The following is a 136,798-nucleotide window of genomic DNA, read 5'->3' as shown; positions in this document are numbered from 1 at the left end:
CACACTCACACACACACTCTCTCACACAGACACACACACAGACACACACACACACAATCTCTCACACATACACACACACTCTCTCACACAGACACACACAGTCTCACACACATACACACATACACTCTCTCACACAGACATACACACACACAGACACACACACATACACACAGGCACACACTTTTTCACACATACACTCACACAGACACACACACAAACACAGACACAGACACACACGCACGGACACACTTTCTCACACACACACTCACACAGACACACACAGGCGCAGACACACACTCACATAGACACACACACACAGACACTTTCTCTCTCACACACACTCTCTCTCACACAGACATACTCACACACACTCTCTCACACAGGCACATGTTCACAAACAGACACACATACATACATACACCGACACACACACACAGGCTCACACAGACACACACACTCTCTCTCACGCACACACACACACACGCATTCATACTGACACACAGACACACACACACAGACACACACAGACACTTTCTCACACTCACACACACTCTTTCTCACACACACATTCACAAACAGACACACACAGATACGCACACAGACGCAGACACACTCTCACACAGACACACACACACACTCTCTCTCAGACACTCACACTCACACAGACACGCACAGACACTTTCTCTCACACACACAGACAGACATAGACACACACACACTCTCACAGACACACAAACAGACACTTTCTCACACACGCACACTCACACAGACACACAAACAGACACTTTCTCACACACACAGACACACAAACAGACACTTTCTCACACACGCACACTCACACAGACACACAAACAGACACTTTCTCACACACGCACACTCACACAGACACACAAACAGACACTTTCTCACACACGCACACACACAGACACACAAACAGACACTTTCTCACACACGCACACTCACACAGACACACAAACAGACACTTTCTCACACACGCACACTCACACAGACACACAAACAGACACTTTCTCACACACGCAAACTCACACAGACACACAGACACTTTCTGACACACGCACACTCACACAGATACACAAACAGACACTTTCTCACACACGCACACTCACACAGACACACAAACAGACACTTTCTCACACACGCACACTCGCACAGACACACAAACAGACACTTTCTCACACACGCACACACACAGACACACAAACAGACACTTTCTCACACACGCACACTCACACAGACACACAAACAGACACTTTCTCACACACGCACACTCACACAGACACACAAACAGACACTTTCTCACACACGCACACTCACACAGACACACAAACAGACACTTTCTGACACACGCACACTCACACAGATACACAAACAGACACTTTCTCACACACGCACACTCACACAGACACACAAACAGACACTTTCTCACACACGCACACTCACACAGACACACAAACAGACACTTTCTCACACACGCACACACACAGACACACAAACAGACACTTTCTCACACACGCACACTCACACAGACACACAAACAGACACTTTTTCACACACGCACACTCACACAGACACACAAACAGACACTTTCTCACACACGCACACTCACACAGACACACAAACAGACACTTTCTCACACACGCACACTCACACAGACACACAAACAGACACTTTCTCACACAGGCACACTCACACAGACACACAAACAGACACTTTCTCACACACGCACACTCACACAGACACACAAACAGACACAGACACATACACACACTAACGCACACAGAGACACGCACACACACATATTCTCACACAGACACACACTCACACACACGCACACAGAGACATGCACACACACATACTCTCACAAAGACACACACTCATACACACACACACACAGACACGCACACACACATACTCTCACACAGACACACACTCATACACACACACAGACACGCACACACACATACTCTCACACATACACACACTCATACACACACACACAGACACGCACACACACATACTCTCACACAGACACACGCTCATACACACGCACACAGAGACACGCACACACACATACTCTCACACAGACACACACTCATACACACGCACACAGAGACACGCACACACACATACTCTCACACAGACACACACTCATACACACACACACAGAGACACGCACACACACATACATTCACACAGACACACACTCATGCACACACACACAGAGACACGCACACACACATACTCTCACACAGACACACACTCATACACACACACACAGAGACATGCACACACACATACTCTCACACAGACACACACTCATACACACGCACACAGAGACACGCACACACACATACTCTCACACAGACACACACTCATACACACACACAGACTCTCACACAGACACACACTCATACACACACACACAGAGACACGCACACACACACACACTCTCACACAGACACACACTCATACACACACACACAGAGACACGCACACACACATACTCTCACACAGACACAGACTCATACACACACACACACAGAGACACGCACACACACACACTCTCACACAGACACACACTCATACACACACACACAGAGACACGCACACACACATACTCTCACACAGACACACACTCATACACACACACACAGAGACACGCACACACACATACTCTCACACAGACACACACTCATACACACACACAGAGACACGCACACACACACACTCTCACACAGACACACACTCATACACACACACACACACAGAGACATGCACACACACATACTCTCACACAGACACACACTCATACACACGCACACAGAGACACGCACACACACATACTCTCACACATACACACACTCATACACACACACACAGAGACACGGACACACACACACTCTCACACAGACACACACTCATACACACACACACAGAGACACGCACACACATACTCTCACACAGACACACACTCATACACACACACACACAGAGACACGCACACACACATACTCTCACACAGACACACGCTCATACACACACACACAGAGACACGCACACACACACACTCTCACACAGACACACACTCATACACACACACACAGACACGCACACACACATACTCTCACACAGACACATACTCATACACACACACACAGAGACACGCACACACACATACTCTCACACAGACACACACTCATACACACGCACACAGAGACACGCACACACGCATACTCTCACACAGACACACACTCATACACACGCACACAGAGACACGCACACACACATATTCTCACACAGACACACACTCATACACACACACACAGACACGCACACACACATACTCTCACACAGACACACACTCATACACACACACAGAGACACGCACACACACATACTCTCACACAGACACACACTCATACACACACACACAGAGACACGCACACAAACATACTCTCACACGGACACACACTCATACACACGCACACAGAGACACGCACACAAACATACTCTCACACAGACACACACTCATACACACACACACAGAGACACGCACACATACATACTCTCACACAGACACACACTCACGCACACGCACACAGAGACACGTACACACACATACTCTCACACATACACACACTCATACACACACACAGACACGCACACACACACACATACTCTCACACAGACACACACTCATACACACACACAGACACGCACACACACATACTCTCACACAGACACACACTCATACACACGCACACAGAGACACGCACACACATACTCTCACACGGACACACACTCACGCACACGCACACAGAGACACGCACACACACATACTCTCACACAGACACACACTCATACACACACACACAGACACGCACACACACACACTCTCACACAGACACACACTCATACACACGCACACACACATACTCTCACACAGACACACACTCATACACACACACACACAGACACGCACACACACATACTCTCACACAGACACACACTCATACACACACACACAGACACGCACACACTCTCACACAGACACATACTCATACACACACACACAGAGACACGCACACACACATACTCTCACACAGACACACACTCATACACACACACACACAGACACGCACACACACACACTCTCACACAGACACATACTCATACACACACACACAGAGACACGCACACACACATACTCTCACACAGACACACACTCATACACACACACACAGAGACATGCACACACACATACTCTCACACAGACACACACTCATACACTTGCACACAGAGACACGCACACACACATACTCTCACACAGACACACACTCATACACACACACACAGAGACACGCACACACACATACTCTCACACAGACACACACTCATACACACACACACACAGAGACACGCACACACACATACTTTCACACAGACACACACTCATACACACGCACACAGACACGCACACACATACTCTCACACAGACACACACTCATACACACACACAGACACGCACACACACACACACTCTCACACAGACACACACTCATACACACACACACAGAGACACGCACACACACATACTCTCACACAGACACACACTCATACACACACACACAGAGACACGCACACACACATACTCTCACACAGACACACACTCATACACACACACAGAGACACGCACACACACATACTCTCACACAGACACACACTCATACACACACACACACAGACACGCACACACACATACTCTCACACAGACACACACTCATACACACACACAGACACACGCACACACACATACTCTCACACAGACACACACTCATACACACACACACAGACACACACACACATACTCTCACACAGACACACACTCATACACACACACACACACAGACACGCACACACACATCCTCTCACACAGACACACACTCATACACACACACACAGACACGCACACACACACACACATACTCTCACACAGACACACACTCATACACACACACACAGACACGCACACACACATACTCTCACACAGACACACACACACACACACACAGAGACACGCACACACACACATACTCTCACACAGACACACACTCACGCACACGCACACAGAGACACGCACACACACATACTCTCACACAGACACACACTCATACACACACACAGACACACGCACACACACATACTCTCACACAGACACACACTCATACACACACACACACACAGACACGCACACACACATCCTCTCACACAGACACACACTCATACACACACACACAGACACGCACACACACACACACATACTCTCACACAGACACACACTCATACACACACACACAGAGACACGCACACACACATACTCTCACACAGACACACACTCATACACACACACACAGAGTCACGCACACACACATACTCTCACACAGACACACACTCATACACACACAGAGACACGCACACACACATACTCTCACACAGACACACACTCATACACACACACAGAGACACGCACACACACATACTTTCACACAGACACACACTCATACACACACACACAGAGACATGCACACACACATACTCTCACACAGACACACACTCATACACACACACACAGAGACACGCACACACACACACTCTCACACAGACACACACTCATACACACACACACACAGACACGCACACACACATACTCTCACACAGACACACACTCATACACACACACAGACACGCACACACACATACTCTCACACAGACACACACTCATACACACGCACACAGAGACACGCACACACACATACTCTCACACAGACACACACTCACGCACACGCACACAGAGACACGCACACACACATACTCTCACACAGACACACACTCATACACACACACACAGAGATACGCACACACACATACTCTCACACAGACACACACTCATACACACGCACACAGAGACACGCACACACATACTCTCACACAGACACACACTCACGCACACGCACACAGAGACACGCACACACACATACTCTCACACAGACACACACTCATACACACACACACAGACACGCACACACACATACTCTCACACAGACACACACTCATACACACACACACAGCGACACGCACACACACATACTCTCACACAGACACACACTCATACACACACACACACAGACACGCACACACACATACTCTCACACACACACACACAGAGACACGCACACACACACACTCTCACACAGACACACACTCATACACACACACACACTCTCACACAGACACACACTCATACACACACACACAGAGACACGCACACACACACACTCTCACACAGACACACACTCATACACACACACACACAAGCAAACACTCACACCGACACATACACTCTCACATGGACGCGCAGACACTCTCTCACACGCACACACACACAGACTCACACAGACACTTTCTCTCAGACACACACACTCTCTTTCTCACACACACACACATACACACGCACACACAGACATAGACACACACACACTCTCACACAGACACACACTCTCTCTCACACACACATTCACAAACAGACACAGACCCATACACACACAGACACACACTCACACAGACGCCCACACACACACAGAGACACACACAGACACACACACACTCTCACATAGACACTCACACTTTCTCTCTCACACACACTCTCTCTCTCACACAAACACACACACACACTTACACACACAGTCACACAGACACACACCCTCTCACACAGACACACACACACACTCTGTCTCTCACACACACAGATATACACAGACACTTTCTTACACACACACTCTTTCTCACACACTCACAGACACAGACACACACACACATCTTACACAGACACACACACACTCTGTCTCTCTCTTACACACACTCACTCACACACACACTTTCTCACACAGACACACACAGACACTTTCTCACACAGACACAGACACGCACTCACACACTCACAGACATACACACACTCTCACACACACGCACACACACAGAGACACAGACAGAAGCACAGACATAGACACACACACACTTTCACACACACTCACACAGACACACACACACTCTCAGACACTCACACAGACACACACACACTCTCACACAGACATACAGATACACACGCACACTCACTCACACACACACACACACACAGACACACACACACACACACACAGACACACACACACACTCTCACACAGACACACACACAGACACACATGCACACTCACAGACACACATGCACACACATGACAAGAGCAGGTCAGAGGTTAGGAATCCTGCAGTGAGTAACTCCCCTCCTGTCTCCCTGAAGCCTGTCCCACCATCTCCAAGGCACAAGTCAGGAGGGTGATGGAATACTCCCCACTTGCCCCTGGATGGGGGCAGCTCCAACAACACACAAGAAGCTCGACACCATCCAGGACAAAGCAGCCACTTGATTGGCACCACATCCACAAACACCCACTCCCTCCCCCCACCGACGCTCAGTAGCAGCAGTGTGTACCATCTACAAGGTGCACTGCAGAAACTCATTGAGATTCCTCCAACAGCACTAGACCATTCCTTTTTATTTTTGAATATTTTTGATTGCAGGCTGAAATGGGAAAAGGACTGTTGTAAAACCAAGGATGACTGAAAGATCACTGCACTCTTTATACACTACTAACCGTTTACCCACTGCAAGTGTCTTTTTTACACAGCTGCCTGTTCCAGCATGGAGGCTTGCAGATGAACTGGAGCCAAGAATAGAACTTCAGCTGGCAACTGATTGGTCTGTTCTCATGACTAGTCATTGATGACAAAGTCCTTCTGCCCGGCAACAGCTATATGATTGGTTCTCAGGGAGGTGACCAGTTTGGGGCTGTGAATGTGTTGGCCGAAAATATTGGACCTCTGGAGATGAAGGAGCTTTTTCGCTCGGTAATATTGTGATGAAGATGTAGGTGCACTGTACCTTTAAGAGAGTTAAAAGCTAACAGAACTGCATGACAGCCGTAAGTGTTTTCAATAAGTTGACAATGTAACACTTCGTCGAAAGCTAGGGTAGCTGGCTGCATGGAGACAAAAACCGTTTTGAATTAGGTCAATCAGTTCAAATTATACCCTGAAAAATATCAAATTGCAATGAAGTTTGAATCGAATATAATGACAATCTTAAAAGCCAATGACACAATCCAATGTTTTGGGGCTATAAGACCAGGAAAAATTGAACAGTTGGGAGGAGTACTACCACGCCACCAACAAAATAGCTCTCTCAAAGGTACCTTTATCGATCTGTGACTGGTGAAGCATAATCCCTAAAAAGAAGAAAAGACACAGGAAGATCCAATAGAAAATCCAACAGCTGGCTAGTTTTGAAACCTTGAATTTTTGGTAAATGTTAATCGGGTGGTTTTATCGGATTCATATCATAGAAGGGAAGATAAAAGATAGGTTAGAGAAAGGAGGTGTAAATAGTGGCTGGTTAATTATTCTCTGTTATACTTTAAGAAATAAAGTTGTGAATTTTTACTTTAAATAGTTCTTGGCTTCTCAGATTTTCACAGATTACTGCATGAGACAAATCTTTTCTGCGTTGCTGGGTTAAATTAAGCAGGAGGGTTTACCCTGTGTCATCATAATATGATCCGTTGATCTCTCCTCGTCAGCTGCGATAAGCTGTAACTTCTGAATGATAAGTCGAGGACCTTCATAAAATGTGAGCCAGCCATCCTGTACCTCCTGAAAAGAAGTGAAAGTACCCAGAGAAGGAAGATCAAGAAATAGGGTTTCTGATCAGCAAACCCTGTGGACACTGAACTCTTTCGCAGTCTTTCTCTCCATCCATAACATCCCTGATTTTTTTTCCCCCCTGTTTGTTATAAAAGATGGGCAAATGGACCAGCGTCTTGAGTACATTCTAACTCTTTCTAACTATTGTGACCACTCTGGGAATAGTGGAGTCTGGACGTCCAGTATGCTACTCCAGTACCAACCACAACCAGTTCTATCTAGAATGACAAGGGTAGCAGGTACATGTGAACCCCTGCAGGTTCCCCACCAAGCCACACACCATCCTGACTTGGAAATATATCACCGTTCCTTCGGCGTGGCTGGGTCAAAATCCTGGAATTCTCTCCCTCAGGGCATTGTGGGTCAACCCACAGCACATGGTAATGCTGCTTCTTTAACAAGGTTACTCTGCCCTTGTTTTTCTTTCCTGAGAGGGGTCATAAAGGCAGAGGTGCCGAAATGTCTGAACCAACGACTTTAATAATGGCTAACAACAATCAGAAAAGGCTTTCAGTTTTTTTTTTAAGCAATTGTACAATGAAAGGGGAGTGGCCAGTTATAGTGTCAGAGCAAGGTACAGCATGGAAACAGACCCTATAGCTCAAACCCGCCAACCCTGGTAACGTCCTTGTAAATCTTTTCTGAACCGTTTCACAACTTCCTCCGATAGGAAGACCAGAATTGCACGCAATATTCCAACAGTGGCCTAACCAATGTCCTGTACAGCCGCAACATGACCTCCCAACTCCTGTACTCAATACTCTGACCAATAAAGGAAAGCATACCAAACGCCGCCTTCACTATCCTATCTACCTGCGACTCCACTTTCAAGGAGCTATGAAACTGCACTCCATTCTCCTGGTTCATGGGTTTTTCTAGTTTTGGGTTCGTTTTAGCTGGGGACCCAGAGAAACAGCTCCACGCTGATCTTCTCTCTCTCTGACGTCTCTCTCCTGTGTTTGAATTTACCTTTTTTTTTGCCAAGGGGGTGTGTCATGGGATGTGGCAGGAAATCTGAACAGCTCTTTGTTAAGTTGTATTTTCTTGTCAAATAGTTTTTTTTTCAAATAGTTATTCTAAATTCAGGTTTCTTTTGTTCGTATGTGAATAAATTGTTTTGTTTGAAACTGAGTGGTTTGACCAGCTGTGTCGCACCTGGGATATCTACTTTACATCTGCTTAAAACAACGAGAAAAGTTCAGTTCCAGGTTACATTCTTAAAACGTTTTGAGGGGGGGTCTGGCCTGCTCTATAACAACAGCACATGGACTGCAGCGGTTCAAGATGGCAGCTCACCCCCACCTTCTCAAGGGGGCAACTAGGGACTGGCAATAGATGCTGGGCCCAGGCACATCTCTTGAATGAATAAAGTGAACGAACAAGTCCTATTTCCATTTCAAAGGAGCCACAGGAGGTTGATGGTCACATTTGTATTTCCTGATGAAGGGCTTTTGCCCGAAACGTCGATTTTCCTGCTCCTCGGCTGCTGCCTGAACTGCTGTGCTTTTCCAGCGCCGCTCTGATCTAGACTGATGGTCACATCTGCCAAACAACTCAATGTGCACTGTTGGAAATGGGGACAAAGAAATAATTAGGAGAAGGTGAGGGCTTGTGCCCGAAATGTCGATTTTCCTGCTCCTCGGATGCTGCCTGAACTGCTGTGCTTTTCCAGCGCCGCTCTGATCTAGACTGATGGTCACATCTGCCAAACAACTCAATGTGCACTGTTGGAAATGGGGACAAAGAAATAATTAGGAGAAGGTGAGGGCTTGTGCCCGAAACGTCGATTCTCCTGCTCCTCGGATGCTGCCTGACCTGCTGTGCTTTCCCAGCGCCACACGCTCGATAAAGAAATAATTGTGTCCTTCAGCTCAGCACGAAAAGCAATGGGAGAGGGCGACCTTCAAATGCATCGATCAACAACAAAACCGCACCAGATACCGGCTTCAGCAGCACATGCCTGGAAGGAGAAAGAAAGGTTTCTCTTTCCATGAAAACTTTCAGGACCTCGCAAAGTGCCCCCCTTGAGAAGGTGGTGGTGAGCCGCTTTCTTCAACCATTGTAGTTCATGTGCTGTAGCGATAACAAGTTAGGAATAGCATTCCCTCTGCTTTTAGTGATAAATAGCAGAGGGACAAATATTGACCATGAAATAGGACCATTCGATGTCTTAGAGTCATACAGGTGTGCAGCGCACGGAAACAGACCCTTCGGTCCAACCCGTCCATGCTGACCAGATATCTCAACCTAATCTAGTCCCACCTGCCAGCACCCGGCCCATATCCCTCCAAACCCTTCCTATTCATATACCCATCCAAATGCCTTTTAAATGTTGTAATTGTACCAGCCTCCACCACAGCCTCTGGCAGCTCATTCCACACACACACGTACCACCCTCTGTGTGAAAAGGTTTCCCCTTAGTGGGAGGTAAGGGTCACCTCTAGTGTCCCGGCCGATCTCATTTGTGGGAAGTGCACTCAACTGCAGCTCCTCGAGAACGGTGTCAGGGAACTGGAGCTGGAGCTGGATGCGTTTCGGATCATTCGGGAGGCAGAGGGGGTTATTGAGAGGAGTGACAGGGAGGTAGTCACACCTCAGGTACAAGAGGAAGGTAGATGGGTTACCGTCAGGGGACGGAAAGGGAACCGGCAGGCAGTGCAGGGATCCCCTGTGGCCGTTCCCCTCAACAATAAGTATACTGTTTTGGGTACTGTTGGTGGGGACGACTTACCAGGGGGGACAGGTCTCCGGCACAGAGTCTGTCCCTGTTGCTCAGAGGGGAAGTGGGGAGAGGAGCAGAGCAGTAGTCATTGGGGACTCCATAGTTAGGGGGACAGACAGGAGGTTCTGTGGGAACCGAGAGAGACTCACGGTTGGCGTGTTGCCACCCAGGTGCCAGGATTTGTGATGTCTCTGATCGTGTTTTCGAGTTCCTTGAGGGGGGAGGGGGAGCAGCCCCAAGTCGTGCTCCACATCAACACCAACGACATAGGTGGGAAGAGAGATGGGGATTTAAGGTAGAAATTCAGGGAAATAGGATGGAAGCTTAGAGCTAGAACATAAAGAGTTGTTGTCTCTGGTTTGTTGCCCATGCCACATGTTAATGAAGCGAGGAACGGGGAGACTGCGGAGCTGAACACGTGGCTGCAGAGATGGTGCAGGAGGGAGGGTTTTGGATTCTTGGATAACTGGGGTTCTTTCTGGGGGTGGGGGGGAGGAATTTGCTAATGCACTTCGAGGGGGGGTTTAAACTAATGCAGCAGGGGGGTGGGAACCTGAACTGTAGTTTCAGTATACAGGAGTTTGAGAGTAGTGAGGTCAGGGATAGGTTTTGCAAGGTCGCGAGAGGGCACCAGCAATCAGGATGTTGGTTTGAAACGTGCCTACTTCAATGCCAGGAGCATCCAGAGTAAGGTGGGCGAACTTGCAGCATGGGGTGGTACCTGGGAACTTCGATGTTGTGGCCATTTCAGAGACATGGCTAGAGGAGGGTCAGGAATGGTTGTTGCGAATTCTGGGATTTAGATGTTTCCGTAAGAATTTCTACCTTAGATCCCCATCTCTCTTCCTACCTATGTCGTTGGTGTCGATGTGGAGCACGACCTGGGGCTGCTCCCCCTCCCCCCTCAAGGATCTCGAAAACACAATCAGAGACATCACAAATCCTGGCACTATGGGCTAAGTTGCCCGTAGTGTTAGGGGCAGGGGTAAATGTAGGGGAATGGGTCTGGGTGGGTTGCGCTTTGGCGGGTCGGTGTGGACTTGTTGGGCCGAAGGTCACCCTGTTGGGAGTTTTCTATCGGCCTCCGAATAGATCCAGAGATGTAGAGGAAAGGATAGCAAAGATGATTCTGGATAGGAGTGAAAGTAACAGAGTAGTTGTTATGGGGGACTTGATAACTTTCCAAATGTTGACTGGAAATACTATAGTTCTAGTACTTTCGATGAGTCAGGTTTTTGTCCAGTGTGTGCAGGATGGTTTCCTGACACAGTATGTCGACAGGCCAAAAAAGGGCAAGGCCACATTGGCTGTGGTACTGAGTAATGAACCAGACCAGGTGTTAGATTTGGAGGTAGGTGAGCACTTTGGCGATAGTGACCACAATTCGGTTATGTTTACAATAGCAATAGGCAGGGATAGGTATACACCACAGGGAAAGAGGTATAACTTGGGGAAAGGAAATTATGAAGTGATTTGGCAGGATTTAGGATGTATAGGATGGGGAAGGAAACTGCAGAGGATGGGCACAATTGAAATGTGGAGCTTATTCAAGGAACAGCTACTGCGGGTCCCTGATATGTATATATCTATCAGGCAGGGAGGTAGTTGTCGAGAGAGAGAGCCATGGTTTACTAAAGAAGTTGAAGATCTTATCAAGAGGAAGAGGAAGGATAATGTTAGGATGAGATGTGATGGCTCAATTAGGGCACTTGAGAGTTACAGGTTAGCCAGGAAAGACCTAGAGAGAGAGCTTAGGAGAGCCAGGAGGGGACATGAGAAGTCATTGGCAGATAGGGTGAAGGAAACCCCTAAGGCCTTCTATAGGTATATCAGAAATAAAAGAATGACTAGAGTAAGATGAGGGCCAATCAAAGATAGTAGTGGGAAGTTGTGTGTGAAATCTGAGGACATGGGGAAGCACTTAATGAATACTTTTTTGTCAGTATTCACATTGGAAGGGGGCAATGTTAGTGAGAATACGGAGATACAGGCTACTAGATTAGATGGGATTGCAGTTTTAGCAATTTTGGGTGATCTGAAAATAGATAAATCCCCTGGGCTGGATGGGATTTATCCTAGGATTCTCTGGGAAGCTAGGGAGGAGATTTCAGAACCTTTGGCTTTAATCTTTCTGTCGTCATTGTCTACAGGAATAGTGCCAGAGGACTGGAAGGTAGCAGATGTTATCCCCTTGTTCAAGAAAGGGAGTAGAGACAACTTTGGTAATTATAGACCAGTGAGCCTTACTTCAGTTGTGGATAAAGTGTTGGAAAAGGTTATAAGAGATAGGATTTATAATTATCTGGAAAGGAATAAGTTGATTAGAGATAGCCAACACGGTTTTGTGAAGGGTAGGTTGTGCTGAACTAACCTTATTGAGTTCTTTGAGAAGGTGACCAAACAGGTGGATGAGGGTAAAGCGGTTGATGTGGGGTATGTGGATTTCAGTAAGGTGTTTGATAAGGTTCCCCACGGTAGGCTAATACACAAAATACGGAGTTTCGGGATTGAGGGTGATTTAGCAGTTTGGATCAGAAATTGGCTAGCTGAAAGAAGAAGAGGGCGGTGGTTGATGGGAAACATTCATCCTGGAGTTCAGTTACCAGTGTGTGCCACAAGCATCTGTTTTGGGGCCACTGCTGTTTGTCATTTTTATAAATGATCTGGATGAGGGCGTAGAAGGATGGGTTAGTAAATTTGCGGATTACACTAAGGTTGATGGAGTTGTGGACAGTGCGGAAGGATGTTGCAGGTTACAGAGGGACATAGATAAGCTGCAGAGCTGGGCTGAGAGGTGGCAAATGGAGTTTAATGTAGAAAAGTGTAAGGTAGTTCACTTCAGAAGAAATAACAGGAATGCAGAGTACTAGGCTAATGGTAAAATTCTTGGTAGTGTAGATGAGCAGAAAGATCTCGGAATGTACGTGCATAGATCCCTGAAAGTTGCCACCCAGGTTGATAGGGGTGTTAAGAAGGCAGATGGCGTGTTGGCGTTTATTGGCAGGGGGATCGAGTTTCAGAGCCACAAGGTCATGCTTCAGCTGTACAAGACACTGGTGCGGTCGCACCAGCAGTATTGCGTACAGTTCTGGTCACCGCATTGTAGGGAGGATGTGGAAGGTTTGGAAAGGGGGCAGAGGAGATTTACTCGGATGTTGCCTGGTATGGAAGGAAAGTCTTATGAGGAAAGGCTGAGGGCCTTGAGGCTGTTTTCGTTGGAAAGAAGAAGGTTGAGAGGTGACTTAATAGAGACATACAAGATAATCAGAGGGTTAGATAGGGTGTAGAGTGAGAGCCTTTCTCCTCGGAGCACGAAGGGACATAGCTTTAAATTGAGGGGTGATAGATATAGGACAGATGTCAGAGATAGGTTCTTTATTCAGAGAGTAGTAGGGACGTGGAACGGCCTGCCTGCAACATTAATAGACTCGCCGACTTTAAGGGCATTTAAATGGGCATTGGACATACATCTGGATAATAATGGAATGGTGTAGGTTAGATGGGCATCAGATTAATTTCGCAGGTTGGCGCAAGGGACGAAGGACCTGTACTGCGTTGTATTGTTCTATGTTCTATGTCCCTTTTAAAGGTCCTTTGGGGTGGCACAGTGGCTCAGGGGTTAGCACTGCTGCCTCACAGCGCCAGGGACTCAGGTTCGATTCCAGCCTTGGGCAACTGACTGTGTGGAGTTTGCACATTCTCCCCGTGTCTGCGTGGGTTTCCTCCGGGTGCTCCGGTTTCCTCCCACAGTCCAAAGATATGCAGGTCAGGATGGATTGGCCATGCTAAATTACCCATAGTGTTAGGTGCATTAGTCAGGGGTAAATGTAGTGGGGGGGGGGTCGGTGTGGACTTGTTGGGCCGAATGGCCTGTTTCTATGCTGTAGGTAGTCTAAATCTTTCTCCTTAAACCTATGCCCTCTAGCCCTGGACTCCCCGACTCCAGGGAATAGACCTCGACTATTTACCCTATCCGTGCCCCTCATGATTTTATAAACCTCTAAAAGGTCATCCCTCAGCCTCTGACGCTCCAGGGAAAAACAGCCCCAGCTTATTCAGCCTCTCCCTGTAGCTCAAACCCTCCAACCCTGGCAACATCCTTGTAAATCTTTTTTGCACCCTTTCAAGTTTCACAACATCTTTCCGATAGGAAGGAGACCAGAATTGCACGCACTATTCCAACAGTGGCCTAACCAACGTCCTGTACAGCCACAACTTGACCTCCCAACTCCTGTACTCAATACTCTGACCAATAAAGGAAAGTATAACAAACGCCGCCTTCACTATCTTGTCCAATTGGGATTCCACTTTCAAGGAGCTATGGACCTGCACTCCAAGGTCTCTTATGTTTAGCTGGGATAGCAGACGGAACTTTGGGTTAATGGCCAGATCTTGTGGGGAAGTAGTGTCACATAGACACTGATTGCAATTGCAACTACATGTGGACCTTTCCAATGGACTACAGCAGATCTTTCTCTCCCAACCCCAGTGTAGATCCATTGGTGGAGTGAGAGGTGAGGCTTCGGGTTGCATACAAATTCAACAACAGCCACAGCTCTCAGCCTGAGCCATGCCTGCATGGGGTCTCCCTACAGAGAGCTGAGAGATATTCAGTTTTCCTCATTCAACGTTCAATCCTAGCTCCTCTCCGCCTGACTCCCTGAACCCACCTTCCCCAGTTATCCCAGCCCGCATTCCCGATTCCTCTCCACGACCCTCAGCGCTTCTCCCGCCCCAGTGAGGCGGTGGGCAGGGGGTGTTGGCTGAGTAGGAGCAGGATCTGGAATTCCAATGTGAGGGTGCGGGATGAGTAGGGACAATGGGGGGAGCTGATAGGTTGTGACACTCGCTCTGGTCTAAAGCACTGCACCGTGTGCTCCCCCTGGAGAGTGGATAGGTTTAATAACCATAGGCAACAGGCAGGAAAACAGTGGCGTTGTGGTTATGTCAGTGGCTTAGTAATCCAGAGATGTAGATTAATGCTTTGGGGACATGGGTTCAAATCTCTTGTTGGTGGTTGGTGAAATTTAGATTGAATAAAAATCTGGAATAAAAACCAAATCTAATGACCATTATCGATTGTTGGGAAAACCCCTTCTGGCTCACTAATGTCCTTTAGGGTGGGAAATCTGCTGTCCTTACCTGGTCTGGCCTACACAGGACTCCAGGCCTGCAATGTGGTTGATTCTTAACTGCCCTCTGGATAATTAGGGATGGGCAATAAATACTGGCCTAGCCAGGGATGCCCTCATCCTGTGAATGAGCCAAACCATTTCTGGTAACTTGGGGTTCAAGATTACAGGCTGAGTTTTCATGAAGGAGCTGGGAATTTTTCTGATGACATTTTTCCACTTCCATCACGGGATTCCATCTGGTGGGAATTTTATCGGGCGGCTGAAACCAAGCTGGCTGGGTTTAAACGCCCCTCCACCTTTTGCAGAGACATTGGCCCAGTTCTGCAGATCAGAGCCAAGCCCCCTTAACCCCTCAATGCCCTACATTCATAATAGCTTTGCTCACTCTACTCCCCTCCAACCTCCAAACCCTTTTATCTCCCCTCTGACCCTGACCCCCCCCCCCCCCCCCCCCCCATCTCACCCACGTACAATATAAACAGAATACACAATGACATTTGGAAGCCTTTGTAAAGCTGTCAAAATAAACAAACATTAGTTGAACAGGCATTTACATTCCATTAATATTAGCCTTTTCAGAAGCTCATAAATCTGTCAAAACAAGTAAATGTACACTTCCATAAGCAACTATGCAAACAACCATTTCAAAGCTGAATTCCCTGGTGGATTGGAGGGAGGCGAAGCCATTAAACTGACATTCCCATGAAGTATGGTGCAAATAAATTCACCAGAACAGAATCTGAAATAACTCCACAGAGGTCGGTATCCTGTCACCAAGTCACCCTTTGCTAACATGTGGAGAAAGTGAGGACTGCAGATGCTGGAGATCAGGGCTGAAAAATGTGTTGCTGGAAAAGCGCAGCTGGTCAGGCAGCATCCAAGGAGCAGGAGAATCGATGTTTCGGGCATGAGCCCTTCTTCAGGAATGAGGAGGGTTTGTCCAGCAGGCTAAGATAAAAGGTAGGGAGGGGGGACTTGGGGGAGGGGCGTTGGAAATGCAATAAGTGGAAGGAGGTCAAGGTGAGGGTGATAGGCCGGAGTTGGGGTGGGGGAGGAGAGGTCAGGAAGAAGATTGCAGGTTAGGAAGGCGGTGCTGAGTTCGAGGGTTGGGACTGAGACAAGGTGGGGGGAGGGGAAATGAGGGGAAATGAATCTGAACTCAGTCACTAAGTGACCCTTTATTTATCTGTGGAGTGTCCTTGACACTGGTCCAACTCCCTCAAAGTCAGCACTCAGAGTGAACAGAGCGTCTGACAGTCATGTTTTTTTTACAACAACAACAACAAAAAGGTCGACCTGAAACGAGGGGGAGAGAAAAGGGAAATTCTCCTCCTTAATAGAAAACCAACAGCAATAACACACACACTGTGGTCCAGACAGCACAGACACAATCCCCTCCCTAACACAAAATGGACCACTGACAGTCCCATTTATTTTTATTTTTCTCTTTTTTTACCTTTAGGTTATCTGATTCTCCAGTTCTTTTTTTTTCCTTTGAAGGTTTTTTCTTTTTTTTTTTAACCCCCACACTACCGCCTAACTGCGGGAGCGCTTGTATTTTCCGTGGTGTGTGTGTGCGGGTGTGAGACACAGTGAGAGACACAAGGTGCACGAATCTTTATTCAGTTTCCACCACCAGGAAGAAAGGAAACACCCGAGTGGCCAGTGACAAGCAGTGCCCCTTCACATCAAAGGGCAGTGCTGTGTGATCAAACAGTGAAGGGGGGGGCAGGGATTAAATCAAAATAGAGTTGGAGGGGGAAATAATGCACTCCACTCCCTGCGGCACCCACCTCTCCCTGAACAACTCCAGGGTAGTGTTCCAGTAGATATCTATCAGCTAAAGGTCCCTGATTGGACCAGGTCAACAGCTCCAATCAGGGAACTCATATTCTATGAGGTCCACTGGCTGACCTTATTATGATCACTGCCGAATCCTTCAAGTATTTACAGCCAGCCAACAGCTCAGACATCTGTCAGAGCTTTGAAACAGCCAAACAGATGGCTGGGAGCTGTTCTTTACCAAGTTAATACATGTCATGAGGAGACGATTCGTTCTGGTGATGCTTCGTTAGCCAGTGGATAATCTTTCATTGTAGATTGACTAGTTGCCAGAAGTAACAAATTGACAGCCACATGAAGTAATGGCCATATAGCTTCTGCAGTCACAGCACTGTCGTGAAGCATTTTAGGAAACCTGAATATAACTCAACCGATGGCATTTTGCGATGAACTTTAAAGGGAGCGATGCCATTTTTACCTGGCTTTAGATTCTTTCTGCCTCTGATTTGTGGTTCACGTCTTCACACAAATCTGTTTACCAGATGTAGTTTAAAAAGGCTTCCAAAACAGAGGCTACACAAGTTTAAACTGCCAACTGAGGGAAGATTTTTTTCATGCATCACTCATTGCATGTTATACAAAATACCCAGCGAACCTTATCTGTTGTGCCCAACTCCACTGACTGCATCCTTCAACTGTGCATCTCTAGGACTTTAGAATCATCATTGACTCCCTACATTGTGGAAGCAGGCCATTCAGCCCATTGAGTCCGCACTGACCCTCCAAAGAGCATCCCACCCAGACCTACCCCTGTAACCCTGCATTTTCCATTCAAATTTCTGGAATTCTCTCCCTCAGGGCGTTGTGGGTCTACCCACAGCACATGGACTGCAGCGGTTCAAGATGGCAGCTCACTCCCACCTTCTCAAGGGGGCAACTAGGGATGGGCAATAAATGCTGGGCCCAGACAGCTATGCCCACGTATGAATTGAAATGCCCTTTTTAAAAACTAGCTTTCAGTTCCTAACCCGCCTAGCCTGCACACTACAGGCAACTTCCCATTACTAATCCCAGCTAACCTACCCATCTTTGGACTGTGGGAGGAAACTGGAGCTCACAGACGGCATAAGACATGGAAAGAATGTGCAAACTCCACAGTCACCCAAGAGAGGGGAGTCGAATCTGGGTCTCTCGTGTTGTGAGGCAGCAGCGCTAACCACTGAGCCAACATGCTGCACTCTGCTAGGAAGTTTAATTTTTTTTGTATATCTCTTCATTATCCCCATCACATTCCCTTTTCTCTTGCATACTCTTGCTTCCTTTTCAATGTTGTCATTCATACACGTTTCTCTCTCCATCTGTCTCTGTTTTGCTCTCAGTCTGTTGGTTTCTGTTCCTGCATGCCTCCTTGACTCTGTCAGTCTCTCGATGCCATTCTCTCTCTCTCTGGCTCTCGACATCTTTTTTTTTCTCTCTCTCTCTCTCTTCCTGCCTGCCTCTCTCTGTCTTCCAGTCTGCTGCCTCACGGTCTCCCCAAGTTGCCTTGATGGCCTGGAAGAATCAGAGAAGTGGGTCATCTTTCTGTGAGATCTTAATAGCTCCTCGCTGGCAGCAATGCAGTACCATGCACTGACAGCTACAGTTCCATTAGTAACTGTTTGAGCATTTCAGAACTGCAGTCAGGTCTTCAGAAAAAGACTGCTGGTTATTTTGTGATATAACCATGAGATGTTTTGCCTTATTTGGCTCACATTACATCTTAACTCCATTATATCATTGGCTTGTTGCGGCAGAATTCAATCCTCCTTTTAAGGGAACGTATCTGATGATAAGCATTAAATTCCTTCTTCCTAATCAAGATTCCCTGGCACCAATCCATGTGGTCATGCAAGAGCGTGTGTCAGGAAACTGCAAGCACAGCGATCGGATTATCAGATCCATATCCTGGGAAGCTTAGCTTGCGGAATGAAGCTCATCACATTGACCCCAGGGTTCCAGTGCAAAATCTGACAGATCTTCTCAAACTCCTGAGTGACTCGGAGAGACTTAAATTGGGGGGGGGGAGGGGGGTGTTAGCGCGGATGAAATGATATCAGCCCGAGCCCAGAGTGCGGTTCAACAATCGGTAACGTTTATTGATACAGTAACACCGGCGGAGACCAACCGAGGTCCGAATCTCGGCTGTTCTGCTGTTCCCGCGCGCTGCGACACATTATATACCTTTCTTTGTCAGGATGTGAGGATTTTGAGTATGAATGGGATGATAGTTCCCCATCATCGCTGGAGAAGGTGCAAATGGTGGGTTTGCTGCCGTCCCAGGAGAGTTGCAGTACACACACAATAGGGTGCTAATTGGATTATGTAAACGGGTCCGGGTACTATCTGCTTGTCTCTCTCTGTGAGGGCTGGGGGCTAGCATCCCCCTTTGTTCCCCTGGGGTGCTGGTGTGTATTAGTCTGTTCGTTCCTGTCTGGTAGATGCCTGTCCTTTGTGTCAGGGTGGTTCTGTATTGATGAATATGGGTGTGTTTCAGTCAGTCTCTTGATTTGATTAGGAGATGGGTTTCCATATTAATTAGCTCCGGAGTTTCGGTCGATGAGTCATGGTTAGTGTCTGGCCTAGTGTGGATTTGATCTGTCCTCTGGCTCCCATCTCCCGGTCACGTGGGCGGACCGGCAGCTGCTGAGTTCTGTGGGTTTAAGCTGCGGCTGCCGTTTAAAACACAAAATCAATTCCTATAGTTTTACCGATGTAGGCATAGTCCCGTGGCAAATGCGGGGTGGCTCTGATGCCCGCTTGCAGGGGGAAGGTGATTTCAGTGCATAAAAGATTAAAAACGAATGGGGGGCATGGAGTTAAAGTGGAGAGAGTTTAAAAATGAGGGGTAATTTGTTTTAGGAGTAAGTGAGGACTGCAGATGCTGGAGATCAGAGCTGAAAAATGTGTTGCTGGAAAAGCGCAGCAGGTCAGGCAGCATCCAAGGAGCAGGAGAGTCGACGTTTCGGGCATAAGCCTTACTTCAGATAATTTATTTTACACAGAGAGTGGTTCCTGTGTGGAATGAACTTCCTGAGGAAGTGGTGGACGTGGGTACAGTTACAATGTTTAAAAGGCATTTGGATAAGGACATGAATAGGAAAGGGTTGGAGGGACATGGGCCAGGAGCAGGCAGGTGGGACTAGATCAGTTTGGGATTATGGTCGGCACAGACTGGGTGGATCAAAGGGCCTGTTTCCGTGCTGTACGACTCTATAACATGCAATGAGTGATGCGTGAAAAACATTTTCCCTCATGGGGGCTCAGTGGTTAGCACAGCTGCCTCAAAGCACCAGGGACCCAGATTCGATTCCACTCTTGGGCGACTGTCTGTGTGAGTTACCTCCCACAGTCCAATGATTTGCAGATTAAGGTGGATTGGCCATGCTAAATTCTCCCATAGTGCGCAGGGATGTGCAGGTTAGGGTGGATTGGCCATGTTACGTTGTCCTATACTGTCCAGGGATGTGTAGGTTAGGGTGGATTGGCCATGCTAAATTCTCCCATAGTGCGCAGGGATGTGCAGGTTAGGGTGGATTGGCCATGCTAAATTGTCCCATAGTGTCCAGGGACGTGCAGGTTAGGGTGGATTGGCCATGCTAAATTGTCCCATAGTGTCCAGGGACGTGCAGGTTAGGGTGGATTGGCCATGCTAAATTCTCCCATAGTGCCCAGGGATGTGTAGGTTAGGGTGGATTGGCCATGTTAAGTTGTCCCATTGTGCCCAGGGATGTGCAGGTTAGGGTGGATTGGCCATGCTAAATTGTCCCATAGTGTCCAGTGATATGCAGGTTAGGGTGGATTGGCCATGCTAAATTGTCCCATAGTGTCCAGGGATATGCAGGTTAGGGTGGATTGGCCATGCTAAATTGTCCCATAGTGCCCAGGGATGTGCAGGTTAGGGTGAATCGGCCATGCTAAATTGTCCCATAGTGCCCAGGGATGTGCAGGTTAGGGTGGATTGGCCATGCTAAATTGTCCCATTGTGCCCAGGGATGTGCAGGTTAGGGTGGATTGGCCATGCTAAATTGTCCCATAGTGCCCAGGGATGTGCAGGTTAGGGTGGATTGGCCATGCTAAATTGTCCCATAGTGCCCAGGGATGTGCAGGTTAGGGTGGATTGGCCATGCGAAATTGTGCTATAGTGCTCAGGGATGTGCAGGTTAGGGTGGATTGGCCATGCTAAATTGTCCCATAGTGCCCAGGGATGTGCAGGTTAGGGTGGATTGGCCTTGCTAAATTGTCCCATAGTGCCCAGGGATGTGCAGGTTAGGGTGGATTGGCCATGCTAAATTGTCCCATAGTGCCCAGGGATGTGCAGGTTAGGGTGGATTGGCCATGCTAAATTGTCTCATAGTGTCCATGTGGTGATTAGGCGCATTAGTCAGGGGGAAATGTAGAGAAATAGGATAGGGGGGATGGGTCTGGGTAGGAATGTCTTCAGAGGATGAGGGTGGCCTGTTGGGATGAATGGCCTGTAGGGCTTCTGTGAACTTTTCGTAGTTCCATGCTACCATTGGCCATCTAAGCCCAGCAGTAAGGATCTTGCAGTGAAATGGTAGTGACTCTTCCTCTAGTATAGGTGATCCTGGCCCAAGTCCCTGGAGGTGTGTCATTCCCATATCCAAGCGGGTTAATTAATATAAATGTAGACAAAGATTATTCACATGGATCGGGTTTCCAGCATTTACTGAAACTGAACCTCATGGATAAAACCACAGAGGAACTGAAAGGCAAGATGTTTAACTTATTGCTCCAGATATTTTAGGTCAACCCTGCTCAGAGATGTTATGACACAACTCTGGAACAAGTGGAGCTTGAACCTGGGCCTCCTGCCTCTGAGGTAGGGACATTAGCTCTGCACGACAAAAGCTCCAATTTCTTTGCCCTACAAATATTGGAGGGGGGTGGGGTGAGGAACGTGGCTGTTTGACCTATTGCAGGTGGACGGTTGGTTAATGAAATATTCAGGAATGTGAGCAGGCACCCCCAGTGTCAGGATCATCACAGTTCAGTCCCATTTTTCCCCAACCGCTACCCAAGCTGGCGCTTTCTATATGGTGAGTCACTGGAAGGAAAAGGAGTTCTGCCAACAATAGTGATGGAAAGGGAACAGACGTGGGCCTCCTCGCCAGGGCATGACTGGCAGTCGCCTTCCATTTGCATCCCCAATTTCCTTGCCCTACAAATATTGGAGGGGGGGTGGTGAGGAACGTGGTTAAGTCCTGCTAAGATTTGCTTTTCCAAAATGCAGCACCTCACATTTATCTAAATTAAACTCCATCTGCCATTTCTCAGCCCACTGGCCCATCTGGTCAAGATCCTGTTGTAATCTGAGGTAACCCTCTTCGCTGTCCACTACACCTCCAATTTTGGTGTCAACTGCAAACTTACTAACTGTACCTCTTATGCTCACATCCAGATCACGAAATGACGAAATGTAATGGACCCAGCACTGATCCTTGTGGCACTCCACTGGTCACAGGCCTCCAGTCTGAAAAACAACCCTTCACCACCACCCTCTGTCTTCTACCTTTGAGCCAGTTCTATATCCAAATGGCTAGTTCTCTCTGTATTCCATGAGATCTGACCTTGCTAATCAGTCTCCCATGGGGAACCTTGTCGAACGCCTTACTGTAGTCCATATAGATCACATCTACCGCTCTGCCCTCATCAATCCTGTTTGTTACTTCTTCAAAAAACTCAATTGAGCTTGTGAGACATGATTTCCCACGCACAAAGCCGTGTTGACTATCCCGAATCAGTCCTTGCCTTTCCAAATACATGTACACCCTGTCCCTCAGGATTCCCTCCAACAACTTGCCCACCACCAACGTCAGACTCACGAATTGGTCCAAAGGGTCTGTTTCCATGCTGTACATCTCTATGACTACTCATTAAGCTTGGCTCACCCATGTCCCTAGAGGAATGCCGTTGGTGAGGAGGTACTAGCACTTGTCACACAGTCAGTGGCTGGCCCAAAGCTAGCAGGCAGGGGAATAGCGCATGGAGTGCCAATTGGGTTCCAACCCCAGAGGGCACATTTCTGAGCCTGATGTCATTCTGAACTGACACACAAAGTAATGCTGCTGTGTGAGCACTGGAGGCATTCAAGAGCCAGCACCATCGAGCAGAATTGTTACGGCTCCAAAAGAGGCCATTCGGCCCACTCTGCCTGCATGCCAGCTGTCTTGGAAGAGAGACAATGATGTCTCACACCTCCTTGGCTGTCTATGGTTCGTTGCCAGTTATTTTTCAACAGCACGCCCAGTTACCAATAGTCCTAGGCAGCGTTGTGACACTTGGAGGGGTATTCTGTCTGGTGCTAGAGATGCTGTTGCCTCCATTACCCAGGGTGGATTCATCATGTTGGAACATCAGCCAAACAGTTAAATCGTATGGCACATTAAATCGAAGCTAAAACATTGCAGGTGCTGGAAACCTGAAATGAAATTAAGTTAAAATCTTAATGTGACCACCACCCCTTGATTTTCAGTGGTGTTACCATCACTGAATCCCTCACTATCAACACCTTGGGGATTACCATTAACCAGAAACTGAACTGGACTCACCAGATAAATGTAGTGGCTACAAGAACAGGTCAGAGGCTGGGAATCCTGCAGTGAGTAACTCCCCTCCTGACTCCCCAAAGCCTGTCCCACCATCTCTAACTCACAAGTCAGGAGTGTGATGGAATACTCCCCACTTGCCCCTGGATGGGGGCAGCTCCAACAACACTCAAGAAGCTCGACACCATCCAGGACAAAGCAGCCGCTTGATTGGCCCCACATCGACAAACATCCACTCCCTCCCCCCACCGACGCTCAGTAGCAGCAGTGTGTACCATCTACAAGGTGCACTGCAGGAATTCACCAAAGATCCTCAGACAGCACCTTCCAAACCCACCACCACTTCCATCTAGAAGGACAAGGGCAGCAGATACATGGGAACACCACCCCCTGCAAGTTCCCCTCCGAGCCCCTCACCATCCTGACTTGGAAATATATCACCACTCCTTCATCGTCACTGGGTCAAAATCCTGGAATTCCCTCCCTCAGGGCATTGTGGGTCAACCCACAGCAAGTGGACTTTTTGTTAAAAATTCATTCATAGGATGAGGGCATTGCTGGCCAGGCCAGCATTTATTGCCTGTCCCTAATTGCCCAGAGGGCAGTTAAGAGTCAACCACATTGGCTGTGGGTCTGGAGTCACGTGTAGGCCAGACCAGGTAAGGATAACAGTTTCCTTCCCTGAAGGACATTAGTGAACCAGGTGGGGTTTTCTGACAATGGATTCATGGTCACCAGTTGACTCTTAGTTCCAGATTTGTTTTATTACATTTAAATTCGACCATTGTAGGATTCAAGCCTGCATCTCCAGAACATTAACTAGGTCAACAGTCCAATGAAAATACCACTGGGCCCATCACCTTCCCCCTAAGCTGTTACCTTCCTACTGCAGCGGTTCAAGACTGATGTGGAGGAGCTGGTGTTGGACTGGGGTGGACAAAGTTAAAAATCACAAAACACCAGGTGATAGTCCAACAGGTTTATTGGGAAACACTAGCTTTCAGAGCGCCGTTCCTTCATCAGGGAAGTAGTGGGGCTAGAAGCACTTTAACTTGGTTCAAGAAGGCAGTTCACCACCACCTTCTCAAGGGGCAGTTAGCAATGGGCCACATGCCTTTCAAAGCAGAAATACTGCAGGTTCTGGAAATCTGAGGGAGACACCGAGAAGGCTGGAGAAACTCAGCATCAGTGGAGAGAAAGCAAACAGTTCCAGGACAGGATGACTATTTCCAAACTCTGAGCTGTCGCTATGTAAGGGCCGGTGGGGGTGGAAAGGACTGGTTTTCACAGTGAGTCAGCACCTGTGACACCCCTCTGCGCCCTCCCCCCCCCTACTAATGACCTACCCAAGGCACAACGATGCCAAGCAAAGGGAACCATCCACCCTAACCTGCACAACCCTGGACACGATGGGACAATTTAGCATGTCCAATCCATCCTAACCTGCACATCCTGGGACACTATGGGACAATTTAGCATGGCCAATCCACCCTAACCTGCACATTCCTGGGCACTATGGGACAATTTAGCACGGCCAATCCACCCTAACCTGCACATTCCTGGGCACTATGGGACAATTTAGCATGGCCAATCCACCCTATCCTGCACATCCCTGGGCACTATGGGACAATTTAGCATGGCCAATCCCACCCTAACCTACACATCCCTGGACACTATGGGACAATTTAGCATGGCCAATCCCACCCTAACCTACACATCCCTGGACACTATGGGACAATTTAGCATGGCCAATCCCACCCTAACCGACACATCCCTGGGCACTATGGGACAATTTAGCATGGCCAATCCCACCCTAACCTACACATCCCTGGGCACTATGGGACAATTTAGCATGGCCAATCCACCCTAACCTACACATCCCTGGGCACTATGGGACAATTTAGCATGGCCAATCCACCCTAACCTGCACATCCCTGGGCACTATGGGACAATTTAGCATGGCCAATCCACCCTAACCTGCACATCCCTGGGCACTATGGGACAATTTAGCATGGCCAATCCCACCCTAACCTACACATCCCTGGACACTATGGGACAATTTAGCATGGCCAATCCCACCCTAACCTACACATCCCTGGGCACTATGGGACAATTTAGCATGGCCAATCCACCCTAACCTACACATCCCTAGGCACTATGGGACAATTTAGCATGGCCAATCCACCCTAACCTGCACATCCCTGGGCACTATGGGACAATTTAGCATGGCCAATCCACCCTAACCTGCACATCCCTGGGCACTATGGGACAATTTAGCATGGCCAATCCACCCTAACCTGCACATCCCTGGACACTATGGGACAATTTAGCATGGCCAATCCACCCTAACCTGCACATCCCTGAGCACTATGGGACAATTTAGCATGGCCAATCCACCCTAACCTACACATCCCTGGGCACTACGGGACAATTTAGCATGGCCAATCCACCCTAACCTGCACATCCCTGGGCACTATGGGACAATTTAGCATGGCCAATCCACCCTAACCTGCACATCCCTGGGCACTATGGGACAATTTAGCATGGCCAATCCACCCTAACCTGCACATCCCTGGGCACTATGGGACAATTTAGCATGGCCAATCCACCCTAACCTGCACATCCCTGGGCACTATGGGACAATTTAGCATGGCCAATCCACCCTAACCTTCACATCCCTGGGCACTATGGGACAATTTAGTATGGCCAATCCACCCTAACCTACACATCCCTGGGCACTATGGGACAATTTAGCATGGCCAATCCACCCTAACCTGCACATCCCTGGGCACTATGGGACAATTTAGTATGGCCAATCCACCCTAACCTGCACATCCCTGGACACTATGGGACAATTTAGCATGGCCAATCCACCCTAACCTGCACATCCCTGGACACTATGGGACAATTTAGCATGGCCAATCCACCTTAACCTGCACATCTTTGGACTGTGGGGTGAACCGGAGCAAACCCACACAGACACGGGGAGAATGTGCAAACTCCGAGGCTGGAATCAAACCCAGGTCTCTGGTGCTGTGCGGCAGCAGTGCTTACCACTGAGCCACCCTGGAAAAGCCACTGTGCCGTGCACTAGAAGACACAAAGGGGTGACCCAGTGCTGACTGCAGGGTCAATGGTAGAAATGCAAGAGACTGCAGAGAGGACAGTGCAGCACAGAAGGTCATTTGGCTTCTAGCCTGCACCCACTGGCCATTGCATCCCAGTCTTCAGCCTTAGAAGTGCTCCTTTGGAGAGGAGGCGACACGGGCAAGGCTGGCCGAATGGCCTACTTCTCAGTCATTGTGTGTTCAATGCTTTCTCGAGTCAGAGATGCTCGGACGAAAATGCTGCCTCTGCACCTCAGGCTTGACTCCCCTGTCCAATGTGTCAGTTCCTAGGGCACAATGACAAAGCAGCCGTGCTATTAGTGTGCTTCTCCCCCCCCTCCCCTCCCCTCCCCCTTCGATCAGGCAGGACGAGGTCACCTAGCTCAGAGGCTGGGACACTACCACTGCACCACAAGTAAAGGAGCTGGGTTCCCGTCTGTTGCTGGAGAGACGTGGGGTAAATTCCTCTCTCTCTCTCTCTCTCTGCTATTCTGCAGCTATCCCACTGGAGGGAGCGAATCCTAGCTGTGGGCAACAGCCGCACTCTCATTGACCGGGAAAGGTTGCAGAGCTGCAGAGGGCTGGAGGGACAAATCAGAATGTGGAGTACGTCTGTCTGTTTGCTGAGAGAGAGGAGGAATACCGCTAACAGCATAACAGGTAAGGCAAGTCCTGAAGAGCCAGAGGGGATTAAAAAAAAAACACATACATCTTTTGTGTTCCTTTTGATTTGATTTTTTTTGTTGTTGCTGTGTTTTGCAACCATGATATTTCAGGGAATGAACAAAACATTCCCGTTTTGGATGTTCATCCAGTGATACTGAGAAGGTAAGCAGTGCACTGGCTTCAGCCCAAATGCAGAATTGCTCTTTGTATGACTGCCGGTCTATTGTCAGATTGCAAACGCTGGAGTGTGTGGATATTCGTAACATTTTTTTCTTCACAAAAAGAACTTCAACGGATCAGATCGATTTCCACAGAAATTGCTTTTGAAAAAGCCAAACAAAAAAAAAAAACCAGACGCGGATCATGTTTTAAATGCAAAGCCAGCTCAGATTTGTCCATGTTTTTGCAAAGAATAATGACTTTGGCTGTTTGGGGAGGGGGTATATGGGCATTCGTGGTCTGCAATATCATCACGTGGGCAGCACAGTGACTGCGTGTTAAGAAGGGCAAGTTGGAGGACCCTTCATCTGTGATTTTTCAGCAGTTTGCTGGAATGTGGAAGATTAGAACCACTGAAGAACTCTTCCTCCTATCCCCCATTCTGATTCTTTTCGGCCAACAACTGAATTTATGTAGCACCTTCGCTGTGCTTCACAGGAATGTTCTCAGACCCAATCTCTCTCCAGTACCTACCAGATCTTACAGTCATAGAGATGTGCGGTACCTTACGGTCCAACCCGTCCGTGCCGACCAGGTATCCTAACCCAATCTCGTCCCATTTGCCAGCACTTGGCCCATATCCCTCCAAACCCTTCCTATTCATATACCCATCCAGTTGCCTTTTAAATGCTGTCATTGTACTAGCCCCCACCACTTCCTCTGGCAGCGCATTCCACACACGTACCACCCTCTGTGTGAAAAAGTTGCCTCTTAGGTCCCTTTTATACCTTTCTCCTCTCACCCTGAACCTATGCCTCTCTAGTTCTGGACTCATGACCAAAGTTAGGAGGACAAAAAAGTGTAGAGGTCAAACAGCTGTGCCCCTCTCCGATACGTGTAGTGGTAATGAATTTGGGGTTTTTGTGGCACAGTGGTAGTGTCCTTACCTCTGAGCCAGGAGACCCAGGTTCAAGCCCCACTTTGCTCCAGAGTTGTGTCATAACACTGATGATAAAGTGAGGGCTGCAGATGCTGGAGATCAGAGCCGAAAATGTGTTGCTGGAAAAGCGCAGCAGGTCAGACAGCATCCAGGGAACAGGAGAATCGACGTTTCGGGCATAAGCCCTTCTTCAGGAATGAGGAAAGTGTGTCCAGCAGGCTAAGATAAAAGGTAGGGAGGAGGGACTTGGGGGAGGGGCGTTGGAAATGCGATAGGTGGAGGGAGGTCAAGGTGAGGGTGATAGGCCGGAGTGGGGTGGGGGCGGAGAGGTCAGGAAGATGATTGCAGGTTAGGAAGGCGGTGCTGAGTTCGAGGGATTTGACTGAGACAAGGTGGGGGGAGGGGAAATGAGGAAACTGGAGAAATCTGAGTTCATCCCTTGTGGTTGGAGGGTTCCTAGGCGGAAGATGAGGCGCTCTTCCTCCAACCGTCGTGTTGCCATGGTCTGGCGATGGAGGAGTCCAAGGACCTGCATATCCTTGGTGGAGTGGGAGGGGGAGTTGAAGTGTTGGGCTACGGGGTGGTTGGGTTGGTTGGTCCGGGTGTCCCAGAGGTGTTCTCGGAAACGTTCCGCAAGTAGGCGATTCTCCTGTTCCTTGGATGCTGCCTGACCTGCTGCGCTTTTCCAGCAACACATTTTCAGCTCATAACACCTCTGAGCCCATTGATTTTATTACACATTTATATAGAGCCTTTCTAGGATGCTACAATAAAGCCGAGCAATACCTGGAGCATCGGAGGCTGAGGGGTGACCTCAGAGAGGTTTATAAAATCATGAGGGGCATGGATAGGGTGAATAGCCAAGGTCTTTTCCCTGGGGTGGAGGAGTCTAAAATTAGAGGGCATAGGTTTGAGGGGAAAGGTTTAAAAGGGACCTAAGGGACAACTTTTTCACACAGAGGGTGGTGCGTGCACAGAATGAGCTGCCAGAGGACGTGGTGGAGGCTGGTACAATTGCAACATTTAAGAGGCATCTGGATGGGGACATGAATAGGAAGGGTTCGGAGGGAGATGGGCCGGGTGCTGGCAGGTGGGACTAGATTGGGTTGGGATATCTGGTCGGCATGGACGGGATGGACTGAAGGGTCTGTTTCCGTGCTGTACATCTCTATGATTCTGATTCTGGCTTCTTCAGTGCCCTCCCATTTTCATGTCCCTGCCGCTGCTAGCCATGCCTTGAGCTGCCTAGGGCCCTGTAAACTCCGCAACTCTTTCCGAAATCTTTTTGCCTCACTTTCCCTCCTTTGAAAGCTGCTCATGAGGATCACGAATCCCTTAAAAATTAAGTCAAACTTGTGGATGATGCCTTCTTCACCATCCGTGTCTCCTTCCTCCTCACTTGTTGGCAGAGAGTTCCAAGTCATTACCACTTACTGCGTTCAAATAAATGTTGTCTTCCCATTACCTCCCCTCCCCCGCCCCACCAACAACACATTGTTTGTCTAAAGCCTTAAAAATGTGGACCCCCACCTCCCTCAGTCCTTGTACCATAAGCGAATGAAAGCAGATTGAACTTACCTTTCTTGTTTAAGCTAATTTTCCACTTGTATCCCTCCATCAGTAAGGTAGAGTGGTAGACTCTGTCTACCTAGACTTCAGTAAAGTCTCTGACAAAGTTCCACATGGCAGACTAATTAGTAAAGTTAGGGTCACATGGGATTCAGGGTGAGCTTGCCAATTGGATACCAAATTGCCTTGATGTTAGGAGACAGAGGCTGGTGGTGGAGGGTTGTTTCTCAGACTGGAGACCTGTGACCAGCGGTGTTCCACAGGGATCGGTGCTGGGTCCACTGTTCTTTGTCAGTTATATAAATGATTTGGATGTCAATATAAAAGGCATGGTCAGTATGTTTGGCGATGACACCAAGATTGGTGGTGCAGTGGACAGCGAAGAAGGTTAGTTAAGATTACAAAGAGATCCTGGTCAATGGGCTGAGGAGTGGCAGATGGAGTTAAATTTGGATAAAAGTGAGGTATTTCATTTTGGTAAAACAAACCAGGGCAGGACTTATACAGTTAAAAGTAGGGCCTTGGTTAGTGTTGTAGAACAGAGAGATGTTCAGGAACATCATTCTTTGAAGTTTGCGTCACATATACATAGTTGAAGAGTGTGGTGCTAGAAAAGCACAGTTGGTCAAGCAGTGTCCGAGGAGCAGGAGAATCGACAATTTGAGTATTCCTAATGAAGGGCTTATGCCCGAAGTGTCGATTCTCCTGCTCCTCGAATGCTGCTTGACCAGCTGTGCTTTTCCAGATGCCAGAGAAATTAGCCCAATAAAGTAGAGATCACAAAACACAGATCGAAGTGAAATTAACAAACCATTTGTTGACACAGTGATATTAGGGAGGAGAAATTGACCAAGCTGAAACAGCACAGAAGGTCTGTCCAGGTAACTGAAACTCTCTTCCCTGAGTCGAGAATCAAGCCAGTTTTACAGGAATACTGTACCATGATGCTAATTAAAAATAGTCAAAATACAATGGTCTTAATAATCAAGTAATCCAGTTACGATGGTGATAATCGCAAAGCCGTTATCAGCAGAACGTTCTGAATGTAGATACAATGTAGCATCCTGTCAGCAGCAATCAGTTCTTAATGGGATCAGGAGATTCCAGCTCTCTTTGAGGGTAGGTGAGAATGCCTCGTTCCTTGGCAGTGAGATGTTTTCATTATTTCTCTCCTATGAGCGGGGTATTCTGGTGCCTCTCCATCTGACCTGTCCTTTGTGTGGCTTTGGTATCACCTGGGGTACAAGGTGATACTGCCCTTAGGGCTTTGGGACAGCTGTGTTGATCTGGTCCAGGAAGCTTATTGTCAGTTTGTCTTGGGAAGTGTATTCCCTGGTCTGCGAGTGAGTGTGGTCATGCCTGGTTTCCCTTGTCAGCCTGTTTGGTCAACGCTGAGGCATTCTGGGTGTTTCTTGTGTGGTTTGGACAGGCTTGATTTCTGTGTTCTGTGTGGCCATGCTGTGGGTAGGCAGGCTGGCAGATCTTTGCCCACACTAGCACCACACTTTTCAACTCTGATCTCCAGCATCTGCAGTCCTCACTTTCCCCTAATCACATATAGACAGGGGGGTTAAGAAGATGTGTAGCATGCTTGCCTTCATTGCTCAGTCCTTTTGAGTGTAGGAGTTGGCAACGTCATGTTGAGGTTGTACAGGACATTGGTGAGGTCTCGGCTGGAGAACTGTGTCCAGTTCTGGTCGCCCTGTTACAGGAAGGATATTATTAAACTGGAGAGGGTTCAGAAGAGATTTACCAGGATGTTGCCGGGATTGGAGGGACTGAGTTAGAAGGAGAGGCTGGATAGGCTGGGAGTTTTTTCATTGGAGTGTAGGAGGCTGAGGGGTGACCTTGTAGAGAGTTAAAAATCATGAGGGGTATAGATATGGTGAATGGCAGGTGGAGGTTTGCAAGGTTAGGGGGCATATTTTTAAGGTGAGAGGAGAGAGATTTAAAACAGATATTGGGGCGGTTTTTTTTTTGACACAGAGAGTGGTTCGTATGTGGAATGAACTTCCAGAGGAAGTGGTGGACGTGGGGACAGTTACAATGTTTAAAAGACATTTGGATCAGGACATGACTAGGAAAGGTTTGGAGGGATATGGGCCCGGAGCAGGCAGGTGGGACTAGTTTATGGTTGGCATGGACTGGTTGGGCCGAAGGGTCTGTATCCATGCTGTATAGTTATTTGATCATATCTTCTCTCGATCTCCCTTGCTCCAAGAACAGTCCCATCTTCTCTCTCCCTAACCTTGGAGCTAATATCCCCAATGCCTGGAATCATTCTGGTAAATCTCCTCTGCACGCCACTCGACCCCACCCCCCAACTTTCTTCCTGGCAACCAAAGGCTGAAACTTTGTTACATTTGTTGGAACAAATCCAAAGGACCTTTTGTTGATGAACTATGTTGTGTCTGAACTAAGGAATACTTGCTGCTGACTTTAAAACTGTTCCACTCCAAGTCCCGAACTGACCTCTGATGTGACAGCTCTCTCTTGACCACAGCACTCAGTAAATGTTCAGTAAAAGCTGAGGTTATAGTTATGTCTTCCTTAAGGTGATGCAAGTGTGTGATTTATCTGTATTCATTTCAGATATTGAACCGGAGCTGGCAGCATTTGGGTTTTTGTTCTGCATGTCTATGAAGAGGTTCAATAATTAGCCTGCAGGATATCTTTCAAAACATCAGGTCAAGAAGAGACTTGCCTGAAGAGTAATGGGGTTTTATTTCTATTAGAGGAGTTCATGAGCAGACAACCCGTAATGCCATAATGCTTTCAGATAAAAGGTTCAGGAGGTTTTGTTTGGGCTTAGGTGAGACAGTCACAGTTTCGAATAAAAGCCTTTTTAGTTTCAATGTCTGCAGAAATATTGGCTGAATCTGGATGTCTAAAACAGTTGTTCCTGAGGGAAGGAGCTTGTTTAGAGCTGGTAAGAAAGTAGTTGCCTCAACATGAGGAATTTAGTCGAAAAGTTCCAGATCAGAAATGTTTGGTTGAAACCCTGCAGGGGTTATTTGAAACTGAGAAAGTCTGAGCTCTGCTGTACAAAGGCTGCTGGGAAGAGGCTGTCAGATTCTCAAGACAGGGAATCGAAGCAACCATCAAATTATAAGCCTCATAGATGTGAAATAGACTGGAGTTCTTCTTGGTCTGAGCACTGTGAAGGAGGATTTTGGGATTCATGGGATAGTATTTTACAATCGAGTGTCTCAAAATCTTTAAATTTGTGTTGTATAGTTTTTTTTTTCTATTTTATCCTCATTTCTTTCCCTATAGAAACTTTGTGAAACTTGGATCTGCAGTGTCACATGTTTGTGTTTTAGTGACCGACGACCTTGTTTAAAACCAAACAAAAAACAGTCACCAATTAAAGTTTATCCGGGAGTAATGTCAGCTGGGTTCAAATAATAATGCCTTGGGGAAAATACCAACTTAATGGTCTTAGCAGACAGTGACTGGCAAGCAAGGAAGAGAAATACATTAATTTATTGATAATTTTAGGAGCGACAGAATAAGTCAGACAGAAGGAGTAAAGAACATAAAATAGGGTTACGTTGACGTAGCAACTTTTGCAACTCCAGGACATGCCAAATTATTTACAATTAATCAAGTAATTTGGGAATGTAGTCACTGTCGTATTATAGGCAACATGGCAATGGGTTTGTGTACATTAAGCTCCCACACCCAGCAATGAGATAGACATCTGTCTTTGGGACTGGTGATTCCTCTTGTGGTTTTGACAGGCTGTGCACTTTACGTTGTAGATCAGAAGTGAATCTGATTATTCGTGATCTCAATGTGGGCGGCACGGTGGCACAGTGGTTAGCACTGCTGCCTCACAGCGCCAGAGACCCGGGTTCAATTCCCGACTCAGGCGACTGACTGTGTGGAGTTTGCACGTTCTCCCCGTGTCTGCGTGGGTTTCCTCCGGGTGCTCCGGTTTCCTCCCACAGTCCAAAGATGTGCAGGTCAGGGTGGATTGGCCGTGCTAAATTGCCCGCAGTGTTAGGTGAAGGGGTAAACGTAGGAGTATGGGTCTGGGTGGTATACGCTTCGGCGGGTCGGTGTGGACTTGTTAGGCCGAAGGGCCTGTTTCCACACTGTAAGTAATCTAAAAAAAAATCTAAAAAATGGTGAGAGAGAGAGAGAGAGAGAGTGGCCTGGATCCTAGGGAGAAATAGCCCCCTCTTCAAAATAGTGCCGTGGGGTCTTTGGTTAGGCCCCTTTTTGGAATACTGTGTTTAGTTCTAGTCTCCCTGCTATAGGAAAGATGTTGTGAAAATTGAAAAGGGTTCAGAAAAGATTTACAAGGATGTTGCCAGGGTTGGAGGGTTTGAGCTACAGGAAGAAGCTGAATAGGCTGGGGCTGTTTTCCCTGGAGCGTCAGAGGCTGAGGGGTGAGCTTATAGAGGTTTATAAAATCATGAGGGGCATGGATAGAGTAAATAGACAAGGTCTTTTCCCCAGAGTAGGTGAGTCCAAGGGAGGGGAAAGTGAGGACTGCAGATGCTGGAGATCAGAGCTAAAAATGTGTTGCTGGAAAAGCGCAGCAGGTCAGGCAGCATCCAAGGAGCAGGAGAATCGATGTTTCAGGCATGAGCCCTTCTTCAGCCCTTCTTCCTGAAGAAGGGCTCATGCCCGAAACATCGATTCTCCTGCTCCTTGGATGCTGCCTGACCTGCTGCACTTTTCCAGCAACACATTTTCAGCTCCGAGTCCAAGGGAGGCACAGGTTTAAGGTAAGAGGGGAAAGATTTAAAAGGGACCTGAGGGGCAATGTTTTTACGCAGAGGGTGGTACGTGTATGGAATGAGCTGCCAGAGGAAGTGGTGGAGGCTGGTACAATTACAACATTTAAAAGGCTTCTGGATAGTAACATGAATAGGAAGGGTTTGGAGGGGATATTGGCCAAGTGCTGGCAAATGGGACTACATTGGGTTAGGATATCTGGTCGGCATGGACGAGTTTGACTGAAGGGTCTGTTTCCATGCTGTACATCTCTACGACTCTATTTAATAGAATCCATACAGTGTGGAAACAGACCATTTAGCCCAGCACGTCCGCACCAACCCTCTGAAGAGCACAGACCCATTCCCCGACATTCTTACTTTACATTTTTCCTTGACTAATCCACCTAACCTACACATCCCTTGATAGTCTAGGCAATTTAGCACGGCCAATCCATACTAACCTGCACATCTGTGGATTGTGGGAGCACCCAGAGGAAACCCACACAGACAGTCGCCCAAGGCTGGAATCAAACCCGGGTGCCTGGCGCCGTGAGGTAACAGTGCTAACCGCTGAGCCACCTATTGTGCTGTAAGAATGAGAGAACAACATTGTTGCTTCTTTTGGTGTTTGAGAAAAGGTGATTATTAAATGCTTCAAAATTCCGTGGATGAATGGAAAAATTCAAAACAAACTGAACTTGAGGACAAGGGGCATGTAGAGATAGAAGGTAATGAGAAGGTTTGAGTTAAGAGCATGAGGAAGATGAAGGAGTGATGGCAGACTGAAGGGAAACAGAAAGTGGATAAGGAGCGTGTGCCATAGATATGACAATCAAAGGGAATTACTAGATGTGTCGGGGGACCCTTGAGGAGAGAGAGAGAGTTAGTCGAGGAGAAGGGGAAATGAGCAGATATGTGCAACAAATCTCTTACTAGAATGTCTGCTTTCGTTCTGAGAAAAGAGCCATTTGGGCTTGAAACACTAACTCCGTCTGTCTGTCTCTCTCTCTGTGTCTGTCTCTCCACAGACACTGCCAGGACCTGCTGTGGTTCTCCAGCACTTTCTGTTTTGATTACCTGTGAGGATATATGTTGATCATTAGTCATCAGGCAAATCACAATCTCAGCCCCTGTGATGTACTGGCTGTGAAACTATTGAAATGAAAAATACATTGAGAATCTGGCAGTTTGAAGTGATTCTGAGCCCTTTATGAATGACGTAGCAGTAATACTATTCCTCTATGTCACTGGAGAGTGAGCAGCATCAGTGAATCAGAAATTTCAATATTCTCCATGTCAAATTATTAATTTTTTTCGGTTGGTTTTATTTGCAAGGCTGGGGAGTTATAGCTTGTTAACTGTGTATTTTTAAATATTAAAATGTCAAAATAAGAAATATTAAATTTTAAATATTAAAATGTATCTGCTTAGCATCTCTAACTTTATTTCCACTTAATGGGGTAAAACATAGAACGCTACAGTGCAGTACAGGCCCTTCAGCCCTCGATGTTGTGCTAACCTGCAAAACTAATCTGATGCCCATCTAACCTACACTGTTCCATTATTATCCATGTGTATGTCCAATGCCCATTTAAATGCCCTTAACATCACTGAGTCTACGACAATTGCAGGCCGGCCGTTCCATGCCCCTACTACTCTCTTGAGTAAAGAAACAGCCTCTGATATCTGTCCTATATCTGTCACCCTTCAATTTAAAGCTATGTCCCCTCATGTTAGCCTACACCATCCGAGGAAAAAAGCTGTCACTGTCCACCTTACTTAACGCTCTGATTATCTTATACATCTCCATTGAGTGACCTCCTTCTCTCTAATGAAAACAGCCTCAGTTCCCTCAGCCTTTCCTCGTAGGACCTTCCTTCAATATTCCAGATGGAGGTGAAACTCATTTTGTTGAGGATATAATTTTCTCACTTATTGGGTTCAAAATGCTCTTTTTGGCCCCTTTAGCCAACATGTTCTCAGGTGCAACTTGCTTTCACCAGTCAGTTGATAATAATGTGGTCTGGAACCTCAGTGAAAGACTGCAAGTCAATCTCCTTCACAGACGAGAATGAAGGATTGGGGGAACAAAGCAGAGAGATGACAGAAAGTGATCAAATCAAGTATACATGAGAGATGAAAACAAATATTGGATTGAGAGCGAGAAATGGAGACAAAGAGAAGGAAAAAAAGGGGGGTTGAAATGTTAAATGTAAGAACAATCTAAGACGTGTCAAAATGAGATTGAACAGTATCACTTACTTGTTCCTCTCCTGACTGCACAGACTGATTGGCGTTGGATAGAAAATTTGTTTTAAAAAGATACTTGCGCTGCGAATTGCCAGACCTAATTTTCTGCAGTGAGTTGGAATGACAGTCACTGTTCTTAAAAATAACAGCAAGGCTAAGAGCAAGCCTGAGACAAGTGGCAGAGGGCTTTACGTTGGCGAACACATTCAGGAGATTGGAGAGCCATAAGCTGTCTCTCACTCTCCTAAATGTGCTGGCTGATTTGCACATCTATAGTGTTGTGTATCATGAAACTGCTGTTATTTTCCCAGCCGTGTGCAACCCATACAGATAGGATCCAAAGAACTGACTCATATCTGTACCATCTGTGATTTAGTCAAACCATCTCCATGCTGGGATATTTTTTGTATTCATTTAACTTTGGAAAATGTCCGTCTACAATTACAAACTCCTGGTGTGTGATGGAATCCGATGCATCTTCTGTAGAATTGCAGTCATGAATTAGTTACACAGACACAGACACACGAAATTGTTGGCCATTATGATGGGAGTTGGTGCAATGGGTTCACAAACAGTTTTCTCCCTGCTAAGACCCGTGTTCACATCTACCAAGGATCCATGCGATGTACCATTGCTCTTTGCTGAATTGAACTTAACACCTTGAGGGAGGGGAATTCCAGGATTCTGTCCCAGTGACACTGAAGGAACGGCGATAGATTTCCCAGTCAGGATGGTGAGGGGCTCGGAGGGGAACTTGCAGGGGGTGGTGTTCCCACGTATCTGCTGCCCTTGTCCTTCTAGATGGAAGTGGTAGTGGTTTTGGAAGGTGCTGCCTGAGGGTCTTTGGTGAATTCCTGCAGTGCATCTTGTAGATGATACACACTGCTGCTACTGAGCGTCGGTGGGGGGAGGGAGTGGATGTTTGTGGATGTGGGGCCAATCAAGTGGCTGCTTTGTCCTGGATGGTGTCGGGCTTCTTGAGTGTTGTTGGAGCTGCCCCCATCCAGGGGCAAGTGGGGAGTATTCCCTCACCCTCCTGACTTGTGCCTTGTAGATGGTGGGACAGGCTTCAGGGAGTCAGGAGGGGAGTTACTTGCTGCAGGATTCCGAGCTCCTGACCTGCTCCTGTACCCACTGTGCTTATGTGGTGAGTCCAGTTGAGTTTCTGGTCAATGGTAACCCCCAGGATGTTGAATGTGGTGATTCAGTGACGGTAACACCGCTGAATGTCAAGGGGTGATAGTTAGATTCTGTCTTGTTCGAGATGGTCAGAGCCTGGCACTTGTATGGTGCTTGTAAGCCCAAGCCTGGATATTGCCCAGATCTTACTGTATTTGGACATGAACTGCTTCAGTATCTGAGGAGTTGCGAATGGTGCTGGACACTGTGCAATCATCAGTGAGCATCCCCCACTCCTGACCTTATGACGGAGGGACTCCTGCAGAGGTGTCCTGGGGCTGAGATGACTGACCTCCACCAACCACAACCATCTTCCTGCGTACAAGGCTGTAATGAGGTCAGGAGCTGAGTGACCCTGGTGGGACCCAAACTGGGTGTCACTGAGCAGGGTATTGCTGAGCAGGTGCTGCTTGATAGCCCTGTTGGTGACACCTTCCATCACTTTCCTGATGATCGAGAGGAGACCGATGGGGCGGTAATTGGCTGGGTGGGATTTGTCCTGCTTTCTGTGGGTACAGGACATACCTGGGCAACTTTCCACATTGTCGGGTAGATGCCAGTGTTATAACTGTACTGGAACAGCTTGGCTCAGGGGAGCGGCAGGTTCTGGAGCACAGGTCTTCAGTCCTATTGCTGGAATGTTGTCAGGGCCCATAGCCTTTGCAGTGTCCAGTGTCTCCAACCGTTTCTTGATATCACATGGAGTGAATCGGATTGGCTGAAGACTGGGATCTGTGATGCTGGGGATCACTGGAGGAGGCCGAGGTGGATCATCCACTCAGCACTTCTGGCTGAAGATTGCTGTGAAAGCTTCACCAGGTTAACATCTCATCTTCAGGAATGCCTGGTGCTGCTCCTGCCATGCCCTCCTGCACCCTCCATTGAACCAGGGTTGATCCCCTGGCTTGATGGTAATGGTTGAGTGGGGGATATGCCGGGCCATGAGGTTACAGATTGTGCTGGAGTACAGTTCTCCTGCTGTTGATGGCCAGTCTTGAGTTGCTAGATCTGTTTGAAGTCTGTTCCATTCAGCACGGTGATAGTGCCACACAACACGATGGAGGGTTTTCTCAATGTGAAGGTGAGACTTTGTCTCCACAAGGACTGTGTGGTGGTCACTCTTACCGATACTGTCACGGACAGATACATCTGCAGCCGGCAGATTGGTAAGGATGAGGTTGTTGAGTATGTTTTTCCCTCTTGTTGGTCCCCCCACCACCTGCCGCAGACCCAGGGTAGCAGCTATGTCCTTTAGGACCTGACCAGCTCGATCAGTAATACTGCTGCTGAGCCACTCTTGGTGGTGGACATTGAGATCCCCCACCCAGGGTACATTCTGTGACCTTGCCACCCTCAGTGCTTCCTCTAGGTGTTGTTCAACACGGACGAGTACCGATTCATCAGCCGAGGGAGGGTGGTACGTGAGAATCAGCAGGAGGGTTCCTTGGCCAGGTTTAACCTGAAGCCATGAGACTTCATGGGGCCCAGAGTCAATGTTGAGGACTCCCAGAGTAACTCCCTCCCGACTGTGTCCCCACCCTCAGCTGGGTCTGTCCTGCCGGTGGGACAGGATGTATCCAGGGATGGTGATGGTGGTGCCTGGGACATTGTCTGGAAGGTATGATTCCGTGAGTAGGACTATGCCAGGCTGTTGTTGGAGTAATCTGTGAGACAGCTCTCCCAATGTTGGCACCAGGCCCCAGGTGTTAGTGAGGCGGGTCGACAGGGCTGTTTCTGCCGTGGTCTTTTCCGGTGACGAGGTCAACGTCCGGTTTCAATCCCGGGAGTGTTTTTGCTGCTGACGCTGAGAGCCAGAGACTTGGGAAATATTCCACACGGTGGAGCCTGACTCGCAACGTTTTTCGGAGGTGAAAGGAGCACCGTCTCCACACAATCTTTTCTTGCCTTTTGGAAAGGTGAAGGTATGACAGTGAATGGCTAGCATTCTGAGCAGTGAAATCTCCGGCTGGTGTCCAGGAATGATGATGTGATTTGATTAGATTAGATTACTTACAGTGTGGAAACAGGCCCTTCGGCCCAACAAGCCCACACCGCCCCGCCGAAGCGCAACCCACCCATACCCGTACATTTACCCCTCACCTAACACTACGGGCAATTTAGCATGGCCAATTCACCTAACCTGCACATCTTTGGACTGTGGGAGGAAACCGGAGCACCCGGAGGAAACCCACGCAGAACGTGCAAACTCCACACAGTCAGTCGCCTGAGGCGGGAATTGAACCCGGATCTCCGGCGCTGTGAGGCAGCAGTGCTAACCACTGTGCCACCGTGCCGTGGTTTGTTGATGTTACACGTGATGAAAGGCTTTCCACCTGAGACAGGATGTTCTGGATCGTACATTGTGATTGGTTGAGGAGCATGCCAACTCAGCCTCTCCTTGTCTATTGTTTGAATTTCTATTGTCCCACCTCTTTGACTCCATTTGTTGATGGTTCCAACTCAAACTAACCTGTATCCTACCTGGTGTGGAGGTGCCGGTGTTGGACTGGGCTGGACAAAGTTTAAAAATCACACAACACCAGGTTATAGTCCGACAGGTTTATTTGGAGATAACCTGGCAGGACAGCTTCCAAGTAGACCTGTTGGACTATAACCTGGTGTTGTGTGATTTTTTTTTTTAACTGTTTCCTACCTGGTATGATGTTCCTGCAATTTATGGCCGCTCCTGAAAAGAAGAGGGGACGTTTCCAGGTTTTCTGGACACGAGGGAGCCCAGCAAAGCACAGACTGAAAGATAAAATTCTGAGAGTCATGCAGCACGGAAACAGACCCTTCGGCCCAACGCGTCTATGCCGACCATAATCCCAAAGTAGACCTGCCTGCTCCTGGCCCATCTCACTCCAAACCTTTCCTATTCCTGCACTTATCCAAATATCTTTTAAATGCTGTAACTCAGGAAGCTCATTCCACACACCAACCAGTCTCTGAGTAAAATAAAATTGACCCTCCATGTCTGTTTTAAATCTTTCTCTTCTCAGCTTAAAATCTCTGCCCCCTATCTCCGAAACCTCCTCGGGTAAAGACACCTTCCATTCACCTTATCTGTACCCCTCGTGATTTTATAAACCTCCATAAACCTCCTATGAAAAAAAGTCCCAGCCCCTCCCTATAACTCAAACCCTCCATTCCCTGCAGCATCCTGGTAAATCTCTTCTGAATCCTCACCAGCTTAATAATATCTGTGGGTTGACACGGTGGCTCAGTGGTGAGCATTGTTGCCTCACGGCGCCAAAGACCTGGGTTCGATTCCAGCCGCAGGCGACTGTCTGTGTGGAGTTTGCACATTCTCCCTGTGTCTGCGTGGGTTTCCTGCAGGTGCTCCGGTTTCCTCCCACAGTCCAAAGATGTGCAGGTTAGGGTGGATTGGCCATGCTAAATTGTCCCATAGTGCCCAGGGATGTGCAGGTTAGGGTGGATAGGCCATGCTAAATTGTCCCATAGTGCCCAGGGATGTGTAGGTTAGGGTGGATTGGCCATGCTAAATTGTCCCATAGTGTCCAGGGATGTGCAGGTTCGGGTGAATTGGCCGTGCTAAATTGTCCCATAGTGCCCAGGGATGTGCAGGTTAATGTGGATTGGCCATGCTAAATTGTCCCATAGTGTCCAGGGATGTGCAGGTTAGGGTGGATTGGCCATGCTAAATTGTCCCATAGTGTCCAGGGATGTGCAGGTTAGGGTGGATTGGCCATGCTAAATTGTCCCATAGGGCCCAGGGATGTGTAGGTTAGGGTGGATTGGCCATGCTAAATTGTCCCATAGTGCCCAGGGATGTGCAGGTTAGGGTGGATTGGCCATGCTAAATTGTCCCATAGTGCCCAGGGATGTGCAGGTTAGGGTGGATTGGCCATGCTAAATTGTCCCATAGTGCCCAGGGATGTGCAGGTTAGGGTGGATTAGCCATGCTAAATTGTCCCATAGTGCCCAGAGATGTGCAGGTTAGGGTGGATTGGCCATGCTAAATTGTCCCATAGTGCCCAGAGATGTGCAGGTTAGGTGCATTAGTCTGTGGTAAATGTAGAGTAGCAGGGGAATGGGTCTGTGTGGGTTAGTCTTCAGAGAGTTGGTGTGGACTTGTTGGGTCAAAGGGCCTGTTTCCACACTGTGGGGATTCTATCTTCTATCTATTCTATCTATGACCGGGAGGCCGGAACTGGACACAGTACTCCAGAAATGGCCTCACCAATGTCCTGTACAACCTCAACATGACATTCCCACTCCTATACTCAGAGGACTGAGCAATGAAGGCAAGCATGCTAAACACCTTTCTATATGTGATACAAACTTCAAAGAATTGTATACCTGAGAGGGCTTGACAGGGTGGATGCTGAGAGACTGTTACCCCTCATGGGGCAGCATCTCAGGATAAGGGAGCAGCGATTTGAAACCAAAATCCAGAGAAATCGCTTCATTAAGGGTTTTGCAAATCCTTTGAATCTCCTACCCTCTTACTTCCATCAGTGGTGGTATAGAGTATAAGAGCAAGGAGGTGATGTTGGAGTTTTACAGGGGGTTGGTCAGGCTCCCGCTGGACGACTGTGTGCAGTTCAGGTCACCTCCATCCAGGAAGGAGGGGTACAGAGTAGGTTCACCAGGATGTTGCCTGGGATGGAGAAATCAAGCTAAAAGGAGTGACTAGACAGGCTTGGATTGTTTTATAGAGTTATTCCTTGGCAGCTCATTCCATACACGCACCACCCTCTATGTGAAGAAGTTGCCCCTTACATCTCTTTTAAATCTTTCCCCTTTCATCTTAAATCTATGCCCTCTACGTAGAACAGTACAGGCCCTTCGGCCTGCGATGTTGTGCTGACCCTTTTATCCTACTCTAAGATCAAACTAACCTTCATTATCAAATAGTTCTGGACTCCCCTACCCTGGGGAAAAGCCCTTGTCTGTTTACCCTATCCATGCCCCTCATGATTTTATAAACCTCTATAAGGTCACCCCTCAGTCTCCGACGCTCCAGGGAAAATAGCTCCAGCCTGTTCAGCCTCTCCCTATAGCTCAAACCTTATAAGTGTTTTGTAAATCTTTTCTGAACCCTTTCAAATTTCATAACATCCTTCCTATAGCAGGGAGACCAGAATTTCAAGCGAGGAGATTTCCTGGCCTTTTCATTTTAAGTCACAACAGGTTTGTTTCTGATTCAATTTTTTAATAAAGAAAAATGCATGCTGCCCATTCTTTCGAGTCGAAAGTGATTGCAGTCTCTATTTTATATTTCAGCTCATTAACCAGACAGATGAATGAAAGGATGGGTATATGAATAGGAAGGGTTTAGAGAGATATGGGCCAAGTGCTGGAGAATGGGACTAGATTGGGTTGGGATATCTGGTCGGCATGGACGGGTTGGGCCGAAGGGTCTGTTTCCGTGCTGTATACATCTCTGACTCTATATAGGTCCACCTCTCAAACTGGCAAGGCACACTTACGTCAGACATGAGATGGGGCTTTTATGGTGCATTGGTAGTGTCTCTACCTCTGAACTAAGAGGCCCGGGTTCAAATCCCACCTGCTCCAGAGGTGCACCTTGCCATCTTTGAACAGGTTGATTAGAAACTATGACACAAACGAAGGGAACAAGAGTAGGGAGCTTATATTCAGGATGGGGAGACGTACTGCCTGGGACCGTCTTCGATTTTAATCGTGGCCCTTCCCAAAGGAATTTGTCTGAACGAGGGGAAACAACATTGCAGGGGCAGAGGTGATTTAAGAAAGCAGACCTTGATGTGCCAGAGTCTGAGCGGCCTCCATCCGTGCTGAATCGTTCTGAAACACTTCAACCAATAAGGATTGTACAGAATGTGGAATTGTTTTTTTTCCCCTCTCGTGTGCCCTCCAGATGGGGGTTGGCATAATGCTGGTCTTTGTGTGTCGTTGCTGTGTGTGGAGTGTGTTGCTTGTAGCGTTTAACTCAAAAGGGGACACATCAGTAAAATGTGTGATCGACTTGTTCACCGTTGAACAATGTGTTACTTTGTTCTCCGAAACAATGGCTTTGTGAGAAGTGTCAGGGGAAGTAGGGTCTCGGGCCTAATCGTGAAAGCCAGTGCCAGAGGTTGATAGGACGAGGAGAGACGATAAGGGCAGCAGTGGTTGGTTGGGCCAGGGTCGAACTTTGCACCTGAAAGTGGGCGGTCCTCAGAAACGAAGACTGGAAAGGTGAAGATTTGCAGCCTTGAGAATTGATTTGAAGATGGCGACAGTGCACTACAACTTGATTTGAACGCCGTGAGGATAGAACGAGGAGGAGGGAGGGATGAGAGGAAGCTCGGTTGGAGCTTAAGAACAAACACAGACCTGTCTCCTCTTTACAAATGTGGAGGGGTGGGGGGGCGGATTGTCACACAAGCACTGACCATAGTGGTGTGGACGAGATTGGGAAAGCAAGAGCAAGACAATAAAAATAAACAGAAGAGTTGAGAACGAGAGGAGGCCATTCGGCCCAGTCAATCCTCCTCTGCCGTTCAATGAGACCGATTTGATTATGGTCTTAACTTTCCCATCTGCCCCAACCTTTAACTCCCTCATCAACCAAAAAAATATCAATTGAATCAACGGAAGGCTGAGCTCAGTGACTCTGCTCTTTCTGGAGAAGGGAATGGGAGACTGATTAGCAAAGTTAGATCTCATTGGAATACAGGGAGAACTCGCCATTCGGATACAGAACTGGCTCAAAGGTAGAAGACAGAGGGTGGTGGTGGAGGGTTGTTTTTCAGACTGGAGGCCTGTGACCAGTGGAGTGTCACAAGGATCGGTGCTGGGTCCACTACTTTTTGTCATTCACATAAATGATTTGGGTGTGAACATAAGAGATGTATAGTTAGTAAGTTTGCAGATGACACCAAAATTGGAGGTGTTGTGGACAGCAAAGAGGGTCACCTCAGATTACAACAGGATCTGGACCAGGTGGGCCAATGGGCTGAGAAGTGGCAGATGGAGTTTAATTCATATAAATGTGAGGTGCTGCATTTTGGGAAAGCAAATCTTAGCAGGACTTATACACTTAATGGTAAGGTCCTCAGGAGTGTTGCTGAACAAAGAGACCTTGGAGTGCAGGTTCATAGCTCCTTGAAAGTGGAGTCGCAGGTCGATAGGATAGTGAAGGCGGCGTTTGGTATGCTTTCCTTTATTGGTCAGAGTATTGAGTACAGGAGTTGGGAGGTCATGTTGCGGCTGTACAGGACATTGGTTAGGCCACTGTTGGAATATTGCATGCAATTCTGGTCTCCTTCCTATCGGAAAGATGTTGTAAAACCAGAAAAGATTTACAAGGATGTTGCCAGGGTTGGAGGATTTGAGCTATAGGGAGAGGCTGAACAGGCTGGGGCTGTTTTCCCTGGAGCGTCGGAGGCTGAGGGGTGACCTTATAGAGGTTTATGAAATCATGGGGGGCATAGATAGGATAAAATAGACAAGGTATTTTCCCTGAAGTAGGAAGGTCAAGAACTAGAGGGCATAGGTTTAGGGTGAGAGGGGAAAGGTATAAAAGAGACCTACGGGGCCACTTTTTCACACAGAAGGTGGAGCATGTATGGAATGAGCTGCCAGAGGAAGTGGTGGAGGCTGGTACAATTGCAACATTTAAGAGGCATTTGGATGGGTATATGAATAGGAAGGATTTGGAGGGATCTGGGCCGGGTGCTGGCAGGTGGGACTAGATTGGGTTGGGATATCTGGTCGGCATAGACGGGTTGGACTGAAGGGTCCGTTTCTGTGCTGTACATTACTATGACAAGTATGTAGAACAGTACAGCAGGATGTCGTTCTCAACTCATCCCATCTGCCTGCACACCGTCCATATCCCTCTATTCATGTGTCTGTCTCAGTGCCTCTTCATCCCTGATGAAGGGCTTATGCCTGTAATGTTGACTGTCCTGCCTGGGTGCAGTCTGACCGGCTGTGCTTTTCCAGCGCCACACCTTTCGACTCAATGCCTCTTCGATGTTGCTTCCACCACCTCCCCCTGGCAGCGTGTTCCAGATACCTTCTGCCCTCTGGGTTTTTAAAAAACCTTGCCTTGCGCATCTCCTTTTTCAACTTCCCTCCTCTTGCCCTAAACCTATGTTCCCCTACATCTCTCCATGAGGAGACTGAACTCTATCCAGTAATGGTAGAGATTGGAGGCTCAGGAAGGAACATTCATTCAGTATGGACGTACATGGAATAGTGTAGGTTAGATGGGCTTCAGATTGGATGGCACAATAGTAGGCGGGACGGTAAATTGCAATGAGGAAATAACCTTACAAATGGATGTCGATCGGTTAGGAGAGTGGGCCAAAATGTGGCGGATGGAGTTTAATGCTGATAAGTGTTAAGGTGCTGCATTTTGGTCGGAAAAATGGGAAGGTGACTTATTATCGAAGCGGGGAGAGAGTTCGGGGTGCTCCAGTGCAGAGGGAGCTGGGTGTACTCGTTCATGAGGCACAGAAAACTCGCACACAGATACAGCAGGTAAAGAAAGCCAATGGAACATTGGCTTTTACAGCTAAAGGAATAGAATATAAGATAAGGAAGCACTGTTGCAATTATACAAGGCATTGCTGTGACTGCACCTGGAGTATTGTGCACAGTTTTGGTCTCCTTATTTGAGGAAAGATGTAGCAGCCTGGGAGGCAGTTCCGAGGAAGTTTACCCGATTGATCCCAGAGGTTTGTCGGACGAAGAGAGATTGAACAGTTTAGGCCTATACTCTCTGGAATTTAGAAGAATAAGAGGAGATCAAATTGAGGTAATTAAGATGATGGGAAGCGTGGATAAAACAGACCTGGAGTGGATGCTTCCTCCTTGAGGGGCATTCTGGGACGAGAGGTCATAATCTTTGACAAATTTAAAACGGAGTTGAGGAGAAACTTCTTCCAGAGGGTTGTGAATCTGTGGGAATTAGTTAACCCCAAAGTGCGGTGGATGCTGGGACAGTGAGTAGGTTTAAGCAGGAGTTAAGACAGATTTTTAATTGGTGATGGGTTGGAGGGATATGGAGAGAAGGCAGGAAAATGGGGGTGAGGAGCATATCAGCGATGATCGAGTGGTGGAGCAGACTCGATGGGCCGAATGGCTTAATTCGACTCTGATGTCTTGTGGACTTCTGATGATGCACAATATAAATAGTCCCGTTTGACAGAGTGCTCCTCGACTCCTCGACTCTCAACAAGGGAACATTCCTGTCTGCGTCTGGTAATGGGGAATAAACAGAGTGGTTGAGAGAAGTATAAATTGGGGATTATCAAGGCAATAGTGACCATAATACGGTTTAAGATGAAGGTCGAGCAGTGGGGTGAAAATCAAAAGATTCAATTGCAGGAAAGCTGATTTTGAGTAAATACAAGCCGAAAGAAGTGCAGACGCTGTAAATCAGAAACGACAACAGAGATTGCTGGAAAAGCTCAGCAGTTCTGGCACCACCTGAGGAGAGAAATCAGTTAGCGTTTCGGGTCGTGTGACCCTTCCTCAGAACTGATGGTAGCTGGGAAAATATTGAAGTTTAGGCAGAAGAGAGGGTTGGGGGGGTGGGATAAGGAGTAAAGGATAGGTGGGCATAGAGCCCAAGAGAGAGAAGAACAGTTGGACAGACAAAGGATTGGATAATGATCTGGCTGGGAGGGTGAATAGCTGTTAATGGGGCCTGTTAGTGATTAACAATGGGCTGTCTGATAACAAGGCCTGGTGTGTGGGGGTAGGAGTAAGGACATGGGAGAGATCAAGCCCGAAAGTTATTGAACGCGATAATGAGTCCTAAAGGCTGCAGCGTTCCCGAGTGGAAAATGAGGTGCTGTTCTTCCAGCTTGTGCTGAGCTTCCCTGGAGCACTGCAGCAAGCCTGAGACCGAGACGTTGGCCAGAGGACAGGGTGGGGTGTTAAACTGGCAGGCAACTGGAAGCTCAGGGGTCTTGTATGTAGGCAGAACATAGGCGTTCTGTGTAGATGGTCCCCCAGTCTATACTTCGTTTCCCCAATGTAGAGGAGAGCACATTGTGAGCAGCGAGTGTGGTAGACTAGATTGTGGGGAAGTGCAGGTAAAGTGCTGCTTCACCTGGAAGGTGTGTTCGGGCCCTTGAATACGGAGGATTTTCAGTGGCTGATAATAGAATTTGAGAAAATGGCCCAGGTGACTATATTGGCAGAAAGCAACAGGGAAAATTTTAAAATCGTGTTAACAGAGTTTGTGCGTTTGTGTGTGCGTATGTGTGAGCGTGAGGGGGGGGGAGGCGGGAAGGGGGATATACTTTGCGAAAAAGTAACAAACTAAATCCGACTCAGACTCCATAAATACATAGGAGAACAGTTGAGGGTTAGACAAGAGGCACATATTCAGTACATAGACTGCAGGGGGTAGAGAGTAAGAGATTTGGAGAGACACAGCATAAAGCTGGAAAGCAGAGAGAAGTAACAGAATTAAATTATCGGTGAGCGTAAAAGAAACATGACTGTTTTACAAACACATAAAGAAGAGATGGAAGGATCTGATGGGAAAAGGACCGTTAAGAAATAGAGCATGATAACATCTGGATGTAGGTTTGCTCGCTGAGCTGGAAGGTTCGTTTTCAGATGTTCCATCGCCATACTAGGTAACGTCATCGGTGAGCCTCTGGATGAAGCACTGGTGGCATGGCCCACTTTCACTTTATTGTTTGTTTGGGTTTCCTTGAGTTGGTGATGTAATTTCCTGTGGTGATGTCATTTCCTGTTCTTTTTCTCAGGGGATGGTAAATGGGATCCAATGTGTTTGTTGATAGAGTATGATAATATCTCAAGATAATGATAATGCGATGACAGAAATATTAAATGATTATTTCGCTTTGGTGTTTACCAGGGAGAGAGAACACCCATAAAACTGACTTGGACTGATGAGATGAGGAATGAGGTAAGTGCAATTCCAACTTTTTAAAAGTGGGGAATGGATTGAATAAATGTTCAGATCGTTTCTGTAATTCCTGTACTAAAGCAGGGGGTCAGAGCATACCCAAGGATTGATAGACCAGTTAGTTTACCAACAATGATAGGAAAGATGATGGAATTCCGACCAAAGGAGAGAATTGGAGAACATCAAGAGAAGAGAAATATCATAATTAATAGCCAGTCGAACTTCAGATGGGGAATTCTTGCTTGACCAATCCTATTGAACCTTTTACAGAAGTCAGAGATAGTGGAGAATAGCAAAGTACTAGATATAATTGATCCAAAGACTTCTGATAAGGCAAACTGCAAAGGTTATGGGCCCTGACAACATTCCAGCAATAGGACTGAAGACCTGTGCTCCAGAACTTGCCGCTCCCCGAGCCAAGCAGTACAGTTATAACACTGGCATCTACTCGACAATGTGGAAAGTTGCCCAGGTATGTCCTGTACAAAAAAGCAGGATAAATCCAACCCGGCCAATTACCGCCCCATCGGTCTCCTCTCGATCATCAGGAAAGTGGTGGAAGGTGTCACCAACAGTGCTATCAAGCAGCACCTGCTCAGCAATACCCTGCTCAGTGATGCCCAGTTTGGCAAACCTGGAATCAATGGGTATCAGGGGGCAAACTCTCCGCTGGTTGGAGTCATACCTGGCACATAGGAAGATGGTTGTGGTTGGTGGAGGTCAGTTATCTCAGCCCCAGGACACCTCTGCAGGAGTTCCTCAGGGTAGTGTCCTGGGCCCAACCATCTTCAGCTGCTCCATCAATGACCTTCCCTCCATCATAAGGTCAGAAGTGGGGGATGCTCACTGATGATTGCACAATGTTCAGCACCATTCGCAACTCCTCAGATACTGAAGCAGTTCATGTTCAAATACAACAAGATCTGGACAATACCCAGGCTTGGGCTGACAAGTGGCAAATAAGATACACACCACACAAATGCCAGGCTATGACCATTTCCAATAAGAGACAATCTAACCACTCCGCTTGACATTCAATGGTGTTACCATCACGGAATCCCCCATTAACAACGTCTTGGCGGTTTACCAATGACCAGAAACTCAATTGGACTCCCCACATAAATACAGTGGCGACAAGAGCAGATCAGAGGCTGGGAATCCTGCAGTGAGTAACTCCCCTCCTGACTCCCCAAAGCCTGTCCCACAAGGCACAAGTCAGGAGGGTGATGGAATACTCCCCACTTGCCCCTGGATGGGAGCAGCTCCAACAACACTCAAGAAGCTCAACACCATCCAGGACAAAGCAGCCGCTTGATTGGCCCCACATCCACAAACATCCACTCCCTCCCCCCACCTACGCTCAGTAGCAGCAGTGTGTACCATCTACAAGATGCACTGCAGGAATTCACCAAAGATCCTCAGACCCACCACCACTTCCATCTAGAAGGACAAGGGCAACAGATACATGGGAACACCACCCCCTGCAAGTTCCCCTCCAAGCCCCTCACCATCCTGACTTGGAAATATATCCCTGTTCCTTCAGTGTCACTGGGTCAAAATCCTGGAATTCCCCTCCCTCAGGGTATTGTGGGTCTACCCACAGCACATGGACTGCAGCGGTTCAAGATGGCAGCTCACCCCCACCTTCTCAAGGGGGAAACTAGGGATGGGGTAATAAATGCTGGGCCCAGCTAGCAACACCTACACCCCACAAATGAATAAGTTTAAAAAATCGACTAATGAATAAAATCAGAAAATATGTGAGTCACTGACAAGTGACAGACCAGATTGCAATTGGATGTGGCAGGATCAGGATTGGAACCACTGCTGGTCACAATTTCCACGGATGATTGGGAATTTTGAATCAGAAGTACAATTTCTAATTTTGCGGGTGACACCAAATTGGGGGAGAGTAGCCATTTTGAAGAGGGCTGCGACAAATTCCAGGGGTCAGATTCATACAGTTGCAGAATAATGAGCAATTGAGGTTCAGCTCAAATATCCAGAAATTGAACATTAATCTTCCAAAACTGGAGGAAGTGGACATTAAAACCATTTTCTGACTGACTAGACAACACATGGACATTAACTGGTACCCCTAACGCAGTAGGCCGCATTTCAGTTAGCCCAGGTACACAGGGCACCTTGAGGATTGGTGTGTTGGGCATTAAGAGGGAGAATGAGGACATTGGGAGGGGTGGGCATGCTTGGAGGGTACTCAAGCCATGAACTGTCCAGGTCGAGGTCCTGTCTGAGGTGGCAGCCCCTCAGTCTGTGCGGCTGTTCAATCCCTGTGCAAAGCCAGTCCAGAGCTGTCTTTGACCCTTTTATTACAGTCAGTTCCACAGAGGTGGTGCTGCATTGTGTGAGGCAGAACAGGCCATTGCAAAGTCCTCATTGGCCCTGATCCAGACTGACCGTGCCACCATCTGGTACCCGCTCGGCTTGGTAGGCTTGCAAACCAGTGACACTCATCTGACTGGCGCTGCTGAGTCATGATGACAGCATTGGCTGGAAATATATCGTGTGACCCTGGTTACAAAATCGGCTAAGCTGTTTCTAGACGGTAGCCCAATTCTAATTCTGGTTGAGAGCAGCTGGCTGTGCAGATCAAGTCCCAATGTTTTTTACATTTGAAGCTTAACAATTAGAAATGGAGACAAACCATCGTTATAGGCCTGACTGTCACTGTGCATCGCACATCACTGCCGTTGTTTGAAATGCAGCAGAACGTAGGAACATGAATTACTTTTTGAGGAAAGTGCGTTAAAATTAGAAATGCAGCGCGGGGCAAAGGCTTATGGGTAGCAGTGGGGTTATATCCCAGCAACCGTCACAAGGTTTGGAGGAGGAAGGGATGAAAAGGAGAAAACGTTGGTTCCTTTTGTAAGAAATTTGTTGCTGTGAGGTCTCGTGGGTAGTGACCCTGCCTCTGAGCTAGGAGCTCCAGGTTGGAGTCCCATTCCAGGAATTGACAGGCCAGGAAGGTGCATTCGGAAACGTAGTCAGAGAGGTTGAGGACTGATTTGTAAATCCTTCTGACACGTGCGCCCCCTCCGGTGGCAGGCAGTATGACTGGGAGACGTGCCTGCTCAGCCACATTGGCGTTACCACAACCACTCTCCGTAGCTCCAGGCTACAACACAAGTAAAGGTGTGTGTTACCACGGCAACGCCAGCTCACTGTATGATCTCCATTACACCAGCAAGAGTTTTGTCTCCGCACGGCAACAGAACCTTCGGCCCAACCAGTCCATGCTGACCCTAATCCTAAATTAATCTGCCTGTTTGCCCCATATTGCTCACAATAGACAATAGGTGCAGGAGTAGGCCATTCAGCCCTTCAAGCCCGCACTGCCAGTATTGCTCTAAACCCTTTCTATTCATATACCCATCCAGATGCCTTTTAAATGTTGTAATTGTACCAGCCTCCACCACTTCCTCTGGCAGCTCATTCTATACATGCACCACCCTCTGTGTGAAAAAGTTGCCTCTTACGTCCCTTTTAAATCTTTCCCCTCCCTTCTCCCCTAAACCTATGCCCCTCTAGTTCTGGACTCCCCCCACCCAAGGGAAAAGACCTTGACTATTTACCCTATGCATGCCCCCTCATGATTTAATAAACCTCTATAAAGTCACCCCTCAGCCTCCGACACTCCAGGGAAAAAAGTCTCAGCTTATCCTCCCTCTCCTTTGAGTTCAAACCCTCCAATCCCAGCAACCTCATACATCAAAATCTTTCTTGCAAACCCCTCGTCCTGATCTTTTTTTTTGCCGAATGACAGATTTTCTGAGGAGCCCGACGTTGAACTCAGTGGTTAACGTCTGTCAAAAAGTCCCTCAGTCACCAAAAAAAAAACACACCCTCGAGACTGTGCTCTAACCCTACCCTCGGGAGATGAAAAGTACCTTTAACAGTAAAAGGGGAAGGTAAAGATGCTTAAAAAAAAAGAGAAAAATATAAAACTCAGAGGGAGATGAAAGTCACTGTAATCTCTAGTTTAGTTGTACCTCTGGACTTTCAGAGGTAGCATTGAAAAATCTGGGAGGGAGCACAGGCTGACAGATTTCTTCTGTCAGTGAAGTAGTGACATTAATGGACGAATGCACTCGTTCAAACAAGTGTTTTAGTGGGCTGTGTAAGCCAGGACTCAAAGCTTAGTTATGTGAATAAATGTGGAGATACAGTCAACAGAGCCTGCAGTGTCTGCAGTGCATCTTGTAGATGGTACACACTGCTGCTACTCAGCGTCGGTGGGGGGGAGGGAGTGGGTGTTTGTGGATGTGGGGTCAATCAAGCGGCTGCTTTGTCCTGGATGGTGTCGAGCTCCTTGAGTGTTGTTGGAGCTGCCCCCATCCAGGGGCAAGTGGGGAGTATTCCCTCACCCTCCTGACTGGTGCCTTGCAGACAGGCTTTGGGGAGTCAGGGGGTGAGTTACTCGCTGCAGGATTCCTAACCTCTGACCTGCTCTTGTAGCCGCTGTGTTTATGTGGTGAGTCCAGTTCAGTTCCTAGTCAATGGAAACCGCCAGGATGTTGATCGTGGAGGATTCAGTGATGGTAATGCTGTTAATTATCAAGGGATGGTGATTGAATTAAGATTTTATTTCAGGTTTCCAACATCTGCAACATGGCTAGTCCAGTTGAGTTTCTGGTCAATGGTAACCCCCAGGATGTTGATACTGGGGAATTCAGTGATGGTAACACCATTGAACACCAAGGGATGATGGTTAGATTGTCTCTTTTTTGCGATCGTCACAGCCTGGTACATGTGTTTCTTGCCACTTGTCAGCCCAAGCCTCAGTATCGTCCAGCTTGTTTAGCTACATCAGCTCCTGACGCTTTTAGATAGTTGTGCATTCGTGCCATGGACCTGGCAGAAAGACAACCATATGAATAAGCTTTAGGTATCTTTTGTGGGTGGCACGGTGGCACAGTGGTTAGCACTGCTGCCTCACAGCGCCAGAGACCCGGGTTCAATTCCCGCCTCAGGCGACTGACTGTGTGGAGTTTGTATGTTCTCCCCGTGTCTGCGTGGGTTTCCTCCGGGTGCTCCGCGTTCCTCCCACAGTCCAAAGATGTGCAGGTCAGGTGAATTGGCCATGCTAAATTGCCCTTGGTGTTAGGCGTAGGGGAATGGGTCTGGGTGGGTGCGCTTCGGCGGGTCGGTGTGGACTTGTTGGGCCGAAGGGCCTGTTTCCATACTGTAAGTAATCTAACCTAAAGTACCTCACAACAGTGGTTTAAATGCTGAGTGTGATTTGTTTTAGAATCATACAATCCCTACAATGTGTTTAAGAGGCCATTTGGCCCATTGGGTCTGCACCGACCCTCTGAAGGCCATCTCACTCAGACTCACCCTCTCCCTGTAACCCTGCATTTCCCTTGGCTAACCCACCTAACCTGCACATCCCTGGATGCTATAGGGCAATTGAGCGTGGCCCACACATCTTTGGACTGTGGGAGGTAACCGGAGCACCCGGAGGAAACCCACGCAGACACGGGGAGAATGTGCAAACTCCACACAGTCAGTCGCCCGAGTCTGGAATCGAATCCAGGTACCTGGTGCTGTGAGGCAGCAGTGCTAACCACTGAGCCACCCTGCCACCCTACAACTCAGGGTGAGAGAGCCTGGAAGAAGTTTTTTCATTAAATCATGGGACGTGGATATCACTGGCTAGGCAGCATTTATTGTCTGTCCCTAATTGCCCAGAGGGCAGTTAAGAGTCAACCACATTGCTGTGGTCTGGAGCCTTTAAGGCTCCTCACCTCGTGGGGAAGCGGTAGCACATTGGTAACATTGTTGGATTGCCACGCCACTTGGTCGAATTTAAATTCACTTAATAAATTTGGATTCAAGCTGGTCTTAGTGATGGTGGACATGGTAACAAACAGTGATTTGTCATAAAAACCCATCTAACATCCTTGAGAGAAGGAAATCTACCGTCCTTACCTGGTCTGGGCCTACAAACGATTCCAGACCAACAGTCAATGAGGTCAACTCTCAACTGCCCCCTGAAAAGGCTGAGGGAAGTCCTCCGTTCGAAGGGCAATTAGGAACGGGCAGCAAATGCTGGACTTGTCAGTGACCCCCACACGCCCTGAAAGGCAACAAAAAAGCATCTGCCATAGGTGGAGACCAATCACTGAAAATATTTCTGTGTGAGCTTGACAAAATCTACCTTCTGACTTGCCTGCTTCCTCCATTTTGTATTTCACAGCCGGTCGCCACTGAGTCAAACCAGTAGAGCTGGTCAGATGTACTCTTGAGCTGAAATACCTCTTTTCTTCTGTCTCTCGGGTCCTGGATTAGTAGAAACACCTCTGATTCAGTAAAAAAAGATGGTTGCATCATAGAAGGAGACAATTTAGTGTGTATGCTGGCTGTCCCCATGCCGAAGCCATTCTCTCCAGACACAATTCTGTTCGTTTCTGGAAAGTGATTGGCTGAAACAGTATCCCCCAATTTCCCAGGCACTGCAGTCCAGATCCTGACGGCATGCTGAGTTCAAAATCATATTTCCCTCCTGTTGCCTTTTCATCAACCACTTCTGGTGCTCTGCCTCCACCAATAGGGGGCAGTCTCTGCGGATCTGCTATGTCCAGGCTCATCATGGTTCAGCTGACGTCCATCCCAGCTCCTCTTGGAGGGAAACAACCCCAGCTTCTCACTTCCCCCTCCGTTGCGAGAGGCTCTTCGAAGGCTGACTTTCCCTTTGGCGGTTGAAGTTCCACGGCAACAACTTGCCTTGACACGATGGAGTAAAATCTCCCATGGCGCAGCAATTGGTGAAACAAACTTTGGCATTGAGCCACGGAAAGGGTTTGGGAGAAAGAGCCGAAGTGATGAAAGGGAAGTGCTTTGTTCCAGAACACCGGAGACGTGAACAGAATGGGAGCGAATCATTCAAGAGTCAAGCATTGATCACTTCCCCCTCCATTCTCCCGCAACAAAAATCTTCCGTTGAACTGACACACCCAGTGGAAGTGTTGATAAGGTTGGGAATGGTCGCGAAGCTTAGAGGCCAAGGGATCCAAGCAAAGTTGCCAAATTGGTTCCAGAATTGGCCACATGGTGACGGTCAGGAGTTTTTTTATTTTCCAACCCTGTAACCAATTTGGTTCCACAGGGTTTGGTGTTGGGGCTCTTGCTATTTGTGTTTTATGGAAATGATTTAAATGTTGGGAGGCCATGTTGCGGCTGTACAGGACATTGGTTCGGCCACTTTTGGTATACTGCATTCAATTCTGGTCTTCTTCCTGTCGGAAGGATGTTGTGAAACTTGAAAGGGTTCAGAAAAGATTTACAAGGATGTTGCCAGGGTTGGAGGGTTTGAGCTACAGGGAGAGGCTGAACAGGCTGGGGCTGTTTTCCCTGGAGCGTCGGAGGCTGAGGGGGTGACCTTATAGAGGTTTATAAAATCATGAGGGGCATGGATAGGGTAAATAGACAAAGTCTTTTCCCTGGGGTGGGGGAGTCCAGAACTAGAGGGCATAGGTTTAGGGTGAGAGGGGAAAGATATAAAAGAGACCTAAGGGGCAACGTTTTCACACAGAGGGTGGTATGTGTATGGAATGAGCTGCCAGAGGAAGTGGTGGAGGCTGGTACAGTTACAGCATTTAAAAGGCATTTGGATGGGTATATGAATAGGAAGGGTTTGGAGGGATATGGGCCACGTGCTGGCAAATGGGACGAGATTGGGTTGGGATATCTGGTCGGCATGGACGGGTTGGACCAAAGGGTCTGTTTCTGTGCTGTACATCTCTATGACTTGATTGATTGTAGGAGGGTTAATCAGTAAGTGTGTGAATGATGTGAATATTGATAGGGAGGTAAACAGTGAGGAGGATAGTCTTAGCTTCCAGGAGAATAGATTTGAAAAGTGTGGCGCTGGAAAAGCACAGCAGGTTCGGCAGCATCCGAGGAGCAGGAGAGTTGATGTTTCAGGCATAAGCCCTTCATCAGAAGGATATAGGCAGGCTGATCAAAGGCACATACGTGGGTCTCTTGCGGTATCAGGACAGGTGAATAAAGTGGTAAAGAAGGCATCTGGGATACTTGTGTTTATTAGCTGAGGCAGAGAGTTTAAGAGCAGGGAGGTGACGCTGGAACTGGACAAAACATTGCTTACTCCAACAGCTCGGGTATAGTGTAGAGTTCTGGAGTCCACATTATAGGAGGGATGTAACTACACTGGAGAGGGTGCAGGGGAGATTTACCAGGATAAACCTTAGTCTGGGGCAGTGGGGATTTACCCGGATGTTGCCTGGTCTGGGGCAGGGGGGATTTACCAGGATGTTGCCTGGTCTGGGGCAGGGGGGATTTACCAGGATGGTGCCTAGTCTGGGGCAGGGGGGATTTACCAGGATGGTGCCTGGTCTGTGGCAGAGGGAGATTTACCAGGATGTTGCCTGGTCTGTAGTGTTTCTGTGATGGAGAGAGATTGGACAGACTGGGGTGTTTTCCTTGGAGCAGAGGAGATTGAGGAGGGAACATTACTGAGATATATCCAATAATGAGGGATATAGACAGGGTGGACAGGAAGGAACCTTTCCCCTGACAGCAGAATCAATGGTCAGGAGGTGTCGACTTAAGACAAGGGGCAGGATGTTCAGAGGAGATGGGGAAAGACCTTTGCCCCAAGAGGATGGTGGGAATATGGAACTCCCTGCTTGTAGTGGTGAGAGAGGCAGAAACCCTCAGTGCATTGAAGAAGGATTTAGATGTATACTCTATGCAGACAAGGCTATGGGGCCCAGTCCTGGGGAATAGGATTCGAATAGGATAGGATAGGATAGGATAGGAGGGATAGGATTTATGACCATCTGGAAGAGCATGGCTTGATTAAATGCAGTCAACACGGCTTTGTGAGGGGCAGGTCATGCCTCACAAACCTTATCGAGTTCTTTGAGGATGTGACTAGAAAAGTTGATGAGGGTCGAGCTGTGGATGTGGTGTATATGGACTTTAGCAAGGCATTTGATAAGGTTCCCCATGGGAGGCTCATTCAGAAGGTCAGGAGGAATGGGATACAGGGGAACATAGCTGTCTGGATCCAGAATTGGCTGGCCAACAGAAGACAGCGAGTGGTAGTAGAAGGAAAATATTCGGCCTGGAAGTCAGTGGTGAGTGGTGTTCCACAGGGCTCTGTCCTTGGGCCTCTACTGTTTGTAATTTTTATTAATGACTTGGATGAGGGGATTGAAGGATGGAACAGCAAGTTTGCAGGCGACACAAAGGTTGGTGTCGTTGACAGTATAGAGGGCTGTTGTAGGCTGCAGGGGGACATTGACAGGATGCAGAGATGGGCTGAGAGGTGGCAGATGGAGTTCAACCTGGATAAATGCGAGGTGATGCATTTTGGAAGGTCGAGTTTGAAAGCTGAGTACAGGATTAAGGATAGGATTCTTGGCAGTGTGGAGGAACAGAGGGATCTTGGTGTGCAGGTACATAGATCCCTTAAAATGGCCACCCAAGTGGACAGGGCTGTTAAGAAAGCATATGGTGTTTTGGCTTTCATTAACAGGGGGATTGAGTTTTAGAGTCGTGAGATCTTGTTGCAGCTCTATAAAACTTTGGTTAGACCGCACTTGGAATACTGCGTCCAGTTCTGGTCGCCCTATTATAGGAAAGATGTGGATGCTTTGGAGAGGGTTCAGAGGAGGTTTACCAGGATGCTGCCTGGACTGGAGGGCTTATCTTATAAGGAGAGGTTGACTGAGCTCTGACTTTTTTCATTGGAGAAAAGGAGGAGGAGAGGGGACCTAATTGAGGTGTACAAGATAATGAGAGGCATAGATAGAGTCGATAGCCAGAGACTATTTCCCAGGGCGGAAATGGCTAACACGAGGGGTCATAGTTTTAAGCTGGTTGGAGGAAAGTATAGAGGGGATGTCAGAGGCAGGTTCTTTACACAGAGAGTTTGTGAGAGCATGGAATGCGTTGCCAGCAGCAGTTGTGGAGGCAGAGTCATTGGCGACATTTAAGAGACACCTGGACATGCATATGGTCACAGACATTTGAGGGTGCATACATGAGGATCAGTGGTCGGCACAACATCGTGGGCTGAAGGGCCTGTTCTGTGCTGTACTGTTCGATGAATAGTCAGGGGGTTGTTTTTGACTAGCGCAGGCTTGATTTGGAATGGAAGGCCTACTGTTGACCTTCCGTAAATCGATGACGATGCAAATCAAAGCCCTGTTGTTTGCGAACTAGCTCCTGATCGTTTACTCAGTCGATCGACGGTGTACCTATTTGCAGTGTCTTTCCGAAAGGAATGATTGGTCACGTTCCCTTGCTTCCAGCATGCGTCCTGTCAGGAATCCCCTGTGCTGCCTTTTGCTGGTCACGTTGCCTCTGGGAATTTTCTTCCTTTGCCTTTGGTCGCTGAAGCCTGACCGTATTGTCGACGTCAGGTACCGGCTTCCTGGGATTTCCGAGGGCCATCTGCGGCAAGGGGTTTGGGAGCCGTCTGAGAAATATGCCCACATCTCCTACAAAGTCAAAGAGATCGTGGCTGGGTGAGTCCGTACTTTCCTGTCAGCACTTCCATCACGCGGAGAGAGCCCCGACCTTCCTAGGACTTCCAACCTGTACCTTCTGTATCTGGGGATTCAGGTTTCCATATCTCCATGACCAGGGAGTCCACAACTGGGAGGGGGTATGGGGGGGGGGGGGGAGGTGTGCCTCAGTCGAGGACTGAGCTGAGGGGGGGATGTCTTCACCCAAAGAGTGGGGAAGCCTGTGCAATCCTCTGCCACAGCGAGTGGCTGAGGCCAATACGTTGGTTTCAAGGAGTTAGATTTGGTTAGAACCATAGAATAGTCATAGAATCATGGACTGAAGAGTCCACACCGACCTTCCAAAGAGCATCTTGCCCAGACCCACTGTATCCCCTGTAAACCCCACATTTTCCCCATGGCCAATCCACCCGAACCTGCACATCCCTGGGCACTATGGGACAATTTATCCTGGCCAATCCACCCTATCCTGCACATCCCTGGACACTATGGGACAATTTAGCATGGCCAATCCACCCTAACCTGCACATCCCTGGGCATTATGGGACAATTTAGCATGGCCAATCCACCCTATCCTGCACATCCCTGGGCACTATGGGACAATTTAGCATGGCCAATCCACCCTATCCTGCACATCCCTGGGCACTATGGGACAATTTAGCATGGCCAATCCACCCTAACCTGCACATCCCTGGGCACTATGGGACAATTTAGCACGGCCAATCCACCCTAACCTGCACATCCCTGGGCACTATGGGACAATTTAGCACGGCCAATCCATCCTAACCTGCACATCCCTGGGCACTATGGGACAATTTAGCACGGCCAATTCACCCTAACCTGCACATCCCCGGGCACTATGGGGCAATTTAGCATGACCAATCCACCCGAACCTGCACATCCCTGGGCACTATGAGTAATTTAGCATGGCCAATCCATCCTAACCTGCACATCCGTGGACACTATGGGACAATTTATCATGGCCAATCCACCCTAACCTGCACATCCGTGGACACTATGGGACAGTTTAGCATGGCCAATCCACCCGAACCTGCACATCCCTGAGCACTATGGGACAATTTAGCATGGCCAATCCACCCTAACCTGCACATCCCTGGGCACTATGGGACAATTTAGCATGGCCAATCCACCCTAACCTGCACATCCCTGGGCACTATGGGACAATTTAGCATGGCCAATCCACCCTAACCTGCACATCCCTGGGCACTATGGGACAATTTAGCATGGCCAATCCACCCTAACCTGCACATCCCTGGGCACTATGGGACAATTTAGCATAGCCAATCCACCCTAACCTGCATATCCCTGGGCACTATGGGACAATTTAATTATTGAAGATCCGAATGCTTGCCTTCATTAATTTTGGTTTCGGAAGCTCGTCGTGAAGAAGTATCCAACATGTGTCCAGTCTTTGAGTCGTCAGTGTGTTTGACGCCCACAAAACTCTTTCTCCTTAGGCTTCTTCCAAAGAATGGCTGCCGATGTGAGAAAGAGGAGCCTATGATAAATCTCCCCTTTGCCAAGCACCTTTTCCGCCAGGTTTCCGTCCAACAGTTTGAGCAGGTCTTCAAAGAAGCCCAACGGGAGGAATTGAAGAAAAGGAGGGAACAGGAGTATCAGCAATTTCTGCAAAGGTACGTAGTCCTAAATAGCACCACATCTATCAAGGCCTTTACCATTTTGCAGCCATAAAATAGATATGCAAATGTTCAATGAAGACTGACAGCCAGTCCCACAACAATGACCTCCATGGTGCTCGAAGCCCCAGTATAGGTGTCCAGGGCCTATGCCTGAATTTGTCCATACATTGTTCCCTTTTCACTCAGGAATCAGTAAGAGAGGCTGCTAATTCTTGCTTGTAACGCCCTGAACAATCAGGGCCTACGTTCTTGGTCTGAATTTAATTAGCTAACAAAGATTGACCGTTAACAGTTCCTGCTGTGTCTCCATGCCAACCGTGGCTCAACCAGTCAGCACCCTCTTCTCAAACTGTCCAACTTGATATTCCTTTTTTAAGTTTGGCTCCTGTTGACGGTGCCAAAAAACACTTCAATTTTATTTCTCGTTTTAGAAATATTTAGGTTCTGCATTACCAAGCGATTTATTCTTCACAGGAAATGATGCAGTGTCACATGATAGCACCCTCCCTCACAACCCTGTGGCAAGATGAGGCCTGCAGGAAAGATGTTTCTTAAAAGTTGCTGACTCCATCCCTACTGTCTGCAACCCACACCCACCTTCCCCCAGCTCCAGATTGACAAACCCCACCACTGCTTTTTGGAAGGGTTGAGGTATCCGTACAGGGCACCCGGAGGTGGCATTGTCAATGTCACCCCCTGGTGCTGCCAGTCTCCCCATCCATGGGAACGCTGATCAGTCAACAGTGGCTCAGATATTGGTGGGTGTTTTTAAGGAGCTGGGAGAGGTCAAAGGGGGCTTTTCCAGCAACAGAGAACCTAAAGTTAACAGTCAAGCAGTCAATCACCTGCAAAGCTTCACTACATCGTTCATCTTGTGATGACACTGTGGCTTTAAGGGATGTGTTTTGGCCAGGTTTCTTTTGGACAGAGAGATTGGGGGACAGGCGCTGAACAGTCTAAGAAGATAAACACCTTGTGAAGCCTCAGGTTTTTTGTTTTAAAAAAGAAGGGTGGAACAATAGAAGCAGCCTGAACGGGTGGGGTCAAACTCCCATGGAACGAGGATTTTCAGTTTTAGCTTTCAGCAGTTGTTGCTGGGGTCCCGGCAGGGTTTGAAGCTGCAGGAAATCTCTCCCCGGCTCCGACACTCGCTCAGAATTTTCTCCAAGTGTTTTTCCTCTTGGGATCACAAAGGTGCATGTGAGACAGCCTGTGTTCTGAATTTGCCTTTTGCCAAGGGTGCGTTTGTGATGGTACTGTAATGCAACAGTTCATTAGTAGTATTGTGTTCAGTTCTGGTCACCACCTTATTGGAAGGATGTGGAAGCTTTAGAGAGGGTGCAGAGGAGATTTACCAGGATGCTGCCTGGACTGGAGGACATGCCTTATGAAGAAAGGTTGAGGGAGCTAGGGCTTTTCTCACTGGAACGAAGAAGGATGAGAGGTGACTTGATAGATGCATACAAGATGACGAGAGGCAAAGATAGAGTGGATAGCCAGAGGCTTTTTCCCAGGGTGGGAAATGTCTATCACGAAGGGGCATAACTTTAAGGTGATTAGAGGAAGGTATGTGAGATGTCAGAGGGCGGTTCTTTACACAGAGAGTGGTGGGTGTGTGGAATGCGTGGCCTGCGGTGGTAGTAGAGTCACAGACATTAGGGACATTTAAGCGACTCTTGGATAGGCACATGGAAGATAGTACAATGAAGGGTGTGTAGGTTAGACTGATCTTCGGGTAGGATAAAAGGTCAACACAACATGGAGGGCCGAAGGGCCTGGATTGTTCTATGTTCTCATAGTTACTGTATCTATTAGTCGATTAAATTTTCTTCTGTTGAATTTTAACTGTGTTTTGCTTTAATTGGACCAATCGAATTGCATCTGGAATGCAACGCCTTATGTTGAAAATAAGAAAGAAGTTAGGGCCGAGACTACCTTCTCACTATTTAGAGGGTCTGGTCCAATCCACAACAGACTGTAGTGAGCTCTCGATTTGGGGATTAGCTTCTCACGTGATGTCTGCACCCTTTTCTGTTTTCCTGAGCGCCTCTTGTTTTCTCTGCTGTTTGCACAGGTCCCATTCCTCTGCCGACGTCATGATCATCGCCAAAGCCAACACCCCTCTGGAATACCCCACGCAAGGGCTACATGTACAGCCCCTCAAAACCATCGTCATCCCAGGTCAGAACCCACGCACTGTCAGGGGCTGCGCGAGATATATGGCAACCTTTCCAGACTGTCATCGCTGAAGGTGTTTTTTTTTCCCCTTTTGGCTAAACGTGCAGGTTCAAGGAAAGGGGCTGAAGAGCCTGCTGTTCCTGTGTAACAGGCTGGAGGAGAGGGTGCTGAATGGCCTCCTGCTGTTCCTGTGTAACAGGCTGGAGGAGAGGGGGCTGAATGGCCTCCTGCTATTCCTGTGTAACAGGCTGGAGGAGAGGGTGCTGAATGGCCTCCTGCTATTCCTGTGTGACAGGCTGGAGGAGAGGGTGCTGAATGGCCTCCTGCTGTTCCTGTGTGACAGGCTGGAGGAGAGGGGGAGGGCTGAATGGCCTCCTGCTGTTCCTGTGTAACAGGCCGGAGGAGAGGGGGAGGGCTGAATGGCCTCCTGCTGTTCCTGTGTAACAGGCTGGAGGAGAGGGGGAGGGCTGAATGGCCTCCTGCTGTTCCTGTGTAACAGGCCGGAGGAGAGGGGGAGGGCTGAATGGCCTCCTGCTGTTCCTGTGTAACAGGCTGGAGGAGGAGGGGGGCTGAATGGCCTCCTGCTGTGCAGTAGGGTCAAGGGGCTGGATGGATGTTGTCCTGTTCTGTTGTAACACACTTGAGGAGGGGGCTGAATTGAGCTGATCCTGTTCCTGTGAAGCAGCCTGTCGCAATCCTACGGCTTCCTCCTTGTCGCTTCTAATCCGAGAGAGCGTGTGCCGTTTTCTGAGTTGCGATGAACTCTTAACTGCTCGAACAAGCCGCTCAGCACAAGGGATGGCAACAAACACTGGCCTTGTGCGTGATACCCACACCCCACCAAAGAATTAGCGAAAGGTTAATGCATCCAGCTTGCTTTTAAAGGGGACTGCCTGGAGTTAGATTTCAGGAGCTGAGGCAGACCATGTTCGTAAGGGATGTCAGGTAAGGATCATGCATTTCTGTAGTACCTTTCACGACCACAGGATGGCGGAAAATCCTTGACAGCCAGTAAATGACATTGTGCAGCATAGTTACTGTTGCAACCTGGGAAAAATGGCAGGCAATTTGGGCACAGCGAGCGTCTACAAACAGCACTGTGATCAATGGCCTAGTCATCCATCTCCTGTGAGGTTGGTCAAAGGATGAATTTCGGCCCTCATTTGAAACAGCGCCACAGGGAGCTTTCCTGAGGGCAAATGGGGTCTCCGTTTGACAACTTATTGGTGAACTGGCCCTTCTAACAGCACAGCACTCCCTCAGTACTACACTGGGAGCCTTGGCTTGGAATAGAAGTACTGCCAGGGGGTTTGAACCCTCAACATTCAGACTCTGAGGTATAAGAGTTACCACTGAGCCACAGCTGCAGTACATATCGGTGCTGCAGCCGGAACTCAATTTTACGGAAAACTGAGGTTTGACACCCAATTCACCAGTGTTTGGTGAATTAAGCTGAGAAATGGGAGTAGAGTTTTATGAATGATCAATAAACTCAGTGGTTTTTGCAAGGTTTGTAGCTCAGGTTAAGGTTTAGGGTGTAGGTTTGCTCGCTGAGCTGTAGGTTTCATATCCAGACGTTTCATTACCTGGCTCGGTAACATCATCAGTGGCGACCTCCAAGTGAAGTGAAGCTGTTGTCTCCTGCTTTCGTTTTATATCTTTCTCCTGGATGGGGTTCCTGGGGTTTGTGGTGATGTCATTTCCTGTTTGTTTTCTGAGGGGTTGATAGATGGCATCTAGATCTATGTGTTTGTTTATGGCGTTGTGGTTGGAGTGCCAGGCCAGAGACATGCCAGAGAATTGAACCCAGGTCTCTGGTGCTGTGAGGCAGCCGTGCTAACCACTGTGCCACCATGCCACCCATAGGCTGGGGCTGTTTTCCCTGGAGTGTCAGAGGCTGAGGGGTGACCTTATAGAGGTTTACAAAATCATGAGGGATATGGATAGGGTAAATAGGCAAAGTCGTTTCCCAGGGTAGGGGAGTCCAGAACTAGAGGGCATAGGTTCGAGGTGCCAACATACTCATTGCTTATGAAGGTTCTGGTCTTTGACTGGAAGTGCCAGTGTTGGACTGGGGTGGGCAAAGTTAAAAATCACACAACACCAGGTTATAGTCCGACAGGTCTATTTGGAAGCACTAGCTTTCGGAGCGCTGCTCCTTCATCAGATGGAAGACGAGTTGAGCATGTTCAGTGCCTTTCACTGCCTTGTGATTCGGAAGAACAGGTTGAGAGTGGAAGTCCTGCCCTGAACGAGATGTGAATTTTGAATTTGATTGTGTTTGCCCCTCCCCAGTTGCCATCAGGCAAACTTGTCATAAAAACCACTTAGGAAGGAAGACTGTTGGTCCTGGCTTAGTCTGGCCGACATGTGATTCTAATCCAGTCCCAGTCCCGGAACAGGCAAAAAAGTGGCGTTCCCAGGTGGTGCTCACCTCCCGCGAACATGTGTTTAGAGGAAAGAAAAAATTCATGTGAAGCAAAATGCGACCTTCCTCCTAATGTGTTTTCTTTCTTGCAGGTTTAAGTTTACAAGCTCCGTCTAGGAAACTGTATCGGGTAAGATATCTACAAGCACTCTTTACATGGAGTTAAAAATCCCACAACACCAGGTTATAGTCCAACAGGTTTAATTGGAAGCACACTAGCTTTCGGAGCACTGCTCCTTCAGGTGATTGTGGAGCGTCGCTCTGAAAGCTAGTGTGCTCCCAATTAAACCTGTTGGACTATAACCTGGTGTTGTGGGATTTTTAACTTTGTACACCCCAGTCCAACACTGGCATCTCTGAGTCTTTGCATGGAGCCCGTTTCATCCCTTTACTTCTCTGTGAACCTGAACAGTTGAATATTGCAGTTGCAGTAACAAAGGGGCCTCCTGTCTGTTGCCTTACACCTGTCTGTTGTGGAGTTAACTTGCAGAGTTAACCCGTTATTTGCTGAATGTCAGTTGTCCCTGGACATGAGGTCAAGCCATACCCCAGCACGATTTGTTCTTGCACTGACATCCCCCTACCAACCACTCCACCGATATATCCGCCAGCTTCAAGTGAGTGGGATCTTGCTGTGCGCAAATGGGGGCGCCGCCTTTTCGGCACTTTGACCGCCTGTGCAGGAAAGCGCTTCCTCAGCGGGAAAGGGCCCTGCCGTTGTGCAAAGCGCGAAATAAACGCAGGACGTCCTTCGCGTTAAGGCTGCCACTTGAGCTGGGCAGCTGTCAAAGGTGGGAAAAGTGGCTGTGGGGGTTGCGGGGGTGGGAGGGGGAGGTGGGGAAAGGAAGTGGGGGTTGATTTTTGAGCCTGAATCAAGGAGGGTGGTAGTGAGCTGCCTGGGACGGCAGGGCTCGGGGTCGTTTTGTCCATGTGGAGGCAGAGGATGGTCAGTGCACTGTGTCATCTCCTCCCGTTACTGAATGCACAATTGTCAAACTTGCATTGGCTGTGAGCTAATCCGACCGTGGCTCTTAAAGGAGCTGATGGGTCCCTTTCAATCAGTGACCAAAACTAGGGGCAGAAATATCGTCATTATTATTAAATTCCATGGCATAAGCAGTGGGACTATGGAACTTGCTCCTACAGGGAGAGCACGTAAGTTGAACATTATCAAAAGATTGTGCGTGTTTTCCAGCCCCTGCCCAGATAGCCATGAAATGGGTTGTGGGGCGGAATCAGATCTTGTGATTTTTTTTTTCCACACTCCGTGGCCAATCTATGAAATAGTTACACTGTGTCAAGGAACAGAAAAACCAAACTGTGGAGATTTTCTGGGCTTTGAAAGCATCTTCTGACTCCCCATATTAACGAACGGTGTTTGCTCATAGAATCCCGACAGAAACAGGTCATTTGGCCCAACAAATCCACACCGACACTCCGAAGAGTATCCCACCCAAAACCATTTCCCCAACCCTATTATTCTACATTTCACCCTGACTAATGCACTTAACCTGCACATCCCTGGGCACTATGGGACAATTTAGCATGGCCAATCCACCCTAACCTGCACATCCCTGGACACTATGGGACAATTTAGCATGGCCAATCCACCCTAACCTGCACATCCCTGGACACTATGGGACAATTTAGCACGGCCAATCCACCCTAACCTGCACATCCCTGGATCCTATGGGACAATTTACCACAGCCAATGCACCCTAACCTGCACATCCCTGGGCACTATGGGACAATTTAGCATGGCCAATCCACCCTAACCTGCACATCCCTGGACACTATGGGACAATTTAGCACGGCCAATGCACCCTAACCTGCACATCCCTGGGCACTATGGGACAATTTAGCATGGCCAATCCACCCTAACCTGCACATCCCTGAGCACTATGGGACAATTTAGCATGGCCAATCCACCCTAACCTGCACATCCCTGGACACTATGGGACAATTTAGCATGGCCAATCCACCCTAACCTACACACCCCTGGGCACTATGGGACAATTTAGCATGGCCAATCTACCCTAACCTGCACATCCCTGGACACTACAGGACAATTTAGCATGGCCAATCCACCCTAACCTGCACATCCCTGGACACTATGGGACAATTTAGCATGGCCAATCTACCCTAACCTGCACATCCCTGGGCACTATGGGACAATTTAGCATGGCCAATCCACCCTAACCTGCACATCCCTGGATCCTATGGGACAATTTAGCACGGCCAATGCACCTGAACCTGCACATCCCTGGGCACTATGGGACAATTTAGCATGGCCAATCCACCCTAACCTGCACATCCCTGGACAGTATGGGACAGTTTAGCATGGCCAATCCACCCTAACCTGCACATCCCTGGGCACTATGGGACAATTTAGCATGGCCAATCCCCCCTAACCTGCACATCCCTGGGCACTATGGGGCAATGTAGCACGGCCAATCCACCCAAACCTGCACATCCCTGGGCACTATGGGACAATTTAGCATGGCCAATCCCCCCTAACCTGCACATCCCTGGGCACTATGGGGCAATGTAGCACGGCCAATCCCCCCTAACCTGCACATCCCTGGGCACTATGGGACAATTTAGCACGGCCAATCCACCCTAACCTGCACATCCCTGGGCACTATGGGACAATTTAGCATGGCCAATCCACCCTAACCTGCACATCCCTGGGCACTATGGGACAATTTAGCACGGCCAATCCACCCTAACCTGCACATCCCTGGACACTATGGGACAATTTAGCATGGCCAATCCACCCTAACCTGCACATCCCTGGGCACTATGGGACAATTTAGCATGGCCAATCCACCCTAACCTGCACATCCCTGGGCACTATGGGACAATTTAGCATGGCCAATCCACCCTAACCTGCACATCCCTAGGCACTATGGGACAATTTAGCATGTCCAATCCACCCTAACCTGCACATCCCTGGGCACTATGGGACAATTTAGCATGTCCAATCCACCCTAACCTACACATCCCTAGGCACTATGGGACAATTTAGCATGTCCAATCCACCCTAACCTGCACATCCCTGGGCACTATGGGACAATTTAGCATGGCCAATCCACCCTAACCTGCACATCCCTGGACACTATGGGACAATTTAGCATGTCCAATCCACCCTAACCTACACATCCCTAGGCACTATGGGACAATTTAGCATGTCCAATCCACCCTAACCGACACATCCCTGGGCACTATGGGGCAATGTAGCACGGCCAATCCACCCTAACCTGCACATCCCTAGGCACTATGGGACAATTTAGCATGGCCAATCCACCCTAACCTGCACATCCCTGGGCACTATGGGACAATTTAGCATGGCCAATCCCCCCTAACCTGCACATCCCTAGGCACTATGGGACAATTTAGCATGTCCAATCCACCCTAACCTACACATCCCTGGGCACTATGGGACAATTTAGCATTGCCAATCCACCCTAACCTGCACATCCCTGGACACTATGGGACAATTTACCCCTGACCAATCCACCCTAACCTGCACATCCCTGGGCACTATGGGACAATTTAGCATGGCCAATCCACCCTAACCTGCACATCCCTGGGCACTATGGGACAATTTAGCATAGCCAATCTACCCTAACCTGCACATCCCTGGACACTATGGGACAATTTAGCATGGCCAATCCACCCGAACCTGCACATCCTTGGGCACTATGGGACAATTTAGCATGGCCAATCCACTCTAACCTTGACATCCCTGGGCACTATGGGACAATTTAGCATGGCCAATCCCACCCTAACCTGCACGTCCCTGGGCACTATGGGACAATTTAACATGGCCAATCCACCCTAACCTGCACATCCCTGGACTGTATGGGACAGTTTAGCACGGCCAATCCACCCTAACCTGCACATCCCTGGGCACTATGGGACAATGTAGCATGGCCAATCCACCCTAACCTGCACATCCCTGGACTGTATGGGACAGTTTAGCACGGCCAATCCACCCTAACCCGCACATCCCTGGACACTATGGGACAATGTAGCATGGCCAATCCACCCTAACCTTGACATCCCTGGGCACTATGGGACAATGTAGCATGGCCAATCCACCCTAACCTTGACATCCCTGGACACTATGGGACAATTTAGCATGGCCAATCCCACCCTAACCTGCACGTCCCTGGGCACTATGGGACAATTTAACATGGCCAATCCACCCTAACCTGCACATCCCTGGACTGTATGGGACAGTTTAGCACGGCCAATCCACCCTAACCTGCACGTCCCTGGGCACTATGGGACAATTTAACATGGCCAATCCACCCTAACCTGCACATCCCTGGACACTATGGGACAATTTAGCATGGCCAATCCACCCTAACCTACACATCCCTGGACACTATGGGACAATTTAGCATGGCCAATCCACCCTAACCTGCACATCCCTGGGCACTATGGGACAATTTAGCATGGCCAATCCACCCTAACCTACACATCCCTGGACACTATGGGACAATTTAGCATGGCCAATCCACCCTAACCTACACATCCCTGGACACTATGGGACAATGTAGCATGGCCAATCCACCCTAACCTTGACATCCCTGGGCACTATGGGACAATGTAGCATGGCCAATCCACCCTAACCTTGACATCCCTGGACACTATGGGACAATTTAGCATGGCCAATCCCACCCTAACCTGCACGTCCCTGGGCACTATGGGACAATTTAACATGGCCAATCCACCCTAACCTGCACATCCCTGGACTGTATGGGACAGTTTAGCACGGCCAATCCACCCTAACCTGCACATCCCTGGGCACTATGGGACAATTTAACATGGCCAATCCACCCTAACCTGCACATCCCTGGACACTATGGGACAATTTAGCATGGCCAATCCACCCTAACCTACACATCCCTGGACACTATGGGACAATTTAGCACGGCCAATCCACCCTAACCCACACAGACACGGGGAGAATGTGCAAACTCCACACAGACAGTTGCCTGAGGCGGGAATCGAACCTGGGTCCCTTGCGCTAGAAGGCAGCCATGCTAACCACTGAGCCACCGTGTCGCCTCATCTGACAGCAAACCAGCTCCCAGCCTCACTCCCCCCCACCTGAAGACCATTTTGGTCTGGTTACCTGTCCTAATGTCTCCCTGTGTGGCTTGTTGTCAACTGTTATTTTGTGATTATGGTCCCTTGAGGCACGTTGGGATGTTTGCCGAGAATTGGCCTGTCACTGCGAATTATAGGGAAGGTTTTGATAATGTCCAAATTATCAGCAACAGTAATTTCTCGGATGAAGACATGAGCTGCTAACCTTTTGTATTTTCTCCCTGCTCAAGGCGTAGTTGTTTGATTTGAGTGTTGGCTGGGTGCTTTGAAAAGTAACTCCCTCCTGGGAGCTGTTCAAACCCGTCTGTTAGAAGGCAAGAAGACGGAATTTGTATCTTTTCATCAGAGGTATTGCAAGAATGTCGCATTCCTGGTTCCTTTACTTTTGACTGGAGTGTGTCAACTCTGACTTTCTCAGTCCGCACTTGTGTCTCAACCACACCCCAGTGCTCCAACTGCACTGTATATTTGCGGAGATTGATTAACCCATAACTGTGCTGATTTCAACTGGAGCAGTGTTCCTTTTTCATTGGACACGGGCATCGATGGCTGGGCCCAGTATTTATTGCCCCCGTCCCTAATTGCCCCCTGCCAGCTTGAATGGTTGCAGTCCATCTGGTGTAGGGACAGTGCTGTTAAGGAGACTGGTTCAGGGTGGGTCGACCAAATGCTGTACTACTCATGTACTGTTTGTCAAGGGATGTGAGGCAAAGATGGAAGCAGGGAGGTAGGTTACAGATCAGCCATTAAATGGCGCGACAGAGCCGGTAGACCCCGATTTCACACCCCTGTTCTTGACAAAGGTCCCACTGCAGGCTCGTCCGAATCCAGAAAGTGAAGATTGTGATTGTTATCGGTGAGGGGCAAGGACTTTGTTGCCACGGGGCAGGATTGTAGCTCACCAGCAGATTGAGGCTCATCCCTTCCTTTGTACAGGGCTTCGGAGAGACTGCATCGGGAGTGATGGCTGCACGCTTGGCCTCCATATCTAAGGAGGGATCTACTTGTATCGGGGGTGGGACGGGGACCACATTCTGATCTCTGTATCTAAGGAGGGATCTACTTGTATCGGGGGTGGGACGGGGACCACATTCTGATCTCTGTATCTAAGGAGGGATCTACTTGTATCGGGGGTGGGACGGGGACCACATTCTGATCTCTGTATCTAAGGAGGGATCTACTTGTATCGGGGGTGGGACGGGGACCACATTCTGATCTCTGTATCTAAGGAGGGATCTACTTGTATCGGGGGGGTGGGACGGGGACCACATTCTGATCTCTATATCTAAGGAGGGATCTACTTGTATCGGGGGGTGGGGCAGGGACCACATTCTGATCTCTGTATCTAAGGAGGGATCTACTTGTATCGGGGGGGTGGGACGGGGACCACATTCTGATCTCTGTATCTAAGGAGGGATCTACTTGTATCGGGGGGTGGGGCAGGGACCACATTCTGATCTCTGTATCTAAGGAGGGATCTACTTGTATCGGGGGGTGGGACGGGGACCACGTTCTGATCTCTGTATCTAAGGAGGGATCTACTTGTATCGGGGGGTGGGACGGGGACCACATTCTGATCTCTGTATCTAAGGAGGGATCTACTTGTATCGGGGGGTGGGACGGGGACCACGTTCTGATCTCTGTATCTAAGGAGGGATCTACTTGTATCGGGGGGTGGGACGGAGACCACATTCTGATCTCTGTATCTAAGGAGGGATCTACTTGTATCGGGGGGTGGGACGGAGACCACATTCTGATCTCTGTATCTAAGGAGGGATCTACTTGTATCGGGGGGTGGGACGGGGACCACATTCTGATCTCTGTATCTAAGGAGGGATCTACTTGTATCGGTGGTGGGACAGGGACCACATTCTGATCTCTGTATCTAAGGAGGGATCTACTTGTATCGGGAGTGGGACAGGGACCACATTCTGATCTCTGTATCTAAGGAGGGATCTACTTGTATCGGTGGTGGGACAGGGACCACATTCTGATCTCTGTATCTAAGGAGGGATCTACTTGTATCGGGAGTGGGACAGGGACCACATTCTGATCTCTGTATCTAAGGAGGGATCTACTTGTATCGGGGGTGGGACGGAGACCACATTCTGATCTCTGTATCTAAGGAGGGATCTACTTGTATCGGGGGTGGGACAGGGACCACATTCTGATCTCTGTATCTAAGGAGGGATCTACTTGTATCGGGGGGTGGGACAGGGACCACATTCTGATCTCTGTATCTAAGGAGGGATCTACTTGTATCGGGGGGTGGGACGGAGACCACATTCTGATCTCTGTATCTAAGGAGGGATGTACTTGTATCGGAGGGTGGGACGGGGACCACATTCTGATCTCTGTATCTAAGGAGGGATCTACTTGTATCGGGGGGTGGGACGGCGACCACATTCTGATCTCTGTATCTAAGGAGGGATCTACTTGTATCGGGGGGTGGGACAGGGACCACATTCTGATCTCTGTATCTAAGGAGGGATGTACTTGTATCGGGGGGTGGGACAGGGACCACATTCTGATCTCTGTATCTAAGGAGGGATCTACTTGTATCGGGGGGTGGGACGGGGACCACATTCTGATCTCTGTATCTAAGGAGGGATCTACTTGTATCGGGGAGTGGGACGGGGACCACATTCTGATCTCTGTATCTAAGGAGGGATCTACTTGTATCGGGGGGTAGGACAGGGACCACATTCTGATCTCTGTATCTAAGGAGGGATCTACTTGTATCGGGGGGTGGGACGGAGACCACATTCTGATCTCTGTATCGAAGGAGGGATCTACTTGTATCGAGGTTGGGACGGGGACCACATTCTGATCTCTGTATCTAAGGAGGGATCTACTTGTATCGGGGAGTGGGACGGGGACCACATTCTGATCTCTGTATCTAAGGAGGGATCTACTTGTATCGGGGTGGGACGGGGACCACATTCTGATCTCTGTATCTAAGGAGGGATCTACTTGTATCGGGGGGTGGGACGGGGACCACATTCTGATCTCTGTATCTAAGGAGGGATCTACTTGTACCGGGGGTGGGACGGAGACCACATTCTGATCTCTGTATCTAAGGAGGGATTTACTTATATCGGGCGGGTGGGACAGGGACCACCTTCTGATCTCTGTATCTAAGGAGGGATCTACTTGTACCGGGGGTGGGACGGAGACCACATTCTGATCTCTGTGTCGAAGGAGGGATCTACTTGTATCGGGGGGTGGGACGGGGACCACATTCTGATCTCTGTATCTAAGGAGGGATCAACTTGTATCGGGGGGTGGGACGGAGACCACATTCTGATCTCTGTATCTAAGGAGGGATCTACTTGTATCGGGGGGTGGGACAGGGACCACATTCTAATCTCTGTATCTAAGGAGGGATCTACTTGTATCGGGGGGTGGGACAGGGACCACATTCTGATCTCTGTATCTAAGGAGGGATCTACTTGTACCGGGGGTGGGACGGAGACCACATTCTGATCTCTGTATCTAAGGAGGGATCTACTTATATCGGGGGGTGGGACAGGGACCACATTCTGATCTCTGTATCTAAGGAGGGATCTACTTGTACCGGGGGTGGGACGGAGACCACATTCTGATCTCTGTGTCTAAGGAGGGATCTACTTGTATCGGGGGGTGGGACGGGGACCACATTCTGATCTCTGTATCTAAGGAGGGATCTACTTGTACCGGGGGTGGGATGGAGACCACATTCTGATCTCTGTGTCTAAGGAGGGATCTACATGTATCGGGGGGTGGGACGGGGACCACATTCTGATCTCTGTATCTAAGGAGGGATCTACTTGTATCGGGGGGTGGGACGGAGACCACATTCTGATCTCTGTGTCTAAGGAGGGATCTACTTGTATCGGAGGGTGGGACGGGGACCACATTCTGATCTCTGTATCTAAGGAGGGATCTACTTGTATCGGGGGGTGGGACGGAGACCACATTCTGATCTCTGTATCTAAGGAGGGATCAACTTGTATCGGGGGGTGGGACGGAGACCACATTCTGATCTCTGTGTCTAAGGAGGGATCTACTTGTATCGGGGGGTGGGACGGAGACCACATTCTGATCTCTGTATCTAAGGAGGGATCTACTTGTATCGGGGGGTGGGACAGGGACCACATTCTGATCTCTGTATCTAAGGAGGGATCTACTTGTATCGGGGGGTGGGACGGAGACCACATTCTGATCTCTGTATCTAAGGAGGGATCTACTTGTATCGGGGGGTGGGACAGCGACCACATTCTGATCTCTGTATCTAAGGAGGGATCTACTTGTATCGGGGGGTGGGACGGGGACCACATTCTGATCTCTGTATCTAAGGAGGGATCAACTTGTATCGGGGGGTAGGACAGGGACCACATTCTGATCTCTGTATCTAAGGAGGGATCTACTTGTATCGGGGGTGGGCCGGGGACCACATTCTGATCTCTGTATCTAAGGAGGGATCTACTTGTATCGGGAGTGGGACAGGGACCACATTCTGATCTCTGTATCTAAGGAGGGATCTACTTGTATCGGGGGGTGGGACGGGGACCACATTCTGATCTCTGTATCTAAGGAGGGATCTACTTGTATCGGGGGGTGGGACGGGGACCACATTCTGATCTCTGTATCTAAGGAGGGATCTACTTGTGTCTGGGGTGGGACGGGGACCACATTCTGATCTCTGTATCTAAGGAGGGATCTACTTGTATCTGGGGTGGGACAGGGACCACATTCTGATCTCTGTATCTGAGGAGGGATCAACTTGTATCGGGGGGTGGGACGGAGACCACATTCTGATCTCTGTATCTAAGGAGGGATCTACTTGTATCTGGGGTGGGACGGGGACCACATTCTGATCTCTGTATCTAAGGAGGGATCTACTTGTATCTGGGGTGGGACAGGGACCACATTCTGATCTCTGTATCTAAGGAGGGATCTACTTATATCGGGGGGTGGGACAGGGACCACATTCTGATCTCTGTATCTAAGGAGGGATCTACTTGTATCGGGGGGTGGGACGGAGACCACATTCTGATCTCTGTATCTAAGGAGGGATCTACTTGTATCGGGGGGTGGGACAGGGGCCACATTCTGATCTCTGTATCTAAGGGGGGATCTACTTGTATCGGGGGGTGGGACGGGGACCACATTCTGATCTCTGTATCTAAGGAGGGATCTACTTGTATCGGGGGGTGGGACGGGGACCACATTCTGATCTCTGTATCTAAGGAGGGATCTACTTGTACGGGGGGTGGGACGGAGACCACATTCTGATCTCTGTGTCTAAGGAGGGATCTACTTGTATCGGGGGGTGGGACGGGGACCACATTCTGATCTCTGTATCTAAGGAGGGATCTACTTGTATCGGGGGGTGGGACGGGGACCACATTCTGATCTCTGTATCTAAGGAGGGATCTACTTGTATCGGAGGGTGGGACGGGGACCACATTCTGATCTCTGTATCTAAGGAGGGATCTACTTGTATCGGGGGGTGGGACAGGGACCACATTCTGATCTCTGTATCTAAGGAGGGATCTACTTGTATCGGGGGTTGGACAGGGACCACATTCTGATCTCTGTATCTAAGGAGGGATCAACTTGTATCGGGGGTGGGACGGGGACCACATTCTGATCTCTGTGTCTAAGGAGGGATCTACTTGTATCGGAGGGTGGGACGGAGACCACATTCTGATCTCTGTAACTAAGGAGGGATCTACTTGTATCGGGGGGTGGGACAGGGACCACATTCTGATCTCTGTATCTAAGGAGGGATCTACTTGTATCGGGGGGTGGGACGGAGACCACATTCTGATCTCTGTATCTAAGGAGGGATCTACTTGTATCGGGGGGTGGGGCAGGGACCACATTCTGATCTCTGTATCTAAGGAGGGATCTACTTGTATCGGGGGGTGGGACGGAGACCACATTCTGATCTCTGTATCTAAGGAGGGATCTACTTGTATCGGGGGGTGGGACGGAGACCACATTCTGATCTCTGAATCTAAGGAGGGATCTTCTTGTATCGGGGGGTGGGACAGGGACCACATTCTGATCTCTGTATCTAAGGAGGGATCTACTTGTATCGGAGGGTGGGACGGGGACCACATTCTGATCTCTGTATCTAAGGAGGGATCTACTTGTATCGGGGGGTGGGACGGAGACCACATTCTGATCTCTGTGTCTAAGGAGGGATCTACTTGTATCGGAGGGTGGGACGGGGACCACATTCTGATCTCTGTATCTAAGGAGGGATCTACTTGTATTGGGGGGTGGGACGGGGAGCACATTCTGATCTCTGTATCTAAGGAGGGATCTACTTGTATCGGGGGGTGGGACAGGGACCACATTCTGATCTCTGTATCTAAGGAGGGATCAACTTGTATCGGGGGGTGGGACGGAGACCACATTCTGATCTCTGTGTCTAAGGAGGGATCTACTTGTATCGGGGGGTGGGACGGAGACCACATTCTGATCTCTGTATCTAAGGAGGGATCTACTTGTATCGGGGGGTGGGACGGGGACCACATTCTGATCTCTGTGTCTAAGGAGGGATCTACTTGTATCGGAGGGTGGGACAGGGGCCACATTCTGATCTCTGTATCTAAGGAGGGATCTACTTGTATCGGGGGGTGGGGCATCCAATGTTCACTCGATCAATCCTCGAGATAAGAAGATTGTGCTGTGGTGAGAGACTGAGTCAGCTCGATCAATATTCTCTGGAGTTTAGCAGGAAGGAGCAGGCTTCTCACAGAGGTAGATTCGATTCTGAACTATTTAACAACCACTTTCATCTTCTCCGTCTAAAGAATTTTCCCGAAATCCTGGAGAAGCCAATGTCTTTTGAGGGAAAAAAGAAATTATCAGCAGTTGTTGTTTGTAATAAACTGGCCCAGTCCCCTGGGCTGAATTTGATTTATCCCAGAATTTTCTGAGAAGTCAGGGAGGAGATTGCAGAGCCTTTGGCTTTGATCTTTATACCATCATTGTCTCCAGGAACAGTGCCAGAAGACTGGAGGATAGCAAATGTTATTCCCTTGTTCAAGAAGGGGAGTACAGATAACACTGGTAATTATAGACCAGTGAGCCTTACTTCAGGTGTGGATAAAGTGTTGGAAAAGGTTATAAGCGATAGGATTTATAATCATTTGAAAAAGGAATTAAGCGGATCAGGGATAATCAACACGGTTTTGTGAAGGGTAGGCCGTGCCTCACAAACCTTATTCAGTTCTTTGAGATGGTGACCAAACAGGTGGATGAGGGTAAAGCAGTTGATGTGGTATATATGGATTTCAGTAAGGCATTTGATCAGGTTCCCCATGGTAGGCTCTTGCACAAAATACAGAGGCATAGGATTGAGGGTGATGTGGCAGTTTGGATCAGAAATTGGCTCTCTGAAAGAAGACAGAGGGCGGTGGTTGATGGGAAATGTTCATCCTGGAGTTCAGTTATGAGCGGTGTACCACAAGGATCTGTTTTGGGGCCACTGCTGTTTGTCATTTTTATAAATGACCTAGATGAGGGCATAGAAGGATGGGTTAGTAAATTTGCGAATGACACGAAGGTTAGGGGGGTTGTGGACAGTGTGGAAAGATATTGCAGGTTACAAAGGGAAATAGATAAGCTGCAGAGCTAGGCTGAGAGGTGGCAAATGGAGTTTAATGCGGAAAAAGGTGAGGTGATTCACTTTGGAAGAAGAAAACAGGAATACAGAGTACTGGGGTCATGGTAAGATTCTTGGTAGTGTAGTTAAGCAAAGAGATCTCTGTGTCCACATACATAGATCCCTGAAAGTTGCCACCCAGGTTGATAGGGTTGTTAAGGAAGCATACGGGTGTTTAGGTTTTATTGATAGAGGGATTGGAGTTTCGGAACCACGAGGTCACGCTGCAGCTGTACAAAACTCTGGTGCAGCCGCACTTGGAGTATTGCGTACAGTTCTGGTCACCACATTATGGGAAGGATGTGGAAGCTTTGGAAAGGGTGCAGAGGAGATTTACTAGGATGTTGCCCTGGTATGGAGGATAGGCCTTAAGAGGAAAGGCTGAGGGACTTGAAGCTGTTTTCATTAGAGAGAAGGTGGTTGAGAGGTGACTTAATTGAGACATATAAGATAATCAGAGGGTTAGATAGGGTGGAGAGTGAGAGCCTCTGTCCTTGGATGGTGATGGCTAGCACGAGGGGACATAGCTTTAAATTAAGGGGCGATAGATATAGGACAGATGTCAGAGGTAGTGTAGTAAGGGCGTGGAATGACCTCTCTACAACAGTAGTAGACTCACCAACTTTAAGGGCATTTAAATGGTCATTGGATAAATATATGGATAAAAATGGAACCGTGCAGGTTAGCTGGCCTGTAACTAATAGAACAGATAAGGGGGATCTAGTGGATGTGGTGTATGTGGATTTTCAGAGTCGGCTAAAAGGTTGGCACAACATCGAGGGCTGAAGGGCCTGTACTGTTCTATGTACACTGATACATGCCAGTCTATTGCCACTTAAATCATACTCTGCTGTTCTGTTTGTCCTGTGAAAGTGGGAAACCTCTGCTGTACATATTTACCCACCCGCTCAACTTATCTAAGTTGCCTGGAAGCCCCTTTATGTGCTCCTCATTACTACAATGCACACCTTTGGGTTAATTGCTACTAGGATCCCCCTTATCTGTTCTATTAGTTACAGCATCAATACAAAACTCCAGTAGGTTTGCCAAACCCACGCAGACACAGGGGAGAACGTGCAAACTCCACACAGACAGTCATCCGAGGCTGGAACTGAACCCAGATCCCTGGCGCTGGGAGGCAGCAGCGCTAACCACTGAGCCCCCCACCCCCCCCCCCAGTTCGAGAGGCGATCTTGTTAAAATTCTGACTGGGATGGTCAGAATGAGAGCAGAAGAACTAGGAACAGGAGTAGGCCATTTGGCCCCTTCGAGCCTGCTCCCCAATTCAATACAAGCATGGCTGAGCTTTTTGTGGCCTCAGTTGCATTTACCTGCCCACTTACCATAACCCTTAATTCAAAAATCTACCTATCGTCGCCTTTAAAAACCTTCGACAAGGTTGCCTCAACTGGGCAGGGACTTCCACAGATTCACAACCCCTTGGGTGAAGAATAGAGGTGCAGATGATAATTCCCCATCCAGAACAAGAGGCTGCGGTCTCAGGATTTGCATTAGCCCACTTCGGACTGAGATGAGACCCAAATCACTGCGGAGACTTCAGAGAGGAATCGATTCCTCGAGGCCGAAAGGTGTCAAAGCCCTTGGGGCTAAGAGAACGGCTTTGAGATCCAGGGTCAGCCATGATCGTATTGAATGGCCTATTTCTGCATCTGTTTTCTATGTTTCTATAACAGGGTCGCTCCTGAGAGGTCATTCCCACCCCCATTTCCCCCCCCCCCCCCCATCCCCCCAGCATTGACTTGGGAACCTGGAACACCTGAGGACAGTCTCAGGGTAAGGGATGACCATCTTGGACTGAGATTGGCAGACATTTCTTTGCTCTTGCCTTCAGTCTGAACTGGACACAAAACTCCAGTTGCCGTCTAACCAGAACTTGGTTATGGTTTTGTATCATTCCCTGGGGTTAAAAGCAGGTCATTCAAGCCTGACCATGGCTGACCCTCCTATCTCGGTCTCATGTTCCCACTTTCTCGCCATTACCCCTCCACGCCTTCCAAAATATAAACACCTAGCTATCTCTTTTTATTTGTTCCTGTGGCTTGACCTCTGCAGCTTTCTGTGGATGAGATTTCCGCATATTCCCTACCCTCGGAGTGAAGGGATGTCTCCGCAGCTCCAGTCCGAAATTGCCTACCCCATGACTGCGACTCCCGGTTTTGGACCCAACCAGGGGATAACGTGCTCCCTGCATCCAGTCTGTCCAGCCCTGTTAGGATTGTGCACACTTCAATCGGATTCTCTCTCATCCTTCGACACTGATGCGGGCCCAATTGACCCAATTCCTTCTCCTAGGGTGTAGCCCAGCACCAGCTGAGTGGACCTCCAATAACCGTCCTCTCAGTATGTCCTGCTACCTTCAAATTGACCTGAGCTGCCTCTCACAGATCTCTACTGGCTCTCTCCTCAACAGACCCCCAACGTCCAGAGTTCATCCGTTGACTTGTTTCCCGCTCGCGTTCAACCAACCGGCCTCGGTTGCCCGATTTTCTGCTCAAACCCATCTCTTTTAACTCCACAGGTCAACCTGACGGCGACGCTGGGAACCTTTGACGTGGCAGCCGAGGTGGACGAGGTGACGATCCAAGGCGAAGGGCAGGTGCACATGTCCCTGTCGAGCCCTCGCCTCGACAACCTGAACCGGCAACTGCAGTTCGTCACCTACAGCAACACCATCTTCAACCCCAACACGGCCGACACAGGTACATCGCTGCACCGTCACATGACCGGGGAGGGAGGGGAATGCTACCTAACAATGTTGGCCGAATAGAGTCAAAGGGGGCGCGGGGAGGAGGCTGGAGGACTATTGAGATTGCCACCATTGTATCTTTTCTGTGGTGATTTTCTGTTTTTTATTTGCTTAGAACACTTGCCTTCATTTGCTTTTGAGTACAGGAGTTAGTGCGTCGTGTCGAGGTGGTATAGGATGTTGGTGAGGCCTCTTCTGGAATACAATGTCCAGTCATAGAGTCCTACAGCATGGAGACAGGCCCTTTGACCCAAACTGGTCCATGCCGACCAAAATGTCCGCCCATGCTAATCCCATTCCCCTGCACTTGACCCATATCCTTCTAATCCTTTCCGATCCCATGGATTTGTCCAAATCCCTTTTAAATGTTGTTAATGTACCCATCTCAACCACTTCCGCTGGCAGCTCATTCCACCGTGTACCACCCTCTGTGTAAAAACATTGCCCCTCAGGTTCCCTTTTATTCTTTCCCCTCTAACCTTAAACTGATGCCCTCTAGTCCTCGATTCCCCAACCCTGGGGTAAAGACTGAGTGCATTCACCTTATCCATGCCTCTCATGATCATATCCAGCTCTATAAAGTCCCCCCTCAGTCCCCTACTCTGCAAAGGAAAAAGATCCTAGCTTGTCCAACCTCTTCCTATAACTCAGACCCTTGAGTCTTGGTAACATCCTTGTAAATTCCTTCTGCACTCCTTCCAGTTTAATAACATCCTTCCTACAGCAAGGTGACCAAAACCTGAAATCGATACTTCTGGTCACTGTCTCATTAAACTGGAGAGGGTTCAGAACCTGGATGTTGCTGGGTATGGAAGTGATGAAGATTAGGCTGGGACGTTTTTCACTGGAGCGTAGGAGGTTGAGGGGTGACCTTACAGAGATTTATAAAATCACGAGGGGTATAGGTAGGGTTAATGGTAGGTGTGTCTTCCCTAGGGTGGGGGATTTCAAGGCTAGAGGTCATATTTTTAAGGTGAGAGGAGAAAGATTTTTTTTTTAAATGGGCAATTTTTTAACACCGAGAGTGGTTAGTGTGTGAAATGAACTTCCTGAGGAAGTGGTGGATGCAGTATAGTTACAAGATTAAAAGATATTTGGATAAGTACGTGAATAGGAAAGGTTTAGAGGGATATGGGCCAGGAGCAGGCAAGTGGGATTAGTTTGGTTTGGGATTATGGTCAGCATAGGGCTGGTTTCCGTGCTGTATGACTCTGTAATCTGCAGTCTTGAGCATGGTTATGCTGTGTTTAACATGGCCTACTCCATTAAGAGACCTGCTCAATGGAGGGGATGGTTTAATCTGAAGCTAAGTGGGGATCTTATGGCTTGGTGGTAGCATCCCTACCTCTGAAGGAGCAGCCCTGAGTTCAAGTCCCACCTGCTTCAGAGGTGGGTACCAGCATCTTTGGATTGGTCGATTCGCAAATAGCCATTCTGAAGTCAGACAGAAGATATTTCTTCCTCATAAATCTGCCTTTATAGGGAATGGGCAGCATGTCAAAGTATTATCATATGTTTTGTTATTTTGTTATAAACACATTTAACAGAAAAGATTTGCAACGTTTTACTGGAGGGTTTGAGCTGTAGAACGAGGCTGAATAGACTGGGGCTATCTTCCCTGGAGTGTCTGAGGCGGAGGGGTGACCTTAGAGGTTTATTAAAAGATGAGGGGCATGGGTGGGGTAAATAGCCTTTTCCCCAGGATGGGAGAGTCCAAATCTAGAGAGCAGAGGTGAGAGGGGAAAGATATAAAAGAGACCTGAGGGGTAACTTTTTCACACAGAGGGTGGTACGTGTATGGAATGAGCTGCCAGAGGAAGTGGTGGAGGCTGGTACAATTACAACATTTAAAAGACATCTGGATGGGTATATGAATAGGAAGGGTTTGGAGGGATATGGGCCAAGTGCTGGCAAATGGGACTAGATGAATTCAGGATATCCAGTCAGCATGGACAAGTTGGACCAAAGGGCCTGTTTCCGTGCTGTTTATCGCGAAAACAGTGCCATGTCTGAAGTGTTTTAGGTCTGTACTAGATTTTTTTCTGCTGTCTGAATTCCCTCAGAAAATGTTGGAGACTCTTTGCTTAACCTTCTATACAGTTGACAGCACAGAAAGAGATGGGGGGGGGGGGGGGGGGGCATTGTGGTGTCATTGCACTAGTAATCCAGAGGCCCAGGCTGATACGCTGGGGGAGGTGGCTTCATTTCCTACTCGGGCAACTGGTGGAATTGAAATTCAATAAATCAGGAATCAAAAACTATTTTGGTAATGTTGACCATTGACAGTTATAACGCACACATCTGGTTCACGAATGTCCTTTTAGGGAAGGACATCTGCCACCCTACATGTGACTCCAGACCCACAGCCAATATAGCTGACTCTTAACCGCCGTCAAATAGCTCAGAGAGCCACTCAGTTCAAGGGGGCAATTAATGATGGGTAGTAATGACAGGCTTGCCCCATGAAAGAATTCATTGTAAACAAAGGTCATCAGAGCCAATTATTGTGTGTGCCTCCTTTTATCATACCTCACCTAACCTAGCTCACATATCCTTCAGTACCTTTCTCCCTCATGTGTTTATCTGGTTAAATGCATCCATGCCTTTCACCATAACCATTCCTTGTGATAGCAAATTCAAACCACACCCTCTTGGGCAAAGGTAGGGCTTTTTGTCAGAATTTGCTGTTGCATTTCCTTCTTGTCTTTGTTTCATATCTCTGACCTCCTCCTTTTAGTCTCTCTCGCAACTGCAAAGGTCACTTTAGAGCAAAAAAAAAGGTCACCTTCACTACACTTTCTTTGCGGAGGCTTTGATCTAATTTTCCACGGTTGCGCAGGAGTGGACGCGATATGCTGTGCTAACAGCAGGCCTTGGCATATCTTGTGAGTTAGCCTCCTTTCGGCCTCGAGAAACCCCTGAAAGATGAGTATTGTGCTGGGTCTGTCGTCAGCGCAAATCTCCCGCGGTGAGATCACGAGCTTGGCGGCCAAAGAGCTCTCCGATTGAGGCTTCACATGTGGGCCGGAATCTCCATTGGCAATGGGGCCTGAGCTGCCCCTTCTCAAGCAGGCCCACCTTCTGGCAATTGGACAATTCTGCAGATGCCAGTGGGACCTCCCCCTGGAATCAGGCCCCAGGAGATCCTGTGCTCAGCAGCGCCACTGACGAGGCAGTGGCTGCTGTCGAAACAGCAGTCCAGGCATCCAGCAACAAGGGAGATGATGAGAGTGTTAAATTTTCCCACTGTTTATTTTGTAGTCTTCTGGGAATACAACACAGATACAGGCCCACTTGCGGCTGGTTTGATGCCAGCATAAATTCACGGATGCGGAATTTGCGACCTGTTGTGAACTCTGATTTTGATGCTGGGATTTCTTACAATGGCAGAGAGTCGGGAGCCGGGGAGCTGTTGACAAGTGAAGCTGACTGGTTCTCAGCTAACTGAGCAGTTTAGAACTGGAAACAAAGGAGAGAGAGAGAGAGAGACGTACATATGCCACAGAGAGAGTATGCGTAGTTGTTCTTCCCAGCAGAAGTTGCCTGTTCTCTGAAGTAAAAAAGCTCCTTTATAAAAGTGGCACAGTAGCTCAGTGGTTGGCGCTATTGCCTCACAGCACCAGGGACCTGGGTTTGATTCCAGCCTGGGGTGTAATTCTGTGTGGAGTTTGCACATTCTCCCTGTGTCTGTGTGGGTTTCCTCCAGGTGCTCCGGTTTCCTCCCACAACCCAAAACATGCAGATCAGGTAGATTGGCCGTGCTAAATTGTCCCATAGTGGCCAGGGATGTGCAGGTTAGGGTGGATTGGCCATGCTAAATTGTCCCATAGTGCCCAGGGATGTGCAGGTTAGGGTGGGTTGGCCATGCTAAATTGTCCCATAGTGCCCAGGGATGTGCAGGTTAGGGTGGATTGGCCATGCTAAATTGTCCCATAGTGCCCAGGGATGTGCAGGTTAGGGTGGATTGGCCATGCTATATTGTCCCATAGTGCCCAGGGATGTGCAGGTTAGGGTGGATTGGCCATGCTATATTGTCCCATAGTCCCCAGGGATGTGCAGGTTAGGGTGGATTGGCCATGCTAAATTGTCCCAAAGTGCCCAGGGATGTGCAGGTTAGGGTGGATTGGCCATGCTATATTGTCCCATAGTGCCCAGGGATGTGCAGGTTAGGGTGGATTGGCCATGCTATATTGTCCCATAGTGCCCAGGGATGTGCAGGTTAGGGTGGATTGGTCATGTTATATTGTCCCATAGTGCCCAGGGATGTGCAGGTTAGGGTGGATTGGTCATGCTATATTGTCCCATAGTGCCCAGGGATGTGCAGGTTAGGGTGGATTGGCCATGCTATATTGTCCCATAGTGCCCAGGGATGTGCAGGTTAGGGTGGATTGGCCATGCTATATTGTCCCATAGTGCCCAGGGATGTGCAGGTTAGGGTGGATTGGCCATGCTATATTGTCCCATAGTGCCCAGGGATGTGCAGGTTAGGGTGGATTGGCCATGCTATATTGTCCCATAGTGCCCAGGGATGTGCAGGTTAGGGTGGATTGGCCATGCTATATTGTCCCATAGTGCCCAGGGATGTGCAGGTTAGGGTGGATTGGCCATGCTATATTGTCCCATAGTGCCCAGGGATGTGCAGGTTAGGGTGGGATTGGCCATGCTAAATTGTCCCATAGTGCCCAGGGATGTGCAGGTTAGGGTGGTTTGGCCATGCTAAATTGTCCCATAGTGGCCAGGGATGTGCAGGTTAGGGTGGGTTGGCCATGCTAAATTGTCCCATAATGTCCAGAGATGTGCAGGTTAGGGTGGGATTGGCCATGCTAAATTGTCCCATAGTGCCCAGTGATGTGCAGGTTAGGGTGGGATTGGCCATGCTAAATTGTCCCATAGTGCCCAGGGATGTGCAGGTTAGGGTGGGTTGGCCATGCTAAATTGTCCCATAGTGGCCAGGGATGTGCAGGTTCGGGTGGATTGGCCATGCTATATTGTCCCATAGTGGCCAGGGATGTACAGGTTAGGGTGGGTTGGCCATGCTAAATTGTCCCATAGTGCCCAGGGATGTGCAGGTTCGGGTGGATTGGCCGTGCTAAATTGTCCCATAGTGCCCAGGGATGTGCAGGTTAGGGTGGATTGGCCATGCTAAATTGTCCCATAGTGCCCAGGAATGTGCAGGTTAGGGTGGATTGGCCACGCTAAATTGTCCCATAGTGCCCAGGGATGTGCAGGTTAGGGTGGATTGGCCACGCTAAATTGTCCCATAGTGCCCAGGGATGTGCAGGTTAGGGTGGATTGGCCATGCTAAATTGTCCCATAGTGCCCAGGGATGTGCAGGTTAGGGTGGATTGGCCATGCTAAATTGTCCCATAGTGCCCAGGGATGTGCAGGTTAGGGTGGATTGGCCTTGCTAAACTGTCCCATAATGTCCAGGGATGTGCAGGTAAGGGTGGATTGGCCGTGCTAAACTGTCCCATAGTGCCCAGGGATGTGCAGGTTAGGGTGGATTGGCCAAGCTAAATTGTCCCATAGTGCCCAGGGATGTGCAGGTAAGGGTGGATTGGCCGTGCTAAACTGTCCCATAGTGCCCAGGGATGTGCAGGTAAGGGTGGATTGGCCGTGCTAAACTGTCCCATAGTGCCCAGGGATGTGCAGGTTAGGGTGGATTGGCCGTGCTAAACTGTCCCATAGTGCCCAGGGATGTGCAGGTAAGGGTGGATTGGCCGTGCTAAACTGTCCCATAGTGCCCAGGGATGTGCAGGTTAGGTGCATTTGTCAGGGAGGAATGTAGGGGAATAGGTCTGGGTGGGTAACTCTTCGGAGGATCAGTGTGGAGTTGTTGGGCTGAAGGGCCTGTTTCCACACTGTCAGGATTCTCTGAAGCATGAAGAAGGAAAGCCAGTCACTTGCTGCTGCGATTACTGTGAGCTGTGACGTTTGAGATGATAAGTCAGAGATGTTTTTCAAGTGAACCAGTCACTTTGTGTTTCTTACAAACCGATGGAAACTTCCAGAGAATGAACACCAAGGGTCTGGCTATCCGAAGAAAATCTATTTCTGTCATAAAGCACACAAATTGCGGATGCTGGAGATCTGATGAAGAGTCACAGGATTCTGCTTCTTTCCCACAGATGCTGCAATTTCTGTTTGTATCCCATTTTTTCCCTAACTCCCCCAATAAACTATTTTCCAAACACTTCGTGTGTGTGCAAAGGAATGTTTATAAGGAGATTAGGATTTCAGTCGAGTTTGTCTGCCAATGTTTTATATCTGTAGCTCGAATTACTTATAATAAATACGAAGTCTTGTTTGGTACTGAAACCTCGTCTGTGCTTTCTGTGAAGCCAGGTAAATTGGGGTACTGCATCTACCTCCGGAAAAAAGACTTTTTTTTTTAAGCACAGCACCAGGAATACTGGGACTTGATTCACTGCACCTGCCCCCAGTGGATTGCAACAAGCCAACAGGCCTTGATCACCACTGGGAAATAATCGCAGACATATACTGTTACCAATTCTCCTTATGTGGGTTAAGGTTGACGACTTCCAGGAGATTTTGTTCCTGTGCAATGCCTTTATTATGAAATTTCCAGTCATGAGATTAACGTTTAAACCTGAATGGCAGCCAAAAGGATTTGCAGAAGGTATTTTGAACTGGTGAGACCGAAAGCCCCTTCTCTTATTGTTGTAGTGCTTGTTGTCCATGCACGATTACTCATTCATAGTTCCTTATTGGAAGGTTATCCAGCTCCTTTCGCATTGATACGTTCATGACCTGTTGCATTGTGACTTTTGTTTTTGAAAGATTAGTTTCCCTACAGTGTGGAAACAGGTCCTTTAGCCCAACCAGTCCACACCGACCCTCTGAAGAGTAACCCACCCAGACCCATTTTCCCCCTGACTAATGCACCTAACACCACGAGCAACTTAGCATGGACAATTCACCTTGACCTGCACATGTTTGAAACCCACACAAACACTGCAAGAATGGTGCAAACTCCACACAGACAGTCACGTGAGGCGGGATTCAAACCCAGGTCCCTGGCACTGTGAGACACTGGGCCACCCTTATATACCACTGCTTTATGCATGTGGAATTTCAGCCATGTGTTGTTCATTATGTTTCATTTATATATCTGATTTGATGTATTATTGTCACATGCACCTAGGTACAGTGAGAAGTTTAGGTTTGCGTGCAGTACAGGCAGATCATACCATACAAAGTGCATTAGGGTAACAGAATGGGCGGCACAGTGGTTAGCACTGCTGCCTCACAGCGCCAGAGACCCGGGTTCAATTCCCGCCTCAGGCGACTGACTGTGTGGAGTTTGCACGTTCTCCCCGTGTCTGCGTGGGTTTCCTCCGGTTTCCTCCCACAGTCCAAAGATGTGCGGGTCAGGTGAATTGGCCATGCTAAATTGCCTGTAGTGTTAGGTAGGGGTAAATGTAGGGGTAGGGGTATGGGTGGGTTGCGCTTCGGCGGGGCGGTGTGGACTTGTTGGGCCGAAGGGCCTGTTTCCACACTGTAATGTAATCTAATCTAATCTAATGGAGTGAGGAATACAATGTAATGAGCGAGATGAACATTAGATTTGAAATTTGAGTGGTCTGATTGGGAGTCTAATAACAGCAGGGAAGAAGCTGTCCTTGAGTCTGCTGGTACATGTGTTTACACTTTTGTACCTTCTGGATGTTAGAAGAGGTTACAACCAGGGTGGGAGTGTTTGGAAGGAGATTTAATTATGCTCCAACAACAAAATGTTGGCTCGGGGTGGGGGGGGGGGGAGCTGCATGTTTGCAAGGTATCTCTCGAAATGAAAGGCTGTTAAAAGACTTTGTTGGCTAAAATGCATGATGGGAAATAGCTGAAAGAAAGGGGCAAATTGTTTGGCTGCGTTTACCTGCCCTCCAGGTGCACTCAGAGTCGAACCATACAGCCAGTGAAAGAATGAGGTAGATATGTGGACATTTGTTATGCCTATGTCAAAGCGGCAACAGGACACAGTCTTATTGCTGCTTCCAACCAAAGGATTTGTCTGAGCTGGATGCCTGTTACGTGGGTAGATATTGGGTTGTGGGTGGTATGGTGGCTCAGTGGTTAGCACTACTGCCTCACAGCACCAGGGACCCAGGTTCGATTCCAGCCTCGGGTGACTGACTGTGTGAAGTTTGCACGTTCTCTGGGTTTCCTCCAGGTGCTCTGGTTTCCTCTCTCAGTTCGACGATGTGCAGGTTAGGGTGGATTGGCCATGCTAAATTGTCCCATAGTGCCCAGGGATGTGCAGGTTAGGGTGGATTGGCCATGCTAAATTGTCCCATAGTGCCCAGGGATGTGCAGGTTAGGGTGGATTGGCCATGCTAAATTGTCCCATAGTGCCCAGGGATGTGCAGGTTAGGGTGGATTGGCCATGCTAAATTGTCCCATAGTGCCCAGGGATGTGCAGGTTAGGGTGGATTGGCCGTGCTAAATTGTCCCATAGTGCCCAGGGCTTGTTTGGTACCTGGGACTTCGATGTTATGGCCATTACAGAGACATGGATAGAGCAGGGACAGGAATGGTTGCTGCAGGTTCTGGGGTTTAGATATTTCAGTAAGAACAGAGAAGATAGTAAAAGAGGGGGAGGTGTGGCATTGTTGTCAAGGGCAGTATTACAGTTGTAGAAAGGATGTTTGGGGACTTGTTAACTGAGGTAGTCTGGGCTGAGGTTAGAAACAGGAAAGGAGAAGTCACCATGCTGGGAGTTTTCTATAGGCCTCCGAATAGTCCCAGAGATGTAGAGGAAAGCATAGCAAAGATGATTCTCGATAGAAGTGAGAGAGGCAGGGTAGTTATCATGGGGGACTTCAACTATCCAAATATTGACTGGGATCACGACAGTACGAGTAATATAGATGGGTCAGTTTTTGTCCAGTGTGTGCAGGAGGGCTTCCTGACACAGCATGTGGACAGGCCTACAAGGGGCGAAGCCACTTCAGATTTAGTACTGGGTAACAAGCCTGGGCAGGTGTTAGATTTGGAAGTAGGTGAGCACTTTGGAGACAGCGATCACAATTCTGTCAGGTTTACTTTAGTGATGGAAAGGGATATGTGTACTCCACCGAGCAGGAGTTACAGCTGGGGGAAGGGAAATTACGATGCAATTAGGAAAGGTTTAGGAAGCGTAGAATGGGGAAGGAAACTGCAGGGGATGAGCACATTAAAAATGTGGAGCGTATTCAAGGAAAAGCTCTTGTGTGTCCTAGATAAGTATGTACCTGTCAGGCAGGGAGGAAGATATAGAACGCGTGAGCCGTGGTTTACTAAGGAAGTGGAATCCCTGGTCAAAAAGAAGAAGAAGGCTTATGTTAGGACAAAATGTGAAAACTCAGTTAGGGTGCTTGAGGGTTACAAGGAAGTCAGGAAAGACCTACAAGGGAGCTCAGAAGAGCCAGGAGGAGACATGAGAAGTTGTTGGCGGATAGGATCAGGGTTAACCCTAAGGCTTTCTATAGGTATGTCAGGAATAAAAGACTGACAAGAGTTAAATTAGGGCCAATCAAGGACAATAGTGGGAAGTTGTGTGTGGGGTCAGAGGAGATAGGGGAAGCACTAAATAAATATTTTTCAACAGTATTCACTCTAGAAAATGAAAATGTTGGCGAGGAAGATACAGAGATACTTGCATCTAGACTAGAAGAGATTGAGGTTCACAAAGAAGAGGTATTAGAAATACTGCAGAGTGTGAAAATAGACAAGTCCCCTGGGCCGGATGGGATCTATCCTAGGATCCTCTGGGAAGCAAGGGAAGAGATTGCTGAGCCTTTGGCATTGATCTTCAAATCATCATAGTCTACAGGAATAGTGCCTGAGGACTGGAGAATAGCAAATGTGGTTCTCCTGTTCAAAAAGGGTAGTAGAGATAACTCTGGTAATTACAGACCAGTGATTCTTATTTCAGTTGTTGGTAAAGTGTTGGAAAAGGTTATAAGAGATAGGATTTATAACCATCTAGAAAAGAATAATCTGATCAGGGACAGTCAGCACGGTTTTGTGAAGGGTAGGTCGTGCCTAACGAATCTTATTGAGTTTTTTGACAAAGTGACCAAACAGGTAGATGAGAGTAAACTGGTTGATGTGGTGTATATGGATTTCAGCAAGGCGTTTGATAGGTTCCCCACAGTAGGCTATTATACAAAATGCAGAGGAATGGGATTGTGGGAGACATAGCAATTTGGATCAGTAATTGGCTTGCTGAAAGAAAACAGAGGGTTGTAGTTGATGGAACATGTTCATCTTGGTGTCCAGTTATTAGCGGCGTACCGCAAGGGTCGGTGTTGGGTCCACTGCTGTTCGTCATTTTTATAAACGACCTGGATGAAGGCTTAGAAGGGTGAGTTAGTAAATTTGCGGATGACACTAAGGTCGGTGGAGTTGTGGATAGTGACAAAGGATGTAGTAGGTTGCAGACAGACATAGATAGGATGCAGAGCTGGGCTGAGAGGTGGCAAATGGAGTTTAATGTGGACAAATGTGAGGTGATACACTTTGGACGGAGTAATCGGAATGCAAAGTACTGGGTTAATGGTAAGATTCTTGGGAGTGCAGATGAGCAGAGAGATCTCGGTGTCCATGTACACAGATCCCTGAAAGTTGCCACCCAGATTGACAGGGTTGTTAAGAAGGCATACAGTGTTTTGGCCTTTATTAATAGAGGGACTGAGTTCCAGAACCAGGAGGCTATGCTGCAGCTGTACAAAGCTCTGGTACGGCCACACTTGGAGGATTGTGTACAGTTCTGGTCACCGCATTATAAGAAGGATGTGGAAGCTTTGGAAAGGGTGCTGAGGAGATTTACTAGGATGCTGCCTGGTATGGAGGGAATGTCTTACGAGGAAAGGCTGAGGGCCTTGAGGCTGTTCTCGTTAGAGAGAAGAAGGTTGAGAGGTGCCTTAATAGAGACATACAAGATGATCAGAGGGTTAGATAGGGTAGACAGGGAGAGTCTTTTTCCAAGTATGGGAACGGCAAACACGAGGGGACACAACTTTAAAGCGAGGGTAGACAGGTATAACATAGATGTCAGAGGTAGTTTCTTTACTCAGAGAGTAGTAAGGGAATGGAATGCTTTGCCTGCAACGGTAGTAGATTCACCAACTTTAAGTACATTTAAGTCATCATTGGACAAGCATATGGACGTACATGGAATAGTGTAGGTGGGATGGGCTTCAGATTGGTATGACAGGGCGGCGCAACGTCGAGGGCCGAAGGGCCTGTACTACGTTGTATTGTTCTATGTTCTATGGATGTGCTGGTTAGGGTGGATTGGCCATGCTAAATTGTCCCATAGTGCCCAGGGATGTGCAGGTTAGGGTGGATTGGCTATGCTATATTGTCCCATAGTGTCCAGGGATGTGCGGGTTAGGGTGGATTGACCATGCTAAATTGTCCCATAGTGCCCAGGGATGTGCAGGTTAGGGTGGATTGGCCATGCTAAATTGTCCCATAGTGCCCAGGGATGTGCAGGTTAGGGTGGATTGGCCATGCTAAATTGTCCCATAGTGCCCAGGGATGTGCAGGTTAGGGTGGGTTGGCCATGCTAAATTGTCCCATAGTGCCCAGGGATGTGTAGGTTAGGGTGGATTGGCCGTGCTAAATTGTCCCATAGTGCCCAGGGATGTGCAGGTTAGGGTGGATTGGCTATGCCAAATTGTCCCATAGTGCCCAGGGATGTGCAGGTTAGGGTGGATTGGCCATGCTAAATTGTCCCATAGTGCCCAGGGATGTGCAGGTTAGGGTGGATTGGCCGTGCTAAATTGTCCCATAGTGCCCAGGGATGTGCAGGTTAGGGTGGATTGGCCGTGCTAAATTGTCCCATAGTGCCCAGGGATGTGCAGGTTAGGGTGGATTGGCCGTGCTAAATTGTCCCATAGTGCCCAGGGATGTGCAGGTTCGGGTGGATTGGCCGTGCTAAATTGTCCCATAGTGCCCAGGGATGTGCAGGTTAGGGTGGATTGGCCATGCTAAATTGTCCCATAGTGTCAAGGGATGTGCAGGTTAGGGTGGATTGGCCATGCTAAATTGCCCCATAGTGTCCAGGGATGTGCAGGTTAGGGTGGATTGGCCATGCTAAATTGCCCCATAGTGCCCAGGGATGTGCAGGTTAGGGTGGATTGGCCGTGCTAAATTGTCCCATAGTGCCCAGGGATGTGCAGGTTAGGGTGGATTGGCCATGCTAAATTGTCCCATAGTGCCCAGGGATGTGCAGGTTAGGGTGGATGGGACATGCTAAATTGTCCCATAGTACCCAGGGATGTGTAGGTTAGGGTAGATTGGCCATGCTAAATTGTCCCATAGTGCCCAGGGATGTGCAGGTTAGGTGGGTTAACCATGGGAAATGGAAGGTGACAGGGCAGGGTGCTGGATCTGAGTGGGATGCTCTTCAGTGCAGACTCAGTGAGCTGAATGGCCTGCTTTTGCACTGTTAGGCTTCGAAATGAAGATGGGCCATTCCATTGAAGTGGAAGGGTGGGTTAGTAAGTTTGCCGATGACCCAAAGGTTGATGGAGTGGTGATAGTGTGGAGGGCTGTTGTAGTTGCAGTAGGACATTGACAGGATGCAGAGCTGGGCTGATGGAGTTCAACCTGGAAAAGTGTGTAGTGATTCATTTTGGAAGGTGGAATTTGAATGACGATTACCGGGTTAAAGGCAGGATTCTTGGCAGTGTGGAGGCACGGCGGGAATTTGGGGTCCATGTCCACAGATCCCTCAAAGTTGCCACCCCAGTTGTTAAGAAGGTGTGTGGTGTGTTGGCTTTCATTAGCGGGGGATTGAGTTTAAGAGCCACGAGGTTATGCTGCAGCTCTATAGAGCCCTGGTTAGACCACACTTGGAATATTGTGTTCAGTTCTGGTCACCTCGTTATAGGAAGGATGTGGAAGCTTTAGAGAGGGTGCAGAGGAGATTTACCAGGATGCTGCCTGGGCTGGAGGGCAGGTCTTATGTAGAAAAGTTAAGGGAGCCAGGGCTTTTCCTATTTGAGTGAAGAAGGATGAGAGATGACTTGAGAGAGGTGTATAAGATGACGAGAGACATAGATACAGTGGATAGCCAAAGACTTTTCCCCAGGGTGGAAATGTCTGTTACGAGGGGGCATAATTTTAAGGTGATTGGAGGAAGGTATAGGGGAGATGTCAGAGGTAGGTTCTTTCCTACCACTGCTGGCAGTGCATTCTATGCACCCACCACACCCTTTGTACAATCAGGGACATTAGGGACATTTCAGTGATTGTGACAGGCATGTGGATGATAGTAAAATGCAGGGTAGTTTGATCTTCGAGTAGGATAAACGGTCAGCACCACGTCGAGGGCCGAAGGCCTGTAGTGTTCTACATTCTATCAAACTTCTCCTTATACCTGAAACCCTCCATTCCCTTTAACATCCTGGTAAATCTCTTCTGAATCCTCTCCAGTTTAATAATATCCTTCCTATAACAGGGTGACCAGAACTGGACACAGTTCTCCAGACGAGACCTCACCAATGTCCTGTACAACCTCAACTTGAGAATCCCATTTTCCAATATTGGACCAAAGCTATGTATATTATGGTGTGTCATAGAGATGTACAGCATAGAAAACAGACTGTTCGGTCCAACCTGTCCATGCCGATCAGATATCCCAACGCAGTCTCGTCCCACCTGCCAGTACCCGGCCCATATCCCTCTGAACCCTTCCTATTCATATACCCATCCAGATGTCTTTTAAATGCTATAATTGTACCAGCCTCCACCACATCCTCTGGCAGCTCACTCCACCCTCTGCATGAAAATGTTGCCCCTTAGGTCCCTTTTATATCTTTCCCATCTCACTTTAAACCTGTGCCCTTTAGTTTTGCACACTCTCATCCCAGAGAAAAAACCTTGTCTATTCACCCTATCCATGCCCCTCATAATTTTATAAACCTCTAGAAGGTCACCTCTCAGCCTTCGACGCACCAGGGAAAACAGCCCCAGCCTGTTCAGCCTCTCCCTGTAGCTCAAACCCTCCAACCCTGGCAACATCCTTGTAAGTCTTTTCTGCACCTTTTTAAATTTCGCAACAGCAGGGAGACTAGAATTGCAAACCATATTCCAAAAATGGCCTAACTAATGTTCTGCACAGCCGCAACATGACCTCCCAACTCCTGTACTCAATGCATTGACCAATAAAGGAAAGCATACCAAACGCCTCCTTCACTATCCTATCTACCTGTGCCTCCACTTTCAAGGAGCTATGAACCTGCACTCCAAGGTCTACCTGAATGGTTCCTCAATATTTTGAAAGTTCCTGCCTCGACCAGCCTTTAGGGCAGTGAGTTCCAGACACCCACTTCCTGTCCTTTGCCTTCAGATCGTGCCACCTAATTATTAACCTTTCTACTGAGGGGAAATGGTTGGCTCGAGCTACTTCATCTGTTGTTCCTCAGCACATTGTGGGCGGCACGGTGGCACAGTGGTTAGCACTGCTGCCTCACAGCGCCAGAGACCCGGGTTCAATTCCCGCCTCAGGCGACTGACTGTGTGGAGTTTGCACGTTCTCCCCGTGTCTGCGTGGGTTTCCTCCGGATGCTCCGGTTTCCTCCCACAGTCCAAAGATGTGCAGGGTCAGGTGAATTGGCCATGTTAAATTGCCCGTAGTGTTAGGTAAGGGGTAAATGTAGGGGTATGGGTGGGTTACGCTTCGGCGGGTCGGTGTGGACTTGTTGGGCCGAAGGGCCTGTTTCCACACTGTAATCTAATCTAATCTAATCTAACATTGTATACCCAAACAATGCAGGCATCCAAACGACAGGGATTGAACACAGGCAGCGTGAGGATAACAGCACCATTAGTGAATTTGGGTTTTGCAGGAAACATCGATAAATAATCTCAAAAGCCAATGGAAACATTAACCGGGACTTTGGGATGTGATTCGAAGGTGGTGAGCTGCCCAGAGGGAAGGGGATCCGCAAACTGACATACGATGAAAGGAAATTTGAGGAAGGGGATGACAATAATGGTGAATCTGAATGGGCTGTACCTCTCACGAGAGGTTTTACTCCTGGGGTGAACATGTTAGCCACAGACTTAATTTAGCTGCGCAGATCAACAATCCCTGCAATTCCCCCATTCGGCCCATCGAGTCCAAACCTTCAAAGAGCATCCCACCCAGACCCACTGCCATACTCTGTAACACTGCATTTCCCATGGCCAATCCCACCCTAACCTGCACATCCCTGGACACTATGGGACAATTTAGCACGGCCAATCCCACCCTAACCTACACATCCCTGGGCACTATGGGACAATTTAGCATGGCCAATCCACCCTAACCTGCACATCCCTGGGCACTATGGGACAATTTAGCATGGCCACTCCACCCTAACCTGCACATCCCTGGGCACTATGGGACAATTTAGCATGGCCAATCCACCCTAACCTGCACATCCCTGGGCACTATGGGACAATTTAGCATGGCCAATCCACCCTAACCTGCACATCCCTGGGCACTATGGGACAATTTAGCATGGCCAATCCACCCTAACCTGCACATCCCTGGGCACTATGGGACAATTTAGCATGGTCAATCCACCCTAACCTGCACATCCCTGGGCACTATGGGACAATTTAGCATTGCCAATCCACCCTAACCTGCACATCCCTGGGCACTATGGGACAATTTAGCATTGCCAATCCACCATAACCTGCACATCCCTGGACACTATGGGACAATTTAGCACGGCCAATCCACCCTAACCTGCACATCCCTGGACACTAAGGGACATTTTAGCATGGCCAATCCACCCTAACCTGCACATCCCTGGACACTATGGGGCAATTTAGCACGACCAATCCACCCTAACCTGCACATCTTCGGACTGCGGGAGAAAACCCACACAGACACGGGGAGAATGTGCAAACTCCGAACAGACAGTTGCCTGAGGGTGGGATTGAACCCGGGTCCCTGGTGCTGGGAGGCAGCCGTGCTAACCGCTGAACCCCCATGCTTAGGCATTTAACTTCTAGTTGTTTTTTGTGACAAGACATTCTCATAATCCATTCCAAGGTCAACCATCTCTGCAGCTGATTGGTTAATATGTTAGCATGATTCATATGTAGGACGTGGGTGTCACTGGCTGGGCCCAGTATTTATGGCCCCGTCCCTAGTTGCCCCCTTGAGAAGGTGGGGGTGAGCTGCCTTCTTGAACCGCTACAGTCCACAATGCCCTGAGGGAGGGAATTCCAGGATTTTGACCCAGTGACACTGAAGGAATGGTGATATATTTCCAAGTCAGGATGGTGAGGGGCTCGGAGGGGAACTTGCAGGGGGTGGTGTTCCCATGTATCTGCTGCCCTTGTCCTTCTAGATGGAAGTGGTCGTGGGTTTGGAAGGTGCTGTCTGAGGATCTTGGTGAATATCTGCAGGGCATCTTGTAGATGGTACACACTGCTGCTACTGAGCGTCGGTGGGGGGAGGGAGTGGGTGTTTGTGGATGTGGGGCCAATCAAGCGGCTGCTTTGTCCTGGATGGTGTTGAGTTTCTTGAGTGTTATTGGAGCTGCCCCCATCCAGGGGCAAGTGGGGAGTATTCCCTCACCCTCCTGACTTGTGCCTTGTAGATGGTGAGCAAGCTATGGGAAGTCAAGTGTCCCAACAGCGTATATCTCTGATGTGCAGGGTTTGTTCCTTATGTGGTGTTGTTCTTTGAAGTCTTATTCAGTTCCTCACCCATCGGGTCTGTGGTGTGACATTATTGATGATCTTTTAGATTCTTTCCCCGTCCAAAATATTGATTTCTCTCTGGGATCCTCGAGCATGCAGCTTCCTTCCTTATCAGAGGTAGTTCCTCTGTTCCTTGTTACACTTGGCCTTAACTCTATGCTTGAAGACGCATCCTGTCTTGCAATCAACTCCTTCAATTCTTTCGCAGCGCAGTCATTTGTCCTTCTGGCCTACTGCAGCCAGTTAGTGAGCTGATGTCAAAATGGTTTTGTTAATATAGCTAGTTGCTTTCAATTCCCTCTGTAACAGCATGCCTTTGTCCCTTTATTCCAGAGTTATTGCTCATCCCTGTATCTTCTTTCATCCTGGATGGAAGAACTGGATGGATGGACTCTTTCCATCCATGAGCAGTTATTAAAGAATCCTAAAGTTTATTATATCACACCCATCTCTGTGGACCTCTTCCCTCCCATGCTTATCTGATTTCCATTCAAAATGAGTTGTCATCTCCACTTTCACCACCTCCATGCCCAGTCACTGGGTTAAAAACAAAGTTCTCCCTCGCTTTTCTCTGCTGGCTCCCCAGCCACTACCCAAAACCAGAAATCTTAGGCCCCTAAGCCTTGTACCAAGAATAATGTACTCTTATGTAAACCTTATAACCACGAACATCTCGATCAATTCTCCCCTCAATCTCCTTCGTTCCAACGAACTCGACTCCAGCTTCTCCAAACCAAGCCTCTAACTGACCCCCTCCTCCCAACAAGACTTTGGAAATATTTGTGTAGACCCCCTTTCAATCCTTCCTGAAGTGTGATGAATGGAACTCAGCAAAATCCTCCAGTTGTAGACCAGCCGGAGTGTCTCTATTAAGTTCCATGTGGCACTCCACGTAACGATAGGCCATTTCGTTTAACACCTGTCTATTGTAAAGGATGTGCAGTAATAGCAGAGCATTTTGCAATACGTAATGTAATCAAGCAGGGTCAGCAGGGTTCCAGGAAGGGGAAATGATGTCTGACAAACTTACTGGAATTCTTTGAGGAGGTAACAAGCCGGAGAGATAAAGGGGGAGTGGTGAGTGTAATATATTGGATGTTCAGAAGCTTGTTTGATAAGGTGCTGCACATTAGGTTACTGAATAAGATAACAGCCCATGGTGTTGGGGGCAGTATATGAGCACGGTTTGACGATTGGTGAACTGAGAAAAGACCGAGAGTAGAGATAAGGGGGCCATTTTCAGGATGGCCACCCATCACTCGTGGAGTACCACGGGGGTCATTGCTGGAGCCACAATTATTGCCAATATACATTACTGGATGAGGAAAGTGCATGTACTGTACCCACGTTTGTGAATAACACAGAAATAGGTGGGGAGGCAAGGGGTGAGGATGACACACTGAGTCTGCAGAGGGATCCAGACAGGTTAGGCCAGTGGGCAAAAACTTGGCACATGGAATACAATATGGGGAAAACTGTGAGGTTATTCACTTTGGCAGGAAGAATAGAGGAGCTGAATATTATTTAAAGGGAGAAAGACTGCAGAAAGCTACAGAGCAGAGGGATTTGGGAATCCTCATCCATGAATCACAAAAAGCTAGCATCCAAGTCCAGCGGGGAATAGGGAAGGCCAAGGGAATGTTGGTCTTTATTCCAAAGGGAATGGAGTATAAAAATAGGGAGGATTTGCTAAACCTATACAAGGCACCAGTCAGACCATAGCTGGAATACTGTGAACAGGTTTGGGTCCCCTTACCTGAGGAAAGACAGACTGACATTGGAGGCAGCCCAGAGAAGGTTCACTCGGCTGATCCCGGGTATGGAGGGACTGTCCCATGAGGAGAGGTTGAGGAGGTTGGGCCTGGACTCATTGGGTTTAGAAGAATGAGAGGTGACCTTATTAGAACATAGAACATAGAAGAATACAGCGCAGTACAGGCCTTTCGGCCCTCGATGTTGCGCCGATCCAAGCCCACCTAACCTACATTAGCCCACTATCCTCCATATGCCTATCCAATGCCCGCTTAAATGCCCATAATGAGGGAGAGTCCACCACTGCTACTGGCAGGGCATTCCATGAACTCACGACTCGCTGAGTAAAGAACCTACCCCTAACATCTGTCCTATACCTACCCCCCCTTAATTTAAAGCTATGCCCCCTTGTAATACACGACTCCATACGCGGGAAAAGGTTCACACTGTCAACCCTATCTAAACCCCTAATCATCTTGTACACCTCTATCAAGTCACCCCTAAACCTTCTTTTCTCCAATGAAAACAACCCCAAGTGCCTCAGCCTTTCCTCATACGATCTTTCTACCATACCAGGCAACATCCTGGTAAACCTCCTCTGCACCCGTTCCAGTGCCTCCACATCCTTCCTATAGTATGGCAACCAAAACTGCACACAATACTCCAGATGCGGCCGCACCAGAGTCTTATACAACTGCAACATGACCTCAGGACTCCGGAACTCAATTCCTCTACCAATAAAAGCCAGTACGCCATATGCCTTCCTCACCGCACTATTTACCTGGGTGGCAACTTTCAGAGATCTGTGTACATGGACACCAAGATCCCTCTGCTCATCCACACTACCAAGTATCCGACCATTAGCCCAGTACCCCATCCAAGATTCCCTGGGGGACTTGACAGGGGGGATGTGGAGAGGTTGTTTCCCCTTGTGGGAGAGAGTCTAGGACCAGAGGGTACAATCCCAGAATAAGGGGTCACCCATTGCAGACAGAGATGAGGAGGAATTTCTTCCCTCAGAGGGGAGTGAGTCTGTGGAATTCTTTCCCACAGAGGGCTGTCGGGGCTGGGTCAGTGAGTATATTCAAGGCTGAGACAGAGGGATGTTTAATCAGGAAGGGGAATGGAGGGGTGATGGGGAAAAGGCAGGAAAGTGGAGTTGGGGATTATCGGATCAGTCGTGACCTCTTTGAATGGTGGAGCAGACTCGATGGGCTGAATGACCTAATTCATCTCCTCTGTCTCATAGAGCTCAGAAAGACACTATCATTTTAAGGCAACTAGTTGACATCACACTGTAGAGTGAGTCTTCATCTTACTCTCTGCATTCAATTAGTAGACAGTGAACTAGTCAATAAACCATGTTTGCAGTATTAATGGAAGCATTTGATCGGATTTTGTGGTGTGATGGTAAAGGTCCCTACCTCTGGACCCAGAGGCCTGGGTTCAAGGTCCACCTGCTCCAGAGCTGTGTCATAATATCTCTGAACAGGTTGGTTTTAAAAATACTTTGCACTCTATGTTGGGGACCACCGTAAATCTGTATAGTTGGGAGCAGGAGAAAGGGACATTGGTAGGTCAAATGAGCAGGCACAACTGTGACAGTTCAGGCTATAACCCAGACTGTATATTTAAGCGTGAGAGGTCATATTTGTATACATTGTTGTCAATAAGCTTCCAGATATCTGACTCAATACTATGCCACCTCCGTGCTCTGTGTTACGTGGGCTAACCCATAGAAAACTTGAAGAAGCATATCAGAACCTGACACCAGTGAGGAACACCGATGCGAGCACACTGAAGACTGGAATTGTATTTGTCATCTTCATACATCAATCATCATAACGTGGCCTGGGAGTAACTTAGCACGTTTATGAAGCAACTGTTCCTGAGTTGCCCAGGATCTTGCTCCATCTTCTGCACCAAACGATGCTGGGTCTTCCTTTCGTTTCGCACATCTTCTCTCCCGTGATCGGGAGGGAGCTGAGTCACACACAACTCCCTTCAGGCAGCTGTAGGCTTGAGTGGCTCAGCCTCGGATTTTGCCTCTGTCTCTCCCAGGAGGCCTTACTCTGGCGGAGTACGTGGGGACATTGAGAATGACGGACGCTAAAACTCTACCTGTTGCGTGCAGTATGTCAGGAGGCGGAGACGCTGCTCGTTTGCTGTCAGCCTTCAGGCATCGCCAACGAGTTGTGCTTTCCCGCCTCCCTGAGAGCCAATCAGAGGGAGAGGTTACCACTGTTGGCGGGTCCCAGGGAGAGACTATGGGAGAGGAGGGTGACAGGCATAACACCGCTTACCATCCATCGAACCTCACCACCCCCCCTTCCCTCCCCAACCATTGATCAGCTGCCCCCTCTCCAGTGTTCCATATAAAATCCGGACCAGATTCTCAATGAACTGCAGAATTCAGGACTGCCAAATCTCCCGATACAAACTTAAAACATAGAACAGTGCAGCTCAGTACAGGCCCTCTGGGCCTCAATGTTGTGCCGGCCTTTTATCCTACTCTAAGATCAGGCTAACCTACAAACCCTTCATTTTACTGTCTTCCAAGTAGAATTGTTTCTCCAGCTAAATGCAGTCAGTGAAGGAGGGTGACAAAATACAAATGACGCTTGTGAGATTGATCCTGCGGTCAGGCAACAGGGTCACTGAGGAAATTACCTGAGCATCTCTGTTCTGGCTACGGCTTAGGTCGTGGTAGGCAGGGTGACATTTGATAGCTGCCTGCCTTGATGGCTCATTTGGGGGTGGAGTGGGGTTAACTTTGACAGGAGATGCTCAGAGACCCAGTTTTTGTTATCGCCCTGTCCTCTAGGGGGCTTCCTCCCCCACCAAAGCAACTTGGGAGAGTTCCTAGAAAAATGTCTCAATCCATCTGATTTGTAATGGATCCTCATCCAGCCATGAAATTGTACACAGTACCCACACTCTAACAGCAGAGTCCCCCGCTGTTGACTTTTACCCAGTGACACACTCCGCTGTCACACACACACACCCTCCTCCAGACAGTGGACAGGGGGTGAAAACTAGTGAGGGTTAAAAGTTGTGGATGAATTGTCCAGGCTCATGTGTGAATCATATCTCCTTGAACTCAGAACCAGAGGCTGTTGCTATAACACTGTATTCTGCATTCTGTTGTATTACCCTGAGGTCCTGATGTCGGGGATGGTTTGTCTAGATAGCACGCAAAACAATACCTTTTCACTGTATCTCGGGACATGTGACAATAAGAAATCAAACACTGTAGAACCCGCGAATCCTCAGCTATGGTCACAAAACAAGGAAACAGTTGTAAATAAGGATCGAACCTTTGTTAGAGTGAGCACTGTGCGATTTCAGGACTGGCCAGTCACGAGAGTCGAAACTGAGTCCTGTTGACAGTCCAGTATGTAACGCGTTAACCCCTGCTGGTCTCAGTGTGTGTATTTTACATCTTCCAGTGCAGCTCGAAACAGACGGACACCAGGCATTTTTTGTCATCAAAATCCGACATGCCACCATCCCAAAACTATACAGCTCTGAAGACCAGCCAGGTCAGTGTTTTTAATCCAGGGCTAATGGACGTCTTCTGTATAAATCCCACAACAGAACCAGTCCCGTGTAGAGTAGAGCCTGTGTCTTTAGTGACAGGGTCGCTTTTAATGCCACCTCTGAAGGATGTGGGATCCCTGTTATTTTCCAACTGTCGATTGGCAAGGGTTGGTTTCGGTTGGCATTCTTCCAGCGGAATTTTTATTTTCCTGTCAGTTCTGCTCCCGAGGCCACAACGCTACTGCGTCATTCTTGGGTGGGAGGTCGCGGCATAAAAATAGGAGTCGAATGCTTTTGGAACGGGACAGCACTGGTTTTGCGTGCGCAATGGCGCCAATTTTGACTGAAGCGCTCAAAAAGGAAAGCTTGCAAGGCCTGTTCTCACTGTTGCAGCGTTTAAAATGTGCGCGAAGTATTTTTATTCTCCAGCTCCTCTTTGCCTGGGCCCTTGCAAGTGCCGTGGGCCCTCTGGGTCAACATGCCTGCGCCAGTGTCCTTCCCCTGCCAGCTGCTTGTGCCAGGGGAAGCTCTGTCCCCACTCCCAGCTGGGATCAGTAACGTGTGCATCCTTGCTCTCTCTCCTTTGAGAGAGAGCGAGAGAGCACCTAACCCGACCTTCTAAACCTTGCTTAGTCTTCAATTGCTAAATTGCTCGTGTGCAAACCAGAGACCCAAGTTAATTCTATGGGGCATGGATTCAAATCCCACCGTGGCCAATGGTGAAATTTGAATCAAATAAAATACCGAATGAAGAGTTGGTTTAATGGTGGCCATCGTTAATTGTCGTTTAAAACCCATCTGGTTTCATTAATGCCCTCAAGGAACATGTAGGGAAGGAAATCTGCTGTCCTTACCCAGTCTGGGCCTACACGTGCCTCCAGACCCACAGCCAATGTGGTTGACTTAACCACTCTCTGAAATGGTCCTGGCAAAATTACTCGGTTCAGGGGATAATTAGGGGTGGGCAATAAATGCATCTTGAACTGCTGCAGTCCATATGCTATTGGTGGACCCACAGTGCCTTTAGGTAGGGAATTCCAGGATTTTGGATCCAAAATGTTTAAGGGTATCAAGCCTACAGTTTTCTTGCTGAAGCTCTACCTGAGCAGACAATGGCCCAGTGGTTAGCACTGCTGCCTCACAGTGCCAGGGACCTGGGTTCGATTCCTGCCTCGGGCGACTGTGTGGAGTTTGCATATTCTCCCCGTGTCTGTGTGGGTTTCCACTGGTTTCCTCCCACAGTCCAAAGATGTTCAGGTTAGGTGGATTGGTTGTGGGAAATTGCCCATAGTGTTCAGGGATGTGCAGGCTGGGTGGATCAGCCATGGAAAATGTAGGGTTACAGAGTCTGAGTGGGATGCTCCCCAGGGGGTGGGTGCAGACTCGATGGGCCAAACGGTCTGTTCCCCCACTGTAGGGATTCAGGCAATTTAACCGAGTCAAAATACTGACCCAGTTTGAGGAAACTCGGGCAGCATCTGTGTAGAGAGAAAGGGGAAAAACAGTTAATGTTTCGAATCAGGTATAACACTTCATCAGGATTCTGCCCTGAAGAAGGGTGACTGCTTCGCTCTCTCCACAGGTCTGCCAGACCCTGCTGAGTTTCTCTGGGCAGTTCGAAACAATGGCCCCTCTTGAGAATGGCAACCTCATGAAATGCTTAATCTTGAAAGCAAAGCTTACGGTTTCAGGATGTCCCTAGGGTAAATATGGTCATCATTTGGCAGCAAACATGCAGATGCAAAGCACCCACCCACCAAAGTCTGAAGACCCGGTCACCTATTTTTGTCATGTTGACTGAGGCATAAGTATTGACCTGGAAAAACCCCCTTCAATATAATGCTGTAAGATCTTTTGTTTAATATCCTTTCCAGTACTGTATCAGTCTTCTAATACAAATGGCTGGCAAACTGGCAAAGCCAGTTCGGAAGCGGTGGAGTGCGGGTTTTCCACAGGAAGAACTCTCGATCGGATCATCACCGAGGAGCGCATAGTTGGGGTCAGGTGTGAGCAAAGGCCAGGCTTCTGGCCTACAGTTGCAGATGTGGTCCTGCCTGTTGTCAGGTGTGCAGTGCAACCTGAGAGTCCTCTGACTGAGTTCATTGTGGGCTCACCTTCTTCTTTAAGAGAAACTTTTTCGGAACACCTTGATCAACAGAGAGAGAGAGAGAGAAAAAATGCTAGATTTGGGAAGAAAAAGAGATTGGAAGGAAGGTGAAAGCAGGCAGCACAGTGGCTCAGTGGTTAGCACTGCTGCCTCAAAGTGCCAGGGACCCGCCGCATTCGATTCCAGCCTCGGGCTGTGTGGAGTTTGCAGATTCTCCCCGTGTCTGCGTGGGTTTCCTCCGGGTGCTCCGGTTTCCTCCCACTGTCCAAAGATGTGCAGGTTAGGGTGGATGGGCCACACTAGGTTGCCCCATTGCGTGCAGATTAAATGGCTTAGCCATGGTTCATGTCGGGTTTCAGGGATTGGGTGGGATGCTCTTTGGCTGTGCACTCAATGGGCCAAATAGCCTGCAATTGTCGGAATTCTAGAAATGCATTAAGTCCTGACCCAGTGCACTGCCTCAAGATTTGAACTCAACCAGTAAGAAAGATATTCTGCTTTAACACAATAACGCTACAAATGAGTGATGGTCTCATCTAGATTAGATTAGATTAGATTAGATTACAGTGTGGAAACAGGCCCTTCGGCCCAACAAGTCCACACCGACCCGCCGAAGCGAAACCCACCCATACCCCTACATTTACCCCTTACCTAACACTACGGGCAATTTAGTATGGCCAATTGACCTAACCTGCACATCTTTGGACTGTGGGAGGAAACCGGAGCACCCGGAGGAAACCCACACAGTCACGGGGAGAATGTGCAAACTCCACACAGTCAGTCGCCTGAGTCGGGAATTGAACCCGGGTCTCTGGCGCTGCGAGGCAGCAGTGCTAACCACTGTGCCACCGTGCCGCCCACAAATTTAATTGATTATGGGTCTGAAAGACATCGTCCTCTTCAGGACGATGGGGCAGATCTGAAATATTTACACCTCTTGTTGACAAAAGGGTGTATTATGTATATTGATATATTTGACAATAGGTTCAAAGGAAAGTTGATCACAAATTGTTCTCTGTGTGTTTTAGGCTATAACATCAGTGGCTTGGTGACTATAGCAACCAAAACATTTCTGAGGTATGACAAGCTGAGGGAGCTGATCTCGAGCGTTAGGAAGTATTACCCCAATGTCACCATTGTCATTGCGGATGACAGCGACAAACCACAAAAGATTGAAGGAGACTTCATTGAGCAGTACTTCATGCCGTTTGGGAAGGTGCAGTATGATTTTTTTCTTTATGACATGATGAAAAAAGCAAGCGAGACAGTTGAAGTGCAAAGTGTGTGGTAACATGGGGAATATAGTGAGCAACTTAGGAATGACTCGGTAAAACGAATAAGAGTGGGCCTATGTTAGGGGAGGCGATGGCCTAGTGGTATTGTCATTGGACTGAGTAACCTGGGCAATGCCCTGGGGACCTGGGTTCGAATCCTGCCATGGTAAATGGTGGAATTCGAGCTCCATAAGAATCTGGAATTAAGACTCCAGTGTTGTCCATGGAACCATTGTCAGGAAAAACCCATCTGATTCACTAATGTGAGGGAAATCTGCCATCCTTAGATGGCCAGGCCTACATGTGACTCCAGATCCACGGCCAATGTGGCTGATTCTTAACTGCCCTCTGGGTAATTGGGGATCAGTAATAAATGCTGGGCCTAGCCAGCAACACTCACCTCCCATGAATGAGTTTTTTCGAAAATGTATATTCTGGAGTGGTTCAAGGTAACAGCAATCTATAAAACAGAGCATGAAATATGACCTTTCTGCAGCAGTCTCTCATGACTTGAGTTCCCTGATCACTCTAGGTGGTTAGCTCTGTGCCTCACAGTGCCAGGGACCCAGGTTCGATTCCACCCTCAGGTGACTGTCTGTTTGCACATTCTCCCTGTGCACTTCCTGCGGGTGCTCCGGTTTCCTCCCACAGTCCAGAGATGCGCAGGTTAGGATGGATTGGTCGAGTTAAGTTGGCACATAGTGTCCAGGGATGTGCAGGCTAAGCAGGTTCACCATGGAGAAATGTGGGATTATAGGGCGGTGGGGGGGGGGTGAGTCTGGGAGGGATACTCTTCAGAGGGTTGGTGTTGACTCAGTGGGCCGAATGGCCTGCTTCCAAACTGTAGGGGATCCCAGTGACTCCAATGAAAGGAAGGCAAAGACGAGAGTCACAGTCCTATTGCCTTCCGACTGGGCAGTCTGAACATGCCGCAAAAAGACAGCCAGCCTTAGGTTTGCAAATGCTGAGGCAAGGGAAAGGTGTGAGATGGGGCAACCCGTACGAAACAAATCTCGGGGAGTAAAAACTATTTCAGAAGGGAGTGCGCTGTGACTGAGTTCAGAAAATGGACGCAAGACTCAACAGGTCTGCAATGTTTTTCCTGGTGGTAGGAAGCAGTAGGTGAAGTGAAGGAATGATGCAGTCACAGAGTCATAGAAAGGTCCAGCTCATCCATGCCAACCAGTTATCCTAAATTAGGTGAAAGTGGGTACTGCAGATGCTGGAGATTAGAGTGGTGCTGGAAAAGCACAGCAGGTCCTGATGAAGGGCTTTTACCTGAAACGTCGATTCTCCTGTCCCTCGGATGCTGCCTGACCTGCTGTGCTTTTCCAGCACTGTTCTAATCTTGACAGAAATCCAAAATTAATTGAGTCCCATTTGCTAGCTGTTGGGCCATATCCCTCTAAACTCTTCCTATTCATCCACCACTTCCTCTGGCAGCTCATTCCATACACGTATCACCCTCTGTGTGGAAAAGTTGCCCCTCAGGTCCCTTTTAAATCTTTCCCCTCTCACCTTACACCTATGCCCTCTAGCTCTGGACTCCCCTACCTCAGGGAAAAGACTTTGTCTATTTACCCTATCCATGCCCCTCATGATTTTATCAACCTCTATAAGGTCACCCCTCAGCCTCCGACACTCCAGGGAAAACAGCCCCAGCCTGTTCAGCCTCTCCCTGTAGCTCAAACCCTGTCAATGTGTGTCTGGTAGAATATTCTCAAGCTTTCAGGCCGAAGTTCATTGTGCGCATTCATACACAAAATCCAGTACTAAGGAAATAAAGATCCAAAAATCGACAGTTCTGAGAATATTCAACCACAAATGTACTCATTAATTGCATTGTTCTAGATACCATAGCTATTTCTGAAACCATGGAAAAGTTAGCTCACAGGAAGAGGCCATTCAGCCCATCATTTCCATGCTGTTGAATATACTAGCCTCCTGCTCTAACTCCACTTTTGAGCCCTTGCTCTGTCGCCCTGCAGGTTCCAAGACTGCAGGGGCAGGTTTCTGTCTCCACCATTAAACTGGGCAGTGGCCCAGACACCTACCACCCACTGGGGTAAAGGACTTACCTCATGTTCCCTCTAACCCTTCCACCAATCACCTTCAATCTGTGGCCCTTGCTAAGTGACCTCTATGTGAGGGGAAACAGACCTACCTTGCCCACTCTGTCCAAGCCCCCTCATTATTTTATACACCTCCATTCAATCACCTCCCCCCCCCCCAGTCTGTTCTGTTTGTGCAGCTGAAGTGAGTGGAGACCACAAATTTCAGAAATAATCCCAGAAGCTGCAGTTCTAAGAAAGAAGAACTTGTATTTTTTTAAAAAACATAGCACTTTTCATGACCTCTGGCCGTCTCATAGCATTTTACAGCCATTAAGGTGTTCCTTTGAGGTTAGTCACTTTTCTTTCAAGCGAGCAAACTCACAGGAAGCGGGTGTTGTTGGCTGACCCCCAGCAATTATTGCCTGTCCCTAGTTGCCCTGAGGAAGGCAATCCCAGTGACACTGAAGGAATGGGGACATATCTTGTGAACATGTGTTGGAGGAGCTGCTAGGACTTGTTAAATAAATAGTTTTGCACCTTAGAGCAGAACCTCAGAGAGGAGTTGGATTCATTTGAAGCTGCAGTGTGACTGACTGACTGCTTTACTGCTGAAACAAGATCCCTGCCATTTGTGACTCTTGCACACCCCTGTTTCCCATGCACCTGTATTAGTGGACCAGCCCTCAGCTGCCCAGACTCTGCCCTCTGGAATGCCCTCCCCACACCCCTGCTTTGCCCAGTAAATAAGGAGCTCCTTTCAAAGCTAGCTCAGGCATTTGGCCACCAGTTCACTCGTCTCCCTGCGTGGAGTCGGGCCCTGGACGAGAATTGTTCCTGCAAAGCACCTTGGGAGGTTTTATTACATTAAAGTTGCTGCCTAAAAGCCAGTTATTGTGGCTATCGCTTTGAGATCACTGTATGGTAACGTTTATGTCCTGCTTTAATGGGCTCTCAGTTACATTGATTCTGAGCAAAAAGCATCTCTCTTTCTGTCAGCATCGGGCATCCAGGATAAGGGGGAGACCGTGAGTTCCTCACCACAAGTGGATTTTAGAGGACCTGCGATTATGTTTCCAGTGAAGTACTTTGCAATTACTTCAATCTTTGAGCAACCTTTTCCACTCTAATCAATCAGTGATATACTGCATTTGAATTTCCCCTGGTAGCCTCCGCCACAGAATGCCTGTCAATAAGGAGGAAATTTATAAGCGATTCTACCCGAGCTCAGTTAATATTGGAGATAATGACAGCAGAGGAAATGTTGCTTTTATCTCAATCTGGGGGAGGCTTAAACAACTCCATTTCATGAACCATAGTGTCTCAGTCGAGAAAATAATGCGTCACCCCTGCTTCACTCGCCCTTTCGATCCTGTCGCCAGATACGACTCGATTCGAAGCAAGTCTCTGTGTGGAGAGACTCTCTGTGTTGACTGTATGTGTGGAATTTGCACATTCTCCCCGTGTCTGCGTGGGTTTCCTCCGGGTGCTCCGGTTTCCTCCCACAGTCCAAAGATGTGCAGGTCAGGTGAATTGGCCATGCTAAATTGCCTGTAGTGTTAGATAAGGGGTAAATGTAGGGGTCTGGGTGGGTTGTGCTTCGGCGGGTCGGTGTGGACTTGTTGGGCCGAAGGGCCTGTTTCCACACTGTAATGTAATCTAAACTAATCTAAGTGAGGTGGGGAGGTGGAGTCAGTTCCAGAAAAGGGATCCCTCGGAGCAAGCGATATCCCGTGATGTTTGCTTTTCCCAAAGGGAGCAGGGCATGTAACGAGAGCCTTTGTGCAGCTATTCTGAATTCTGTGGAATCTGATCAATGTCTTTTTCTCTCTGCAGGGCTGGTTTGCTGGGCGCAACTTGGCGATTTCCCAAGTCACAACGAAATATCTGCTCTGGGTCGACGATGACTTCATTTTCACTGCAAACACCAAGCTGGAAAAGCTGGTGAACATCTTGGAGAAGACAACACTGGATTTGGTAAGATGGCCACACCGATCTCGGCACTAGCCAGCCGGAAAGCTTTGCCGTTTTCGCTGGTTGTGGAACAACTTTGTTATTGGGAATCATGTTTCCAACTGGCATCTACTGCTGACATCTTCTTTCTTGTCCATCTGGGACCATCCTAATTTCCACAATCTAGAATCACACTTACCCGCTGCTCCGTCAGCTAAAGCCTTACTTTGGGGAAGGACCGATTGTTCCAGTTTGTGAAATGGGCGTGACTGTTGCAGAGAATGTGGTTGACATGTCATTTGGGTTACAGAGGAACTGGTCACTGGAAGGATAATGGTTTGTGTAGCATTGCTTTGATATGCTCATTTCACATTAAGTAATACATTATTCAGGAGAAAGTGGGGACTGCAGATGCTGGAGATCAGAGCTGAAAATGGTGTTGCTGGAAAAGCGCAGCAGGTCAGGCAGCATCCAAGGAGCAGGAGAATCGACGTTTCGGGCATGAGCCCTTCCCACTCAGATGTACGAAAGTGCAGGAGTACAGTGGGAAGTAGTACAGGAAACGTCAATTCTCCTGCATTCCTGAAGAAGGGCTCATGCCCGAAACGTCGATTCTCCTGCTCCTTGGATGCTGCCTGACCTGCTGCACTTTTCCAGCAACACATTTTCAGCTGATACATTATTAACACCAACTCAGATATAGCCTTACCGATTTGGATTTATTGAAGCCAGTATGGCACGCATTGACTCACATGCCTTTTCCACAGTGTTCTTGACACAGTGACCCTTGCCCACACCCTCTTCCTTCCCAACTCCCTGCAGGTTAGCGTACCTTGGTTTCAATGTGGATAAGTGACCCTGTTGTACAATCTTTATACTCGAGGGGGATGGTTTGAAGTCCTGGCCCAGGCTGTACTGAACCGGTTCAGAGCACCAGGCCACAGATAGATGCCTTTCTTCCTGCTGCGTACTGAAGGATAGATTCAGCAAACTCTCTGGTTGAGAGATAGAACTCAAAGCTGTAATGGTCAGTGACATGTGGGACAGCACTTAGTGATGTTCTAAATCTGCTGCCTTTTGAAATGTGGCTCCCCACTCAGATGTATGAAAGTGCAGGAGTACAGTGGGAAGTAGTACAGGAAATGTGAGTTGTACAGAGTACAGGAGAATGTGGCCACACATGACACCATCTTAGGTACAAGTACCTAGATACAGAATCATAAGAGCAAGATAGAAAGAAAGAATAAAGTTAAAAGTTAAACACTGCAGTAATTTTTGGTAGAAAATAAAGAAATAAAGCTGAAAGTTCAAACATTACGGTCTTTCTTAAGTGCTTAGCGACGGTGGAACTGCACTTCAAGGAATCACCTCAAGACTGGAAGTCCACGCTGAAGCCACACTGGGCCCGAGAGACTGCCACATACCGCCGAAAGACCGCCATGCCAGGCTGAGAGACCGCCACACTAGGCCAAAAGACCTCCATGTTAGGCTGAAAGTCCACCCCAATGGACCAGTGAGAGATCGCCACGCCAGGCCGAGAGACCACCATGCTAGGCCAGGAGATTGCCCTGCCAGGCCGCCTCGCTGGGCCTGCACTGAGTCCAAGGCTGGGAGTCTGATGCCGGGAGAATAAAAAAGAGAAAGGAAGCAGATGGAGCGGGCAAGCTCTGTCTGAAGTGTCCTACTCCGCCGACATCTTGGGATATGATCCTCAGATGTTAACTGTCCCCTTCCTTGCTCTGTCCCCTTCTCCACTCCTTTTGAGTTGCCCCAACAGTGACACCCTTGCTATCCATGAGTTGGCTCATCAATAATGGCTGGTCTGTCATCCAAAAACGACCCTGTCGGGCTGCACTTATTTCACCCACAGCGCCAGAGATGCAGGGTGGCACTCATCCAGGTCTCTGCTTCCTCTGGCCTCGTACCCGTTTGAAACCCCCACTCTTGACCATCTTCCTCACTCTTTCCTTTGAGCTCAATGCCAAGGTACCCTTCTGCCCCTCACTAAGTTGTTACTCCAAGTCACTTGGCACCGTGCCTCTCTCCTTAAATCTTTTGAGCCGTCATGCTTCCCCAAACCTCTAAGTCAGCACTCTGGCTCAGATCCCATTGCGAAACGAGGCCCACCATCTTGAAGATTTAGTTCACCGATAAGGTTGCCGCACTGGTTCTTCCCAACGTTAGCTTGCACGTGGCCATGACAAGATAGGAGCAGGCTTTTCCAATCAGCCAGTCTGTGTTGGTCCGCACGAGTAGTCTGAATCTCCGGCACTGACCTCTTCCTCATTCCCGTTCCCTCCAACCACCTCGCGAACTGACCCTTGGTTTCTGCTCCAATCATTAATTCAGGGTGAATGCTGCACCCTCACGTTCCTGAGTAGAAACATTTCTCTCGCTCTCTTTTCTAAGGCTGTTACGTTTAATAACTCTATACCGTTATTCCAGAACCACTCAATCATTGTGAATAGGTCCACCCTTTCACAACTTTAACACATCCATCAATCCTCAGTTACTTCTCTCTGTCCTTATGAAGATTAGATTAGATTTCCTACAGTTTGGAAACAGGCCCTTCGGTCCAGCAAGTCCACACTGACCCTCCGAAGAGCAAGCCACCCAGACCAATTCCCCTACCCTATATTAACCCCTGACTAATGCACCTAACACTACGGGCAATTTAGCGTGGCCAATTCACCCTAACCTGCACATCTTTGTGACTGTGGGAGGAACTGGAGCAAACCCACGCAGACACAGGGAGATAATGCAAGCTCCACACAGACAGTCGCCCGAGGCTGGAATTGAACCCGGGTTCCTGGCGCTGTGAGGCAGCTGTGCTAACCACTGAGCCACTGTGCTGCCCTTGAAACAGCCTTGAGTTGTCAAGTATTTGTATCCTCCTCACAGTTGGCGTGATCCAAATGAATCTGTTCCCTATCCTAACCATTTCCTCAATTATCTTCCTGTTATGGTTCTGTTCGTCGAGCTGGGAATTTGTGTTGCAGACGTTTCGTCCCCTGTCTAGGTGACATCCTCAGTGCTTGGGAGCCTCCTGTGAAGCGCTTCTGTGATCTTTCCTCCGGCATTTGTAGTACATAGAACACAGAACATAGAACAGTACAGCACAGAACAGGCCCTTCAGCCCACGATGTTGTGCCGACCACTGATCCTCATGTATGCACCCTCAAATTTCTGTGACCATATGTATGTCCAGCAGTCTCTTAAATGTCCCCAGTGACCTTGCTTCCACAACTGCTGCTGGCAACGCATTCCATGCTCTCTCAACTCTCTGTGTAAAGAACCCGCCTCTGACATCCCCTCTATACTTTCCTCCAACCAGCTTAAAACTATGACCCCTCGTGTTAGTCATTTCTGCCCTGGGAAATAGTCTCTGGCTATTTATAGTGGTTTGTTTCTGTCGCTTCCGGTTGTCAGTTCCAGCTGTCCACTGCAGTGGCCGGTATATTGGGTCCAGGTCAATGTGCTTATTGATTGAATCTGTGGATGAGTGCCATGCCTCTAGGAATTCCCTGGCTGTTCTGTTTGGCTTGTCCTATAATAGTAGTGTTGTCCCAGTCGAACTCATGTTGCTTGTCATCTGCGTGTGTGGCTACTAAGGATTGCTGGTCGTGTCATTTCGTGGCTAGTTGGTGTTCATGGATGTGGATCGTTAGCTGTCTTCCTGTTTGTCCTATGTAGTGTTTGTGCAGTCCTTGCATGGGATTTTGTATACTATGTTGGTTTTGCTCATGCTGGGTATCGGGTCCTTCGTCCTGGTGAGTTGTTGTCTGAGTGTGGCTGTTGGTTTGTGTACTGTTATGAGTCTAGTGGTCGCAGTAGTCTGGCTGTCAGTTCGGAGATGCTCCTGATGTATGGTAGTGTGGCTAATCCTTTGGGTTGCGGCATGTCCTCGTTCCATTGTCTTTCCCTTAGGCATCTGTCGATGAAATTGCGCGGGTATCCGTTTTTGGCGAATACATTGTAGAGGTATTCTTCTTCCTCTTTTTGCAGTTCTGGTGTGCTGCAGTGTGTTGTGGCCCTTTTGAACAATGTCTTGATGCAACTTCTTTTGTGTGTGTTGTGGTGGTTGCTTTCATAGTTCAGGACTTGGTCTGTGTGTGTGGCTTTCCTGTGTACCTTAGTGGTGAATTCTCCGTTCGGTGTTCTCTGTACAGGAAAGCCAAACACACACAGACCAAGAACCACAACAATGAGCACCTGAGCTACAAATCTTCTCCCAAGCTTTGAGTATCTTCCTGTAGTGCAAAGCTCAGACCAGCATACAGTGCTCCAGCTATGGTCAAACAAGGTTGATACAGACTCACCACTATATTTTGCCTCAGAAAGAAGATTCTATGACTCTTGCCTTTAAATTTCTAATTCCATTCATTTTTTTGTTTTATTCTTATCCACCTGAGGTGTTGTTTTCAGTCTCAGACTGACCTGAACGTCCCCCCATCGTCTGTTTTTTTTCCCCCTCACCCAATTTCTTCCCATTCGATAATCGTACCAATGTTTCCTGATGCTCCCTTTATTCCTCAGAATTAGTTCCTCTGCAATCGGGATGACTGTTACTTTAAATTTATTCATTCGTGGCATGTGGGTGTCACTGCCTGGGCCGAGCATTTATTTCCCCGTCCCTAATTGCTCCCTTGAGAAGGTGGGGGTGAGCTGCCATCTTGAATCGCTGCGGTGCATGTGCTGTGGGTTGACCCACAATGCCCTGAGGGTGGGAATTCCAGGATTTTGACCCAGCGACACTGAAGGAACAGCAATATATTTCCAAGTCAGGATGGTGTGGGGCTCGGAGGGGCTGGTGTTCCCATGTATCTGCTGCCCTTGTCCTTCTAGATGGAAGTGGTAGTGGGTTTGGAAGGTGCTGTCTGAGGGTCTTTGGTGAATATCTGCAGGGCACCTTGTAGATGGTACACACTGCTGCTACTGAGCGTCGGTGGGGGGAGGGAGTGGGTGTTTGTGGATGTGGGGCCAATCAAGCGGCTGCTTTGTCCTGGATGGTGTCGAGCTACTTGAGTGTTGTTGGACCTCCCCCATCCAGGGGCAAGTGGGGAGTATTCCCTCACCCTCCTGACTTGTGCCTTGTAGATGGTGGGACAGGCTTTGGGAAGACAGGTGGGGAGTTACCCATTGTAGCCTTCCTAACTTCTGACCTGGTCTTGTAGCCACTGTGTTTATATGGTTAGTCCAATTGAGTTTCTGGTCAATGGTAGCTCCTGCTATGCTGATAGGAGGGGATTCAGTGATGGTAACACCATTGAGTGTCATGGGGCAGTGGTTAGATTTTCCCTCATTAGAGATGGTCATTGCCTAGCTTTGTGTGGCATGAAAATTACTTGTCACTTGACAGTGTCTGACGAGTTGCAAATGGTGCTGAACATTCTACAGCCCCCAATTAGAGTCATAGAGATGTACAGCGTGGACACAGACCCTTCGGTCCAACCTGTCCATGCCGACCAGATATCCCAATCCAATCTAGTCCCGCCTGCCAGCATCCGGCCCATATCTCTCCAAACCCTTCCTAGTCATATACCCATCCAAATGCCTCTTAAATGTTGCAATTGTACCAGCCTCCACCACATCCGCTGGCAGCTCATTCCATACACATACCACCCTCTGTGTGAAAATGTTGCCCCTTAGGCTTCTTTTATATCTTTCCCCTCTCACCCTAAATGTATGCCCTTTAGTTCTGGACTCCCCGATCCCAGGGAAAAGACTTTGTCTATTTATCCTATCCCTGTCCCTCATGATCTTATAAACCTCTATAAGGTCACCCCTCAGCATCCAATGCTCCAGGGAAAACAGCCCCAGCCTGTTCAGCCTCTCCCTGTAGCTCAAATCCTCAAACCCTTGCAACATCCTTGTAAATCTTTTCTGAACCCTTTCAAGTTTCACAACATCTTTCTGGTCTCCCTCCTGTATGAATTGCACGCAATATTCCAACAGTGGCCTAACTAATGTCCTGTACAGCCGCAACATGACCTCCCAACTCCTGTACTCAATACTCTGACCAATAAAGGAAAGCATACCAAATGCCTTCTTCACTATCCTATCTACCTGCGACTCCACTTTCAAGGACCTATGAACCTGCACTCCAAGGTCTCTTTGTTCAGCAACACTCCCTAGGACCTTACCATTAAGTGTATAAGTCCTGCTAAGATTTGCTTTCCCAAAATGCAGCACCTCGCATTTATCTGAATTAAACTCCATCTGCCACTTCTCAGCCCATTGGCCCATCTGGTCCAGATCCTGTTGTTCTGTGAGGTAACCCTCTTCGCTGTCCACTACACCTCCAATTTTGGTGTCATCTGCAAACTTACTAACTATACACCTTTTATGCTCGCATCCAAATCATTTATGTAAATGACAAAAAGCAGAGGACCCAGCACCGATCCTTGTGGCACTCCACTGGTCACAGGCCTCCAGTCTGAAAAACAACCCTCCACCACCATCCTCTGTCTTCTACCTTTGAGCCAGTTCTGTATCCAAGTGGCTAGTTCTCCCTGTATTCCATGAGACCTAACCTTGCTAACCAGTCTCCCATGGGGAACCTTGTCGAACGCCTTACTGAAGTCTATATAGATCATATCTACTACTCTGCCCTCATCAATCTTCTTTGTTACTTTTTCAAAAAACTCAATCAAGCTTGTGAGACATGATTTCCCATGCACAAAGCCATGTTGACTATCCCTAATCAGTCCTTGCCTTTCCAAATACATGTACATCCTGTCCCTCAGGATTCCCTCCAACAACTTGCCCACCACCGATGTCAGGCTCACTGGTCTATAGTTCCCTGGCTTGTCCTTACCACCCTTCTTAAACAGTGGCACCACGTTTGCCAATCTCCAGTCTCCGGCACCTCACCTGTGACTATCGATGATACAAATATCTCAGCAAGAGGCCCAGCAATCACTTCCCGAGCTTCCCACAGAGTTCTAGGGTACACCTGATCAGGTCCTGGGGATTTATCCACCTTTATGTGTTTCAAGACATCCAGCACTACCTCCTCTGTAATCTGGACATTTTTCAAGATGTCACCATCTATTTCCCTACAGTCTGTATCTTCCACATCCTTTTCCACAGTAAATACTGATGCAAAATACTCGTTTAGTATCTCCCCCATTTTCTGCGGCTCCACACAAAGGCTGCCTTGCTGATCTTTGAGGGGCCCTATTCTCTCCCTAGTTACCCTTTTGTCCTTAATGTATTTGTAAAAACCCTTTGGATTCTCCTTAACTCTATTTGCCAAAACTATCTCATGTCCCCTTTTTGCCCTCCTGATTTCCCTCTTAAGTATACTCCTATTTCCTTTATACTCTTCTAAGGATTCACTCGATCTATTCTGTCTATACCTGACACATGCTTCCTTCTTTTTCTTAACCAAACCCTCAATTTCTTTAGTCATCCAGCATTCCCTATACCTACCAGCCTTCCCTTTCACCCTGACAGGAATATACTTTCTCTGGATTCTCGTTATCTCATTTCTGAAGGCTTCCCATTTTCCAGCCGTCCCTTTACCTGCGAACATCTGCCCCCAATCAGCTTTTGAAAGTTCTTGTCTAATACCATCAAAATTGGCCTTTCTCCAATTTAGAACTTCAACTTTTAGATCTGGTCTATCCTTTTCCATCACTATTTTAAATCTAATAGGATTATGGTCACTGGCCCCAAAGTGCTCCCCCACTGACACCTCAGTCACCTGCCCTGCCTTATTTCCCAAGAGTAGGTCAAGTTTTGCACCTTCTCTAGTAGGTACATCCACATACTGAATCAGAAAGTTTTCTTGTACACACTTAACAAATTCCTCTCCATCTAAACTCTTAACACAATGACAGTCCCAGTCTATGTTTGGAAAGTTAAAATCCCCAACCATAACTACCCTATTATTCTTACAGGTAACAGAGATCCCCTTACAAATTTGTTTCTCAATTTCCCTCTGACTATTCGGGGGTCTATAATATAATCCCAATAAGGTGATCATCCCTTTCTTATTTCTCAGTTCCACCCAAATACCGTCCCTGGATGTAATTCCAGGAATATCCTCCCTTAGCACAGCTGTAATGCTATCCCTTATCAAAAATGCCACTCCCCCTCCTCTGTTAGCTCCCTTTCTATCCTTCCTGTAGCATTTGTATCGTGGAACATTAAGCTGCCAGTCCTGCCCATCCCTGAGCCATGTTTCTGTAATTGCTATGATATCCCAGTCCCATGTTCCTAACCCTGCCCTGAGTTCATCTGCCTTCCCTGTTAGCCCCCTTGCATTGAAATGAATGCAGTTTAATTTATTAGTCCTACCTTGTCCCTGACTGCTTGACTCACTTTTGTTCTCAGCTGTACCCATCTCAGATCGATCTCTTTCCTCACTATCTCCCTGGGTCCCACCCCCGCCCCCACCTTACGAGTTTAAATCCTCCCGAGCAGCTCTAGCAAATCTCCCTGCTAGTCCCCTTACAATTTAGGTGCAATCCATCCTTCTTGTACAGGTCACTTCTACCCTAAAAGAGATTCCAATGATCCAAAAATATGAATCCTTCTCCCTTACACCAGCTCCTCAGCCATGCATTCATCTGCTCTATCCTCCTATTCCTGCCCTCACTACCTCGTACCACCGGGTCAGAAAGATTACATTGGAGGCAGTCCAGAGAAGGGTCACTCAGCTAATTCTTGGTTTGGAGGGTCTGTCTTAGGAAGAGAGGTTGCGTAGGTTGGGCCTATACTCATTGGTGTTTAGAAAAATGAGAGGTGACCTTATTAAAACATGAAATTCTCTACTTGACAGAGTAGATCCAGAAAGATAATTTCCCTGATGGGAGAGTATATGAGCAGAGAGTATCATCTCAGAATAAGGGAGCACACAAAAAAAGGCAGAGAAAGAGGGGAGTGAGTCTGTGGAATTCTTTCCCACAGAGGGCTGTCCGGGCTGGGTCAGTGAGTATATTCAAGGCTGAGACAGAGAGATGTTTAATCAGGAAGGGGAATGGAGGGGTGATGGGGAAAAGGCAGGAGAGTGGAGTTGGGGATGATCAGACCAGCCATGATGTCATGAAATGGCAGAGCAGACTAGATGGGCTGTAAGACCTACTTCCGCCTCGAGGACTTCTATAATCCTCACAGTGTGGAAGCAGGCAATTCGGTCCATCGAGTCCACATTGACCCTCTGAAGAGCATCCCATCCAGACCCCCCACCCACCCCACCTTGCAACCCTGATTTCCCATGGCTAACCCACCTAGCCTACAAATCCCTGTGACACTATGGGACAATTTAGCATGGCCAATCCACCCTAACCTGCACATCCCTGGACACTATGGGACAATTTAGCATGGCCAATCCACCCTAACCTGCACATCCCTGGGCACTATGGGACAATTTAGCATGGCCAATCCCACCCTAACCTGCACATCCCTGGGCACTATGGGACAATTTAGCACGGCCAATCCACCCTAACCTGCACATCCCTGGGCACTATGGGACAATTTAGCACGGCCAATCCCACCCTAACCTGCACATCCCTGGGCACTATGGGACAATTTAGCATGGCCAATCCCACCCTAACCTGCACATCCCTGGGCACTATAGGACAATTTAGCATGGCCAATCCAACCCTAACCTGCACATCCCTGGGCACTATGGGACAATTTAGCATGGCCAATCCACCCTAACCTGCACATCCCTGGATACTATGGGACAATTTAGCATGGCCAATCCCACCCTAACCTGCACATCCCTGGGCACTATGGGACAATTTAGCATGGCCAATATACCCTAACCTGCACATCCCTGGGCACTATGGGACAATTTAGCATGGCCAATCCACCCTAACCTGCACATCCCTGGACACGATGGGTCAATTTAGCATGGCCAATCCACCCTAACCTGCACATCCCTGGGCACTATGGGACAATTTAGCATGGCCAATCCACCCTAACCTGCACATCCCTGGGCACTATGGGACAATTTAGCATGGCCAATCCACCCTAACCTGCACATCCCTGGGCACTATGGGATAATTTAGCATGGCCAATCCACCCTAACCTACACATCCCTGGACACTATGGGACAATTTAGCATGGCCAATCCACCCTAACCTGCACATCCCTGGGCACTATGGGACAATTTAGCATGGCCAATCCACCCTAACCTGCACATCCCTGGGCACTATGGGACAATTTAGCATGGCCAATCCACCCTAACCTGCACATCCCTGGACACTATGGGACAATTTAGCATGGCCAATCCACCCTAACCTGCACATCCCTGGACACTATGGGACAATTTAGCATGGCCAATCCACCCTAACCTGCACATCCCTGGGCACCATGGGACAATTTAGCATGGCCAATCCACCCTAACCTGCACATCCCTGGGCACTATGGGACAATTTAGCATGGCCAATCCCACCCTAACCTGCACATCCCTGGGCACTATGCGACAATTTAGCATGGCCAATCCCACCCTAACCTGCACATCCCTGGGCACTATGGGACAATTTAGCACGGCCAATCCACCCTAACCTGCACATCCCTGGACACTATGGGTCAATTTAGCATGGCCAATCCACCCTAACCTGCACATCCCTGGACACTATGGGACAATTTAGCATGGCCAATCCCCCCTAACCTGCACATCCCTGGGCACTATGGGACAATTTAGCATGGCCAATCCACCCTAACCTGCACATCCCTGGGCACTATGGGACAATTTAGCATGGCCAATCCACCCTAACCTGCACATCCCTGGGCACTATGGGATAATTTAGCATGGCCAATCCACCCTAACCTACACATCCCTGGACACTATGGGACAATTTAGCATGGCCAATCCACCCTAACCTACACATTCCTGGGCACTATGGGACAATTTAGCATGGCCAATCCACCCTAACCTGCACATCCCTGGGCACTATGGGACAATTTAGCATGGCCAATCCACCCTAACCTGCACATCCCTGGACACTATGGGACAATTTAGCATGGCCAATCCACCCTAACCTGCACATCCCTGGACACTATGGGACAATTTAGCATGGCCAATCCACCCTAACCTGCACATCCCTGGGCACCATGGGACAATTTAGCATGGCCAATCCACCCTAACCTGCACATCCCTGGGCACTATGGGACAATTTAGCATGGCCAATCCCACCCTAACCTGCACATCCCTGGGCACTATGCGACAATTTAGCATGGCCAATCCCACCCTAACCTGCACATCCCTGGGCACTATGGGACAATTTAGCACGGCCAATCCACCCTAACCTGCACATCCCTGTGCACTATGGGACAATTTAGCACGGCCAATCCCACGCTAACCTGCACATACCTGGGCACTATTGGACAATTTAGCATGGCCAATCCCACCCTAACCTGCACATCCCTGGGCACTATGGGACAATTTAGCATGGCCAATCCCACCCTAACCTGCATATCCCTGGGCACTATGGGACAATTTAGCATGGCCAATCCACCCTAACCTGCACATCCCTGGACACTATGGGACAATTTAGCATGGCCAATCCACCCTAACCTGCACATCCCTGGGTACGATGGGACAATTTAGCATGGCCTATCCACCCTAACCTGCACATCCCTGGGCACTATGGGACAATTTAGCATCGCCAATCCACCCTAACCTACACATCCCTGGACACTATGGGACAATTTAGCATGGCCAATCCACCCTAACCTGTACATCCCTGGGCACTATGGGACAATTTAGCATGGCCAATCCACCCTAACCTGTACATCCCTGGGCACTATGGGACAATTTAGCATGGCCAATCCACCCTAACCTGCACATCCCTGGACACTATGGGACAATTTAGCATGGCCAATCCCACCCTAACCTGCACATCCCTGGGCACTATGGGACAATTTAGCATGGCCAATCCACCCAAACCTGCACATCCCTGGGCACTATGGGACAATTTAGCATGGCCAATCCACCCTAACCTGCACATCCCTGGACACTATGGGTCAATGTAGCATGGCCAATCCAACCTAACCTGCACATCCCTGGACACTATGGGACAATTTAGCATGGCCAATCCACCCTCACCTGCACATCCCTGGGCACTATGGGACAATTTAGCATGGCCAATCCACCCTAACCTGCACATCCCTGGGCACTATGGGACAATTTAGCATGGCCAATCCACCCTAACCTACACACCCCTGGACACTATGGGACAATTTAGCATGGCCAATCCACCCTAACCTGCACATCCCAGGGCACTATGGGACAATTTAGCATGGCCAATCCACCCTAACCTGCACATCCCTGGGCACTATGGGACAATTTAGCATGGCCGATCCACCCTAACCTGCACATCCCTGGGCACTATGGGACAATTTAGCATGGCCAATCCACCCTAACCTGCACATCCCTGGGCACTATGGGACAATTTAGCATGGCCAATCTACGCTAACCTGCACATCCCTGGGCACTATGGGACAATTTAGCACGGCCAATCCACCCTAACCTGCACATCTTTGGTCTGTGGGAGGAAATCCACACAGACACAGGGAGAATATGCAAACTCCACACAGCCATGGTTGGAATCGAACCCGGGTCGCTGGCGCTGGGAGGCAGCAGTGCTAACCACTGAGCCACCGTGCCACCCTGGGCACAGTGCAGCTCATGACCTTAGTGTCCAGGGATATGCAGGTTCGAGTGGATTAGTCGTGGATTGTGTAAACGCTGGCGGGGGGGGTCCAAACAAAAATCATCCAAATGTGGAGCCACTGGTCTGGGATGGCTCCGTGGTTTTGCACATTTGGGATTAGGGGTCTCTTTCATTCCTGCATGTTCTGGCATCCACTTGACATCCTCTACAGCACTTGAATTCACACTTCCGGGCGCACCTATCGCGATAACGTGAGCTTTCAGTCATCACGATCTGTTGTTCATTAATGCGAGTAGGCCGAGGGCCATTCCGTTTATAGCTCCCCCTCCCCGGGCTTGATCGAGCCACCCCCACCCCCTCCCCCAAGACCTCTAGCGTCCTGCTCTTGTGTTCTGCTGTAGGTTGGAGGAGCGGTGCGAGAGAAAACGGGGTTTTCCACTACTTTCCGTCACCAGATCAGCGTGGAGCAAGGAGGAGAGGAGGGCGACTGCTTGCACACCCACATGGGCCACTACCACGTCCTGCAGGGCTTTCCAAACTGCGTGGTGACCGACGGCGTTGTCAATTTCTTCCTGGCCCGTACGGACAAGGTGCAACGGGTGGGCTTTGACCCTCGGCTGACACGGGTAGCCCATTCAGGTAAGCGAGTATCCAACTTGGCACAGACCTGTCACTGCCCACCCATAGACATGTACAGCACAGAAACAGACCCTTCGGTCCAACTCGTCCATGCCGACCAGATATCCCAACCCAATCTACTCCTATTTGGCTCAGTGGTTAGCACTGCTGCCTCCCAGCGCCAGGGACCCGGGTTCGATTCCAACCTTGGCTGTGTGGAGTTTGCATATTCTCCGTGTGTCTGTATGGATTTCCTCCCACAGTCCAAAGATGTGCAGGTTAGAGTGGATTGGCCACCCAGATGCCTCTTAAATGTTGCAATTGTACCAGCCTCCACCACTTGCTCTGACAGCTCATTCCATACACATACCACCCTCTGTGTGAAAGAGTTGCCCCTTAGGTCTCTTTTATATCTTTTCCCTCTCACCCTAAACCTACGCCCTCTAGTTCTGCACTCCCCCACCCCAGGGAAAATACCTTGTCTATTTATCCAACCATGCCCCTCATGATTTTAGAATGTCACCCCTCAGCCTCCGACGCTCCAGGGAAAACAGCCCCAGCCTGTTCAACCTCTCCCTGTAGCTCAAACCCTCCAACCCTGGCAACATCCTTGTAAATCTTTTCTGAGCCCTTCCAAGTTTCACAACATCTTTCCGATAGGAAGGAGACCAGAATTGCACGCAATATTCCAACAGTGGCCTAACCAATGTCCTGTACAGCCGCAACATGTCCTCCCAACTCCTGTACTCAATACTCTGACCAATAAAGGAAAGCATACCAAATGCCTTCTTCACTATCCTATCTACCTGCAACTCCACTTTCAAGGAGCTGCACTCCAAGGTCTCTTTGTTCAGCAACACTCTCTAGGACCTTACCATTAAGTGTATAAGTCCTGCTAAGATTTGCTTTCCAAAAATGCAGCACCTTGCATTTATCCGAATTAAACTTCCAGGGTCTCCAGGATTGCGAGGTAGAATCCTGGAGAGAACAAAACAAAATCATCCGGTTTTCGGAGAGCTGTCTGTCTGATTCGTCCCCTCGTTATGCCGTTATTGTCTTGTTTTTAAAGGAAATTGGAGATTGATAAAGAAAGGGCTTTTTAAAAAAAATTTGGTCAACTAATCACCGTCCAATCAGGCCACCAGGATTCTGTTCAATGTCAGATTGGCCAACGAAGACAGGGCCCTGTGAGGCAGGCATTAATGGATGACCACTTTGGGAATACTACGCTCATTTCTGGTCTCCTTACTATGTTGTGAAGGGTTCAGAAAAGATTTACAAGCATGTTGGAGGGTTTGAGGTATAGGTAGAGGCTAAATAGCTGGGGTTGTTTTCCTTGGACTGTGGGAGGCTGAGGGGTGACCTTGTAGAGGTTTATAAAATCATGAGAGGCATGGATAGGGTAAATAGACAAAGTCTTTTCCCTGGGGTCGGGGAGTCCAGAACTAGAGGGCATAGGTTTAGGGTGAGAGGGGAAAGATATAAAAGGGACCTAAGGAGCAACTTTTTCACACAGAGGGTGGTGTGGAATGAGCTGCCAGAGGAAGTGGTGGAGGCTGGTACAATTGCAACATTTAAAAGGCATCTGGATGGGTGTATGAATAGGAAAGGGTTTAGAGGGATATGGGCCGGGTGCTGGCAAATGGGACTAGATGAATTTAGGATATCTGGATGGGTTGGACCAGAGGGTGTGTTTCTGTGCTGTATGGTTCTAAGTTATGTGATGAAGCCTCAATTTACAATCACGATGTTGAGTCATGGCGAGTGTAACGTCAGTCACCAACCCGTCGTGGCTGTCCTTGCTGGAACTGTCCTTCCTAACTGAGCAGTTTGCAAATTCCCATCCTTGTTACTCCATGACCACTCCAGGCCTGTCATTCTCCGAATTCCTGGCGTCACTCGAATTCTGGCACAGTTCCCATTGATGGCTGTGCCTTCCCTGCCAAGGTCCCAGTCTCTGGGTTTTACTGCCTCAACCTCTGCCTCCTTTTGAGACCCTTCTTAATATCTCTGTCTTCGCCCAGTTTTTTTTGGCTACCTGTCCTCCAGTTTATTTTCATCAACCTGTCTGGGCACGTTATGACACACCTCTGAGACAGAGGAAGCAGTCAAGGCTGCCAGAGGAAATTGCTGCCCGTGAAAGGTCCCAACAGCACTCTTCAAAGAAGAGAACAAGCCAATTGACCCCTGTGACCTGGTGACCATTTATCTTTGAATTAACATTTAAAGCACCTCATCCCTGTTCTATTTGTTGGGGCTTTGTGAGCACCAGTCGGCTGCAGTTCACGAGTGCCCCGTGACATAGTGGAGGTGATAGCCTAATGGGATTATCGCTGGACTTGTAATCCAGAGGGTCAAGTGATGTTGTGGGGATCCCGGTTCAAATCTCGTCACGACAGATAGTGGAGTTTGAATTCAATAATAAATCTGGAATTGTGAGACGAATGATGGCGTGAATCCATTGTTGGAAAAAACCCCACCTGGTTCACTCATGCCCTTGAGGGAAGGAAACTGCCATCCTTACCTGGTATGGACCTACACGTGACTCCAGACCCACAGCAATGGGTTGCCTCTTTACTGCCCGCTGGGCAATGTCTGCTGGATCTAGCCAGCGACACCCTCATCCCATGAATGAATAAAAAAGACACACTCGCCTTCCAGCAGGTTAGAATCACAAGGTTATAATCAGGATTGGATAACATGGCTGATTCCCTTCACATCCCACTCCATTCACAGGGATAGCCTTCCCACTAACCTCACTGAAAGGGACAGAGCCAATTCGAGATCCCCAATTGCAAGAAATCAAGCCAGTCAAAAATGACTTGGATGACCATAAACTAGACGAAGGTTTTAACTGCCATGCACTCAAACTTGGCCGGGTTAACAAGCTTTAGGACAGTCTACATAAATATGGTACGCTGACGTCTGCTCATTCATCAGCCAAAGTGGTTTGTAAGGCCTGTTATCGCCAATTCAGTGTGGCTGTATTGGTGATTCAGTGTGGCTGTATTGGTGATTCAGTGTGGCTGTATTGACGATTCAGTGTGGCTGTATTGATGATTCAGTGTGGCTGTATTGGTGATTCAGTGTGGCTGTATTGGTGATTCAGTGTGGCTGTATTGGTGATTCAGTGTGGCTGTATTGATGATTCAGTGTGGCTGTATTGATGATTCAGTGTGGCTGTATTGGTGATTCAGTGTGGCTGTATTGGTGATTCAGTGTGGCTGTATTGATGATTCAGTGTGGCTGTATTGGTGATTCAGTGTGGCTGTATTGACGATTCAGTGTGGCTGTATTGACGATTCAGTGTGGCTGTATTGATGATTCAGTGTGGCTGTATTGGTGATTCAGTGTGGCTGTATTGGTGATTCAGTGTGGCTGTATTGATGATTCAGTGTGGCTGTATTGGTGATTCAGTGTGGCTGTATTGGTGATTCAGTGTGGCTGTATTGATGATTCAGTGTGGCTGTATTGGTGATTCAGTGTGGCTGTATTGGTGATTCAGTGTGGCTGTATTGGTGATTCAGTGTGGCTGTATTGGTGATTCAGTGTGGCTGTATTGGTGATTCAGGGTGGCTGTATTGGTGATTCAGTGTGGCTGTATTGACGATTCAGTGTGGCTGTATTGGTGATTCAGTGTGGCTGTATTGGTGATTCAGTGTGGCTGTATTGACGATTCAGTGTGGCTGTATTGGTGATTTGGTGTGGCTGTATTGGTGATTCAGTGTGGCTGTATTGACGATTCAGTGTGGCTGTATTGGTGATTCAGTGTGGCTGTATTGGTGATTCAGTGTGGCTGTATTAGTGATTCAGTGTGGCTGTATTGACGATTCAGTGTGGCTGTATTGGTGATTCAGTGTGGCTGTATTGGTGATTCAGTGTGGCTGTATTGGTGATTCAGTGTGGCTGTATTGGTGATTCAGTGTGGCTGTATTGACGATTCAGTGTGGCTGTATTGGTGATTCAGTGTGGCTGTATTGGTGATTCAGTGTGGCTGTATTGGTGATTCAGTGTGGCTGTATTGACGATTCCGTGTGGCTGTATTGATGATTCAGTGTGGCTGTATTGGTGATTCAGTGTGGCTGTATTGGTGATTCAGTGTGGCTGTATTGACGATTCAGTGTGGCTGTATTGGTGATTCAGTGTGGCTGTATTGGTGATTCAGTGTGGCTGTATTGACGATTCAGTGTGGCTGTATTGGTGACTCAGTGTGGCTGTATTGGTGATTCAGTGTGGCTGTATTGGTGATTCAGGGTGGCTGTATTGGTGATTCAGTGTGGCTGTATTGGTGATTCAGTGTGGCTGTATTGGTGATTCAGTGTGGCTGTATTGACGATTCAGTGTGGCTGTATTGGTGATTCAGTGTGGCTGTATTGGTGATTCAGTGTGGCTGTATTGGTGATTCAGTGTGGCTGTATTGGTGATTCAGTGTGGCTGTATTGACGATTCAGTGTGGCTGTATTGGTGACTCAGTGTGGCTGTATTGGTGATTCAGGGTGGCTGTATTGGTGATTCAGTGTGGCTGTATTGATGATTCAGTGTGGCTGTATTGGTGATTCAGGGTGGCTGTATTGGTGATTCAGTGTGGCTGTATTGACGATTCAGTGTGGCTGTATTGACGATTCAGTGTGGCTGTATTGACGATTCAGTGTGGCTGTATTGGTGATTCAGTGTGGCTGTATTGGTGATTCAGTGTGGCTGTATTGGTGATTCAGTGTGGCTGTATTGGTGATTCAGTGTGGCTGTATTGGTGATTCAGTGTGGCTGTATTGGTGATTCAGTGTGGCTGTATTGACGATTCAGTGTGGCTGTATTGGTGACTCAGTGTGGCTGTATTGGTGATTCAGTGTGGCTGTATTGGTGATTCAGTGTGGCTGTATTGGTGATTCAGTGTGGCTGTATTGACGATTCAGTGTGGCTGTATTGGTGATTCAGGGTGGCTGTATTGGTGATTCAGTGTGGCTGTATTGGTGATTCAGGGTGGCTGTATTGGTGATTCAGTGTGGCTGTATTGATGATTCAGTGTGGCTGTATTGGTGATTCAGGGTGGCTGTATTGGTGATTCAGTGTGGCTGTATTGATGATTCAGTGTGGCTGTATTGGTGACTCAGTGTGGCTGTATTGACGATTCAGTGTGGCTGTATTGGTGATTCAGTGTGGCTGTATTGGTGATTCAGTGTGGCTGTATTGACGATTCCGTGTGGCTGTATTGGTGATTCAGTGTGGCTGTATTGGTGACTCAGTGTGGCTGTATTGACGATTCAGTGTGGCTGTATTGGTGATTCAGTGTGGCTGTATTGGTGATTCAGTGTGGCTGTATTGGTGATTCAGTGTGGCTGTATTGGTGATTCAGTGTGGCTGTATTGACGATTCAGTGTGGCTGTATTGGTGATTCAGTGTGGCTGTATTGACGATTCAGTGTGGCTGTATTGGTGATTCAGTGTGGCTGTATTGGTGATTCAGTGTGGCTGTATTGGTGATTCAGTGTGGCTGTATTGGTGATTCAGTGTGGCTGTATTGGTGATTCAGTGTGGCTGTATTGGTGATTCAGTGTGGCTGTATTGGTGATTCAGTGTGGCTGTATTGGTGATTCAGTGTGGCTGTATTGGTGATTCAGTGTGGCTGTATTGACGATTCAGTGTGGCTGTATTGGTGATTCAGTGTGGCTGTATTGGTGATTCAGTGTGGCTGTATTGGTGATTCAGTGTGGCTGTATTGGTGATTCACTGTGGCTGTATTGGTGATTCAGTGTGGCTGTATTGGTGATTCAGTGTGGCTGTATTGGTGATTCAGTGTGGCTGTATTGACGATTCAGTGTGGCTGTATTGGTGATTCAGTGTGGCTGTATTGGTGATTCAGTGTGGCTGTATTGGTGATTCAGTGTGGCTGTATTGGTGATTCAGTGTGGCTGTATTGGTGATTCAGTGTGGCTGTATTGATGATTCAGTGTGGCTGTATTGATGATTCAGTGTGGCTGTATTGGTGACTCAGTGTGGCTGTATTGACGATTCAGTGTGGCTGTATTGGTGATTCAGTGTGGCTGTATTGGTGATTCAGTGTGGCTGTATTGACGATTCAGTGTGGCTGTATTGGTGATTCAGTGTGGCTGTATTGGTGATTCAGTGTGGCTGTATTGGTGATTCAGTGTGGCTGTATTGGTGATTCAGTGTGGCTGTATTGGTGATTCAGTGTGGCTGTATTGACGATTCAGTGTGGCTGTATAGGTGATTCAGTGTGGCTGTATTGGTGATTCAGTGTGGCTGTATTGACGATTCAGTGTGGCTGTATTGGTGATTCAGTGTGGCTGTATTGGTGATTCAGTGTGGCTGTATTGGTGATTCAGTGTGGCTGTATTGGTGATTCAGTGTGGCTGTATTGACGATTCAGTGTGGCTGTATTGGTGATTCAGTGTGGCTGTATTGACGATTCAGTGTGGCTGTATTGGTGATTCAGTGTGGCTGTATTGGTGATTCAGTGTGGCTGTATTGACGATTCAGTGTGGCTGTATTGACGATTCAGTGTGGCTGTATTGACGATTCAGTGTGGCTGTATTGGTGATTCAGTGTGGCTGTATTGGTGATTCAGTGTGGCTGTATTGGTGATTCAGTGTGGCTGTATTGACGATTCAGTGTGGCTGTATTGACGATTCAGTGTGGCTGTATTGGTGATTCAGTGTGGCTGTATTGGTGATTCAGTGTGGCTGTATTGGTGATTCAGTGTGGCTGTATTGGTGATTCAGTGTGGCTGTATTGGTGATTCAGTGTGGCTGTATTGGTGATTCAGTGTGGCTGTATTGGTGACTCAGTGTGGCTGTATTGACGATTCAGTGTGGCTGTATTGACGATTCAGTGTGGCTGTATTGGTGATTCAGTGTGGCTGTATTGACGATTCAGTGTGGCTGTATTGGTGATTCAGTGTGGCTGTATTGGTGACTCAGTGTGGCTGTATTGGTGATTCAGTGTGGCTGTATTGGTGATTCAGTGTGGCTGTATTGGTGATTCAGTATGGCTGTATTGGTGACTCAGTGTGGCTGTATTGGTGACTCAGTGTGGCTGTATTGGTGATTCAGTGTGGCTGTATTGGTGATTCAGTGTGGCTGTATTGGTGATTCAGTATGGCTGTATTGGTGACTCAGTGTGGCTGTATTGGTGACTCAGTGTGGCTGTATTGATGACTCAGTGTGGCTGTATTGGTGATTCAGTGTGGCTGTACTGGTGATTCAGTGTGGCTGTATTGGTGATTCAGTGTGGCTGTATTGACGATTCAGTGTGGCACCATTTTGACTTACCTCCGTTCCAATATGAGTTACTCCTTGTAGCGATGGTGTTCACTGAGTGCAGGTAATGGCTGTACCTTGTGTTTTCTTTTGGCAGAGTTTTTTATTGATGGACTGGGCATTCTTCATGTTGGCTCTTGTGATGATGTCACTGTAGACCACGCCACCAAGATCAAACTGCCCTGGAGCAGTGTTGATGAAAACGAGAAAACCTACAAAGAATTCCGATACCCCAAGTCATCAGAGGCTAATGTCCAGCTTAAACAAAGGCTGTTTTACTTGAAAAACAGGTTTAAGTGTATGGTCAAGGACTAGATGGACTGATGGTAAGGGGGAAGAGGAAACAAAACATCAAAACAACTCTTTAATGTCATGCTCAAAGCAGAGAGAGCTGGGTCCTCATTACAAATTGGACAAAACACATGGATGTGTAGGATTAGGGCCTGAATTTTCCATAACTGTAGGAACTCATTCCATCACCTCGTGGAGAACTCTCAGATTAGCTGGGAGTTTGGAATGCAAAATAATTTATCCATGATGGCTGCTCAAAGACAATTGCAAGTCCACAACAGGCAACTGAGTATTCTCTCTTAAATGGCTGAATTGTTAAAGTGTTTGCTTGTCAAGGACCTCGCTGAATTTCAAGACTGAGAATTGCCTCAGAAATGTTCTGCAATCACTCTGTCACTTCAAACAAGATGGTACCTGTACCTGGATACAGCTGCAGTGCACATCTGCCTCCCTATTTCCAAATTTAACCAGACGACCGACTCAAATAATGTTGGTGCAGCTGCTGTTGATTGATGACCTCGCTGCCGTTTCAACTGACTTAGTGTGTCGCTGATTAGTGCCAGTTGCCCCTGTAATCCAGGGTTCAAAATCCTGTCATAACTGACAAAAGCGTTGAGTCGAAAAGTCAAATTGTTGCTTCCCTCAGATGAATCTGGCCCGGAGACAGATTGGCTCAAGGCTTGGCTGCTTCCTTTGAAAGGCATGACGTTCTTTGCCCCCCCCCTCCCACCACCACCACCGCCATTGCAAGATTAGTTCCTCTCAAGACAGGACTGTGTTGGGTGAGCACCAGTTGGCCGATATAAAGGAGGAGTGTCTTGGGAGCATGTCTCACTTTGAAAATATATGAGTCAGCTGGCGGGGTGTACAAGTGGGCCCCTTTGCACTTTAAATCGAAAGCCTGAAATTGCCACTCATTGAGGCCAGGGTACAACTGGCATTTTTGACTTTGGAAACAAATGGTCACCCACCTGGCCCAGCGACGTGGGCTTGTCATGTCCCCAGTTTACACACCGTCCTCCTGCTGGTCAATTTACTAAGTATCGTGATTTGCCACGATATATAATCAAGATCGCCCTTCGCCTCCGGTCGTAGAAGCGATTGCAATCTTTTCCTTTGCCCTTTCGCTTCTCCTTTGCAACATTTAATGCCTTCCCCCAGCTACTCCACATGGGGTAGTTTGGAGATAGTGGGCGTGAAATGTGAGCTCGCTACAGAGCCGGCAGGCTCTGCTGAGTTCACCGTTTTGCTTCCACGTTGGGCCTGTTAAACAGCACTGGCCTGCATTCATGCAGCACTTGTGTGGGCCTCCCGAAGAGCCTGGCGGGAGCACTATTGGAATACGATTCAGCACCAAGCCGTGGAAGGATGTGGCGGGAGAGTCCTCGTCAAGGGAAATGGGTTGGAAGGTGGGGAGAGAGAGAGAGAAAGGGGCTTCTTTGGAATTCTCGAGCTTTGTGCCTAAGGTATGGCTGCCAGTGGTGGGACCATTTCAACGCAGGGTGCTGAAGAAGCCAGAATTAAAGGAGGGGATTGTGGGGCTGGCCAAGATGGCCCATGTTAACGAGGGTCTAGGCCATGGTGGGGTTTGCAAATAAGGATTAAAGCTGCGTTTTGCAAGCTCCTGTGTTGCGTTTATTCTCACAACGCAAATCACAGGAGGACTCCAGGATGCAGGTCAACTTTGTGTTTAATTCAAACAGTCTTCATCTAAGACGAGCTCAGCTGAATTCTGTCTGATACTCTGTCCTGGCTCTGTCCCATGTCTGTGGCCCACACCTGTCCAATGTCAGTCCCACGTCTCTCTGATCTGTACAGAAAATTATCAAGCTTTATAGCCATACATTGTTTACAGTTCGTTCTTGTACAAAGAGCAGAAACCTTCCATGCTAGGCCTTTCTTTTGTTTATACTCTCTAGTCTGCTGTCAAGGCTGAGGCAGGCCTTAAGATGTCCAATGTCCCTCACCAGTGGTTCTGGAACCCTGAGGACGTTAAAGGTTCATGCTTGAGAAAATGTGCCTTACAGAACTAGCGTGTAAGGTGTCACCTTACTCCTGGAATGTCTTTTCATAAAATCTTGTTTAATACCTTTGGCCAAGTTCAAGGTGGTCAATTTCAGTGATTTCTCTTTATGCTCAATCATGCACTGATATTGGCAAGATATTTGAGGTTATAAAGGTACTGACTCACACCATCTGGCCTAGTGAGTCTCTGGTTCAGGCCATTGGTCCATTATCCATGATTATCCTTTTATTACAAGCTTCCAATATTTCTTATACACTTATTGTTCCTGTTAGAGGGCCTGAAAACCACTCCTCACTAGTGACTTCTTTCCCCTCATCCGCTTCACCAGCACTGAAATCTGATTTCACAATCTGACAGGAAGCGAAATCCTGCAGATGCTGGAAATCTGGAAGAAACACAGAGAATACTGGAGAAACTCAGCAGGTCTGGCAGCATCTGTGAAGAGAGAAACAAAGTGACCGTCTCGGGACCATTATGAATCTTTTTTCAGAATTCCATTCAGAACTTCTCTCTGAAGACGAGTCAGAGTTTCGAATTTGCTGGCTTTGCAGGTGTGAATGTTAAACGCAAGGCAGTAACTAGCCCCAACAAGGCCTTGTTATTCAGTGGCTTTACCGTCACTGAACTGCCCCATCGTTGTCCTTCTTCGCCTTACCAATGACCAGAAACGGAACTAGACTAACCATACAAACACACAGGCGACAAAGAGCTGGCCAGAGGCTGGGAATCCTACAGCAGGTCAGTCACCGCCTGACTCCCCGAAGCCTGTCCCACCATCTACAAGGCACCAGTCAGGAGGGTGATGGAATACTCCCCACTTGCCCCTGGATGGGGGCAGCTCCAACAACACTCAAGAAGCTCGACACCATCCAGGACAAAGCAGCCGCTTGATTGGCCCCACATCCACAAACATCCACTCCCTCTCCCACCGACGCTCAGTAGCAGCAGTGTGTACCACCAACACAAATGCAGCAATTCACTAAAGCTCCTTCAACAACACCTTCCAGACCTATGACCTCGATCACCTAGAAAGACAGAGGCAACAAGAGTTTGGGAATGCCACCATCTACGAGTTATACACCATCCTGACTTGGAAATGTATCACCGTTCCTTCAGTGTCGCTGGGTCAAAATCCTGGAATTCCCTCCCTCAGGGCATTATGGGTCAACCCACAGCAGATGGACTGCAGCGGTTCAAGATGGCAGCTCACCCCCCACCTTCTCAAGGGGGCAACTAGGGACGGGGCAATAAATGCTGGTAAAATGCTTGCATGCTATGAACATGTTTTCTTTGAAAAGCCTAGTTTCTCATGGCTGTGAGCAGGAAGAAGAAGCCCATCAGTTTCGCCAATCGCATTCAGAAAGGGTGCAAAGATGTCTGGTGTTAGAAGTGGAAAGGTCACAGTGTGACATGCTATTCAGTCGAGTCATAAGGAGCCCATTACAGAAGTCTGTAAACTACATGTGCCCTCGGACAGCTTGATACTAACAGCAGAAACACCTTCCTTTCCCCAGCACTGAGGTTGCTTCCTTTGATGACTCCAACTTAGCTAAGTTGATTTAAGTTGATTTAATGGCCTGTTGCTCAACAGCTTACCCTATATATCAGGTGGGCTCTTGATAGTGTCCCTACCTCTTGGCTTAGGAGACCTGGGCTCAAGTCC

At 48.3% G+C, this 136,798-nt stretch overlaps 1 protein-coding gene across 3 annotated transcripts; it reads left to right on the top strand.

Moving 5' to 3' along the window:
- Positions 1–28,728: 28,728 nt before the first annotated feature.
- LOC122543431 (beta-1,4 N-acetylgalactosaminyltransferase 1-like) lies at positions 28,729–136,402 on the top strand. 3 transcript variants are annotated; one of them, XM_087985445.1, is made up of 12 exons: positions 28,729–28,846; positions 50,514–50,564; positions 60,869–61,084; positions 62,563–62,739; positions 64,820–64,926; positions 67,444–67,481; positions 82,675–82,855; positions 104,817–104,909; positions 108,043–108,230; positions 112,176–112,316; positions 125,326–125,563; positions 132,916–136,402. In XM_087985445.1, the coding sequence occupies exons 2-12, from the start codon at positions 50,560–50,562 to the stop codon at positions 133,131–133,133; spliced, it is 1,602 nt and encodes a 533-aa protein (XP_087841571.1). In that variant the 5' UTR covers positions 28,729–28,846; positions 50,514–50,559; the 3' UTR covers positions 133,134–136,402. The 3 variants fall into 3 exon arrangements, with proteins under 3 accessions (XP_087841571.1, XP_087841572.1, XP_087841573.1); XM_087985446.1 differs by lacking the exon at positions 104,817–104,909; XM_087985447.1 differs by lacking the exons at positions 28,729–28,846; positions 50,514–50,564; positions 60,869–61,084; ... (1 more) ...; positions 64,820–64,926; positions 67,444–67,481 and having other exon boundaries at positions 82,837–82,855; positions 104,822–104,909.
- Positions 136,403–136,798: the final 396 nt, after the last annotated feature.

Source organism: Chiloscyllium plagiosum, unplaced genomic scaffold, assembly GCF_037043375.1.
Source record: "Chiloscyllium plagiosum isolate Xiang-an unplaced genomic scaffold, Cpla_swu_hap1 HiC_scaffold_53X, whole genome shotgun sequence".
NCBI lineage: Eukaryota > Metazoa > Chordata > Chondrichthyes > Orectolobiformes > Hemiscylliidae > Chiloscyllium > Chiloscyllium plagiosum.
Note: the sequence above shows the minus strand (reverse complement) of the source record. Positions and strands in the feature narration are given on the sequence as shown.

Excerpts from the sequence above, each read along its gene's own strand:
- LOC122543431 (XM_087985445.1), top strand. Across the intron at positions 61,085-62,562 it reads GTCAAAGAGATCGTGGCTGG|GCTTCTTCCAAAGAATGGCT; the intron begins GTGAGTCCGTAC and ends CTTTCTCCTTAG. Across the intron at positions 104,910-108,042 it reads CAGCTCTGAAGACCAGCCAG|GCTATAACATCAGTGGCTTG; the intron begins GTCAGTGTTTTT and ends TGTGTGTTTTAG.